The following is a 121,896-nucleotide window of genomic DNA, read 5'->3' on the forward strand; positions in this document are numbered from 1 at the left end:
TGTAACTCTCTTTCCTCTCAGTGATAAAACTGAATCCCATTGTTCATAATATACTATTTACTTATTTGCCCAATCCTGAATACACAGAAACTAGTTTTAGAATTGCTACAAAAAAACAACAACCCAACCATTGCAAAAAAACCAAAGCAAATTAAGTTTTTAATATTCATTTGTAGTTCTTTTTTTCCTTTAGACTGAGAGTATACAATAAAAAAGGTTATTCTGAAGTTTCTTGGGTTGAGTTAGTTGGCGCGCGCGCACACACACGTGCTTTTCAGTGTGATTATATTATTCATTTGAAACTGTTGCATCGATTTGTTTGCATTCCAGTTTTAGGATTTCCTCCTATTTGTGCATGTCTTATTTTATTATAGTTTTAGTATAAAAATCATTATCTTGGCTCCAAAAGATAGAACCATTCACAAAGGAATATTCAAGAGAAACGTCACTCTATCCTCTACTCAGTTCTCATCCTCCTCAGCCTCTTAACCTCATTTCCACTCACCTCATCACTAATCAATCTCATTAGTTTCTTGTTTATCCTTCCTGATTACTTTTTGATAAAAAAAACATACGCACATGTGTATTTTCTCACTTCTCTTTTTGTCTTTCATAAAAGGTAGCATACTTCGATATTCTTTTATAACTTTGCTAGAAATCTTTCTGTATCAGTCTGCAGAGACCTTTCTCATTCTTTTTTTTACTGATGTATAGGGCTCTATTATGTGCTTCTACCATAGTATATTCAACCACTCTCCTCCACATGAGCATTTAGATTGTCTACTATTTTGCAAATACAAATAATGCTGCAATAATTAACTTTGTGCATATGTATTTTCATATTGGTTTAGGGTAAATTCTTAGAAGAAGGATTACTGGTCCAAAAGTAGACACATTTGAAGTTTCATAGATCCCTAATAAGGTGTTTTTTTTTTATTGGGGAAGGGGAATAGGACTTTATTGGGGAACAATGTGTACTTCCAGGACTTCTTTTTTCCAAGTCAAGTTGTTGTCCTTTCAATTTTAGTTGTGGAGGGTGCCGTTCAGCTTCAAGTTGTTGTCCTTTCAGTCTTAGTTGTGGAGGGTGCAGCTCAGCTCCAGGTCCAGTTGCCGTTGCTAGTGGCAGGGGAACAGCCCACCATCCCTTGCAGGAGTCGAGGAATTGAACTGGCAACCTTGTGGTTGAGAGGACGCGCTCCAACCAACTGAGCCATCCGGGAGCTCAGCGGCAGCTCAGCTCAAGGTGCCGTGTTCAATCTTAGTTGCAGGGAGCGCTGCCCACCATCCCTTGCGGGACTCGAGGAATTGAACTGGGAACCTTGTGATTGAGAGCCCACTGGCTCATGTGGGAATCGAACCAGCAGCCTTCAGAGTTAGGAGCACGGAGCTCTAACTGCCTGAGCCACCAGGCCGGCCTGATCCTAATAAGGTTTTAATATTCAGATTTAAAGTATTTTTTGTGGTAATGTTTATTACCTATTTGTCCACATAGGTGTTTTTGTTGTAGATTTTGAGTTACCAGACTTTGTATGTCTTTTAAGCAGCACAGTTACACCTTAACAAATGTATTCCAGTGATTATAAGCAATTGAATAATGAAATTCTTAAGTGGTTTTAAATTTTTGCATGTATTTATTTCATTAGATTTTAGCTCCAAGAGTCATCATGTATAAAAATAAAGGGGGAAAATCCATTAGATCTGAAAAACAGTTGGTGTATAAGGATGGATCACATTCTGCCTGTGGGAATGATCGAGGATATAATATTTTTACGTCTCTTAGGAGGAGGTATTTCTTCCCAGCAGAGCTGATGATCTGAAGTCACTGGAAACATGATGAATAGTGAAGGGAGCTGGTCTGCTGGTGCTACAGAACTGGTTAATTATACTGTAAATCATGCAAACACCGACATGTTGAACAAAAAGCTTTTTCAGACATCTTCTCCTTCTCACTAAAAGAACACTTCTTTAAAACATAGACAGATTGGTCATTATCTTGGGCTGAGAATATACAAAATGCTGACAGTAACCCCCAGAGATGCAGAGAAGGTTTATGGCTTTGAAGTCTGTAAGGCATTTTAAAAATGCTTTATAAATATGATTTGACACTCTTGATTAAACATTGTAGGAGTAAGGACAACTAACTCCCACATCTACAATCTACGCTCAGTATAATAACATTATTCTGGAGTTTTATTGTTTGTGTCTTTCTTTTGGGAGTCTTCCCTTATATAGAGTCTAGGTTTCACCAATAATTCTCTACCCCTTAGAATGGTAAATGTTTTATTTGGAAACCTTTGTGGATTTGGGCTTTCACAGATGGAGATCAAAGATGAGCTCCATTGCTGACCAATAATATCAACAAATCCTCCCTTGCCCCTTTGGGTTTTTTGTTGTTGTTGTTTTTTACTATAAAAGGAAAAGAATCTCTGTATGGCACAAATATTGATATTTTACCACGTTTGCTTTACCATTTATATTCTGATTATTTTGTTAACATGATTATTTCGTTAACAAGATCTCTCCACTGCAAATTTACTATTGTTTTCTTTGTAATTAAGAAATACCTTGTGAGACATATGTTGTGACTATGTAAATACCCTATTTTTCATATGTGGCGAAGGGTTTCATGAAGAGGCCTCAAATTCACAATTGGGGTCCTCACTATATCTCCTTAAATATGGCATTATTTAAACCATGTCATGCCAAAGAGTCTATACCCAAAGAAAATCACATTTCATTTGTTACTGCTTTCATCTTGGCATCAATAATATGAGGCAATGCAGCCGTGTTTAAAGAGCTCAAGTTTTAGAATCACACAGATTGGGTTAAAAATGCAGCATGCATCCTTACTGCCTATTGATTTGAGAGACAAGCTACTTGATGTCCGGAGCCTCAGTTTCTTCCTCAGAAAAAAGCAGAATAATTATCAATCTCATAAGGTTGCTATGAGTCAATGAGCTCATGTAATATGAAAGTACCCAGAACTGTATTCAGCCTACCAATAAATGGTAGCTATTAATAAATAATGAAAATTGTATTTTGGTTAGTTTTGAATCCTGATGAAATTCCTTTTTTGGCTAGAGACAGGGTGCCATGTTACACACATATACTGTTGATCCAGCCTTAGGTCAGAGCTGGTTTAAAAATGGAAAAGCGTATCATCCCCTGTAAATTCTGCCCAGGAAGTTTAATTGTGGGGTCTACGGACCTAGATTTCATGCCAACTCTTTACTTCAATGTGGATTGTCCACTTACAAGTTAGTAAGATGATTCCAGAGCCCTTGATTCTGACAAGACTGGAGTGCCACCATGAGGTCAGCTTTGGTCCTGTAGACATTTACTTGAATTCTGTCCTAATTACAAAAATATTTGAATAGTTACATTTACCTTGCATTATACTTACATTAAAGCCAGAAACGTGCACTTTGTTGACTCTTGATGGCGAAAAAGTACAAAAGTATAAGAATTTGGATTTCTAAAGTACTAGTGTATTGGTGAATCTTGAGAATTTGAAATTGAAAACATCCCCAGGGAAAAGGAGATTTTTGTCTAAGTGTGAAAGGCCACTGGGTTTTCTATATATAACCAATCACCCTCTACTCAACTTATATTTTAATTAAGACCCCAAAGTTGTGACCTAGAGGTTTCTAGCTCCCTTTGCAAAGAAAAAATAATTCCTATTTCCAAATGACCATTAGAAATTCCACTCAGGTATTCCACAGAATCTCAAACTCAACGTACTCAAAATTAAACTTATTGTATTGTCCTCATACAAACCTAGCCTCCCAATATTCCCCATCTCCATGAACAGCGCTATCCTCACTCAGTCACCTAAGTTTGAGACCTGAGAGTCATTTTATGTTTCTCCCTCTCTGTGGCCTCCTACATTCATCACTAATGGAGTCCTATCAACTTTACCACCTCGATATCCTTTAGACCTACTCTTTTCTCCTCTTCCCTTTTGCGACTGCCTTCTTTCCTCACCAGACTACTACTGCAATATTCTTTTGGTCTCCCTGACTCTAGACTTGCTTTCTAGAGTACTGCTAGAGTGATCTTTTAAAATTAAAAACTATTTATATCACTGGCTTAACATCCTTTAATGGCTGTTGGTGCCTACAAAGTCAAGTCCAAACTCCTTGGTATACCCATAAGGTGGATGGGATCTCGTCCCTACCCACCTTTCCAGCTCCATTTCTTGCTGCATCATCTGCTTTCAGCTTTGTTGAACCACTAGTAGATCCCCAAACACAACAGGCTTTTTTCATGTCTCCTCACATTTGTTGGTACTGTTCCTTTTACTTTGAATAGCTTTACCTGTCTTGTCTAATTTGCCAACATCTTATTTTTAAGAGTACACAAGCTTTATCTCCTCTACAAACCTTTCCTAACTTTCCACAAAGCCCAGCCCAGACCACTAAAGAGCAAATACTCCTTTACCTCCTGTAACTTATACTACAGTGCCTAGAGAATTTTCTCGCTCTGTTTGAAAAGAATGCCCTACTCTTTAAGCTACTTGAGAGCAAGGACTCTCTAGTCTCCCTCTGCATCCCTAGGCCCTAGCCCATGGCAAGCACACTGTATAAACAACAACAAAGTTTGCTGAATGATAAGCAAGGAATGAGGGAGAAAAAGATTCTCAAAAACATACTTTTAGGATATGGATTACTCTATTCATAACAACAAGATATCCCAACTAGCCCCCACTGCAGTGTTAGACAGACTTTGTGTTCTCATTTGCTACAGTTGAGAAATCATGTGTGTCTACCAGTCAGACCATACTGGGCTTTGGAGACATTCCAGTAATACAAACCCATGATTCAATTCCTTGCCACTTTTATTGACGATGGTTTTAAATTGTTTTGTTTTGTTTTGTTTTGAAGAGGAAATGGTCCCTAATGAGTCAACTGGACATTGTCAAGATAAAAAATAAGTCAGATAGTTTCCACTTGGCTTTATTCTTTCATTCAGCAAACATTTATTATAAAGTACCAAGGAAAAGACAGAGGTCTTTTCCTAAACTCACAAGGTCGGCATTTCAGGGATACTTTTCTATTTTATTTCACTTCATTAATTCAACAAGATTTATTGACCACTTACTATGAAACAGGCTCTATGCTGGGCAAATATAATAAGAAGATAAATGAGATATGGGCCCAGCCCTCAGAAAGCTCCAAGTCTGGTATAGAGCAGATGTGGAAACATAACTACCATGCAATAGGAAAAGAGCTAAAATAGAGATCTTCACAAAGCAGCATGAGAAATCAGAGAAAGAAAATGGACTATGTCAAGGAGGGGACATTCAGGGTAAGCTTCACAGAGGAGAGGACCTATACTCTGAGTTTTGAAGAATATAAGGATTTTGCCAGGGAAGAAAATGAGAGAAGTTATTCCAAGAAGAAAGAACAATATGTGCAAAGTTTCACAGAAGCAAAGCTTAAATGAGATGATAAAATTAAAGCTTAGAGAAGACAAGTAATTTACTTAAGGTCACATAGCTGGTAGGTAAAAGGGCTGGATGGAGTTGAACCTGAGCTGAAGTTATTTATGGGAGTATGTCATATTTCTAGAGTGTTGAGAATCACTGCTCAAGGCCTGGCATATAAGTTCCAGAAGCTTGGACAATATTCAGTAGACAATGGGGAATCATGACAGATTTTTAAGCAGAGGAGCAACATAGTTCCATTTCGGGACTTTAGAAAGATAATTCTAGCAGTGATTTTCAACCCTAACGGCAATTAGAATCGCTCGAGAAGCTTTAAAAAATTACAGGCCAGGAAGATACTTCAGAACAATTAAACCCTAATTTCTCGAGGTGATACCCAGTTTTCTTTTGTTTTGTTTTTAAGTTCCTCAGGGAATTCTAGTGTGCAGTTTGGTCAAGAACTATGGCTCTAAGAGAATGGACTGAAAGATGGAAAAGAACTAATTTTTTAAGCACCTACTATGCTTGAGATTTTGTTCCAAATTCTTTATACAACAACTATAATCTATATATATTAGGATTATATATATAGATATATATATAGATAGATAGACAGATAGATATAGTACCCTGACCCATTTCAACCATTTTGAGCTCTGTGTGGGGAACAATATTTCTCCCAGCCTTCGAAGTAGATATTATAATCTATAATTCCTATTTTACCAATGAGGAAATTGAGGCACAGATCGATGAAATACCCTTTCAAGATTATCAAATTATTAAATGATACAACTGGATTCACTAAGATAGGTCCTCAGAACAATCCTGAAGTAGGTGTCATGAGCTTCATTTTATAAACAATGAAATTAGTCCTAGAGAGATTAATTTGACCAAGTCACAACTAATTGTGGAAGGCTGGGAGGGATTTAAATTCAGACTTGTTTAACTCCAAGTACATGCTTATAAAGTATATAGCACATATTCAACACTCAACGTAATTTTTTTCCTCTGAAAGGAAGCAAATCAGACTATTAATATAATCCAGAGTATTATTCTTAATAAGGAGAGCCATCTTTCCTCTTGGATGTCAGGAAGTTAACCCTCTGTTGAACTATCAAGCCCAGGGGCCTTTTTAGGTGGGGAGAGAAACAAGGAATTCTGTCATACCCTCTGTCGTATTTACCTGAAAAAACTTTAATCTTGGCTAAGTGCAACACTACAACTTCTTCACCCTCTTATCCAAGGAGCTGAATAATGTTGATCACTGTCTTTTTAAACTCATTTTCTTCAACTCAAATGGGCATTCACTACCAAGCAATATTATGCCTTTTCCTAGTAAGTTCATTTTCCTGCTGTTAGAGAATATTATTTCATATCATTTCTTCCCTCCGCAACTCTCCAACACTCCCTGACAAAATCTCATCCCATCCCCATCTTATTATTCTCCCTTCTCTGGTGCATCAACAATTTCCATCTTTTCACTGGATCATGCCTTACAATTGACAAACAACCCCTAGCACCCATCTTTAAAAACATCAAAAACAAAAAGCAAAACCTCCTTTGAACCCACAGCTGCCTCTAGTTACCACCTACTTCTCTGCTTTCCTTCTCAGCTTAACCTTTGGAAAGAGTTGGTTTCTTCAGTGTTCACTTTTCCACCATTACTACTCAATCATCTCCATGCCACTGAAATTGATATTATCAGAGTCACTAGTGACTTCCATGTTGCCAAATGCAGTGGTGTTTTTCTTTGTCCTCAGCTTCTAAATGATCTTTGAAACAGCTGATCTCTACTTTCTTCCTGAAACTTTCTTCTGGCTTTGGTGACACCACATCCTTGTTTTCCTATCTCACTCAAAAGTTTTTATAGGTGTGTCTTCCTCTACCTGAGCTCTAAATGTTGGAGTACTCGAAGGGTCAATTTTGGGTCCCCTTCTCTTCCCTATTGACACAATCTCTCTAAATGATCCTGCTCTTCCTCAATGCTCAATGCTCAAGTTATCACTTCATCAGAATGAACTTGAATAATCTACCTAAAAGTAGCTCCACCTTCCTTTCTCTATCAATTACACAATTTTATTTTTGTTTTATGCAACTTTTCCCTTTTGGAATTATCTAGCTTATTTATTTGTTTATAAATCTTCTGTTCCCATCTTCTGTTTCCTGAGTTGAGAATCTTGAAGCGGTTCGTCAAAGCGTCCCTAAAAGTCTAGAACCGTGCCCAGCATAAAAGGATCTTGATAAACAGTTTTTGAAAGGACAAATAATGATAGGCGATATGACATACAGAGTGACATATATCACTACAAGACAATAAGAGGGACTAGTTTCCTACGGCCGCTAGACCCCGCCCCGGAGAGCCACTTCCGCCCACAGTCTAGCCCGAGACTTTCTGGGAGAAATCCTCTGCGCAGGCGCTGTGGGGCCGCAGAGCTTTCTGGGTAAAGATGGATGCGCACGATCTCTTTCGCCGGCTTGGCGTGGGGGCTAAATTCGACGTGAGGCGCTTCTCGGCGGACGCAGCCCGATTCCAGGTACTTTGCGCAGGGACAGTAGCCAGGGTAACGGGACGCGGAGAATGACCTAGCCTCTGGGGGGCCCGGCACCTGGAGACGCTGTGGCCTGGCGGTGGGGCGTTTTCCCTTTGGCGTGCAGATTACCCGCAGACCTAACCGGTCTGAATTAACTCTTTTCCCATTCTTTGGTAAACTAACTTCGGCCTGGCACAGAGACGCTTGCCCCTCTGCCCCGCTTCTTAGTTCATTCAAAGGACAATTGTAATCCTTTCAAAACCATCTTTTTCTCCGAAACTGATAGAAAGGAATTTCGAAAACAGAAACAACTCAAAATGGAGAGAACAGATTCTTTCACTATAGTCTACCCAGGTTTGGCTTGCAATGCATATAACTTTAATGGATGGTGCTTTTCATTCCTGCAGCCCCACGGCATGTTAAGTAACAAATTGAGAAGAGCGATTTAGAAGTATGTGGGGAAAGAGGGAAAGGCGGGGTGGGGGGTGGGTCTTACATAGGGAAGTAGTGAGTGATAAATCGGGAGAAGTTAGGGCTTAATTATGGAAAATCTTGAATGTCACCCTTGGTATTGTGATTACGGACATTTGTGTGTGTGCGCACGACACGTGTGTTTCTTTCTCTGGCGGTATCATGTTGTTGTTAAGAGTTTGAACTCGAGCCAGATTATTTGGGTTCTAATCCTGCGTCTGCCAGTTACAAGTTTTGAGACCATGGTCAAATTACTTAACTCCTAATGCCTCAATTTTCTCATTTGTAATATTGCTATTTACCTCGAAGGGTTGTTGAAGAATGACGTAATTTAATCTTTATAAGCATGCTTAGAAATCTGTCTGACAGCATGTAAGTGATACGCTGATAAGCATATATAAGTGTTAGGTGCCATTATGCTTATTATTGTTACTGTTATAAGGTCAGAAAAGGTATCATCTTGGATTCCATTTGCCCAAACACACTTGTCAGCTCAACAAATATTTGGTGAAATGGTAAAAAAGATGGGGAGTCATTGGACCCACATCCTTATTGCCAGTACTGCTTGCATGAAAGCAATGCCAGTCTGTCCCTAGATCTCATTTAAAATTTTTTGGGTTTTAGGTAGGAAAAAGGAAATATGACTTTGATTCACCAGAGGTACTGCAGGGACTGGACTTTTTTGGAAACAAGAAGTCTGTCCCAGGTGAGTGTGGAGGATCAAGAACTCATCAAGAGCTCCAAGATGAAGAGAAAAAAGAAGAGAGCCGAACTGAAACGAAGAGGGAGCAGATCAAGAAAAAGAGAAAGAAGATGAGTTCAGGCTAGTGCTTAATTTTTTTTCTCTTTATTTAATTTTTTTCCAATTACAATAATAATACAAGCTTATCATTATAAATCAGACAATAAATATATAGTCATTGTTCAGTTAATGGCATTCAGGTTGTTTCCAGGTATTTGCCATTACAAATATTGCTGCAATAAAGATACTTGTACACATAACCTTTTGTACAGGGCCATTTCTGTTATTAGCATCCCAAAAGTGGAGTCACTGAGTGAAAGGTTTGCACACTACTTTCTTTGAACAGATACTGCACAATGACTTCCCACATTATGTCAAGGCTGGGTACTGTTGGTCTTAAGTTTTTTGCCAATCTAATGAGTGAAACTATTTTTCATTTATATTTTCTCGATAACTGGTACATTTGACTATCTTTTCATATTCTTTACTGGATATTTACATTTCAACTTTTGTGAATTCTTACTCATTGCCTATTTCTTACAGACATTTTTTCTGTGCTATGAGGAGATCTTTATCTTTGTTCTACCTTTCATCATATATGGATTTTCTAGGTGGTTGTTTGCATATAGAAAAGCTAGCTGCCTCATTGAAATTTTTTTGTTTAAGTAGTTTTTCAATCACTTTTCTTGTTGTTTTCAAGTATACAGTGATCTGCATATCACACAGTTAAAATAACTAACAAAAGGAAGAGAATGAGCTTCAGAGCTCTGATTTTTACCAACATAGAACTTGCCTATCCTTTCCAAATTTTATACCTCCTATTACTTTCTTTTATCCTGTTGGAACAGCTAGTACTTTTACTTTTGTTTAGTGTGAAGATATGGCCTGTGTGCTACACCCAACAATGTTGCACTTAAAATCTATTTTTTAAAATACATTTTAGAAATTACTTCAGAAGAAGAAGGTTCTACTATACAGTGGATATCATCTGTGGAAGCAAAAATTGAAGATAAAAAAGTTAAAAGAGAAAATAAACTAACTTCAGGAAAGTTGGAGCATCTCAGAAAAGAAAAGGTTAGAAAAAGGTTGTAGCCCCAATTGCTTTTCTGACCTAGTGACTTTTTCACTGTCCTTGGGTTATTCTGTTTGTAAAAGTGAATATGGTTTTGTTAAGATAGAAGATTGATTACATTAGTTTGAATTTTACTTTAATGAAAACAAAGCAAAGTAAGTGTGCTATGGCTGAAAATTTTTAAGTTTAAAATTCTGAAATGAACAGGTGAATAAATAAAACTGTAGATAATTCTTGATATATTTATATTGATATTATTCTATATAATTCTTGACCTGTTCAAGTTTCAAGACTGATACTGCGTTTAGAATTAAATTTTTAAAATTTCTTACCCTCTTTTGATAAACGTAAAATTGGCCCCCTTTCTCCTCTGTGTTAAGCTCACTGGTTTAGAAGGATTTCCTCCGGCAGAGATTTGACAATTAGAATTCTTAAGAAACGTGTTTTAAGGGGGAGAAGAAACAAACCATTTAACTCTCTGCTGCACACCTGCTGTGTTGATGATGGAGAGTATTGTTCAGCTCACTTCAGTAACCCAGAATCCAGAATATGGCTGTCTCTAGATCAGAGAATGGGAAAATAAACAAATCCATACTACTTGACTCTGCTTTTGGCACTCAGTTTTAATAAGTAGAGTTTAGGGTAAATCATCAAAAAGAATTGGCACTTGTATGCTAAGTGCTATGTAAAGAAAATAGATGGCTTCAGTATCTATCTTCTAGAAGTTTATATGAGATTATAAGTTATGACTGTGATAGTAGCACATTAATATGAATAATACGTTATGGCATTGACACATTAATATGAAGAAAGCATGGATAGATAGGTTTCATCGTTATGAAGCTCTTCTATGAAAGGGCATAAAATTTGTACCTAATATTTGTATCTTTTGGGGCTTGGAGTTTAACCTAAAAGGTTCATATACTACTAAAGCTTATCCTAGAAACTTAATGTTACTGTATAACATCTGACAACAATGTATTTGACTATAACCATGGTGACTTTTCAGATAAACTTCTTCCGGAATAAACACAAAATTCACGTTCAAGGAACTGATCTTCCTGACCCAATTGCTACATTTCAGCAACTTGAACAGGAATATAAAATCAATCCTCGACTGCTTCAGAACATTCTAGATTCAGGCTTCCAGATACCTACGCCAATCCAAATGCAAGCCATTCCAGTTATGCTGCATGTGAGTTGAAGGTCTAGAATGCCTCTAACATTTCTCCCTGTTTGCTCATTCTCTTCCCTCTGTCTTTCAAATCTTCCTTTCTACCTTATTTCCCACTGTTGAAATCCTTCCCTTGCTTTTAAGGTCCACGTCTGTGCCTCCATAAAACTTGTGTTGATCACTACAACTAGATATAATCTTTGTCCTTTACCAATACTTCCCTACCACCCAAGTCTCCATGGTATTTAGTGCGTCTTTTTTCTTGCAGCATTGCTTACACTTTACTGTGTATTTGTACTAGTTATATTTATCTTTCCCATTTTACTAGAACATAAATGGAAAAAATAAATATAACTAGTGCAAATCTGAGAATAGGGACTATATTCTATTTATTCATTCAGAATTTAGTTTATAATTCCCAGGAACTATTTCTGAAATGCAGAATTCTTATACTAACCTGACTTTGTTTTTTTACCAGTACTTTTTATTATTGAAGTATGCTTTATATGTAATAAAATACATAGATTTTAAGTGCACAGTTCAGTGAGTTTTAACAATGCGTACCCTATGTAAACATCCCAATGAAGATGTGTAACAACATTTCTATCACCCTAGAAAATCACCCCTTTCCATCCTGTCCTCACCCCATCCCTGCCCTGAGGTAACCACTGTTCTGATTTCTATTCTTGTATATTAGATTTGCCTCTTCTAGAATGTTATATAAGTGGAATCATTCATTATTTATTCTTTTATTTCTCGTTTCTTCCACTGTGCATATTGTTAATGAGATTCATCCATTTTGTGTATATCAGTAGTTCGTTACTGAGAATAGTGAGTAGTATTCTATTGTATGAATGTACCACAGTTTGTATATCCACCTATTGATAGATGTATGGATTAACCTAGATTTTTGGAAATTAAATCTTTCTGCGATTTCTTTTTGTAGTGAGGAAAGCTGACTTTTTCCCTCCACGGAACTAAGATGGCCTTCAGTTCTGATAGCCGTAGGATATGAGTTACCTTTTCATCTACCCTGTTTCCCCGAAAATAAGACCTAGCCGGACAATGAGCTCTAATGCGTTTTTTGGAGCAAAAATTAATATAAGACCCGGTCTTATTTTACTATAAGACCAACTAATATCATTTAATATAATTAATATAATATAATATAATACTGGGTCTTATATTAATTTTTGCTCCAAAAGACACATTAAAGCTGATTGTCCGGCTAGGTCTTGTCTTATTTTCGGGGAAACATGGTATATTAGTCCTTTTCATTTTCTTTGAAAACTGAAATGAGAATACATTTGAATGATGCACTTATAGTACATTTGCTTTTAATTTTCATTTAAGATTATTTCTGTCATGACTTTAGCTTAAAGCTTTAAAAATCACATTGCCTTTCTGAAAATTGTCACCTATAAATTAATGTGTCACTCAGGTTATCGCCACTTTTTATTTCTTACTTTCAGCCATTCTTTTGCATTCTTTTAAAACCTTCCCTAAGGATTGCGCAGTGCAGATATCAGGACAAAAAGTTGGTTGTGTAATATTGCTTTGATAAAGATTTTAGTGGGAAATGAAAATTGAAATAATGGAAATAATTGAGGCTGTGAATTACCTTTAGCTTTTAATTACCACATTCTTTACCCAGTTCAAATGGACTTCAGTGCCAGTTCTCAGAAACTCCATTGGAGTAGTGGTGGCAGGGGTGGAAAGCAAATATGGGAGAAATTAGAAGCATGATGGGAACATGAATAATTGGATTTACTATATGTAACTTTATTTGTTATTTCTATGGCTGATACAATTCTTTGACCAGGCTCTGAAAAATACGTGTATTTTTTTTCTTGTACTTTATATACCGTTTTTAGGGTCGAGAACTTCTGGCTTCTGCTCCTACTGGATCTGGAAAGACTTTGGCTTTTAGCATTCCCATATTAATGCACCTGAAACAGCCCACAAACAAAGGCTTTAGAGCCCTGATTATATCACCAACACGAGAACTTGCCAACCAGGTATGACTTGCAGCTTCTGAAGAGGACGTATTTGGTGTTTGCCTCAGTCATCTTTCATATTTGAGGGCAATAAACAGGTCTCCGAAAAGGTCTGTGTCATTTATCATGGTCCACTATTCTGTACAGAGCACGCTGCTCTGTATGGTACTGCATGTGGGCAAATCTTTTATTTTCTAAAACATGATTTTAACATTATACTTCTTTGGTGAATACTCTAAGATCCTTGAAGTTGAAAGGCTATTGTAATATATAGTCTCTCTCTCAAATTATTTTTCTCACCTAGAAAAATGCGACTTCATCTCAGTTTTTGAGAACGTACAGCTATACAATGATCTGCTTCACTCTCTCCCAATGTGCTTAATATAAAATACATACCAAGTATGTAATAGTTTTACAATAGTACTTTATTCTAAAAATAATATGTGACAGATTGGAAGAATTTTGGTTTTTATCTTGGAACTGGTTTACTAGACCTGAAGAAACAACGGAATCTTATTAGGCATTGATGTTCTAAAATGCTGAAACTCCAGGTTAATCTACGGATGATTACAGGTTTAATTTCAGATAGTCATGAATTGTAAAGGATTTGTTTTGTTAATGATGTAAAAGAGAGTATATGTCTCATCAAAATATTTTAGTAGCTAATGTTTTTATCATTTTCTGTTTTAGATTCACCGAGAGTTAGTAAAAATATCTGAGGGAACAGGATTCAGGATACACATGATCCACAAAGCAGCAGTTGCAGCCAAGAAATTTGGACCAAAATCATCTAAGAAGTTTGGTGAGGGATTCATGCCTGAGATATAGAGCATGAAGGGTATTTGGAAATTACAAATATCCTAATTGCCACCTAAGAGTTCTTAAAGTATAGTCATGCATATAATTAGTATGATTTTTAGAGAAACTAAAAGAGCTCTCTTCCCCATTCCCAACCAGTAGTTATTATAAATATATACCAGTGGTTTTCAACCAAGGGCAGTTTTGCCTACCACCCCACCTCATCCTCCACCCCAGGGACATTTGGCAGTATCTGGAGACATTATAAGTTGTCACAATTGGGGAAGGATGCTACTAATCTATAGTGGGTAGAAGCTAGGGATGCTGTTAAATGTCCTGCAATGTACAAGACAACTCCCTACAACAAAGAGTTGTCTTGCATCCCTAACCTTACATCAGACAGATAATCTGCTATTACCTGTCTTTTATCTTGAGCTTCTGAATAAAATTTCATTTAAAAAGGGGTTTTCCTGCAAGAAAAGTTTGAAAATCAAACTAGTGTTCTTGCCTCTTAGAAGTTGAGAAAACAAATAAAATATAATAATAGAATAGGGCTATACTACTTTGTGCTATGATGGATTAAAAATACACAGGTATTAGCTTACTGACAAGGAAGAACATTTGTGGTGGTGTAGTGAGTGTACTCTCCAGTTTAGGTTATTAATTGAAATTCAGGAGGCTTAATTCTCTAGTTCAAGAGGGATGACTCCTGTGTGTGCAATTTGTATCATTTGTTTTTCCTATAGATATTCTTGTGACTACTCCAAATCGACTAATCTATTTATTAAAACAGGATCCTCCAGGAATAGACTTAACAAGGTACAGATAATATTTTAATATCTTGTGTGTGTTTTTCATTTAGTTGATTATGTTATGTCCTCAATTGCTTGTATTATTGCCCTTTGGAGCTTGTTATCTGTCAACTTCCAGTACGTGTTGATGCTATAAGACTAATGGTTTTCGTTAAACTCATGGAAAAATAATTATCTGGTTTGGAAGAAAGTTACAGATTCTGATGAACTGTTAGTACAGAATTCCCCTAGACTGTTTCATGTCTTTCAGCAATTGTGATGGAGTTTATAAGGTTTATGGGAAGCTCTGTTGTTGCTAATGGAACCTCATATCTTTGAGGCTAATGGAATAGGTACATTAATTAATGTTTATCTTATTTTTACCTTTTTCCTGCTTATTTTTTTGTACCTTTTTGTGGTATGGTATGCGGATCCGAGAAGCAGCATATGATTTGACTTTTTTGTGAAGTGTTTAGTGAAGTGTCTTGGATCTTCCAGTTCAATACCTACAAGTTGTTTTGTTATTTCTTAGTGTTGAATGGCTGATAGTAGATGAATCAGATAAACTGTTTGAAGATGGCAAAACTGGGTTCAGGGACCAGCTGGCTTCCATCTTCCTGGCCTGCACATCCCACAAGGTCAGAAGAGCAATGTTCAGTGCAACTTTTGCATATGACGTCGAGCAGTGGTGCAAACTTAACCTGGACAATGTCATCACTGTATCCATTGGAGCAAGGTAAGTGTTCTCCTGCAATATCCCACTGATTATTTTTTTAAATACAAGTCACTTTTTTAGACTCAAAGAGATAGATTTTTTGGCCTAAGGTTAATAATGGAGAGAGTTTTACTGAAATAATATTCTTTAAAGTCAAAATTGATTAAGGATTTTCTATTTTAGAATAATCCAAAGGGAGATTTTCATATTGTCATATTAGCATTCCCATTATTGTGCTTTCCATTGATTTTCCCCATCCACAAAGTATGACATGAGTTCTGTGGCCACCCAGAGGATTTAGTTTCTTTGATGGCTTAACTAAGTAGAACCATAGAGGAGGAAGCTGATGTTACTGAGTAACTTGATTTATAATTCCTTTTAAAAAATATTTTGGGGAACATTTTATGCTAAATGAATGCTCAATGGTAGAAAAGAGTTTTTGGAAATGATATTGCCACTTGATAAATTATTATACAACCCATGAAATGATAAGTATGAAGACTGTAGCTACATGAGAAAATGCTCATAATAATACCATGTTAAGTGAAAAAGAAGCCAAATGGAAGAGTAAAGAATATCCTGTCTGCTTTAAACTTAACTCCTGTGTATAAAAAGAAAATAGAATGAATTCATGATAAATATAAAGGTAGACAACAGAATGGAAAAAATACTTATGATGTAGCGTAATGTATTACAGCAGCTTATAGAGTGTTAATAAGATACTTAAGATACTTCAACCCTAGTTGTCTGTCTATAAATCAACCCTTGCTAATCATCAAGAAAAAAATTAGCCATATGTGATACTAACCTTAAAAATGTTCTCGTTTTACCCAATAATTTTAGAAAGATTTTCTAAGTAAATAATTAGACATGAAAGTTTATGACTAGAACACAACAAAATGTCAAAAGTTTATTCTAAAATGATAGAATTGTGGGAAATTTATTGTTTACATTTTTCACATTTCCTTGAGATAGGAATTTTGTAGGTAGAATAAAACATTTTAAAAATAAATTTATCTTCAAGATAAAATATATAAATAATTAAGTACTTACATCAATAATGGAAATGTTCATTCTGTTGGCATTGTGTGTAAATTTTTTCATTTATTTAGAATTTATGGTTAGGAAGCAAAAATTGGCTCTTGCAAACTTTAAGCTATGTTTTCTTCTCAGGAATTCTGCAGTAGAGACTGTAGAACAAGAGCTTCTCTTTGTTGGGTCTGAGACTGGAAAACTTCTAGCAATGAGAGAACTTATTAAAAAGGTATATTTAGAAAACATTCTTGAATTTTGAGAAAGTCACACAGCCTTATATTACTGGTAGGAGGCTGAGCACAATCCCTGCATCATATTTAGTAATCCAGCGATAAATTGTTAAGAAGTACATTGGGCCAACTCTTGTCCCAAGGGGGAGAGGCTCACCTGTTAAAATGTACTTAGTTTTCTATTTCCATCTCATGGGTAGGCTAGGAAAAGCCCTACCTGATGCCCTGAAAGCATCTTTTTTGCACATCTGCATATGTATCTGCCCCCTTCATCTCCCATCCTTTTGCTGGTCTTATAGAACTGGGGCGTTGTAGAATGAGTGGGACACTGGTTGGGGTTTTCTCTTTGTATCCCTTCAGTAAATATTGAATAGAAGTTAAAAAGTTAAGTACTAGAGGGTTAGGGTTGGGATGTTAAAAGAAATATAAATCCTAAGCCCTGCCCCCTGGAATTTAGTCTTTTTTTAGGGGCTAAAATAAATACACTTGTGTAAGAAAGTTTGTGATAAAGTGCCATAAAAGGCTATAGAGTGTTTTTCTTAAGCATTCATACGGTTACAATGGCACCATCAGGGTGAGTTGAATTGGTTGGGAAAAGCCTTACAGAAGAAATGCTACTAAATCTGGGCCTTGAAGGATTTGTGGGCTTAAGAGGTGGTGGGGGGAGGAAGAGTATTGATGGCTGGAGGAACAGCAGGAGGAACAGCTGGAGTAGTCTCAGAGGTGGAGGTCAACACAATGTGGAGACTAATGAAGAAGTTACCTGTCTAAGGCAGAGAGTTTATGGTGGGAATTAAAGAAGATCAGGTTGGACAGGAGAGTTGGGGTCAAGTTGAGAGAAACCACTGAACATTGTTAAAGAATTTGGCCAAAAATATGTTTTTTAATTTTTAAAAATGTAGCTACTTAATTTTTAAAGAAAATTAGTTAAACAGGATATAAGACGGATTGTAATGGAAAGAGACTGAAAGTAAGGAAACCAATTAAGAGGCTATTAAATTAGGCTGGTTAGAGATAAGGAGGAAATAAAGGTGATAGCCATCATTCATGGTGGAACATTAAGAAGAGTTGGAGGATGAAAGGGAAAGGTGTTTGCCAATACCTGGTGACTACAGAAATTTAAGAGCATGGGCTCTAGCCTCGGAATTCTAGCTTTAGTCAAATTAACCTCTTCCACAGTTTCCTCATGGACAAAATGCGCATAATATCTATCTTTTAGAGTTGTTTTAGTATTAATGAGTTAATACAAATATAGTACTTGTATGGTTTTTAAAATATTCTTAAAAATATTATTTGGCAATAGGAAACAAGGTTTTCACAGATACTCACATGGGGTTGCACACCAGGGATTTTTAGCCATGTATGAGCTTGAGGAGACTTGTGAACCCTCTGAAGTGATGTTAGACTTTGTGTGAATGTGTGGTTGCCTATTAGACAGCTTCATAGTTTTCATTAGATTCTGAAAAGCGTGTGTGAACCAAAATAAAAAGATTAAAACCTTATATAGACAGTTGAAAATACAGAAAGCTGGTTTAGAGAGAGGCAGAGTTGGATGATATAAATGTCAAAATCATTTGCTTAGAGCTGGTAGCTGGTAACAGATTACAGTTAATTTAATAAGATAAAGATATTAAGAGAACTGAGAACCAAGCACTAAGCTTTTGGGGAATACCCATGATTAGGATAGATAATAAATTTGAAAAACAGTTATTACATTTTAAGTAGAATCAAAACAATCCTGAGGCACAGAAGCCAAGAGATTATTGTTTCAAGGAGTGGGCATCAATCACTGTATAAAGGTGAAGGGGGTTAATTAGACAAGATTATTGGAATGAGCAAGATGGAAAGTACAGTTCAGGTTGAGTGGAAAGAACCCATGGATAATGAAGAAGACGGGCAGATTTAGAACCCTAGTCCAAGAAATTTAGCAATGAAAGTACATTAAATTGAATTGGATTCTTTTATGAACTAAAATTATGAAATACTGCAATTGTATTCTTGATTATGGGTTATGCGTGCTGATTTTTGCCTTTCTTTTAGGGTTTCAATCCACCTGTTCTTGTTTTTGTTCAGTCCATTGAAAGGGCTAAAGAACTTTTTCATGAGCTCATATATGAAGGTATTAATGTGGATGTTATTCATGCAGACAGAACACAGCAACAGGTAAAGTCAAATGCATATTTTCGAAATGATAAAGAAAACTCAATTTTAAAATACTGGCATTAAACTTATAAAGTACTTGTTTTCCATTCCTAAAAATTACTAAAACACTTAATATATGTTCTATTAACCAGAGAGATAATACAGTCCACAGCTTCAGAGCAGGAAAAATCTGGGTCCTTATTTGTACAGCTTTGCTAGCCAGAGGAATTGATTTTAAAGGTGTGAACTTGGTGATTAATTATGACTTCCCAACCAGCTCAGTGGAATATATCCACAGGATAGGTGAGTTGCCTCCTGCCTCCCCTCTTATCCATCTCTTAGCACCTCTACTCTTCCCTACAAACTGTTCATTTTTTAATGTTGTGGAAATCCAGTGACTTTTATATGTGAATCACGAAGGTCCCTTTCCCCCAAAAAAGTAGTTTTTTAATGGTCTGATTTCTCTCAGGTCGAACTGGAAGAGCAGGGCATAAAGGAAAAGCTGTTACATTTTTCACTGAAGATGATAAACCATTATTAAGAAGGTAAATTAGGAAAATTAACAGTATTGAGTTGGTTCGTTGATTCATTATTCCTATACGTATACACAATTAACAGATAATTACAAAACGGCCATGTCCCAAATTCTGTTATGGTGTTAGTCAACCAAATTTTAGCCACGAGAAAAGGAAAAAGGATCAAAAAGACTTGTTTTTCTCCTTCCATTATTTGAATTTTGGAATATTCATTAAGTTTCAGAGAAACAGAATTCTCTCAGTTGATATTACTTACAGTGTAATACTAAGATTTTTGGATGGGTAAATAGTTTAAGTTAACCCCTGTCTCTTCAGTCCAGTCAAAATTACCTCTTACCATGGTGCATCCTTCCCATTACTCTTAGGGGCAGGTGGAGTTTTATATATAGTCCTGGGAAAAACTTCTAGTAGCACACTCTAAACTTTTAGTAGTACAAGTATTCACTTGTAGACCTTTGAAGCCTGGAAAACATGATAGATAATACTTTTAGAATCATGGGTATTAATTTAGCCCATCATCATAGATTTTAATATAGAAGCTGAATTTCCTACATTTTGGCTGCCTACAGAAAATTTAGGCTAATGATAACGTCACATTTCTAACAATTGAAATTGAGTTATGGTTGAAGGCAGTTTGTACTTTGATCTGTTTATCAGTTTTGACAAAGATTTTGACTTGTGCCTTCTGAGCGTTGGCTCTGTCCACCTTGGTTTGCTTTGAGCTGACTTTCACATGTGCATGTGTAGGGGAGTATATTCTGACAGCCTAGATTCACCTAAAGTCTCCTTGGTAACTCCAAGCGTGTGAATCTGATGAACCCTGTATCAGTGTAACTATGTACCTCATTTTTCCATATGAGAAATGGGGGTAATGATAGAATTTACTACAAAGGGTTGTTGTAAGGATTGAATGAGTTACTATACATGAAAAGCTTAAAACAATGCCAAACCCATAGTAAGCACTATGTCTTGATACATTTAAGCTTGACTCTGGCTTCAATTGGAGTCTCATCCAAGATTGAGCTTAGTAGCTTTTTAGGGCTTGATAAGTGTTGAGAAGGAATAGCTGCTATCTAAAATACTCATCAATTCATGGATTTTAGTGCAGCAGATAGTTCTCTCAGTAATCCAGTGTGATTGTGTCTGGTGATGATAGTATATCGAAACACTTGACTGGATTACTTTCTTGTTGGTGTAGTTTTAGTTCCTCTTGTATTGTGCAGAGGCTTTAAGTTCATAAACATCAGTTTGAAAGGATACAAATTTATATTAATGGTTATATTTTTCAGCATTGCCAATGTTATACAGCAGGCCGGATGTCCTGTACCAGAATACATAAAAGGTTTCCAAAAACTTCTAAGGTACAATCTTGAATTTACCTGGAGCTTCTCTCTTTCTCTCTTTGCCTATACATTCTTGCTTTCACACTCTTACACATTATAGTTTTTTTTGTTTTTTTTTTTGTTTTTTAAAGATTTTATTGGGGAAGGGGAACAGGACTTTATTGGGGAACAATGGTCAAATTGTTGTCCTTTCAATCTTAGTTGTGGAGGGTTCTGTTCAGCTTCAAGTTGTTGTTCTTTCAGTCTTAGTTGTGGAGGGCGCAGTTCAGCTCCAGGTCCAGCTGCCGTTACTAGTTGCAGGGGGCACAGCCCACCATCCCTTGCGGGAGTCAAACCGGCAACCTTGTGGTTGAGAGGACGCGCTCCTACCAACTGAGCCATCCGGGAGCTCAGCGGCAGCTCAGCTCAAGGTGCCGTGTTCAATTTTAGTTGCAGGGGGCAGAGCCCACCATCCCTTGCGGGACTCGAGGAATTGAACTGGCAACCTTGTGGTTGAGAGGACGCGCTCCTACCAACTGAGCCATCCGGGAGCTCAGCGGCAGCTCAGCTCAAGGTGCCGTGTTCAATTTTAGTTGCAGGGGGCAGAGCCCACCATCCCTTGCGGGACTCGAGGAATTGAACTGGCAACCTTGTGGTTGAGAGCCCACTGGCCCATGTGGGAATCGAACCGGCAGCCTTCGGAGTTAGGAGCATGGAGCTCTAACCGCCTGATCCACCGGGCCGGCCCTTACACATTATAGTTTTAACAATACTACTACTGTTAGAACATTTTAGGAGAAACATTTTCCTTTTAAATATTTGTGAATATGTATATCCTTTCCTTGCCAGTTTTTTCATGCTTGAAATTTTAAGTATTCAGATTTTTAAAAAAATTTTTCAGTGTGAGTGAAATATGCTTAGATTTTTATTTCACAGAACTAATAAAAAGCAGTTAATCGGCCAAAATCAAATTGTAATGCTGGTTGGCACAGGATATAAGGTTGACACAGGACATATTTTAATCATAATCACTGTCTTTTAAATTAAAAATTGATTGAATTTATCATCCCTTTGGTTTACCTCTCTAGATGCTATTAGGTAATCTTGTATATAAAAGTGGATACACTCAACATAAACCACTTAGTGGATAAAAAAATGAATTTTATAACCAAGAATAGAAACTAGTTTTCCCTTTAGCTCTTTCAGATTAAGTTACACTCAATTTAATTCTTTCCTTTCTTACTTTGTAACTTTCAGCAAACAAAAGAAAAAGATGATTAAGAAACCATTGGAAAGGGAGAGCATTAGTACAACTCCAAAATGTTTCTTAGAAAAAGCGAAGGATAAACGGTAAGTGTATGGTGACTCCATTACATAGCTATAGCTATGGTAGGCATATTTTTCTTTAGAATAAGTTGTTAGAAGTAGAATTAATAGGCCTACAGTCCATTATAGAATGTAATTAAAGTAATGTATCTTAAGTTGGCTGTGATTTGGGAACTTGGATAATTCAGTCTTGGAATTTTTCTATATCTGTATATTACTGATCTGTTTTTTTCCATCTCTGAAAATATGATTTCAATTCACCATGAATTAGAATTGCCCTGCCCACCATCTCCACACAGCCTGCATCAGCACATATGAGTACTGTTGAGGCCAATAGTTAGGACTCAAATTGATGGAGTCTTCCTTGAAGTTCCATATTCTGGGCAGGATTTCAGTATAATCTTAGGCTTATGCAGAAGCACATTGTAACACCTCAAAAAAAGTACGACTTGGTTAAATTTGTAGTAGTTTAGTTGAGTTTTAGGAAGATTTTTAAAGTATAGATTTTTTTAGTGTCTATATATATATATGACTAATTTTTTTGTCCAGTGTTGCTAGGAAGCTACATGTTTTGATAGGGGTAGGCTAATATATTTTGAATAGTACAACTCTTTCTACTATTTATGGAAAATCACACTCTTCAGATTCTACCAGTACCATTTAATATATAATATATATGAAATGTAGGCATTTTCTGAGTACCTTTTGTCCTATTAGGTACTTGATGGTAGTAGGTTATACTGATAACTATAAAATGAGACCCATGTCTTTGAAGTTAGGGAAGGAGATTAGTATACAAGGAAAAAATTAGAGAATAATTTTTAAATTAAACACGTTTAGAGAAGGGAAAAATCATGCATTGGTATAGTCACAGAAAGTTTTAAGGAGGTAGAACAATCTTAATGATAAGTAAAATCTAGGCATATAGAGGAACAAGGTGAACAAAGGCATGACAACTGGAATGCATTTTCCTTCTTTCTAAGTGGAACAAGTCTTACCTAATATTTTGTACTGACTATGGGAAATAATGTTCAGTTCAAGCACAGCGTGCAGAGTGTCCCAAAATTTTAATGCAGTTTTAACCTTTAATAACTTGGGAAAAATAAATGCTACAACTTACAAAAATAACATTTGAAAGAGTAATCCTTTTCATTTCATTTGTACTTAGTTTAGTGAAATTTTTTAAATTATGTTTTTCACGTAGAGTTGACATTCAATATTATATTAGTTTCAAGTGTAATGTAGTGTTTAGACATTTATATAATTTATGAAGTGATCCCCAATTAGTCTAGTACCCATCTGGCACTCACTACACATGGTTGTTGCAATATTATTGACTATATTCTCTATGTTGTGCTTTACATCTCCTGTGATTATTTTGTAACTACCAATTTGTATTTCTTAATCCCTTCACCTTTTTTTACCCAGTCCCACAACCCACCTCCCCTCTGGCAATCATCAATTGGTATATTCTGTATCTATGACTCTGTTTCTATTTTGTTTTGTTTGTTTTGTTCTTTAGAGTCCACATACAAGTGAGGTCATATGGTATTTGTCTTTCTCTGTCTGACTTATTTCACTTAGCATTATATCCATGTTGTCGCAAATGGTAAGATTTCATTCCTTTTTATGGCTGAGTAATAATATTCCATTATATACATGTACTACATCTTCTTTATCCAGTCATCTATTGATGGGCACTCAGGTTGCTTCCATTTCTTGGCTATTGTAAATAGTGCTGCAGTGAACATAGGAGTGCATATACTTTTTCAAATTAATGTTTTGGATTTCCTTGGATAAATACCCCGATGTGGAATTATTGGGTCATAAGGTAGTTCTATTTTTAATTTCTTGAGGAACCTCCAAACTTTTCCATAGTTGCTGCACCAATTTTCATTCCCACCAACAGTGCATTAAGGTTCCCTTTTCTCTGCACCCTTTCCATCACATGTTGTTTGTTGGTTTATTGATGATAGCCATTCTGATAGATGTGAGGTGATAATCTCATTGTAGTTTTTATTTCCATTTCTCTGATGATTAGTGACGTTGAGCATCTTTTCACATGTCTGTTGGCCATCTGTATGGCCTCTTTGGAGAAATGTCTATTCAAGTCTTCTGCCAATTTTTTTTTTTTTTAAGATTTTATTGGGGAAGGGGAACAGGACTTTATTGGGGAACAGTGTGTACTTCCAGGACTTTTTTCCAAGTCAAGTTGTTGTCCTTTCAGTCTTAGTTGTGGAGGGAACAGCTCAGCTCCAGGTCCAGTTGCTGTTGCTAGTTGCAGGGGGCACAGCCCACCATCCCTTGCCGGAGTCGAACTGGCAACCTTGTGGTTGAGAGGACATGCTCCAACCAACTGAGCCATCTGGGAGCTCAGTGGCAGCTCAGCTCAAGGTGCCGTGTTCAATTTTAGTTGCAGGGGGCGCTGCCCACCATCCCTTGCGGGACTTGAGGAATCGAACTGGCAACCTTGTGGTTGAGAGCCCACTGACCCATGTGGGAATCGAACCGGCAGCCTTCGGAGTTAGGAGCATGGAGCTTTAACCTGAGCCACCGGGCCGGCCCCTCTTCTGCCAATTTTTTAATTGTATTGTTTTTTGGTGTCTTTATAAATTTTGGATATTAATCCCTTATTAGATGTATCATTGGCGAGTATCTTCTCCCATTCAGTAGATTGTCTTTTCATTTCGTTGGTAGTTTCCTTTGCTGTGCAAAAACTTTTTAGTTTGATGTAGTCCCATTTGTTTATTTTTTCTTTTGTTTCCCTTGCCTAAGGAGAAATAGCAGAAAAAATATTACTAAGAGCAGTGTCAGAGGGTTTACTGCTTGTTTTCTTCTAGAAGTTTTATGGTTTTGGGTCTTACATTTAAGTCTTTAATCCATTTTGAATTTATTCTTATATACGGTATAAGAAGGTGATCCAGTTTCATTTTTTTTTGCATGTATCTGTCCAGTTTTCCCAACACCATTTACTGAGTATTCTTGTCTCCTTTGTCATAGATTAAATGACCATGTAGGCATGGGTTTATTTCTGGGCTCTCTATTCTGTTCCATTGATATGTGTGTCTGTTTTTATGCCTGTACCATGCTGTTTTCATTACTATAGTCTTGTAGTTTAATTTGATCATCAGGTAGTGTGATACCTTCAACTTCGTTCTTTCTCAAGATTGTTGTGGCTGTTCGGGGTCTTTTGTGGTTCCATATAAAATTAAAGATTATTTATTCTAGTTCTGTGAAAAATGCCATTGGTATTTTGATAGGGATTGCATTGAATCTATAGATTGCTTTGGTTAGTATGGACTTTTTTATGATGTTAATGCTTCCTGTCCATGAGCACAATATATGCTTCCATTTATTTGTATCCTCTTCAGTTGCTTTCTTCAGTGTCTTAAGTTTTCTGAGTTCAGGTCTTTTATCTCCTTAGTTAAATTTTTGTGAGTTCTTAATATGTTTTTTAATTTTTTTGTGTCAACAATCTCTGGGTAACACTTAAACCAGTGGATTGATAGAGAAGGTCATTCTACTTGACCACCTAATCTCTCTCATTAGATTTTTTCTTTTGGTGGGCCATATCAGAACTGTTGTACATGCGTTAGAACCTCTTTCTTTGCATGGTCTTAAAGCTGGGATTACAAATGCAATTCTTTCAGGCATTGAGCAGCAGCGGATGAAAGTGAAAATCAGCTAGAGCATAAGATGGTGGCTATGTTGAATTTTAATAAGAACATCGATATTTTAAATAATCACACTTTAAATGTTGATTTTTGTCAGTTTGTAGCATTTATACTTTTGAGGTTATTAAAACTTAAAGCTGCACTAAGACTTTGTGGACACTTGGTATAAATTTTGTCACTTTAGACCCCTGCTAAGCTTTCTCGATTTTCTTCACATTTAAAGGCCATGCTTCTTAACATAGCATACATACAAGAACTGATCTGACTCCAGCTTACCTTTCCAATGTAGATGTTCCTTTAATGATACTATCCACACCTGTAGTCTGAGCTCATACCTCTATGCTGATAACTGTTATATCCAGATTTTCAGGTCCAGCTTCCCAACTGAGCTATAAACCTGAAAATAATACTAATTCTGCCACTCAAGGTTGGTTGAGGATTAAATGAGTTAATATACATCTGAGAACTTTGCATTCCTGTACTGTGGTATGCAAACATTGATTATTTTCTCAAAATCTGTTTGCTTTGCTGTGTTAACACTTAATTGATGGCTGCTCACTATTCACCAAACTCGAAAATCAGACTGTTGGGATTCATGTCTAACATTTATTACCAGTATGTGGTGTCAGCAAGTTGCCCAACCACTCTGCTTCATTTTCCTCAGCTTTAAAATGAGGATAATAGAATCTTCATAAGTTAGGAAGATTATCTGAGGTGATACATATAAAGCACTTATAACAGTATTGGCACTTAATCAGTGTGAACTCTATTAGGTCAGGATCAGAATGTCTTTTATACCATGTTGTAGGGTAGTACAGTATGTTGATCTTTGTCTCCCTTAGGTGACTGTGGTTTTCTAAAGGGCAGTCCTTATGAATGCGTCTTTGTGTTCCTGGTGTCTCAGATATTTGATTATACAGTAGTTTTCAGTAAATGTTTATTAAACTAGTAGACTGTTAGAAAGTACATACATCTAGAATTTCTTATTGAACTTTCCTTCCTTTCCTTGCCACAGGAAAAAGGTCACTGGTCAGAACAGCAAGAAGAAAGTAGCTCTTGAAGACAAAAGTTAAAAATAGATTTTTTTTAAAAAAGACTGTAATTTTATGATCCCAGCATGAACGTTATTTTCATGGAATACTTCATCTTAAAATCACCTGTACCAAACACTTGAAATGAATGACAAGAACATGGGAACAGTGGAAAATGATCATAAACATGCTGAAGTGCATTATATCAAATTTCAATTTGTAGGTGACTTTTAAATGATTACACAATGAAAATAACATTCATTGACATTGGTGGTTTGAATCCAGAGATACTTCTTATAGAAGAACAAAAGCTTATGCTAAAAATAAAAACATCCAAATGTTGTGGATTCTTAAGGATTTTTCCCTTCCAGTGTGAAGGAAGGTGTGATGTATGCTGTGGAGAAACATCTGGAACCAAATTTCAAAGTAAAGCCTTGAGATTGAATGCCCCTTCCTACCCCCACCCCTCCTTTTTTTGGAATGGACCAGGAAGAGCCTCAGCTATCTACCAAGAAGAAACCTACTGCTCTTTATTTTATTACTTCTTAACTTCTTGAGGCCTTTTGTAGTATGAGTCACAATAAAAGGATGCCTCTTCTGTGCCTGGTTATTCAAGTTCTCTAGGATTTTAAATTCCTTGGTCTATTAATATCCTTATAGCTCATTGGTAAGGTAGCTCATAACTTACCTGTCATAATGTTGCAACTATAAGATTATGGTTAGCCTCCCTTTCTTCATTTTCCATTTACCTGCACTCTTTCCTGTCTCTTTCCATTCAAGATGACTTTGCATGAAAACCGATAAACGTTTTACCCTGATAAGGAAGAATGTTCCTGTTACTTGATATACCTCTGGCTCCATTCTCTTACAGCTTATCTTTCCTGAGGCTTTATGGCCCTTCCATCCATTCAGTAAGCAGGTCTCTGCCAAAGGTAAAGGATTATGATTATACAGTGATGGAGACTTCGCTACCAGCAGATTTTTCTCAGTTGGTAGTTTCTCTACAATGAAATAACAAATCAACTTCATTCATGTATGTTACTTAGAATGACACCTGACATGAATGTTAGTTATTAATCTCAACACTAGGTACTATAATACTATAACATTTGAATTAAACATTTATTTATTCTCAGCCTTTTACTCCAAAGTCAGGACAGGTAGACTCCCAATTTGAGTATTTTAGATGGCACAAAAATTGTTCATCTTCAGAATTTATGTAAATGGAGACCTATTGCTACAAGGTGCAAAAAATACAAATGTGGTATTTTTCTTTGCTCTTACACAGATCCTTGACTCATATATTCTGAAGGTAAGTGTACTGTTGCCACCCATTTGACAGCTGTATAACTTTGAATGAGTTCTTTAATTTCTCAGAGCTTCTGTTTTTTTTCATTTATGAAATTGGGGGTAATACCAACTGTGTCTCAAGATTAGAAGTACCTAGCACTAACATGCTGTAAATTCACAACAAATGTTCCTTAAACAAACATTGTATTTGGTTAGGAATGCAAAGCTTGATAACATAGTCCCTGCCCTTACTATGTAGTGGTGAGGATAAAGTAAAGGAACAAATAGTGTGGCAAGTGCTATGTTAAGACATAAGGCTACCATGCTGAAGCATCACAGGAGGGCATCTAATCCAGACGGGAACCATCATGGAAGGCTGACACTGAGCTGAGTCTTACAGATGTAAGAATCAATAGGCAAAAGAGAACAAAGTATCCAGACAGAAACATCACATATTTTATGATCCTTAATATACTCCCTTCATTTGACTTCATTTCCTTTTCATTTCCTTTTTAGTATTTTCCCGTATAAACACCCATCCTTAAAGGAAAGTGAGTACATAAACCTGTAATCAACTTGGTTTGTCAATGGATTAATACTGAATTTTAACATCTTTATATCAGTTGAAACTATCTGCTGCACAAATAATCAGTTTCACCTAAAGAAGGGAGGAATAAATTATGGAAAAGGACACAACGATAATTGAATAGCTGGCTCTAGTGAAATGAGCAGGGACTTGGAAGTTAAAACACCTGGTTTTGAATGCTGGTCCTGTTGCTTTGCAGCTGTGTGGCCTAATCACATTACAGCTTCTTTTAACCTTGGTTTTCTCATCTGTAAAATGCCAACACTAATTCTTAGGGACACTGAGGATTTGAAAAAGTAAAGTTCCCGACCAGTGATTTGTGCCCAATAAACAAATATGGTTACAAATTATGTCCCTGTAAAGGCCCTGTGGCAAGAGTGAAAGATAAAGCTAATTATAATTAATCCATTACTTACTAGTAAGCAAACTACTTGAGGACTTGAAAGAGTTTACATTTGACTTGTATTTTCTTACTGACAGTAGTTTGATTAGGAAAAGAATCAAGTGAAAATATGCCCAGATAGGCTCAGAGTAATCACAGCTTTTCAAACACCACTGTTTTTCCCCTGCTTGCAAGTACAGACATACCTTGTTTTATTGAGCTTGGTTTATTATGCTTCATAGATGTTGCATTTTTTACAAATTGGAGGCAAGACCCCTCCACCAGCAAGAAGATTAGGACCCACTTTAATGCGGTGGTCTGGAACTGAACCTGCAGTATATCCAAGGTATACCTGCATGGGAAAAATGGATTACTAGATGGCAGGACCAAACACAAGAGTTATCCACCATGGTGGTTTTTATAAGTGGGTTGGGTTTACTGGTCTACCAAAATAAATTTTAAATACCTTGAGCTTTGGGATGGGTACCAAAAGGAAGCTTCCGAGTTCCAGGGGAAAAAATAGCGCTGATCATTAATCGGCGTTGTGAAGCTATTCATCTATTCTTTATGTGTGAACAGTAACAAAAGGACACACCTGTATCCACCCTCCAGTTTAAAAAACAGGACTCAATCTACTGTATCCACCAACAAAGATGGTTTTGCAACGGAGGGGCGACGATGCCTTGCTGGGCTGCCTGCGGGGCCCTCCAAAGGACCTTGCTAGAAAATGAATCAGTTCCCCTGGAGCGGAACAGGAGGCCATGCCAACCAGCCCCAGAACTAGAATTGCACCTGAAGGACCCCTGCGGCGGCAGTGTCACGTGACGAGGGCGCACCGCCCCGCCCCGTCGCCTTGTCTGCGGAGGGGTGGAGTCTGTTGTTTGCCCCGGAAGTAACTTCTTCCGCTGACAGCTGCTGGTAAGGTGGCGGCTGCGGCAGCGGCAGCGACACCGGCAGCGGCAGCAGGTCCCGAGCAAGATGGCGCTGCGGCCGGGAACCGGAGCTGGCGGCGGCGGAGCTGCGGGAGCTGGCGCGGGGGCCGCAGGGGGAGGCAGGTGAGTGAAGAGCTGGGCCGGGACCCGCTCTGCAGCGGCGAGGGGTGTTTGGCAGTTATGGCTGTTTTCGCCCGCTCCAACCCCTTTTGCTTTGGAACTGGGCTACGGGAGAAGGGTCGTCCCGGCGCTTAGGCCGAAGAGGGCGGATGGAGGCCGGCCTCCCAACTCCTGTCTTTCGGGCTCAGGGGTACTGGCTGCTGGGGCCGAGCCGGGAGCGAGCGCGCCCTCCCAGTGCGGGGAGGAGACGAGGCGAAGGTGAGGGTCCGCTCTGCAGGGCTGGCACCGGCCGGGGCTGGGTAAAGAAGGAACCCCGACGCCTCGCTTCTCGCCCTGGTTGGCTCTGAAACTACCAGGCTTACCTTTTCCGGGATTTGACCAGGGATACTGCAGGGAAGGCTCTAAAAAATCTGATCACAAAGCTGAACAACAGTTTCCAAGATGTGTGTGGGGGTACTATTTGTCTTTTCTCCCCTTTTAGAGCGTTTTGTCCTTTTATTTCCTTAACACGAGAAACAGCAAGAAAATCTGAACACCTTTGAATTAATAAATAGAGCTCTTGTAGATGACACTGTTAAGACTTGCCTCTTTATTAAAAAACAATTCACTGTTAAACAGCAGTTACGCAGCTATTAGAACAAAGCCTCCAGACTTCCATTTAGCCCTTAAATCTGTCCCCTGTCATATTTCAGCTAAAAATGGCAGGTGGTTTTCATACCCAGAACGGTAAGGGAGATGAACATTTGCAACTTGACAAGTTTATCATTTAAGGAAAAATGTTATTCCGTGAAGTTTTCACTCCATTTCTAAAATGACCTAGTCTGATTCTGTTTTGTTAGCCAAACACATACTTCATACACATTTGGAGATAAAATTAGCTTTTTATCTTCGGCATCCTAAATTATCTGGAATATAAAGTGTTAGTTTTTTGATATGCAATGTTTTAATTTTGGAGTCAAAAACAGTACAAAAGTGTCAAGTCTTTAAATTATCACCTCCTGCAGCTGCTAGGACAAAAGGAGAAGTCTGTACAATAAACCACTTGTGTGCAACCCCATTTCTCATTTCCTCTACATATCTTTCACTTTAGGTTTAAAACTTTTTTTCTCTTTTGTTTTCTAATTTGTAATGTTTCATTAGAGTTTTTCATGAATAAGTCAGTTTCTGGCTGAAGACAAATATGTAATAATCTCTCTTTTCTATATGTGATGACAGTTTCTAAAACCTTTTGAGTAGTATTAATTTGATCAAGTATATGATTAATCATGGCATTAAGTTCTGGGAAAATATAAACTTAAAAGAATTGGGTATTCTAAGCCCTGGTTTTTATTTTTTTGTTTTTTACTTCTTATGCAGGGGGAGGTGCAGAAAGTTGAGTGGATCATTCCGCTTACAATATTTTTAACATCATTGGCCCGTGAACACAGACTTTTAAAAATAAATATGACCTTAATTGTGATAGAAATTAGAATGAATGATTTAAAACTTTCTTTTCTCTGTAAAATTTGGTTGTAGTAACATCTGTATGCTAGCATTATAGGATATATGGGAGAAAAAAAGTGGTTAAAATGGTTCTTACCTTGAATAATATACGGTAAATGTAACATGTATTGGAAAACTTCCTGAGCCTGAGAATCTGTGTGCTTAATAAAGAAAGAATATTATGGTTTTTAGAGAGCGGGGCTGTGATTATTTTATGAGGAAGCTAACATTATGGTAGCCTGAGTGTATTTTAGGGAAAAAGAAAAAGAACCAGGTAACCTCTTTCAGCTTTTAATAGAGAAAATTCATGAACTATAATTTACCATGTTTATTAGATACCGTGTTTCCCAGAAAATAAGACCTAGCCAAGCAATGAGCTCTAATGCGTCTTTTGGAGCAAACATTAATATAAGACCCGGTCTTATTTTACTATAAGGCCTGGTCTTACATAATATAAGACTGGGCATAATATAATATAATATAAAAGACTGGGTCTAATATAGTATAATATAAGACCAGGTCTTATATTAATTTTTGCTCCAAAAGATGCATTAGAGCTGATTGTCCAGCTAGGTCTTATTTTCGGGGAAACACGGTATTTGTCTGTGTTCTAAGAGACTAAGCAAAAAGCAATGGCATTTTCCGACTCTATTAATATTAGCCTACTTTTGATTAGTATCCTAAATAGGCTACTTTAGAGTAAATGGTAGTTGTATAAAGGGCAAAATTTGCACACACACATATTTAAAGTCAAGTACTGAAAGATTTTATTTTTTTAAAAGATTTTTTTGGGGAAGGGGAACAGGACTTTATTGGGAAACAGTGTGTACTTCCGGGACTTTTCCAAGTCAAGTTGACCTTTCAGTCTTAGTTATGGAGGGTGCATCTCCCTTTCAGGTCCAGTTGTTAGTTTCAGGGAGCACAGCCTACCATCCCCCATGGGAGTCGAACCAGCAACCTTGTGGTTGAGAGCCTAGGCTCCAATCAACTGAGCCATCTGGCCACCCGGCTCGCTGAGCAGCAGCTCATTGATTTCATTCTAGTTGCAGAGGGCGCAGCTCACTGGCCCATTTGGGAATCGAACCTGCAGCCCCATTGCCCAGAGCTCGCGCTCTAACCGACTGAGCCATCTGTCTGCCCAAAGTTGAAAGCTCTTGATTAGGCTGTATCCTTCTATGATACTATCATTTGTGAGCGTGTCTATTTTTTTCCTGCTCTTTTATAAGCTCCTTCAGGGCTTGATCATCTTTCCATCTTCCACTGTTGCTAGCACATTCTAGCACACACACACAAAATATTCTGTAAATATTTGGAGATTCATGCTGCATTGAAGGCAAAGAAGCAGCAGCATTTCAGCTGGGCCTCATTTGGAGGAAGAGGAAGAATTGAGAGATTGTCAGAAAGGTGGGAAGGCCTAGTGAACAGGGACCAGCAGGTAGGCCAGATGTGGCACTGAGTGGGGGGAGAAGACTATTGTGAAAGAAAGTTGTGCTAAAACTGGAGTGGTCCTTGAGTATAAACTAAGGACATTCATTTGAAAGGGGAATCCTTACCTAGTTCAAACCTCAGGAATGGTTATCAGATGGTACTTGAGGAAGATGCACCTCACCTGTGCGGTGTGAGCTGCTGGAGGTGGAGAGATCCATTAGGAAGACTCGTAGGAGTCCAGACCTGAGAAGTAAAGGCTGATCCAGATTACTAGTAGCAAAGGTAACTGAAAAGGAAGAATGAAGTAAGCGTGTGACAAGCAGAGCTCATTGTGCTTTCACACGAGCACACCAGGAATAAACAGTGATTTTACCTTCAAAATCAAATTGACCACATCTTGCTGCCCACTTTTTTGCCCCAATTTTTCTCTCTTATCAGTGTCTTTCGTGGCGACTTGTCCAACTGGTCTTTCAAGCATGTTGATGTTAGTGGTCTAAACATTTCAGAGTCATATGAATGGTACATAGGTCACTAAGTAGTTTGGGTTGTTAAATAATTACCGGAATAAGTTATGTTCATCAGTAATGGTCTTAGTTTTTGTTTATGTTTTCAAAGTAACCTTTATACATCTGTACATCTATTCTTGTCTATTTGGTTGTCTTAGCGGGGACTTTGGGAAACTTGTAGTTCTGTGTTCTCATTTGACAGAGGGGAAATAGGATGAGGTGGTGAAGGGGATTGCATAGAGCTTCACAATCACTATGGCAGAGCTGGGAAAAGTGTATCACTCAAATTTACAGCTTTTACTTAGCCACGAAGCCATATTGGTAACTGTAATATTTAAGACTGATTTTTTTTTTTTTTTTAAATTGGGAAATAGTGTGTTTTTCCAGGACCCATCAGCTCCATGTCAAGTCGTTGTTTTCAATCTAGTTGTGGAGGGTGCAGCTCACTGGCCCATGTGGGAATCGAACTGGCAACCTTAGTGTTATGAGCACTGCATTCTAACCACTGAGCAACCAGCTGCCCAAGACTGATTTTGAAAATTTGCAACAGGTTGATTACTTAAATGCATTGCTCTAAGTTTATAAATCTTAGTACATGAATAACTTTTTAAAAAATTGAGTACTACCAAATTTCAATTTACAGCTTAAACATTTTATCCAGTTAATACATTACTTAGCTAGTATATCTTGTGTGCAGATCAGAAAAGGTGTTTACTATTCAGGCCTCTCTTTGGGTGCAGGCTTACTTTTCTGCAGTAAACTTTGCTAATGGTTCAGATCCTCAACAAGGCTGTAAATAACACAGAATCAGATAGATGTCAACTAGAACTTTGGAAACCTTACAATTAAAAAAAATTTTTTTTTACCATTTTAGAACTACAAGACTCCAAAGTTTGGTGTTCAGTCTTTTTTCCTCGGAAGGAGAGTGTCGTGCAATAGAAAATACAATGGCACATAAAGTTGGCATACAGTCCTGGATTTCACTCGGCTCTCTAAAAACTTTCCAGAAAACCCCTTCAGATCTTTGACTCCCAGATTAAGAGTGTTTCTCACTCAGATTTTTTTCTTCCTTGATTTGTCCCATTTTCTTTACCTCCTGTCTCAGAGAAAGAAATCCCTCTTCCTTTTCAAAGCAGATCCCTTTTGCTACCTTGCTATGTTAATCCCATTCCGTCAAAAAGTTTGTTTTATCAAACAGTAAGTATATCTTTTGTATCCTAAATCTTTCTCCCTACAGGTCCGTTCCTCTTCCTCTTGAAACTGTTCACCCAAAGACCACCGTTTTCAAAAGCAATAATCTTTATTTATTAATCCTCATTAGGATCAGCTTTTCTACAGCATTAGACACTAGTTACGGCTTCCTTCTTCCTGAAATGTGGTCCTTCCTCATGTATAACTCAGTTATAACCAACTTCTTTGGTTTTTAATGACCATTCCCTATTCACTATAAGAATTCTCCAAGGCTGTCCTTTGTCTTTATTTATATATATATATATATATATATATATATATATATATATGCACATTCCCTTGGCTGTTTTATCCACAACCAGAGCTTAATTTTTATTTTTTTAACCTTTATTTACAAAAGCCTACCTAGATTGACATAGACCCTTCCCCTGAGCTTGCATTGCTTTTCTGATTGCCTGCTAGATTGCTCCTCATGGACACGCTGCTACCACCTTTCTCTCCAACCTACTCACATCGGATTCCTGTTTTCAGTGAACAGCATCAGCATCCTTGCAGTTGCTGAGGCCCAAAATCTCAGCAGCATCTTCAGCTCTTTCTTCTTTTTTCACTACTGTTCCCCATGCTGGCAGTTGCCGAGTCCTGTTGATTCATCTTTTTAAATAGCTTTCATTCACCTTTTCTTTTCCATTCCTACTCTCTGGTTATGGCCTTTTCATCTCTTATTAAGATTATTGTGATAGTTTCTTAGTTAGTTTTTTATTTTTTTTAACTTTAAGTCTTCTCTGCCATACCCTGTTACCAGAGAAACCTAAAGCACATTTTTTTATTATTTCACTGTCCTGTGTAAAACCTCCGACATCAGGGAAATGCAGATCCAAATCACGATGAGCTACCTACCACTTCACACCCATTAGGATAACTCATCAAAAAAAGCAGGAAGTAACACGTGTTGGTGAAGATGTGGAAAAAATGGTACCTTCGTGCATTGCTGGTGGGAATGTAAAATGATGCAGCTTCTGTAGAAAACAGTTTGGCTGTTTCTCAAAAAGGAAGCATAAAATTACCATATGAACCAGCAATTCCACTGCTATTTGTATCCTAAAGAATGAAAAGAAGGACTCAAACAGGTACTTGTAGATCAGTGTTCATAGCAGCATTATTCACAACAGCCAAAAGGTGGAAACAACCCAAATGTCCATTACAGATGAATGGATGAACAAAATGTGGTATATACATACAAGGGAGTATTATTCAGCCATGAAAAGGAAGGAAATGCTGACAGGCTACAATGTGGATGAACCTTGAAAATGTTATGCTAAGTGGGAGAAGCCGATACAAAAGGACACATATTGTATGATTCCACTTAATATGAAGTAGCTAGAATAGGCAAATTCATAGAGACAAAAAGTGGAATAGTGATTACCAGGTGTTAGGAGGACGTAATTGGGAATTATTATTTAATGGGTACAGAGTGTCTATTTGGGATAATGAAAAACTTCTACAAATGGCTCATGGTGATGGTTGTACAATATTGTGAATGTACTTAATGCCACTGAACTTTACACTTAAAAATGGTTAAAATGGTAAAATTTTATGTATGTTTTACTACAATGAAAAAAAAAATCTCTGACAATTTCATATAATAGTCCAAAATAAAATTAAATATTTTAAGGCCCTCTGCAATCCATTTACTTTTCTAATCCTATATCTTAAATCATATCTCTGAACACATCTGCAGCTCTGGCCTCAGAGCTTTTGCTCAAGCTCTGATGTGCCTCTCTAAGATTTAGCTCAAATTAGTCTTTTTCTTGAAATTAGTCTTTTTCTTCTCATCTCTGTTAGTATTTTGGACCTCTCACAACATTTAGTACATTCTGTCTTATGTTAAAGTTATTTGCCTGCATCTGTGTCTTCAATGAGACTGAGCTAATGCAGTCCTTTCATGTAATGGGCACTCAGTAAATGCTCACTGAATTGAATCTGACCCAGCCCTCTCATTTTGTGGACAGGGAAATTGGAATCCAGGGAAGTCACACAGTGACAGGACCAGGACTAGTTTCAAGGTCTTCTGTCTTCTAGTTCAAAAAATATCCCCTACACTAACATGCTGACTGTCTTGCGTTCTATGCATAAGCAGTCTGTATTAATGTCAGATAACTCAGTATTGCACTGGAGAATAAACACCACAGTTCTTGCATTTATATAAAAAAATCACATCTTTTATTTGAAACCTTGTGCCTATGAAGATTACAGTACATTTTCTTCTGTTTTCAGCTTCATGTTTCCAGTTGCAGGTGGAATGAGACCCCCTCAAGGTATGTGAACGGTTAAGTTTTGAACTTTTTATTTTTCACTACTACGTTTCTGAACTTGGGGATTAAGTAGGTAAAAAAGTTCTGTTGCTGCCAAATAGAGTAAAATTTTCCTATAGTCCTGAACCTGTATGACAGCTACTCTTAAAATTTCTCAAAAATTGTGTATAATAATTTGGGGAATAATAAGAATCATCCCTCATTTCTCCCAAATTTATTTAAACATTGTATTGATAGATTGTTATTTAACCTCAGAGATGAAGGAAACTTTCAGGACAAGAGTATTAAAGAACAGGTGACAAAAATGAAATGAGCTGTAATTCTCTGAATGACATTTTTTTCCTTCTGTCCAGTCTTCTCCTAGATTGTTTACTCAGTAGAGCAAGAGTTGTATCTGCTTTGTGCTCGTCAGCGTGCTGATAGAAACTAAAAAGGTCTCTATAGATGTTTGTTGAATGAATAAATGAACTTCTTTAGTTATTTAATACTTCCACGTTTTCTCTATATGAAGTTGGTCTTATTATAATCATGTACATAAGAGATCACATTTTCTGACTCAGTTTAACTATTTTAAGTCTCAGTTTTATTCCTTGCGGTTTCTCTTTCATGGTTTCAGACAGGGGACCACCAGTATCAATTCTCGCTTTGATTTTAAGGAAACAGTAGTGAAAGGATATAATCTTGACTCATGCTGCTGTGCCACTGAAGAGTATGTCTGCCCTTCTCTTCTTTCTGCTCTCTTCTCCCACTCCACTTTACCCTCCTCCTCTCCACACACCAAGCTGCTTCTGAAAACTGGCCCTTCTCACAAAGCCAGTGTTGATTGGTTATGGTAGACTTGCTAGAGAAACAGACTCCTAGGTCACTGACAGATGAAAGATAAAGAGCTGCACAGTGGCAGGTGGTCAGTGGCTCATACTGACTTTGTCTCCATTTATAATCAGTGATGGAGGTGGAGTTTCAGGTAAATTTTTCCAAGGGTCAGTTGTATTCTTTTCATTGTGCTCACATTTATGCATTATTTAAGCTATCTGTAATTAGATGTGTCTCAGATTTAGATCAAATGGTTTCATATATTTTGTTCTTTAGGAAGGCATTAGAGAGTTATGTGTTCATTATCGTGGCTCATTTTTCATTTTTAGAAGCTTTCAAGTAAAAATTATATGGAGTGAAGGAAGAGGACAAGAAGAGATCCCAAAAGGTTGCCTGCTAGTTTTCCTTCTGGAATTTGGAAATGTTTTTGAGATTATTTTTCTTTTTACAAAGTATGGTAGAGTGGACTTTTTAATTATTTGAAGGCTTTAAGTTATGCATGGATTATTTCTGAAAGCACACACAAGAAACCAACAGCAAGAGTGGCCACAAGATCATGAGTGGGTGAACAGGAGACAGGAGAGGAACGAGACTTGTTTTTCACTTTGTGTATTTTTATGCCTTTAAATGTACCAAATACCTGAGTTACCCATTCAAGGATTAAATAAAATTAATTAAAATAAATAAAACTTGAGTTCCAAAGGAATAAGAGGAAAAACATGTTACCATGGTTATATGCAATTTGTGCTTTCTAGTTCTCCATGATACCTGAAGGCCTTTGCATTTGGTGTTCTTGGTCTGAAATACTCTTCCCAAATATCCACATGGCTTGCTCCCTTTCTTTCTTCAAGTCCTTGCTTTAAATGCTGCCCTGTTGGTGAAACCCTTTCTGACTATGAAATAGCAACCGCTTCTTTCCCTGGCTCTCCCTTTCCTCCTTACCCTGCTTATTTGTTGCCTTATCTCTTATCATCCCTTGACATGCACTTACTTTTTATTATCTGTCTTCCCCAATTACTTTGTAAGTTCCATGAGGGCAAAGACCAGGTTTTGTTCACTGTTGTAGCCCTAGAATGGTGCTTGACATGGAGTAGGCCCGCAGATACTTGAATAAATGAATGAATGAATGAATGAATAAATGAATAGATTGCCACTAATAAGTGTTAACCTATAGATGTGGATATCCATGCTTGTGCAATTAAACTATGTATAAATAAAGAACCCACAAGATAAACATGGTATGCTTCACTAGACCTTTAATTTTTTAAATCAAAATTTGATTAAAAGCTCCTTATAGTGGAACCAACATTGATGTAATATGTGGTGAAATGCAAAATTAGAATTGAATTTTGTGTTCAGGGTATTTAGGGATTTTGTTTTATTCACTGTTGTATGCACCAAGCATCTAGAATTGTGCCTAAAATGTGGTAGGCATTTAGTATGTATTATATCCCCAAAGGGATGTATCTTCTTTCTCCACTGCTTTTGGGTGTACTTCATTGGAAAAGTTCGGGAGATATGCCCTAAATCATACTTTCAGCATAATTTTCCTGCCATTGCATTATATGCTTAACATGTTGGAGACTGTTTTGTGCTAAATGTTATACTAACTATTCATGTAAGGAAGGAGAAGAGGATTATCATTTCTTCAAGTGTATTAGGTATTAAACAGTTTTACAGATGAGAAACTGAGGCACCAAAGTTAAGCAAGTTGCTCAAGGTCCCAAAGCTAGTAAGTGACATTTCTCGTTGGCATCCAAGGTTCGTGCTCTTAACCACAATTGTATTAGTTATTTGCTGCTGCATAAAAATGTTAATCCAAAACTTAAAAAAATAAACACTTTATTATCTTATACTGTGTTTGTGGGTCAGGTATCTGGGAATGGCTTCACTGGGTGGTTTTGGTTCAGGGCTGAAGAGATCGCGTTGAGTGTCAGCCAGGGCTGCAGTCTTCTAACGGGTCGATGGGGCTGGAAGATGTGCTTCCCACATGGCGCACTCACAGAGATGGCAGGTCTGTGCTGCCTTGGTGGGAGGTTGCAGTTCCTTGCCACCTGCTCTCTCCATGGACCGCTGGAGTATTCTTACGATGTGGTAGTGGCTTTCCCCAGAGCAGGAGATCCAAAAGAGTACAGAGGAAGCTGTTGTGATTTTTAAGAACAAACCTGTCATTTCCACAGTAGCCTGCCAGCCCTATTCATTGTGGGAGGGAATGACAAGGGTATGAATACCATCAGGCGGGGGTCACTGAGGGTCATCGTGAAGGCCAAATAGTACTAGTAGGTTACACTATTAATTTTTCAAGTATGCACAAAAATCCTGTAGAACAGGTATTATTAGCTTCATTTCACAGAGGAAGTTTTGTAACTTGTCCCAGGTCACATAGCTAAGTAAATAATAGAGCTGGAACTCATCCTTAAGTCTGTCTTACTCCAGAACCTATGCTTTTTCCACTGTACTGGGCCGTCTCCCAAGTAACAAGTCCTTTAGGTACTTACGGTTTTAAGAAAATAACTTTAAAACACACTGACTTGAATGATGCCTTTATGTTTTTTTAGCAGGTCTGATGCCGATGCAGCAACAAGGATTTCCTATGGTCTCTGTTATGCAGCCTAATATGCAAGGCATGATAGGAATGAATTACAGCTCTCAAATGTCCCAAGGACCTATTGCTATGCAGGTACTTGCCTCTTTAGCTGATTGTTTACAAAGTTATTTGTTGTTATGAGAGCGACATATGTTGGACCTAGTATGAGGACCTACATACTAGGAACTTAATGTGGTATTTAGAAATAAGTGTAGTCTGCATCTTAGGTGGCTTCCTTCAAAATAAAATGAAGGTATACGTTCATAAAAGAGAGAAAAAACAAAAGATAAATCATTTAAGGAACATCTGGTGACTTCTTTCTATGACTACTGGCTTAGAAAAATTTTAGAATGAAATCTTAGAAAATTCAGGGACCTGATGTCATCAAGTGGCATTGTTAGAAGAGTTAGCACTATTTTTAGGAAAGGAGCAGTGTCGTTGTTTGGAAGGCTCAGAGCCTTCTTTGTATTGAGTTATCTAATCCCCATAACAACTTTTTAAAGAGATGCTATCTCCATTTTTCTGATGAGGAAACGGAAGCTTTGTGAGGATGCTCGCAGAGCATCGTAGGCCCAGATTTGAACCTAAGTTTTCAGTATGCTTATATTTAACCATAGTGTACCATGAATTCTCTCTTAAGAGGATTGAGGAGCCATTGAATAGTTTAAAGCACAATAGTTTAAAACACAATTAGATTTGTATTTCAAAAAGATTGTTCTGACTGCTGATTGGAGAATGACTGGAGGCAGAGGGAGGAGCAAACGTGGATGTGAGGAGGATCATTAAAAGGCTGATGTACAGAGTAGGTGAGATGTTGGCTTAAATTAGGGTGGAAGCAGAGGGATGGAGATGTGGATGTTTTTGAGAACTACTTAAGAAGTAAAATCTCTAGGGCTTGCTGAGTGTTTGGGTGTTGAAAATAAAGGAGAAGGCGATATCAAATTGATTCCTCATTTTCTGCATGAGCAACTAACTGGTGGTGTCATTTACTAATAAAAGGAGATTGCTGGTACATATTGTTGACTTTGAAGAATCCATGAAACATACAAGTGAGGTTGTGCAGACAATTTAATTAGCTGAGCTCTGGTCATTTTTCACTCTGGGTAGAAAATTACAGATTTGAGAGTTATCCACATATAGAAGGTAATTGATGCCATAGGGGTGAATTAGAACATCCAAGAACACTATTGATGGAGAAAATGGTCCAGGATAGAGCCTTCAGAATTTCAACATTTAAATCTGAGTGAGTTGCCAACACAGGAGATCGAAGAGGAGCAGCCACGGAAGTGGGCTGGAGGAATTAAAGAAAAAAACATGAGTTCTGCTGTCAGACAGACACAAGTTCAAATCCCAGTTTTGCCACTTACCTGTAAAACAGGGTATCAATACCTTGCTAGTAGAAAGGATTGAATGAAGGAATTATATAAAGCACTTAGCACTGTACTTGGCACACAGTGAACAGGAAGTGGCAAGAAATTTTTATTTCTGATAATGTTAATTATCAAGGATGGTTTTTCAAGTAGCACAACTTTATTTCATGTTCTGTTTTTAAAATTCATTTGTTTCCTTGCTTTCATTGACTCATAACCCTAATTTCTGGCTGAAACATTCTGTCTTGAATAATAGTAATAATCAGTAATAAAAATAACCATCATTTGCTGTTTTTATACACTATATTCATTGTATCCATTATATCATTCAGTCCTCATAACTCTGTAAGATTAGTAATGTTTATTCCCATTTTGTAGACAAGAAAACTGCAGTCACAGAATGTTAGTGACCTGTTCGATATCCTACAACTTTCAAAAACTTAAACCAAGGCTATCTTATATTTCAGAGCTTGAGTTCTTAACTACCAGTGTTCCTAAAAATTCAGTCATTTGAGTATCACCTTCATAATTTTTGCCATGTATACTGTAATTAACATTTTAATTGATTACGTTTTTGACAAATTCTAAAAAGAATCTTTATATTGCTAAAGTAAATAGAAAATCTTCATTTGTTATAAACAAAGGGTAACCAAAAAAATACGGTGACTCAAAATAATATTAACCAAATTCTAGCTAGATACCGTTACTTATTGGAGTTTATAAACCTCGTGTTTACTTTCTGTTGTTAAAAGAAAAAAAACGGGGGGGTGGGATATGTCTAAGTTTAACCTACAAATGATTTGGCAGAAGAAAAAATATATATATGTATGTGTAGAGACGGAGCAAAGAGGGTAAGATGTTACTATTACACCATTTTTCCAATTTTTTCTGTAAGTTTTACATTTTAGAAAGGGAGGGATTAGATTAAAAATCAATAACATTTAAAACAGGACATAAAAGGGAATCTGAATGAGAGTTGCAGGAGAATTGAAGAGAATTTTCCTACTTTGGTGCTGAACATGAGTCCCTGCGTAACTAGCGTGATCAGAGATAAGGAGGAGTGTCATTATTATTAAGTACAGCCTAAGATGAGCTTCTCCCATTTGCATCTCTGTATCTTTATAAATTATCTTCTACAGCTATGATATCTGTTTAAACCAAGTAACACAATAAACTGAATCCAGGAGTCAGATCTTTGAATGGCTATATCAAAGTTACATTATTAAAAAAAAAAAAAATATATATATATATATATATATATATGTATATGTGTATATATATATATATATTTACTAATAAGCTGGAACAAAGTTTTGTACTGTAAATATTTTAAATGCCATATATTTCATTTTTACTTCATTATTTAAAATTTTATTTCTGTGTATTTATCACGTATACATTATTATAGTGTAGTAGCACATGTATATAATTTATAAATAAGTAATATTGGGAGTTTACAATTAGAATTTAAGTTGAAATTATTGTCATGTTGAAGTTATTTAAGCAAATAAAACTTCTATGTTGTATGTAAAGATATAGGAAAACTTCCAGAATTCTTTATTCATTTCAATTCTTTATTCATTTCTAGTAGGAGGAAAATAAGAATAAATTGAACTTCTGTAGGTCTTAAATTCGTGTTATTCTGCTTTCACTAGGTTATGCTGTAGAAACAACAATCCCAAAATCTCAGTGACTTACAAATACAAAGGTTGATTTCTCATTTGTGGTAAATGTCCTTTATGGGCTGACGCAGCTCCCTGTTCTCTTTATCCTGAGGCAATCCTAGGACAATCCAGACTCTTGGCATAGGGAAAAGATGGCCAAACCCTGTGGTGCCTTTTAAAGCTTTTTCTCGGTGGTAGCATTTATCAGTCACTTCTGCATCAACATGGATGAGCCAATTGCACAACTTTATCAAAACATTTTTAATTAAACCTTTTATTTTGAGATAATTGTATATTCACATATATGTAAGAAGTAATACAAAGATCCCTTCCCTAGTTCCCGCAATGGTAGCAACTTGCAGAACGATGGTATAATATCACAACAAGGACATTGGCATTGATACAGTGGAGATACAGAACATTCATCACCCCAAAGATCCCCTCGCGTTGCTATTTTATAGCCACACTCATTACCCCCTCCCCACTGCACACTTTTCCAACCCTTGGCAATCCCTATTGTTGTTTCCCATTTCAAAATATTATGATTTCAAGATGTTATCTAAATTGAATCACTAACCTTTTTGGGATGGCTTTTAGTGCTCAGCATAATTCCTGTGAGAGTCATCCAAGTTGTTGCATGTGTCAGTATTGCTTATCGCTGAATAGTATTCCATGACATGGATATACCAGTTTGTATACCCATTCACTCACTGAAGGACATCTGGGCTGTTGCTAGTTTTGGGTTATGATGAATAGAACCTTGTGTGAACATAAGCCTGCTTTTCTCTGGAATAAATGCCCAGGACAGCAATTGATAAGTGGAGTGGTAGTTGGATGTTTAGTTTTTAAACTGCCAAACTGTTTTCCAGAGGGGCTGGACCATTATATTCCCACCAGCAATATATGAGTGATCCGGTTTCTCTGTATCCTTGCTAGCATTTGGTGGTAGTGATATTTTTTATTTTAGCCACTCTGATAGGTGTGTTGTAATGTCTCACTGTGATTTTTAAGTTATATTTTCCCAATGGCTAATGTCAAAAATTCAGAGAGCTTTACTTGATATGAATATTTTACTGAGTGAGAAACAAACTGTTCCCAAACAGGGAGACAACCCAAAAGTTGTTAGAGGGTTGGCTTTCAACAATTTCAGCTCAGTTTGTAAAGCTGAGTAAGTTGTTGTCTATTGTGATTGTTTTTTAGTGTGATTGGTTGCTGGAAATTTACATTCCTTTTCATTGCATAAGCTTACCTCTTGGTAGCTGATTGCTGACATGAAGAAAGCTTATGTTTTGTTTAAGGTCAGAGTTAGCATTTCAGGGAAATCAGGACAGTGTTACATTTTGATTATGTGACTCTGTTTGGTCTTGGGGTATATTCAAACTGTGACCTCCATTTTTTTTTTTTTAAACCCTCGTGATGTTGAACATCTTGTCATATCCTTATTTGTCATCGTTATATTCTCTTTGGAGAAATACTTTTTCTTGCCTTTTATCCATTTTCTAATTATAATTTTTGGTATTTAACTTGAGTTTTGAGAGTTCTTTATATATTCTGTGTACTAGTCCTTTGTTGGATGTGGTTTGCAAATATTTTCTCCCAGTCTGTAGTTGTTGTCTCAGTCTGTTCAGGCTGCTATAACAAAATACCAGAGATTAGATATCTTATAAACAACAAAAATTTATTTCTCACAGTTCTGGAGGCTGGAAATCCACGATCAGGGTGCCAGCATAGTCGGGTAAGGGCCCCCTTTCAGGTCACAGGGACTTCTAGTTGTATCCTCACTTCCGGGAAGCGATGAGGGTGCTCTGTGGGGTCTGCGTGTGAGCACTAATCCCATTCATGAGGGCTATACCCTCACGACCTGATCATCTCCCAAAGACACTTCCTATTAATACCATCCTCACCTTTGGGGGTTAGGATTTCAACATATGAACGGGGAGGCACAAACATTCAGACCATAAACCTTATCTTTTCATCCTGTTAACAGGGTCCTCCTCCTCAGAGAAAAAGTTGATGAAATCCAATTTATCAATTTTTCCTTTTATGTAACATGCATTGGTATAAGTGTGAGAGTTCTTTATCTCTCCCTGGATCCTGAAGACTTTTCTTCTAGTTTTATACTTTTACATTTAAGTTCTTTTTTTTTTTTTTTTTTTAATTTATTGGGGTGACAATTGTTAGTAAAATTACATAGATTTCAGGTGAACAATTCTATTACATATAAATCCCATTACATTTAAGTTCATGATACATTTTGAGTTAATTTTTATATAAAGGTGAGGTTTGTATTTTGCCCATGGATGTCCAGTTGCTCCAGTTAACATTTGTTGAAAAGGCTCTTCTTTCTCCCTTGACGTGCTTTTGTATTTTTGTTGAAAATCAAGTGTACACCTTCGTGTGGATGTTTTCTAGATTCTGTGTTTTGTTCCATTGAAATTATAAAAAATGACAGCAGATTTGAGGAAAAAGAAATTTCAGAATTGAAAAATATGTTAAACAAAAGAAGAACTCTATGGATGAGTTTAACAGCATTAGAAATGACCAAAGAAAGAATTAGTGAGCTGAAGATAGGTAGGTAAAGAGAAACTGTCTAGAATACAGTGTGACAAGATGAAAAGATGGAAAATATATGAGAGATTTTGAAGATACAATGAGAAGGTTTAACATGTATTTAGTTGGAGTCCTTGAAGAAAAGAAGGGAAAGAATAAGTTAGAAGGGATAATGGCTGAGAAGTTTCCAGAATTATTGAAAGACAATGATCCACAGATTCAGGAAGCCAAATAAATTCGAGCAGGATTGTGTTAGTTATCTATTGCTGCATGACAAATTGCCCTAAAACTCAGGGGCTTAAAACAGCAACAAATATCTTTCAGTTCCTGTGGGTCAGGAATCGTGAAGTATCTTTAGCAGGATGGTTCTGGTTCGGACTCTCTCATGAGGTCTCAGTCAAGGCATTGGCTGAGCTTGCTTGCATTCATCTAACGTCTTTCCTGGGGCTACAGGATCTGCTTTCAAGGTGTCCCACTAACATGGCTGGCAATTCAGGGTTGATATTGGCAGGAGGCCTCAGTTCCTCGATGGACCTCTAGGTCCACATGGACATCTCCAGAGCCAGTGATTCAAGAGGGGAAGTTGGAAGCTACAGTGTGTTTTATGACCTAGCCACACTTGATTGTTTTCCCTGATATCAGGACTATATTGGGATTCTAACACAAGGATGTAACTACCAGGCAGTGAGAATAACTAAATATAAATCCTCACAACCAGACACATGGAGAAATTGCAGAAACCTAAGACAAAGAAAAACCTCAAAAGCAGCCAGAGGAAAAAAGTAGAAGTCAAAGATACTGGAATGATGTTTGTAATGTACTAACTGAAAATAATGGCCAACCTCCAAGAATGAAAGTAAAATAACACCATTTTTTTCTGACAAAAACTGATTGACTTTCAATAAATGAAATTCTAATGAAGTAAAGGCAGAAGGACATTAGGCAAAGGAAAAATGATCCCAGATAGAAAGTCAGCTTCAGGAAGATGATGATAAAAGTAGAAGTTACATATGTGGGTGAATTTAAATGAATTTTGTATAAAACAAAAACAGTGTCTCTGGATTTTTTAAATATTCGGAGAATTAAAATACATGTAATAATAGTATATAACTTGGGGGGGCTAGGAAATAGAATTGATTTTTAAGATCCTTGCATTCTGTGAAAGAAAGATAAAGATGTTGATTAACATTGGACTTTGATAAGAATGCATGTTGTAATTTCAAGGGTAACCTTAATAGGTTATATAAAACTAGAGGTGAAAAAGGTAGAATGAGGAAAAAAAATAGTCAATCCAAAAAAAGGCAAGAAGGAAAGAAAAAGAAACAAAAAGTGGGACAAATCACAAAATAATATAGTATTAAACCCATAATATATTAATGATTATGTTAATGGTCTAAAGGATCCATTTAAAACACAGAATTCTAGGCGCGGCCTGTTAGCTCAGTTGGTTAGAGTGCAGTGCTCTTAACAAGGCTGCCGGTTCGATTCCCACATGGGCCTGTGTGAGCTGCGCCCTCCACAACTAGATTGAAACAACTACTTTACTTGGAGCTGATAGGTCCTGGAAAAACACTTAAAAAATTTTTTTTAAAACCCCACAAAATTCTAGATATTTGATGCTTATGAGGGACATTTAAAACATAAGGATACAGGAAAGTTTAAAGTAAAGGAATGAAAGATATAAATACTAAAAACAATCCCAAAAAGCTGATGTAGTTAAAGGAAAACCAGACAAAATATACTTCAAGGGAAAAAGCCTTAAAAGCCTGGAGAGAAAGAGGGTCTTTCATCATGATAAGAGGTTAAATTCACCAGAAGGATGTAATAGCTCCAAATTTGTATACAACTAAATAACCAGGCCTCAAAATGTGTAAGATAGAAACTGACAGAACAACAAGGACAAATAGAAAAATTCACAATGAGGAAAGATACAGATTTAATCAATCTTCTTTAAGCTTGACTAGTGGATAATAAATAGGACACTGCTACCAACAATTGCAAAACACACTTTTGTTTAACAAACATGGAATATTTATTTATATTGACCATATACTAGACCATAGCAAATATCAGAAACTTCAGAAGGTTGAAATCTCCCGTAGTAGATGCCCTCGTAAGACTGGCCTGTGTTAGGGGTCCATTTGAGATTTTTAGTCAAAAATTCAAAGTGAATCCCAAGATTTTTCTCATCAGCAAGGTTCAGTGGTTCAGAGGTAAGGGAATTAAGAATGGTTACAAGTGCGTTTAATATTGAACCCTGGCATCTAAGCTGAACAAGAGAGAAGTGAGGATATGATGAGTATGATAGTGGGAAAGGTGGTAAGAGTAATGGAGGGGAGGTATTACTGAGATAAGAGAATTGCTGGGGTACATGATCTGGAAGGATAGGAGGTCGTGGTCAAGTGTCAGGAATGCTTAAAATCACGATTTTGGAGATGATGCAGTTATTGGAACTGACGCTCAAGGGTGTGACCGTGGAATGGAAAGCTGGAATGGTATGTTGGACAGGATTGTGGTGTACAGGTCAGAGACCTGAAAGCCCACAGTGTTAGATGTGTCATCCACGTGATTATTGGTGTCGCAAGGGCCGTTTAGAAGTAGAATGGAAGATAGCAAGGTTCTGAAGGCTTCAGTTGAAGAGGGAGGGAGTTGAGGGTCAGTAGATGACATAAACAGGGTAAGAAAGTAAATGGTGGAGTCTGATGGCCAGAAATTAAAATGTATTCAGGTTTTTGAAGGAAGAGAGGAGAAAAGGTTTAGAAGGAGCAAGGGGGACTACTCCCCATCTACAGGAAATGTGGAAGAGAAGCAGCGATCTCCAAATGAGAGGGCTTCCAGGGAGAGCCAGGTTTCAATTAGGGAACAGAAGGGGAACCTTTCAGGGAGAAGGTTGAAAAGTAGAAGAATTTTCACTCGTAAAAAAAGGGGAGAAGCACTACGGGGAGCTTTCCATTTTTAGCCTATGTTCTTTGAAGTTTTTATTAAAATGTATTTATATAGTTCATTAATAAATATATTAAGAATATGAAAGTTACAGTTTTTCTTTATAATAATTAAAAGGAGAAATTGCGTTTTTTAAGCCCTTCTCCTTTTCTTCTAGGCAGGGATACCAATGGGACCGATGTCAGCAGCAGGAATGCCTTACCTGCGACAAGCACCATTCCTGGGGATGCGTCCTCCAGGCCCACAGTACACTCCAGACATGCAGAAGCAGTTTGCCGAAGAGCAGCAGTAAGGAGCCTCAGGACTCAAGGATAAAGATACACAATAGCAGTTGTTTTTAAACTGTCAAATATTCTCTAGTGCAGATTTGAAGCCAAAACACTCGCATTGCCTTTAAAACTCTTTCAAATACTTTGATTTTAAGTTTAAAGCCAGAAGGGGCCTTAGAGGTTCTCAAATTCAACCCTCTCATTTTACATTTAGGGAAAATGAGGTCCAGAGAAGTGAAGCAACTTGTCAGTCCAGGTTACACAGTTACTAGCAAAGCCTGGACCCGAATGCAGGTCTCCTGATTCCGAGAGCATTGCTCTCTCTCCTACGATGCTGCTTTCCCAAGTGGAAGTTTCTTTTTTATATGCAGAGCAAAGAGTGTTTATTTTGTCTACTTCCCTGTCTGTTTTTTGAAATTACATTTGAATGCAAAAGATTGTCTCCTCCCCTTGCAAATTAGACAACAAATAAATTCCTGTCTGTCATTTAGGTAAACCATTTTTTAGACTCATTTCATAATTTTTGAAGTTAATATAATGGAGAAATAATATTGTCATGAGAAAATGTGATATAATTAGCAGAGATTTTAGTTCTAGAAATGTAACATATATTGCTGAAATTGTTAGTAGAATTATGACTATAACATATTTGATAATTCCTGAAGTTGGTTCTTTACTAGATTGTTTTTCCTTCAGAAAACGGTTTGAACAACAGCAGAAGCTCTTAGAAGAAGAAAGAAAAAGACGCCAGTTTGAAGAGCAGAAGCAAAAGCTCAGACTTCTGAGTAGTGTGAAACCCAAGGTAATATATTCTGCCACCTCTCCACTGCAACCAACACACACACCCACCCACCCACCTTTGCATGTGCCTCTTCTCAGTGGATCCTCTTATTCAGTGGATTTTGTCACTTAGGCACCAGCCCAAGCTGAGGCAGTGGTTGATTTCATTTTAGTTTACCTAAGTTCAAAAGTGAAGGAGTTTTCTTCTGTAAAGACATTCTATTGTTAAGGGAAATGGTATCAGCCAATCTTCTGAACTCTTTTACTATTATTGGAATGTTTGTAATCATTTTTTGGGAAACTAATACAGAACACCTAACAGCTGTATCCTAAAATATTTATAAATGGGCCTTCTAATATTTTTATATTCTATAGAGTGTCACTTTATGCCTTTGTTTTATACACTTACCAATGTGTTTTTAACTTGGAGAATTCACTATCAGAAGTATGTGGTAAAAATATTGGAAACAGACTAATATCTGCACTTTCCTTTAAATTTGGGAGGATTTAGGATGAAGTAAGAGATAAGTGAAGAAATATCCATACATTTATTGTTTCTTAGACAGGAGAGAAGAGTAGAGATGATGCTTTGGAAGCCATAAAAGGAAACTTAGATGGATTTTCCAGAGATGCTAAGATGCACCCTACTCCAGCATCGCACCCTAAGAAACCAGGTAGTTTGGATTTAAAATTTTTCTTCTGTTGGAAGGTGATTTATGTGAAGAGTCAATGCTGAGCTCTTCCTTCAAGCTAACTACAGATTTTACACTGAGTTAAGAGCTCTGATCTGGATGGATACCTGTGTTGGCAAGAAAAACCTCTGTCTTCTAGTAAATGTCCGTAGATAACTTCACTTGTAAATCTTATGTATAAAAGAGTATGTTAACATTAGTAAAATCCATTCATTCAAAGCAAGTGTAATAAAGGAGTTTATCCTCTCATTCTCATTGTTTTAAAAGAATTTTACTTTCTGTGAGCCATTTCAGGTTTTATTCAGTGTGATTAAACTTACAAATTTTTTAAATGCGCCCTTTGAAAAAGTGATGGGGAAAAAAGTCATAGGTTTAATAATGCTCCTCATGAAATTTTAATTTCTTTTATACATTTCTTTGTAGCTTTTATTATCATTTATCATCACATAAGCACAAAAAAGTGCCTAATTAGAACAGGGTAAAGGGATATTGGGGGGGGGTCTTTTGCATGTGTTTTGAACATTGAGCAATTGAAATGAGTCTTGTCTTTACGTAACTGTTACCACATCCTTTTTAAAAATTTGATAGTTGACATTTTATCCTCAACTGATTTCAAGAATAATGTTCCATTAAAAGATGAACAGTTTTCAGAAATCATTCAGCCAATCAAGTACTATTTCCTGCTGATATATATTACATTGATAAGTTTTATCTTAAATCCTTGTATTATAGTATCTTATTAGGTGATGTCAGGAGGGAATAATCTCATATTGGCATAGTAACCAGTTCTTGACTTTCTGGGACAGCTTCGACTCTGTCCTTTTAATTTCACTTGTTAGATTATATACTCAGATTATCATTCCCAAAATACGCCCCAAGTAAAATATACACCAAGATTGAAAAGAGAATGGATATTAGCAATCAAATTGAGTTCAGAAAGGAAAAATGATATCTAAAAATGAAAATTACAAGCTGAATCAGCCAGTCAAGAAGTAATTTAAGAATAGACATTGGAATGCTATAACTGGACCCAGCATGGAACTTATGAAAAGGAGAAGATAGCCGAGAGGAATAGTCATTGTTACGTAAAACACTGTTCTACCCAGATTGAATGCCCTTTTTGGACAACCAGGTGTGGTTTAGCAACCTCAATGTTAAATAATAAATTGGTGTTTTGATGTTCAAATAATGTGAGTTAAAGCAACGTGTGTTTAGTTATCTTTTTCTAGTTAACTGCTTCATGCTTAGCCAGAAAAAGATTTTTCTGAAGCAAGCCCAAGGAAATTTCAGAGCTTCTCTAGTTGAGAGTCTTAAATATAGGCCTAAAGTGTATGGAGTTTCTAGCCTTTTTACCACCAAAGGCACCTCTTAATTTCCCCCAATAGACTATTTATCCTAAATTATTGAGTATACAAATTATTGATCGTATTTTTATGCCTATTAATCGTATAGAAAGCTGCAAGAGTTTATAAGCCAAATTACATACTGCATAGAATTAATTTCCGTCAGATACAAAGAGAGATTCATTTAGTCTTTGCAGCCTTATTGCTAATAAATAGTCAGGGTCCATTTAAAAACCATTCATAATAGCTCTCAGTTTTCCATTGCTACTGTTTTCTACCAGTATTGGTCTGAGAACCCAAATGGAGAACTTAAACCCACACTCCACACTCAGTAACTGTTATTGGGAGAGCTGGAATTTATTGTGGCATGGCTTTTTTCTTTTTTAAACAAAGTTAAGGCAGTAATTTTGCGTGCTCATTTTGCATCTTTTATAGAATTTTCAGTGTGTTCAGGCTTTATTTCACAGATCCAAAAGAGAAATGTTAAAAAGAAGCATGTAGTATTCCCATTTTTCAGATGAGAGCCTTTTTTAAAAAAGACTGCCCCTTGTGACATTAGGCTTCAGTAAATGTTAAAGCAAGTCAAAGTAATTAAAAATGTGACAATCTTGGTATTTTTAATGAGCTTCATGTTAAATGTAGTCCCTGTAGAGAAGGTTTATTACATAAGTGAATCTCACATTTAACAGTAAAAAGCAACAGTGATGTTTATATGCCTTAGAACCAAAGATCTTTTAATCATAGTCCTCAGTCAAGGTTTTACTTTCTTAAATTGACTGTTGAGTTGTTTGACTTAGCACTTTATGGTATCCCAGTTTTGATGCTTTTCGCAAGAAAACATCACCTTGGTAATGTGTTTAATCTTTGCTGTCTCCTTTGTAATTTTCATTCCTTATATGGTAACTTTACTGAAATGGGAAGTATGCAAAGTGTATGGATTAGGTATGATATATCAAAAATTACAAGTATGTATTGGCATAATGAAATTTAATCATCAGAGCATGTATCTGTCTAAAATGTCTTCAGCAGCATTTGGTAGATTTTCTTATTTCTGGTGTATATTGGTTTGAGAGAATATTATCCAGATATACAGATCACTTGAGTCTCAAAAGTAATCACACCTTTGATGTATATTATTAATGGTCTCAGGGGAAAAAATAGTATTAACTTAATAAAAGAAGGAAAGTTTTGAGTTTTACAGTTTTTGTTTTTGAACCAAATGCAAAATAGTTATAAAACCTCTTTTTAAATAGACAAAAAATTGTGTGTAAATAGACATCGAAGTGTTTTGCATTCACTGTAAAATTCCATTTGACTATTGTTACGTTATTTCTTGTTCACCTTCACTATTCATGTTTCAGTACATTCTTTTAGAATTTTACTACATCTTAATTTCTTTTCTCCCTGTCGATTTTCATTTCTGTGTGTTTCATTACCATTTTCCATTTTGCAGATTATCCCACATCATCTCATTCTACTAAAACTGTCTCCCCATCACCTGCCTTTCTTGATGAAGAAGAATTCAGTGACTTTATGCAGGGGCCTGTTGAAGTTCCCACACGTGGGCCTTCTTCCACTTCCCAGCCTTTTCAGTCTTTCCATCCCACCACCCCACTTGGCCAGTTGCATGCACAGAAGGCTGGAGCACAGCCTCTCCCTCCAGGTCAGATTCCAGTGTCTTTTGCCTTACATTGTGTCCCCGGGCAAATTCCTTATTTCTCAACTGCTTCAGCCTCATACAATGTACATAGAACAGGTGACTCCTAGAATGTTAACGGATATATTCTTAAGGTAATCTAGGATCATTTATTCTTATATAAATAGAATAATACAATGATTTTGGCAAAGAAAATTCCGGAATATATGATTACTATTGAAATTCAAGATAAGAATCTAGATTTTTAAATTCTGGGGGGAGTCTCACTTTCCAGAAAATTGATTTAAAACTTGCTTCTAAATTAGGAGCTATTTAAAACACCTTAGAACTTTAAAAACAAACAAACTGATTTCTTCAGGAGATTACTCTTGTCTGGGAAAATCACCAGTATCAGTTTTATAAGCGTAATAAGCCAGGGAAAGCTGCTTTAGAAAGTGCTCTCCTTAGTTCAAGTACTTCATTTACTCTCATTTTGTCCTCGGACAAATCTTTAAACATTTCTGTACCTCAGTGTTATCACTTGTGAAATAATGGGGGTGGAGGGACAGTTACACCCTAGGTCTTGAGACTTAGAATACTGCTGAGAGGGTTCTTAGCTGACTTGTACTTAGTCCAAACTTTCTCAGTTGACAGATGTAGAAACAGATTCAGAGAAAATGCTACTGGCCAAGGGTCTTCCCAGTAGTTAGTGGAAGTGTCTGTATCTTGTGTGAGTCACCAGATTTCTAAGGTAATACTCCTTCCACTATACCATTCTTCCTATTGTCTCATGGAATTCTTGAAAATCAAAGTAGATAATGTTTAAGTTCTCTAAAATCGCTAAGTCTCTCAAGTCCTATACAAATGTGTAGTGATTGAATTATTTCAGAATTCACATTATACGTGGCAGGGTCTTCCCTTTTAGAATCTGGGGGTGGAAATGGATGATTGAAAAAAATAGAAATTTGCAGTTATATACAAATAATCCCTTCATACCGTTTGTTTAGGCCCTTCCTTGGAGGAGAAGCTCCTAGTATCTTGTGATATAAGTACATCTGGGCAGGAACAAATTAAATTAAATACTTCTGAAGTTGGGCACAAAGCCCAAAGCCCAGGTTCCAGTAAGAACCATCCCAGTTTAACAGCCAGTAACAGGGGTGCTGTAGATGGACGTGTAAGTGGTACCACTGCTACAGAGGCAGAAAAGACTTCAGACCAAAACCTGCCCATTGAAGAGAGTGGTGAGCTCATGAAATATTCAGCCAAAAGTTCATTTAACCAAATGTTGCTCAAATGCTAACACCTTAAGCATTAATCTTAAAATGAATGCTGCTTGATTTTGCTAATTGAAATTTTGCTTAAAATATGTTTAATGCATTCCTTTCTCCAATTAACCCCTACAATTTTGCTCTGAATTCCTTCAATACACTCTTATTCTTTTTTTAAATTTTTTGATATATATATATATATTTTTTAATCAGAATAATTCCTGAAATTTCTCTTCTGTTTATGAAACTTCTTTTTTTCCCCTCTTGCATTTTGTATTCTTCCATAAAGGTTGAAAAGTTAAAATTTAACTGGAAAAGTCACCAATGAGCATATGGTTTTGCTTCTCTGAAATAAATCATATACATTGCTGCCTAAAAGATCAAATTTTTCTAAAGTCAGTTTGCAGAGATGAATTAGAATGTAAGCAGCCTATGAGGTCAACTCTCAGAGGATGTTTCACTGGATGAAATAAAAGTCAAAAATCCTATACATCCAAGGCAGCAGTGTCATATTCAAGTAAAAAAATATCAGATTTTATAAAGAAACATGATTAAAAGCTGCAAGTAAAGCTTGGGCAACTATGTTTTTTTACATATATAATTTGTAAACTACCATCATGTTTTTTCTTTAATTTGTAATACATGTGAAATGGTGCAAGCCTCGTATGAGTCAGAATATTGATTTGGTACATCCTAGGTGGTGGTGTTTTTTAATTTACTTTTTAGAACATAGTTAATGTATGAGTTGTTTAGAAGCCAGATATTTTAGTTGTATTGGTGACTTTTTTTTTTTAGTGTCTCTAGCCAGTGCTCTTTTTATAAAAAACCATGATTCAGTGTGATTTCCACATCTTCTATATGGACCATTATGTACATTAGATAATGTTCCTTATCTTCTAGGTGTGGGAGTATTTCCCTCACAGGATCCTGTTCAGCCCAGAATGCCTCCTTGGATTTACAATGAGAGTTTGGTTCCAGGTAAAATAGCTTCTTTGTCCAGGATTCCCATCTGTATATTTTGCTTTAAATGTTGTAAATGTAGTTTTGAATAGTTACTGTTGTGGTTACAAAATATGCAGAAGGAATTGTAACTTTTTTCTTGTTTATTGTTTTTTTGAAAGAGTACAGAAAATTAAATAGATCAAGGGTTTCTTAAGGCTGCCTCCTATATGAAATAACTATAAATGTTGGAGAAATGTTTTGCTTTAATGTTTTATTGACCATGATATACTTTTATTTCTAAAAGCTTGTCTTAGATTTATCATGCTTTAAAAGACATTACCAAATATTTATTTTATAGATTATTAATACCTTATCAAGAGTAGTACCAATATGTTTAATGCAGTTTTCTGAACTCTTGATGATCAGCTTATATTTTTAACAATATTCTTACGACTTTTTTGTCATATGATAGTATATGAAGTGAAAGATCAAATGGCATCTCTTTCTACACTGGAAGATGATGTTTACTTTTTTCTTTAAGTATTACTGCTGAGCCAAAAAATATCACTAAGGTGCACATTTTGTGGTAGGACTCAGTTGACACAAGGAAAAATTCTATGTAAGCATGGTTGATGTGCACAGAATAATGACCATTACAGCAGCATATGTTAACCAATCTCAATAAATTGTAACTTACTCAATTTACTCTACTTTGCCAACCCCTTGTAAACTAAAGGTAACATTCATCGGATCTTTAGTTTTCTAGATTGGTTATACACTTGATTAAATAAAACTCATACAAGATTCCTGTAGCTGAACTTCTTTTTGGAAGAAACCAGTAATGTCTGCTTTTCATCATAATCACATAACCACAAATTGAAAGGCTAATTTCCCAAACCAGTATGGGACTTCAGTTGTACATGAATGTAATAGGTTTTCTCCCACCTGCCCATTAGACAGTTTGCATCCTTTCTTCATCCTCTCTTTCTTCAAGGCAGACAAACAAAATGTGGATCTTGGTATCTTTTGGAGTTCTAGCCATGTTCTGCCAGATTAGTATTTCTTTCTTTCTGCTCCTTTCAAAATACGTGCACACGTAATTTCCTAGTCAAAATATGTGTTGTTATGGCCAAGCTATTAACCTGTAATTCATATTTAAATCATAGATGTAAAATTTTTGTTTTAAACATTTTTCGCAGTCTACCTTAGCCCTACCCACTTCAGCCCCCAAAATTCTTCAAACTAAGGTTGCCAGATTTAGCAAATAAGCATACAGAACATCCAGTTAAATTTGAATTTCAGATAAACAGCAAAAAATTGTTTGGTATAAGTATGCCCCATTCAGTATTGGCATCCTGTATTTGACATGGCAACCCTAGCTTTCACAGCCTTTCTCACTTTTTCCTTTGGAAACCCCATTTTATTGTGAAAAACTCCCCAACAGTCTTCTTTTTTTCTGCTTCCTCACCTTAACTGAAATTTTGTCTTTCTCCGAAGGCTTTTTTTCCATAGCACCGTACCCAATGATGTTTTTTCTCACGGCCTCTCATTTATTGGGATAGGAAAAACATGGTGTTGATATAATTCTTGCTTCCAACTGCTGTTTTCAGACTATTCCCAGCATCATTACTCTACAACTTGTCTTTTAAAGTCCAAAGCATCTGCCTACCATTTCCATCTCATTTTTGTTACTATTGTCTACTGAATTGGAAGACTTTCTCTTACCTTTAGTCCCCAATTTTCATCTTTAGGGCCAAGCACCAACCTCTCTTCTAAGCTCCAGACTCGAATTGTCTGCTGGATAGTTCCACTTGAGTATTTTTACAGCACTTCAAACCCTGACATGGCTTTAGTTTTATTAAAGCAGTTTAAGATTATTCTTATACAAGCAATAATGACAACAATAACAACAAAAAAAGATCAGTTGTAATGTGTTTACCTTTGTAATCTGGTCTTGCCTTTCATAGATGCCTATAAGAAAATCTTAGAAACCACAATGACTTCAACTGGAATAGACACTGCTAAACTTTATCCCATTCTGATGTCATCTGGACTTCCCAGGGAAACTCTTGGACAGATATGGGCCTTAGCTAATAGAACTACACCTGGCAAACTGACTAAAGAAGAACTTTATACTGTTCTCGCCATGATAGCAGTAACACAGGTAGACGTTATTTCTTAAATTAGATCAAATAACTTTTCGATATAAATTGAAAGAATATGAATCCTTTATGCCTACAACCTTGTGGAATTCCTTGAACATTCAAATTTAGGTTATTTTCAAGACATAGTACTTCAAAAACTTATAATTTATATGAAGCACATACTAGCAAAATATTCCTTTGTTTAGAAACTGTTTAACATATTAGCATCCTCTGGCCTGACTGTATCCCTTCTGAACTCGAAAGTTAGTAATAATGAAATTACTCTATCTTTTGAAGTCCTTATTTAAAATTCCTTAGATATAGATAAAGTATTCTCTGTTTGGTAGCAATTTTTCTTATGTTACAAAATCATTTGTCATATATGTAATCGTGATCTGATTATAGTAAATTCACCAAACTTGCCAGAGGGTGAAAATGTCAGAGTTGATGTGTTGGCCATTTCTTTGCTAAATATTAGGTTTATGTTAACCTTGTAACTTATTTTCTTGTATCAAATTCATGAGTTTGGGGAGAGTTAGAGTGGAAACATACCAAGGCTACAGATTTTACATTTAGATGTCACTTTGCCAGATTTAGGTTATACATAGTTTGCAATCCTCTAAAATGTTCCCATTTTCCTCCTGTTCTGTGTAGAGGGGTATTCCTGCCATGAGTCCTGATGCTTTAAACCAGTTCCCAGCGGCTCCTGTTCCAACTTTAAGTGGCTTTCCTATGACTTTGCCCACCGCAGTGAGTCAGCCAACAGGGATGCCTTCAGGCTCTGCAGGCTCCATGCCCCTCAACGTGGGACAGCCAGTCATGGGCATTAACCTCATCGGACCAGTAGGGGGAGCTGCAGCCCAGGCTTCCAGTGGCTTCATGCCAACTTACCAGGCAAATCAGGTAAATGGAGAAACTGCATATTCCAAATAATCCCTGAAAGTGAATCTGGGCAACTTTTTTTCTGGGGATGCAGAGAAGATTGCTGGATTATGATGGACACTGGAGGTGAAAACTAAACATTATTAAAGCAAAAACAACATTTAATTTTTCGTTATTTAAAAAACATGAAGCAATTTGTTAAGCCTTAAGATACTTGAATTTTAAACATTTATAGTTCTTTATATACATTTTAAACATCAAGCCTAATAAAGTTAATTAAATTCTTAGGCTGTGTCTTTTGAGGAAGCTGTTAAACATGAAATTAAAATGCTTCAGTTTATTTTTCACTTCTCAGATTAGCAAATATTTTTTTAAAACATACAATACTTAGTGTCAGTGAAAATGTAGGGAAAAGAGTTTATTGGTACAGCCTTTTTGGAAGGCAGGCTTGGCAATAACTATCAAAATCCTAAATGTCTGTATCTTCTGACCTAGCGGTCATACTATTTGGAATTTATCCCACAGAAATAGTAACTCAAATTGTAGCAAAGATATACACAAGGATATTTGTTGTAGAGTAAAAAAATTAGAAATAGCTAAATGTCCATCAGGAAAAGAAAGGTTATATAAATTTTGGTTCATTCATACAGTGGCAAATTATTTGAGCTTTAAAATGAATGAGATAGACCTACATGTACTGCATCAAAAAGATGTCCAAGTCATAATGACATTTTTAAAGTGCAAAACAGTATAAGCTCAGTTCTCTATAAAACAAATGAGCTTTTAACAGTACTCACTTCTAGAGCATGGGATTAGGAGTCAGTGATCACTGCTGACTTTATACGTGTGTAATTGAGTCTAACAAGTTTATATCACTTTTGTAATTTACAAACATGTATAAAATGTGTTTTAAAGATGGCAGGTTCTCAGTACTCTATTAAATATGATTTAGCTGTTTAAAAATTGTATAGCTAGCTCTTTAAACCAGTTTTTTACCATTTGTACAAGAAGTGTCTAAAAACATAAGACAGAATTCCTGACCTAAGCATTTGAGTTGGTATGTTGTCTAAAAGGTGTTCTTCTAAAATTAGGTATTTGTACCTAAATGCAGAGATTTACAAGGTAGTCTTTGAGGTTGACAAACCTCAAAGCTTTGATTTGTTATTTACTGTTTTATCAATTTGATGCTTTCTATTTAAATGTACTCTAAACCTAGGTGGTAAAACCAGAGGAGGATGACTTCCAAGATTTTCAAGATGCTTCTAAGTCAGGAACCCTTGATGACTCATTCAGTGATTTCCAAGACTTACCTGCTTCTTCAAAAACAAATAATTCCCAGCATGGAAACAGGTAGAAAAGAGTTGAATATAGTTAACATTGTATTTATGATGAGAAGCCTAGTATAGCTAAGAGAATTAAGACTCCTTACTCTCATGCTTTCTACATTAATCCTTACTCTTTTTAAATCGTTTTTTTTTCCCTTCTTTTGCCTCGCACCCCGCCCCACTCCGGTTCAAGCTGTTGTTTCTCAGTCTAATTGTGTAGGACACAGCTCACTGGCCCATGCTGGTATGATGAGCCTTGCGCTGCCCCCCAGCTGAGGCAGTTGGTCTCCAGTCATCCGTCAGCTGCTCACAGCGGCTCTTGTGCGGCTCCTGGCAGCAGCTCACGGCAGCCCAGCTCCAGGGAGAGCCGTTGTTCACAATCTTAGCTGTAGAGGGCGCAGCTCACTGGCCCATGTGGGAATCGAACTGGCGACCTCAGCATTAGGAGCACTGTGCTCCAACCACCTGAACCACCGGAATGGCCCTAATCCTTACTCTTTATTCATAGTTTTACTCTTGAAATTTCTCGCCCCATTGTCCATGTTGAATTTCAGCTCCTACCATTTCCTCCCAGTGCACATCTGCTTGCCAATATTTTATCTGCCGGAGCTAAAACTGATTTATTACAGCTGAGTGCACCTGTGCAGTGATTACTTTGTTCTTCGTAATAGATCTAGAACTTTAGCTGTTGGAAAGCTTTTTAGGCAGGGGCACATAATTTGATATTTTGCAATATAATGTACTATTGATTTTCCACAGAAATCATAATTCGGAAATTAGATATGATTATTCGTGTCTCTTATATTTGAGATCAGTGGCTGTTAGGCCTTCATATTTTTGTTTTGTTGGTTTGGATAGACAGTTGCATAAACATCTAATATTTTTTATAGTAGCTTAACTTTTAGGTACAGTAACTGATTCAGTATGTTCTCAACACCTTTCCATCATTTTAAAAAAGTATTTAGATATTTCTAACATACCAGACTTTGAGTAAGCAATGTGAATTTCTTTGGTTATTTTTGGAACTTGTTTTTGTCAAGATACATATTCCATTTCTCTTACCGTGTTTCCCTGAAAATAAATAAGACCTAGCCGGACCATCAGCTCTAATGTGTCTTTTGGAGCAAAAGTTAATATAAGACCTGGTATTATATTATATTACATTACATTACATAAGACCCGGTCTTATATTAAAATAAGACCGGATCTTATCTTAATTTTTGCTCCAAAAGACACTTTAGAGCTAGTGGCCTGGCTAGGCCTTATTTTCAGGGAAGCACGGTTTGTGGCTGCTGTTTGGTAGTGATGTGAAATTACAATATTTGATAGCACTACGTCCTAAAGCACTGCAGACAGACCCCCTGTTAGCATGCATGTACAAGAACTGGGTTTCTTACCTTGCTTGGAGGCCACTGATAAGATTTAAATGACTGTGGAAAGATTTTTGCTCCAGGGCAAAGAACTCAATAGAAATCCATTTATGTAATATGTGTGTGTAGTGGGGGGGGTATTGAATGACTGCAAAGAACTCAATAGAAATCCATTTATACAACGTGTGGGGGTGGGGAGAAGGGGGAAGTATTGAATGACATAAACCAGTGTTGGAATGCAGTCATTCATATGTAAAGGTGGTTCTTCCTGGGAGCTGCCTGGGTCTGATAAGAAGGGGGAAAAAAGCAATGCTTTTATAGTATGTGTTTAAGCCATCCACGAATTACCCTCACTGATACTACTCATTACGCTGTTTTTCAATCCAGGGAGAAATATGTCCACAGGCAGAAGTATCTTTATCTAATTTTAAAGTGATTGTTGTTTTGCTACAAAGATAGCTTCTGGAGCCTTGTAAAAATGCAAATTGCATTAACTCCAGGGCTGCTTATCAGATGTCTGAACTTCTGCCTTAGTAAGCAATGCGGTGTGATCAAAGAGGAGCAGTTTACATCTTGGCTTGAACATTTCATAAATAGATTTTTATCTTAACTATTCCACCTCTGCATTCTGACCCCATTTTAGAGAATAATTCCTATTAAGGTTAACATAATTTACTTTAAAATATTGGGTATACCTATTTGAAGCTGTTCACTTTTGTAGTTTCATGGACCTTAAGTTAAAATTGCAGGAGGTCATCATTCTATAACAGTCTATTTCCAATGCCATTCCAATTGTTTCTATGGCTTAAAGAGATGATTATATGGTCAGCAGCTAATAATCTGATCAAATTAAAGATGCTAATCAGCATCTAGAAAAAAATTATTGGTTGAGTGTTGTTTCAATATATTTTTCAATAAAAAGGATGTTGTTTTTAATCATTGTGGTACACACACGTACACACGTCTAGTTTCTAACTTTTAAAGCAGGGAGCCATGAGTTTTAACTAGGTACCTATATGCCATTTTAATTCTAAGCTCCTACTTGATGGTAAGGGAAGGACTCAATGTTCTAGTCATTAAGAAATATTTCTTTCTTTCCCTTTCAGTGCCCCGTCTTTGTTGATGCCATTTTCTGGAACTAAAGCATCGGCTTCAATGGATAAATACGCTGTGTTTAAAGGAATTGCAGCTGACAAGTCCTCTGAAAATACTGTTCCATTTGGAGGTAAAAGCAGTTCCTAAATTCATAGACCTGTAATGTACATCTTTGTTTTTAGCAGTGGTCTGTTATGGTGAATGTGTAAAATGCTTATACCATATGCCGAGTGTGTCTGGCTGTCCCAGGCGGCCTTACTTGCTTGAGTTGTGACCTCCAGGTTCCTGACCTTACTTGAGCTTCTGTCTCTTCATCATAGAGCCTGGTGATAAATATCGTGCTTTCAGAGAACTTGAACAGACAGCAGAAAGTAAATCTTCAGGTAAGTTTTTGATTCCTTAAATGGATAAATTATTTCAATTTCTAATAAAAGAAATCTTGGATGGTTTTTTTCAGTGATGCTGCTGAACATGCCTTTATTTTATTATGTGGGCTTTTTTTCTGTGTGTGTATGTGTGTTTGTGTGTCACTCTGGAAATTAGAAGGAAGCAAAATGTGGTTCAGTTATTGGAAATTATTTTCTAAAATGTATAGCAAACCCCGAATTAGTGTAATTTCCTCTGACAATGGTGTGTTCCCTTTCATCGACAGCCTTCAAGCCAAGTTAGACTCCTGTATCAAGTGGAAGGCTGTGACTGTTTTCGGTTATTATAATGTTCAACAAGACTTGACTTGAACTTTTGGCAGTACAGAAATCTGTGGACTATACAAAAGGCAGCAACTAGTCTTTTGTTTTTCAAGATTTTCAAAATTGGTTATAATTTAATAAGATGAAGTGAGAAGGGTCTATGTGCATATGTGGTTCCCACCTCTGATAGAAGGGCTTAAATAGACTGGAAAGGACTATAGAATGATGATTTGAGAGCCATGTATGTAAAGGCTGAAAGTTATGTTTGTGGTTAAATGCTGCTATAAACCTGATGTGTAGGGTTTAGGTAATGCATAGGCCAAATTGTGTCCTTCAAAGCTTAACTGTGCACGCTGTGCAATTTGTATGCTCTAATGAGGATTTCTTCCTGGGAACAGTAACACATTCTACCTTTGTGTACTGAATGCCCAAATTTGGAATATCCTTCAGCAATCATTTGTTCTCACCCTTCTGCCCAGGGGATGGGGTTGGGAGTAGGGGGTGGGAGGAGACTATAGGAAAGATAAAGTATGTGTGAAAGTTAGAGAGTGTACTGCTTAAATATCTGTGAAAAGGGAAACTCACGTCTTCTAAAAACACAGTCCCTTATAGCTCTTAGATTCTAGAAATGTTTCCTTGTGTTTCATTCAAGCCTTTAGGACATAATAACTATTTCTTCCTCTGTACCTGTATTAGGTATTAGGATTACAAAGGTAAACCCTAGAGGAACTTTTGGCTTGTTAGTTTGTCATTTACTCCTAGCAATGCTTTCATCAATTCTTAGGCCAAGGCAAGTGTGGAGTAAAGAGCGTGGTGTGATATCAGGGTTCTGTGTGTAGTATGGTATTGATGATCATACCATACGTATGTTATTCCAGGGAAAGACAATGGTGCAACCAAAATGTAAGCAGCACCTTTGTCTTGCTTTGACAGTACTTTATTAACAGAATCCCAGATTGTTGTTGACATTTTTGTTTGCTTGCTTTCATTCCTATCTTTAACTGTAAGGCCTTCTAAGTAGAGATGCCAACTCTGTTAATTTTAGAAGAATATATTTTATTCTACTTGCATTAAAAATGCACTGGCCTGACTTCATCCAAGTACCGTGTTTCCCCGAAAATAAGACCTAGCCAGACCATCAGCTTTAATGCGTCTTTTGGAGCAAAAATTAATATAAGACCGGGTCTTATATAAGAGCCGGTCTTATAGCAAAATAAGACTGGGTCTTATATTAATTTTTGCTCCAAAAGACACATTAGAGCTAATTGTCTGGCTACGTCTTATTTTCAGGGAAACATCGTATGTTAGTATCTTAGAATTTATGAAGAATCTTATAGTATTATGTTCCGAGCTGTGGGTTTCTTAGATTACTAAATGACAGAGGTTAATAATATTTCCTTTTTTCAACAACAAAAAAACAGTCCAGTTAAAAAATGGGCAGAGAACCTGAACAGACACTTCTCCCAAGAAGACATACAAACGGCCAACAGATAAATGAAAAAATACTCAACATCAATAGCTATTAGGGAAATGCAAATCAAAACTACAATGAGATACCACCTCACACCTGTTAGAATGACTATCCTCAACAAAACAAATAATAACAAGTGTTGGAGAGGCTGTGGAGAAAAAGGAACCCTGATACACTACTGGTAGGAATGTAAATTAGTACAGCCACTATGGAAAACAATATGGAGGTTCCTCAAAAAATTAAGAGTAGAGCTACCATATGACCCAGCAATCCCTCTCCTGGGAATCTACCCAGAAAAATCTGGAAACATATATCCATAAAGATCTATGTACTTCAATGTTCATTGCAGCATTATTTACGGTGGCCAAGACATGGAAACAACCAAAGTGTCCTTTGATAGATGATTGGATAACGAAGATGTGGTATATATACACAATGGAATATTACTCTGCCATAAGAAGAGATGAAATACTGCCATTTGCGACAACATGGGTGGATTTTGAGATTATTATGTTAAATGAAATAAGTCAGACAGAAAAAGTCTAGAACCATATGATTTCACTGATATGTGGGATATAAAACTGAAAGCAACAAAGAAACAAGACAAACAAAAACTCATAGATACAGACAACAGTTTAGTGGTTACCAGAGGGCATGGGGGGAGGAGGGTTGGTAGAAGAGGGTAAAGGTGGTTAATTATACGGTGATGGAAGAACTGACTCTGGGTGGTGAGCATACAATTTGATATATAGATGATGTATTATAGAATTGTACACTTGAAATCTATGTAATTTTACTAACTATTGTCACCCCAATAAATTTAATTTAAAAAAGAAAGGCTTTTAGCAAATTTAAAAAAATTTCCTTTTTTCTACCCCTACGATTTAAACCACTAAGTCAAAGAAGAAAATGTTCTATGTAGAGAAGTGACACTTCTTATTGAACTTTTAGCAAAAAATGATCTCTTTTGAAATATTTTTTAGGGCCTAAAAGTGGCAATTAGAGAGAGAAACTTAGGAGGATTCAGAAGTGAACTGAACAGCGACCCATGAAGTAATATGCTTAATGTACCTTCTGATATGCAAGCTTCAAATGACTGCAACTAAATTATTTACCCAAAAATTCTCTTTGTTTTTGAACTTGTAAACCCACCCATTTTTATTTCTTTTTAACCCTTTCACCCAGCTTACATTTCTAATGGAAAAGTTAACAATTCATCAGTAAGTTTAGTTTGCTGTGGTGATTTCTTTCAAAAAATAACAAAGCAAAACTTGTCAATTTCACAGATATTTCAAAGCAGCACACCAAAAATTTAGGCTGTTACAAAATTGGCTGCTTATTTTTTCATTTGCAGAAATAATACAAATATTATCAGTGATATACTTGCCTAAAGTACTAAGGTGATTTTTTTTTAAGTTTTACATCTGCTTCTCCTGTCAATTTGTGAAATTGACTTTAGTTTTATTGATGGTATGTCTTACAAACATAAAATACAGGAATTCTGAATGCTTTCCTCTCCTTCTAAAATTTCCCTAATGTTAAATAGGTTTCTCTGTGTTGATGAATTATGCTGGTAAATGGATTAAGTATCTCAGATTAGAAAGAAAAATCAGCTTCCATAGTTGTCTATGCTTATTTCATATGATATATCCATGTAGATATTATGTTATATGTACAACATATTTAAAACCTGTATTTTAATGACAATTTTAAGAATTGAATTTTGATTTTAAGTACACTTTTATAGTTCATATGCTTCTATATCTAATTTTTAGGGGGAAATTGAATTTAAAAAGTAGATGAAAAAATTAAAGCTTGTAACTTAATTTATAACTCTCTAGATATGGCACTCATATTTTTAAATAATAAGTGATGTTGGTATAGCTACGTTTATATTTGGTTTATCTCTGGTTTTCATTACCTATTATAACCTAGTGGATTTTATGGAAGACCTTCAGACACCACTAGAAAACTAAGATTGTCTGCAGATTGCTATGATGGTAAAGAATAGAAAACCTAATAAGAATCATGGCTCCAGATTTTTATCAGTGTCTTAACTGAGTCTATTTAATTATTTGTGAGAAAGACATTAGCACCTATTCTTCTAAAAACTTAATAAAAACTCTCAGTAACCTCATCCTAAGAGTAGCACAATATAAGCTAAAGTTTAAATCACGTCCTTTGAATAATAGAGTTGATACTTTAAATTTTAATAATAGGGCTGGTATTTATTCAAGTCCCTATGATTTTAATAAATAAGAATAAGCATTCATTGGTACAGTGAGTTAGCTGATTTCAAGAAAAAGCCAAGTGCTCACAGATCTCTTTTCTGTGACATTCAGCTTATTTGTTAAAGAGTATAGAAAGAAGCTGCTTTAAAATGTGCCCTTGGCCAGAATGCTCGGTAAATAAGTAGATACCTTTTCAAAAATTTTCATCACAGTTGCCTTCAAATTAATGCCTACACATGCTTGAGCAAGACCACCTGGCATCTAATGCTGTGCTAAACACAGTGAGCAAAGTGGTGTACATCCTAAATGTCAGGTGCAGGACTTCTCCTTTACTTCATTGATACCTGTGATACAGTCTTCCTGCTTGGTCACCATGTAACACATTTTATCGTTAAAGGGCCACTCTTTTAATATGCCTCTCTTCGGTAACCTCCAGCACCGATTTTTTTATTCTATTGTACACTTGACTGGCTAGCCATAGCAAGAAAAAGTCCTGGGAGCAGTGATTTTTGGCAAACCCAAGGACCTGGCACAGCACACTAAAGGAGCGAGTGAAAATGACAGTTAGGTGCTCTCGGTTTGATTTTCAGTTTTTCTGTATCATTACCCTTCAATGTAGAAAAAAATAAGTCGTTTCTGAAGGGATATTTGGTAGGGTTCAAACTGTGGTTAAATTATGTCAAGCCAGTGAGGGGAGAGTGTATAAAAGTATGTCCGTCAGTTAGTATGCTGTGCATCATGTGGTTTTCAACTCAGCAGTCGCATTTATTTAGTTGTGTTTTTTCTTTTAGGAGAAAACTTTGCAGAATTTAGATCTGCAGGAACTGATGATGGTTTCACCGATTTTAAAACTGCCGATAGTATATCACCACTAGAGCCACCAACAAAAGACAAAACTTTTCCAGCAGCCTTCCCCTCAGGAGCTATACAACAGAAACAACAAACACAAGTGAAAAATCCTCTGAACTTAGCAGACTTAGACATGTTTTCCTCAGTTAATTGCAGCAGCGAGAAACCATTGTCTTTTTCAGCTGCAGTTAGTGCACCAAGACCTGTTTCTGCACGAGCCCCGCCAGCAGGCTCTGCGGCAGCTACAGCCGCGTGGGCATCAACCAAGTCTTCTAGTTTGGCTGATGATTTTGGAGAATTCAACCTTTTTGGGGAGTATTCTAGTCCAGCATCTGTTGGGGAGCAGGATGACTTTGCAGACTTCATGGCTTTCAGTAACAGCTCTGTTTCATCTGAGCAAAAGGCAGATGACAAATATGATGCCCTTAAAGAGGAAGCTAGTCCCGTTCCTCTTCCCAGCAGCGCCGGCAGCACAGTGAAGGGCGGGCAGAACCCAGCTGCAGCATCTACCAAATACGATGTCTTCAAACAACTTTCCCTGGAAGGCTCTGGCCTAGGGGTTGAAGACCTGAAAGATAGCACTCCTTCGGGAAAAAGTGATGATGGTTTTGCTGACTTCCACTCCAGTACGTTTTCTTCCATGAACTTGGACAAATCCCTGGGAGAGAAGGTGGCGTTCAGACACACCAAAGAAGACTCCGCTTCGGTGAAATCCTTGGATCTCCCTTCCATCGGTGGCAGCAGCGTTGGCAAGGAGGATTCTGAAGATGCTCTCTCTGCTCAGTTTGACATGAAACTGGCGGATGTGGGAGGAGATCTTAAGCATGTCATGTCTGATAGCTCTTTGGATTTACCGACAGTTAGTGGCCAGCATCCGCCTGCTGCAGGTGAGGAATTGGTGCGATTGCTCTGGTGACGGTGACGTGGATGGCAGAGATGGTTCTGTGGGTGTGGATTTATGGAAGAGGAGGCCCTGGCTCTGAACCTTTATGGATTTCTAATAAGTAACCTCTTTGGGGCCAGTCCCCTTAAAACAGTGTTATATGTGATTCTGTGGATACTTGGAAATAGGGGCACCATGAACTAAGGAACTTAGATTGGATAGCTAAAATATTTTTATTTTTGAAATCTAATACCAACTTGGTGTTAGAGGCACATAAAAATCCACTGCTAAATGAACCCCACGTTGCCAAAAGGTCAGTGTTTCCCTCCCCTTTTTTCCGCTCTTGGGTATGTTTGGCAGCTGCCAAAACAGTATATTATTCCGTTTGGTTTATAGACATTAACTCTTGTTAAGTCAAGAAAGTAAAAATGTCTAGCCAGTTGTAGTGCAGTTTGCCTTGTCCCTACAAGAGAAGAAGAGGGAAAGAGCTTGTATATGGATGTCCTGTGTGCCAGTCTCTGGCAAGAAGGAGGGCACGAGTTGTTAGTGGAATTCAGGTGCAGTTTTCAGTGTTAACTCTTATTACTGGAAGTATTAAACTGTAACAAATCTATAGATGGTAGAATAGGGTAACTACTCATTTTCTCATAAAAGGTTTGAGAGCATCTTATAAGGGAGACCTCGTAAAATTCTGTATGGATTTACATGTAGCAGTTTTTTCTCTAGTTTAACTTCTTGTCATAAAAACTAGATTCCCAAGTGTCCTAGTTTTTATTTTGTTTTGTTATTTGATATGTATATAGAAAGATAAACCTATTTTGTGGCCTTTCATAATGAGAAATATCTCAGTATTACTGTATTCTAGAAAATTTATTATGCATATGAAGGGTTTGTTGTTTTTTAACTAGAGAGGGACATATAACACACTTCCAAGTTTACAGATTCAGGCAGAAATTGTAAGTATTATGACTTTTGCATATATCAAATTGGTAAGTCAGAAAACAAAACTGCATGCATCCTTTGGCTATTGACATGTTGGAAGTATCCTTAAACAGGGGTGCTGAGTTAGGAGCAAGTTTTCAAAGACATTACATTGCTACTTGCTAAGGCCTTTTCCAAGTGCAGGGGGCTGTCTGTAGAGCTCCTGTGTGTCTACTTCCTTTTTTGTACTTTTCCTCCAATATTTTCCTTTTCTTTTTCCTTTTGGCTGCTGTTTGTTTGATGGAGTGATTTTGTTTCTATTTTTTGTATGAGCTGCTTGTGCAGTTGGTTGCAAAGTGCTCCATTTCTGGACAACAATATTTGATTTTTATTTAAAAGTCTCATAACAAGTAAACTAGCCTTTTGGACTTTGAAATTATTAAGTAGAAGCTATTTTTCTGAAAGTAACCTATATTCTTTCATAGTGCCACACTAAATGTCTTTAATGTCTTTATGAGATGAGTCTAATCTGGGTTTGAGATGTCTTTTTTTTTTTCCCCCTCCTTTTATTTGGGGAGGGAGGTTGGTTTTTCTGAATGAGTTTGTTCTGATTGACCTGTTAAAATAATCTTCTGTGCCCACGTTCCTTGATGTATGTTTGGAGCAATCCCAGCTTGGAACCTGTAATGTTCAAGCCAAGTCTCTTCAGTTTGAGGATATTCTTAAAAGCCGATTGTTTCCTCCTTTTAATCTGTAAACCTCCTGTTGGAAAGGAGCAGTATCCCTTTAGAGCGGTTGTTAAAAGGGGTTCGTTTCTGACCAATGAGCTGTACACTGGTGTTGCGCAAAACTGCTGCGTAAATGTATGGTAGAGGCTGAAGGGCAGGGACTTACTTCTTCAAGGCAATTTGGGTTTCCTTTATCCTCATGTTGACCACAGTATCTCTTGCTCTCTTAGTCTGAGGGTTAAAGGTACTTCTTGGAGAAATTAGAAGTGGGCTGATGAAGAGAGAATAAACCTAGTAGACTGCTATCTCTGGACCTTAGTCCTGTTTAAAAACCCTAACTTAACTCTGAAGGGGATACTGTCTCTTTTAACTCTTGCTATAATTCTTTGTATGGAAGGTAGATAATACTAATAACATTGCCTGATTTCTCTACATATTATTGCATTTAACCCTTTGGGCCCTTGCTGCATAGAATTTCAACTCGGCTGCATTTGTTCTCCCACTAAATTGAATCTGTCTGGCACTGAAGCATCTTCATGTGCAGTCATTAAGATGATCTGGTTTTGTCGGCAGCAAGAGCTCACCCTCATTTGTAACACTCAAAGGGTTAGCAAGACTTCTGTAGCTACCTACCTACCTACCTACCTGTAAAGTAGCTCTTCTTTGACATTGAAAATCTTTGTATTTTAATCAGCGCCTTATTTATTTATTTATTTATTTTTGGGCTGCTTTTCTGATGTCCTTTTTTCAATTTAGATATTTTCTGTGTGAATGTGCCGTTTCAAACTTGCTTTGATATATTCCTCTGCAAATACTGATCTGCATGCTTATTCTGATGACTTCTTTTCCAGCTCTTCTGTACCACTTTTTTGTGATCTGTAAGTCCTATGTTAATAAATAATTCTTTGGCATATTTTGAAAGTGTGGGGATGTGTGTAATTTGTACTTTTTCAGTGTTAGACCAAAGAAATACCTGTTCCACATCAACTTTAAAGCAGTAGCATCTCCTGGATTAGAGGGTTTTCCCTTTTGTTGGTTTTGTTTCTTCAAATACCTTTCTCCTACAAGAAACTGTTGGTACATTTTAGCCTTTCTTCTTATAGTTCATTGATAAAAGTTTTTAACATGGCACTGGATTAAAATAATAACTTTAGACATTTGTTTTAGAAGTGTAAAGTTGACACTATTTTACACATTAGAGAGAAAAATGGACTCCTTTCTTCCAGTGAAGAAGCTGAGTAGATTTGATTGCTTTGTAAAGATCGCAGTCTGTCTGGTCTCCAGGAGGAGTTACACTGCGGACAGGGAAGGAAGGCCAGGGGCGGCCCTAAGTGAGAGTGGAGTGTTGGGAACGAGGGACACGTCATCTGTTAAGAACTACATTATCTGTAAATTTCAAATAAATGATCAAGTGGTATTGAGATGGACTTCTGAGCACAGTGAATGTAAACTGAATTTAGATTGATAATCTCTAGTGGAAAGTGGTCAGTGTTCATGCCAGGAAGTCTTCAGGGCTGAAATTGATTCTGAGTTGACAATGGGGTACTTCATCCCCTAATTGTAGAGCTACGTTATCTTTCCAATTTCAGAATGTATTGTGAAGCCACCCTCTGTTGTTTTCCATTTAGTTTATAAAGCAAGTTCTTAAAATAAATGACTTTAGAGGATGTCTCAAAGTAAGCTTTAAACATTTTCATTTTTAAGAAAACACTTCTAGGAAGATGCACAAAAGTTAGCAACAGAGTAGGCCAAATTTGGAAAATCGTTTTTTCCATTTTGGAGTATAATAATAGAGAAAACCTTGGGAATATTATTGTTTGCAGATCAGAAACCCAAGACCCATAAAACCTTGGGAAAAAAGGGTTGTTTCCATGGTTTAAATTTTTTTCTTACAATTTGAGGCTTTAATTCTTTGTTCTTTTTTAAAATTTGAGACAGAAAGAAAATTAAACTATTGAAGAGGATTTTGAATAGGATTCCTGAAAGATCACTTATAGTATCTGAAATATGCCATTTGAGAAAAAAGAGTTGCAAATTGGGGTTTAGATTAACTCTAAGAAAAGCTGGGTCTGCCATTCAAAAATATCATGTTTTACAGTGTAATGCTTTAGAAAATTGAATAGTACATGGTTTCAAAAACCTTGTGTGCTGCTAACTAATTTGGAAGAAAGAGATCTTGGTGTAACCTCCATCTAGTGATAATACTAGTTGCCCTTTATTTAGGATTTTCTGGTGCCAAAAATATGACCAATCTTGTGGTAGCTTTGGCTAAGGAATTCCTTTGTCGATAGAATTATCTAATACTAGATTGCTCCATCTGGGACTGCTTGATTTTAACTCCTTTCTGCATGTTTCTGACCAGGCTGCAGAAATGACTGAATATAATTGTGTGTAAAACATAATCATATTCACAAATTGAACAATTAATGTTTCCAGAGTAACATTTACTTTTTAGGGAGGAAATTTTAATAATATAAACTTGCAAGAAAGACTTGAAGAACTCTTTGCTGTAGGTTCAAACAAACAAACAAACTACATTTTGTTTACCCCAGTACCAAGTAAAGTAAGATGTGGTTAAATGTTGACTTCATACATCAGTGAGTGCCTGAGATAGTGTACAAATGTATTTATATTCTAGAATCACACTATTGTTCACATTAAAATCCCTGCTGATTTTTAAAAGTAGCAAATGAAGAGGACACTGATAATATTGAAGAAGTTGGGCTAAATCCTAAGATAAGTCAAAGCATCAAATTATTTTATTTTTAAAGAGCTGCTTCTAGCTTTGTTTCTCCACCAGTTGAATACTTTTGGTAAGTTGTTTTGGAAAATGCTGGCCCGATAGCTTTTGGGGGTTTTATGTGTAGGAAAGTGTCCTGGCTGCTGTTCTTTCCCTGGCATGGCCAAAAGACCGCAATTGTAAGGCATCCTTTGTGCTCTTTTGGTGTTTTTTTGATGAGATTTTTGATGTTGAGCACGAGCAGTCCCACTATGTGTCCTGACACCACTTCTTGGCCTGCAGCCTCCTCTGGCTTAAAATAGCCACAGGATTGCCAGTTGTCTTTATCAACGTAAAGCCCTGACATGGAAACCTGAAGGTGCTTACAGGTGGTGTTAGTAGCATTTAAACCATAGATTTATGTGACTCAGTACAAATGAAGAATGGGAGGTTTCTATGCAGATTAGCCAACACTGGAAGGCAATTGTATAGCCTTTCTTCCTTACCCTGTGATCGCTTCATTCCTGTTTTCTTCAACAGCACCTATCAGGGTGTTTGAGACTTACAGGACACAGTCAGCCCAGCTTTTATAATGACTAGAGAATGGGAATGTGACTGATTCCAAAGGGGAGACTAAGACCAGGGGTGGAAAGAAGTTGAAATGTGTATTTCATGGTTTGCTTTGGTAAATGAAGTTTGGATTCCATCAGTATTGAAAATTAAATGATAATTTTTTAAAAGACTCTTCCTCAGTCCAGTTAACATTTTTATTGCTATATAAAACACTAGGAATGGTGGAATTTGTCCATGTATCTTTTTCTTTTCCAAACCCCTTTGTCAAAAGCCAGTAACTCTTAATCACCTGGGCAAATGCTTCCAGCTTTAGAGCATGTCCTGCAGCGGCAGCTCACATTCTTTGTTCCAAGAAGGGCCTTGTTTTTGTGCCCGTCTGACGGGATTTGAATAGAGGTTATGGAAGAGACTGATAGGGTTACTTGCTAGCATAAGCAAGAAATCCATGTTGTAATTTGAGATCCAGGATGAAAAGCAGATTGTATACTTTATTCCCTTGGCGTTTGTAATAGGACATTCCTGGTTGCAAACAAATACATGTATTAAAGCACACGATTCGGCGTATTATCTGTGTGCAATTGCAGTTCAACCGAGCACAGCCTCCGAGTTCTCCGATAGAATTGGAAATGCAGTAGTGATTCTCTGTTTATTTTATTGCATCCATTCAGTTTTCTTTTTCCTTTTTCTCTTGCAATTTTCAGAATTCAGCTATCAAATTGAAAACCCATCGGTGGTAACTTCAGTGATTACAAAATAAAATGGATTATTCCATATTATTTTTCCAGATACAGCTTCCATCACTTATGTGATAGGTCTTACAGAATCTTTAATATTTTTAAGTACGTCATACAATAATACATATAATTTGACTGCTCTCAGAAAATATAGATACAGAACTGTTAATATGGGAAATGAGGAATTTTCTTGGTTTAACCTACCCTCAGTGAGCTGATTTACCACATTTTCTTCAAAAATGGCTTACTAATATTCACCAGGCTGAGAAATACTACTCTGTTTTTATATTGTTTGTAAATGCTAAGGTTCAGGATTACAGTGTTCTCACATTCGTGTGTAACACCAGTTTTAGTACTGCCTTCTGGGTTCAAATGAGTTACACCTTAGTAAATTATTTTTTTACACTATTGTAATCAGTAAATAAGCAAAGTAAAATTTTAAAATCAATCTTGAGGCTTGATTTTTAGTATAACCTGTATATTCAGGCTTCATTATTTTTTTAAGTATAAGATATTTCATTTTAAGTCTTTCCTTTGATTTTTTTAGTCTTTTATTTGGTCATTTCTGTGAGTTGCTCCAAAAAGGAAAACGTTATGCTTATCATTTGTAATAAAAGTAAAATTTGTTGAAGACCTGTAGTATTATAAAAATACTTCTTCAGTTAAGGTAATCCTTTATTTCTTATAATGCCTTTTACCTGATTACACTAGTCATTTCTGGTTTCAAAAAAAAACCTTGTTTTTTTTGTTGCATAATTGCACAAAAGGGTCTTTTTATTACCGTATTAACTTGGTTGTGATGTTTGAACAGGAGCTTAACTTTTCATTAAATTTATATTTGGCCTCTAGGAAAATTGCTATCCTTTTAGTAAATGAGATTCTGGGAACGGTTCATAATATGGTTCCCCAAAGAGCTTTCTAGTACGGTCTAATAATAAAAATATCCATATTGTGAAACATTCTTCTGAACATACCCTTGAAAGACTGGTCTTGTGTTTAACTGCCTCCTGATTGAATTTCACCCCATTTGAGTCAGGGTACCTTCTGATTCCTTTAAGTAGTGGGGAAAACAAAACACTCCAGCCAGAGACTAAGACCTAAAGTGTTATTTCATTCATTCTAAACTCTACATTCTCACCTGAATCTTTTCCTTTTCCTCCTGTTCAATAAACCAAATTTGAAGGGTACCGTTTCTTCTACAAAGTTTGAAAATATACTATTGTTCTGCAAAAGTTATCTGCTTTTCTCTGTTTTGCCTTTTTGTACATCTGAAGTTTTCCATTTTTGCTATTAATTGAGTACCCTCTTCCTGATAGGGTTTCGAAAAAGAAGGGGAGAAAGAGGGAGGGAGGGAAGGAGAGAGGGTGAGATAGATAGATGTGGGGTATACTGTTAAAAAAGCTATGGAAATGTCAGGAGTCCCTTACCTCTCAGAAACTATGCTGTATTGCTATGAAAGAAAGACATTATGACCCAGTGTTGGTTCACCTGTTGACTTAGTTCTGAAAATCTCGGTCACAAAACTTTGGGGCATTATGCTTGTGAACCATGTTTGTAGTTATGAGAGGGAGTCTTGCATTTGGCCTTCTTGCCTGGTACACAGGCACTAAAATGACACTAAGTGCATGTCAGCCAGACTGAAGGGACAGTGCTGCTGAAAAGGAGGCTTCTCCCAGACACGCTGTCCTGTCCAGTGTTATTCAGCTGCAGCTGGTTTTGCTTTTTGAAAATGGGCAAGAAAGTTTCCCTAGTAAGACCAAAATGATGAGTTGACGTTTAATTTTCACTCTGAGATCATTTCATTTTAGGACATAAAGCAACAACTAATTGAAGCTGGTGGCAACCATGCTGTACAAATATTGCTATTAGATACTGCTCGCCAGGCATTGGGTGGGATCTTTTACACATTCACAGTTGATGGTCACCACACAGGCCTTCTGAGTACATGGTCTTCTCATTTTACAGATAAGCAAACCTAGGTTTAAAAAAAAGTTGAATAGCTTGCCAGTGTCACACAGTGCACGCAGGTGGCAGAGCTGGGAATTGAACCCAGGGACTTCTGAATCAAAGACCTACATTCTTTCTGCTGTGTTATGCTACCTCTTAAATTATTTGAACATATATTAAGAATGTAAAATGAGTCTTCTACCCAAGCATTTCTTTCTTTTTCTTCTTCTTCCTCTTCTTTTTTTAAAATGAGGGCCTGCCACATAGTTGAAGGAGAAATAGGAGGCCCACAGGATTCAGACCTTTTATTCTACTTTTTAGGGGCTAAAGTAGATTAGATTGATTTCTCTTTCCTCATACGCCATCATAGCAATATGATGTCCATACTGACCAAAATAACAACTAGGTAAGTAACTGCTTGATTAAAATCTCATATTTGGCCTTTCTTGAGAAACAAATACCTAATAATTGATTAAAACTTAGGTAACATTATTTTAGTTTAGTTTAGAGAAACTGTCAATTTTTAATTAGTTTTTCATGTACATTTCATATGGCCATGTTTTAAAGGAACATTTTTCAACAAAGTCAAGGCAAATGAGACATTTTAGGCAGGGAATATTGTAATAAATATATTTTAAAGTTTATAAGTGAACAGACAACTTACTAAATGATCCTGTTCTCAATTGGTGTACACATTGGTAGATGAACCTATCTTATTTTAGTAATTCTTATATCCAAAGAAAATGACTCTTTGTAACTAAATATAAATGCCAGCTCAAGGCTAATGTGGGTTTTTAAAGATCAGATTTTACAGCCCAGCTCCTTTAATTTTAGTACAAACTCTAAATTTAGTTAAACTCCAACATAGCATAAAACTAATCAAATATGCTAGACATTTTGCTTCTGCAGAGTTTAGGGCATTTTGCCTAAATCGTGAGCTTGCCTCTAATTGTGGGGTCTTATTTCCCTTTCAGATATAGAGGACTTAAAACATGCTGCTTTCGGAACCTACAGTAGCAATTTTGCAGTGAGCACACTTACGAGCTATGACTGGTCAGACAGGGATGATGCATCTCAGGGCAGAAAACTCTCTCCATTTGTCCTCTCAGCAGGAAGCAGATCTCCCTCCGCTGCCTCAGTTCTTCAAAAGAAAGAGACTTCATTTGGCAGTTCCGAAAACATCACCATGACATCTCTATCCAAAGTTACGACCTTCACAAGTGAAGATTCTCTTCCAGAGACTACCTTCCCAGCTTTTGCCAATTTTAAAGATGGGATTCCTCAGACCAGTGAGCAAAAGGAATATGAAAGCAGGGACTATAAAGATTTCACAAGACAGGACCTGCCTTCAGCTGAACGGAGCCAAGACGCCGCGTGTCCAAGCCCAGCTTTCAGCAGCGCTTCTCATGACACCTCCAAAGAATGTTCAGATGACTTTGGAGAGTTTCAAAGTGAAAAGCCCAAAATCAGCAAATTTGACTTTTTAGTGGCCAATTCCCAAAGCAAAATGAAATCCAGTGAAGAAATGATCAAAAGTGAGCTGGCAACCTTTGACCTTTCTGTTCAAGGTGAGTAGCTTTCAGCATAGATTTTAGTGTCATGGTTTCTTCCACTGAGGTGTTAGATATTTGTTCTTAGAATAAAAAGTTGGTCCCTGGTGTAGCAGGAAATAGATTTTCCAGTGTTTAAAGTCAGAGTCTATTATGAGTACCTATCAAAAAAAGGTTTCCCTGAGACTGAACTAAAGTGAATCCAGTATTCCTCAGATAACTGCCTTTTGGACTAAGCACATAGGCTGTTGTTCATCAGCTTCTTTGGTTAGAGGTCTGCTGTGTTAAAAGAACCAGAAAAATGGATTTGATCCACTGGGGCAAGTTAGCTCTGGTCCTGTTTCCTGGCTACACATTGTATCTTTTAATTCAGAGTCCGCAGTGTGGCAGCTGTACATCTGGACCCAGTCTGCAGACCTGCTTAGATTGACCCAAAAGAAGGTTTTTCAATGTGTGAAGCAGTTGCCAATATGTAAAAATCATGAGATTTCACAATGTGGATTTCTAGCTTTTCTTAAAAAACAGTAGTGACGCCTGCATTCCCACCTCTTGACAATCAGCTGGAGCTGAGTAGCAGGGCCCCTCTAATAGATGGGGTGTGCTCTCCCCAGTGTCACTGTCCCTTCCACCTCCTATCTCCATCTGACTTACTTCAGTCATGTACTTGCCTGTTCTCTGAAGTCATTTGAGTTTGTCCCTTCTGCTTGAAGCCCGTCTTCACAGAAGAGATCATTATTTCAATTAGATTTGAGAGTGAGAGTATGTAGACTAGTATAAATCTATAACTAATAACTGGAAAAACAACACAACTCTTACGCACTGATATTTAGAAAGACACTTTAGTCCTCCAGACTCCAGTGACTCTGCACTTAGAATTATGGAAGAATTATGATAGATCAGGTAAGAGTAATGGAGAAAATTAAAGGCAGGAAAACCAAGCAGGAGAGAACGATGGGAAGGATTCAGCATGTAGCTTGCCAGACAGAATGAATGAGTATGGTGTTTCTGAATGCCTCATGACATAAACATCTAAAGAAGAGGGTCCCGTAGCAAGGAAGAGGCAGTCCGAGTCATCACAACCTTTAACTATGCTGTCCCCTTCTCCTAGGATCACACAAGAGGAGCTGGAGCCTTGGTGATAAAGAAATAAGCCGTTCTTCTCCTTCTCCGGCTTCGGAGCAGCCTTTCAGAGACCGTTCCAACACGCTGAGTGAGAAGCCCGCTCTGCCTGTCATCCGTGACAAGTACAAGGATCTGACAGGAGAGGTGGAGGTGAGTGGCATAGTTTTCCACAGAGGGCAGGTGAAAGACCAGCTGGGCACGGAGGGCCCCAAGGAAAAGGCTTGCCGCTTTCACATAGGCATACGAGGGGCAGAAAGTCACAAGGCACCAGACATAAAGTGAGAGAATAGTGACATTCGCTGTGGATGAAAAATACCTCCTAGATGGGGCATCCACTGAAAGTAGTTAGTGACCTTACAACTGAAATTATTCATGGGACTTCACAAGGAGGGATGTGTTTAAGGGAATTCTTTTGGAGCGCTTAGAATTTATCGCTATAGCAAATGTTCTGAATCTTCTGTTTATGTTCGCGGCATCTTAATCCCAGGCTGTCTTCCTTCTGTAGCCAACACTCTGAGCCCTCCTCTTCCCTATGCCCATTGTCATACACGTGTGCATACACACACACGTGGACGTACACACACCACATATACACAACATCATAACTGTGGAAAGCTGGTGGTTCGGTATGGGCTCTTGTACTAGACACCTATGTGCTGAGTATCACTAGAACAAATGAGGCAACATTTGCAGAGGGAAGCTGCTACGAAACACGTCCCTCAAATGCACAAGTCAGGTGCTTGGAAGTTTCATTTATTAGTCATTGTAAATAGACATTAGTAGGTTCATAAGATAAACTGTGCTTGAACTAGAGTGATTTTAATAAAAAAGAAAGTCTGCCAGTGCTCTCTAAATTGACAGTTATAGAGGTTTCCAGACTTGCCCTTTTAACCCAGTTCTTTTTATAAAATTCACAGGAGAATGAGAGATACGCATATGAATGGCAGAGATGCCTGGGGAGTGCCCTAGATGTGAGTATGTCACTTGCGTGGCACTGACTTCTATGTAAGTGCTGTCCTGTGTCATTTTGCCCTCTTGGTTCACTTGAATGGACAGAGTCAAACTGGAAGGGAGCCCTACCTAGATGGCCGTGTGCAGAGTCAAGCTCTGTGGAAAATCATGCATCTTAAGGGAGGCTTCTTTCACATTTGTAGTAGCACTAGCTCATGTGTGAGCTGGGCCTTGTCTGTCACTGAGTTTAAGAAATAACAAAATAATATCATTAGCTCTGTCTAAATTAAAATAATACTTAAGCTAAAGAACCTCTATCTTTTCTCTTCCAAAGAAACGGAGAATTGTTTCTTCAAGATTAAAATTAAATTCTCAGATTTGTTTCAGCATAGTCATCTACATACATCAATTAGTCATACTTTTTCACACCTCCTGGGTTTTCCATTGGGTTTTCTACTAATAATAAATTGATTTGCAGTGATTTTTCTTGATTATATAAGGTGATGTGATTTCATTTCTTGTAGGTCATTAAGAAAGCAAATGATACCTTAAATGGAATCAGTAGTAGTTCTGTGTGCACAGAAGTGATTCAGTCGGCTCAAGGCATGGAATATTTATTAGGTATGTTCTTTTATATTTTACTTATTCAAAGTCATGACACTTTGAAATATTTTCCGTTTTCCCTTATGTTAGTTTAATTTTGGTCTCTTGAGCTACATGTGACTAAGTAGCATCTGCATTTGTAGATAAGAGACTGAAGTAACAACTACTAGGTGTCTGTGGTCCAGGTTTCCAGTCCTTGTTATAACGTGATAGCAACGATGTAAAATTACATCTGTGTCACTGGTTTCTTTGAGTCTGAACTCGGTGAGGCATTAAAATGAAATCACTGGATGTCCAAGTGGTGCCTTACGTACTCGTGAGTCTTCCTCTCTACCCCTGCAGGACATCACAGATTCCTTAGCTCCCTGGTCACCTTCAGCTATTGAACACCCCATTCCAACCTGAAACCTCCGTCTCTGGCCGGTTCAGTGTTCCTCCCCTCCCCAAGCTCAGGCGTGGCCCGCATGCACTGAACCCTAATCTTTTTCAGATCTTTGCTCAAATGTCCCCTTCTAATGAGTTCTTCCCTGGCCTGCCTTACTATCTGCATCCCCTCCCCACCTTGGCACTTCCTGTCCCTTTCCCTGCTTGATTTTCTCCCGAGCCTTATCACCTTTAATATCTTACGTGTTTTGCTTGTGTTCTTATTTATTGTCTGTCTCCCTCCACTAGAATAAACCTCCAAGAGGGGAGGGATTTGGGCCTGTTTTGTGCACTGCTGGGCCTCCAGCACCTAGGCTAGTGCCTGGCGCACAGTAGTCACCGAAAAATATTTGCTGGATGAATGGACAGTGAAGGGATGTGGTCTCTCCTTTACTCCACCACCTCCCTTTACTTCCTCTTTCCCACCCAGACAGGCACAATTCTGCATAAACAGGTGTTCATCAGGTAATGGGGTGCCTGTCTTTCTTTCTAATAGGTCTCCTAGTATCTGTGAAAGATTGTCTTAGAAGCCCCCTCACTTGGCTTAGGGTGGGTGGTAATTCCTACCCTTCCCCTGGGAAAGGAAGAGGAAAAGCCATGGTGCCATCTGTACACAGGGCCGGTGCTGTACCACTCCGAGGACCCCCTAGGGTTCTCATGGAAGCTGGGGTGAGGGTGAGGGTGGGGTGTGTCTGGTGGCTGTCCTTAGAATGTAGAGATACATGGCGCCTGTCTTCCTTGCTTGAAGAGTAAGAAAAGAACAGTTCTGTATCCTGTTAAGTATATAAAACATGAAACCACAGAGTCTGTGAATCCTTGGGCATTCAGAGGAAAGAGATATTTCTTAATTACTTTGTGATGATATTGACATTCAGATCCTTTTAAACTTTTAAAATGCCCATTTTCAGTGAGTTTAACGGTATTTCCCAAATTCAAACAGATGGACTCATAAAGAAGCCAGAAAAAAAGAGCCAATATTTGTATAATGCCTACTGTTCTACGGGCACTGTTCTAAATAAGCCTTTTGTACCAACCCGTTTAATCCTCTCAGCCATCCTTTGAGGAGGTGCTACTATTATCCCAGTTTTATAGATGAGGAAACTGAGGCATAGAGAGTTTATGTGATTTATCCAACATTACACAGTAAGTGACAGAGCTGGGATTTGAACCCAGGCAGTGTAGCTCGAGAGTCTGCTCTTACCAGTCAGTTATGCTGAAGCATTGAGAGGTGGATTGGTCCCAGGGAATAGTAAGCTCACCTCTGTCCAGATACAGTCCTTACTTCCAACTAAGAGATCAGCAAGCAGTAATGGGCCTTGTCTTGCTCATCCTTTCTTTATACTTCCAGCACCTAACTCTCTTCTCTCACCCTGTCAGGTGTTGTTGAGGTGTACAGGGTAACCAGACGTGTTGAGCTGGGGATAAAAGCCACTGCAGTGTGCAGCGAGAAACTCCAGCAGTTGCTGAAGGACATTGATAAAGTATGGAATAACTTAATCGGCTTCATGTCACTCGCCACACTCACGGTAAGCCTATCAGATGGTTCAGTAGTTGCTTTCCTTTCCAGAAACCAAAGTTGTAAAGCAGAGAGTCTGTTCCTATGATGGCACTTTGGAAGATGAAGGTGCCGACTGTACTGTGTTATGTTAAAGGAAGGAGAGAACACTTGTGCGGTTAGTTGAGTGGCACCAGGTTGGCTTCTGGCCCACCTCCAGGCCTGTTGTACCTAAATGAGATAAAGAGTGTAGGAAAACATTCACTCTTACCTACAGACCTTCTGAATTCACATACATACGTGCATGTTTTGCAAAGCATTGGTTTGAGTTGCTTTCTTTGCACTTCTAGTTATTTATGTCCCCATATGTGTATCCTTTTAAAAAACTGTGTGGTACATTTTGTTGCTCTCCTACGGTTCGTTTACCCTTTTTACCTCTTTCGGTTCTTGGATTATTTTCATTTTTTCCAGTTATGAATAGTTCTACTCTGAATATCTTTAAATAAATAGCTATTTTCCCTTTGGGGAATGTAGTTCTTCCAAATGCATTGATGAGGTCCGAGTGTATGATTGCACATATAAATGTATTCATGCATATATAGCTGTTGCTGCATTTATTATATGGTTTTCCAGAGAGCTTGAACTAGCTGACAGTGCTACTAGCAATACATCAGTATTCACTTCTTTACATTGTGTTCTAGCTTTCTTTGTCAATTTCTTAATTTAACAAGTGTGTAACTGATTCCCTAAAGGTGTTTTCTACATTTCTTTCATTTCCTGAGAGGCTATCCAATGTTCCAAATGATAATTTACTATTATTTCCTTTATGTGTAAACTGATCACCTGTTTCTTTTGACCATACCTATTTCACATTTGTAATAGATTTATACACACGTATGTACACACATATATATGCTGGTAAGCTTATATCAGTTATTATTTTCCTCTTCTGTTTCTTCCTCCCGTTTTTTACATTTTATTGAGCAAAACTATTTTATTTCTAAAATATTCATACCTACTCAGTTTGTCTCTGATAATATCCTTTATTTCACAATACTCAGAAACGTATCTTCCTTCCACAGCTGGAATAAATATGCTATTCCATTTTCATTTTTTTCTTCCGTTTAACTATATGACTCATCCTAAGGAGATTGCAGCAGTGTGGTAGGAAGCAGCTCTTATTGTGCTGTACTGATATATCCAGCGAGTCCAACAACACATCTTAAATAGCAAATCCTCTCCCCATTGTTATGTTGCTTCTGGTTTTTAATATTAAGTTCTTAAGGAGTTTAAATCATTTCCAAAATCTCTTATTTTGTTCCCTTGGACAATTTTTCAATTTATAACCTAAAATCATACAGTTTGGGTAATTATTTTTTAAAAATACTGCTCTGGCCAATACAATAAGAAATGAAATATAAATATTTGAAGGATAAAATTATGTTTATTTGGTGATATGAAATATAATACTTCCAGAAATCAATCTGATTTGCACACCACCACTAGACATTTCTTTCTAAAATGCAAATCTGATCAGGTCATTTAAATCCCATTTAAAATCCTGCAGTGGGCTCTCCGTGGTCTTCAAAATCAAGTTTAAATTCCTTAGCTCAGTATATGTAAGGTCTTTTCCATCACTTGGACTGCCTTTGCCTCTTTCTCTGTTAGACTGCTTTTCCCTCTGGACTCTGCATCTTTTCCCCCAGAAGTCATTCCAAACAGCCCTTCGTCTGAATGAGATGCCCTTCCTGTCTGTGTCCAGGGCGCCTTTTTCTCTAGCAGAGCACTTTCACACTTGCTGAAAATTGTGTGTTTACTTGTTTCTTGCCCACTAGCTTGTCAGCTTCCTAACAGCCAGACTGTGTCCTTTTTTTCTTTGTGCTCTTAACACAGTGTTTGGTGGGACTTTTCCTTTATATCTAATACATTTTTGTATCTCATAATTTTAATAACTGGTTTAAATTTTTTAAATAAATGGATAGGGAAAATGTCAGTGGGGAAGCCAGGGCTGAAGTACAAAAATGTGTGCTTTGAATGTGCCTGCATTTGCTAGTGGTGAGCTGCACAGTGGACTTGACCCTTTCTTGCAGCTGATGTAAAGAAGACACGATCATTTCCTTGTCTGACTGCGTTCATAACATGAAAATAAACCCACTACTCAGGAGAAGCATAATTATTCCTGATACCAAAAACTTCTTTTCTGGGCTCTAAAGGAAACTAACTTAATATCTTCAAATATCCTTTCAGGTTTCATTGAGTAGTTTCTTACAAAATTTCTCAATATAGGCCAAATGGAATAGCTCCAAGTACAAATTAGTGAAAGTCATTCTAAGTGTGGAAAAAATAGACTAACTGGTAAACCAGGAAAAGGTGTGGCAATACATACTGATGGTCGGCTCATGTCTTTGCTCTGTCAAGAAAACATACAAATCAATGAGAAATATACCAACATGCCAGTAAAATCAGCAAAAACATGAAGAGATTCATAAAGGGGGAGACACAGCTAATCAGTAAATATTAATTCAAATTAAAAGATTTCATTTTTTACCTACTAGTAAGCCCAGTTTGTGTTTGGTTTATTTGAATCTGATAGTGTTGATGTAATAAAATGGGCACTGTTCCTTAGGAAATTGATTAGGAAATACAGATTTGTACCACCCTATGGAAAAGTTGTTTGGCAATATGCTTTCCCGCTGCCCGTGAACTCCTTGAGGACAAGAACCAACACGATATTTTGTTCATCTTTTGTTCTCGATCTGAGCACGGTGCCAGGCACTGCATAAATACCCAGTGAAAGTTGAGTGATTTAAAGGGCATACAGACATTCGGAATGGTTGACTTCCAGGAATTCCACTTCTAGGAAAACTTCCTAAGGCAATAGTTATAAATGCAGACTCTCAAAAAGAAGCAAGTTAAATGCACAAGTTGTTCTTTGTAAAAGTGAAAAATTGGAAATATCCTAAAAGTCCAAATCTAGAGGATTAGTCAAGTAAATTGTGTGATTCTTCATACTAGGGTGTCATGCAGCCATTTTTTAAAGGAGCATAAAGTTTGAAATAACACAGAATGGTTTCTACAGGGCCGGAAGAAAATTTGACAAAATGGTAATAGGGTTATGTTTGAGTGATGAACCTCTGGGTTTTAAAAATATTTCTAAGCTTCAGCTGCGAATGAAGTTGGTTCGTTAGTGATGTATGTGAGGGTGCCTGTGAGGCTGTGGGTTGGAGAAGGCTGTGTTTGTTACCAGTTTATCATGGAGTTCAGTGTGTTACCTTTGCATCGTTAACGCTGCAGTTCATCAGAGCCTCTCTAACCAGTCTTACAAGGTCAGGTCTTAGCTCCAAACCTATTTGTTCCACGTATTTATGTGAAAAACGTTATCTAGGACCAAGCATTAGAAATCTCACGATTGGTCTGGCCCGGTGGCTCAGGTGGTTAGAGTGCAGTGCTCCTAACGCCAGGTCGCTGGTTCAATTCCCACATGGGCAGGTGGGCTGCACCCTCTACAGCTAAGATTGTGAACAACGGCTCTCCCTGGAGCTGGGCTGCCGCTTAACCCGTGGGCGCGGGGGGGGGGGGGGGGGGGGGGATAGCAGCGCAAGGCTCATAATACCAGCATTGGCCAGGGAACTGTGTCTCACGATCAATGTGTGTCTGGATTTCTCCTAATTCACCCACCGTCTGCTTCCTAACCTTGTGTTAATATGAACCAGATTAAGCCTGAACATCATCATCACCATTAGCCAACTTCTAGTGAGGGCTTGCCATGTGCTAGACCCCATTCTCCACTCGTTATATGGCTGTAATTTACTTAATACTCACAAAAGTCTTGAGGGTATTATTCTTCCCCTTTTACAGATGAAGAAACTGGGGCACAGAGAGATGGGTGAGACCCATATTCAGTCTGAAAGTCAGAAGTCTGCTTTTTCAACCACTCCAGTCTTGTGCATCCTTGAAATGAGCAGGCTGAGTGGGTAAAACCAGAAATGGGCAAAACCTTTTTGGAGATAGTGGGTTGTTATTTAGCATCAAGGTTAATGAGATGAAACACCAGGAGTCTAACAGTCAAGTTCTTTTCCCTGATTTATATCCCAGGACTATAGAGTAGCTTAAAAGTCTCCCACTTTCCTTAGCTTTTAAGGTTCTTTGTTTGGTGACAGTCAATTTCTCATCGAAATTAACACTTTGAAACTTGATTTCTATACAAATCCTCAAATCAGCCACCCATCTGCGAGCGTATTCTCTTCTCTGGTGCTGTTAGGAAAAGATGGCTGAGATGGCAAAGCATGTCTCCTTGCCATAGCTCTTTGAAGAAAAGGCATCACAAAAGACCAAGCTCGTTATGTGTTAGTTCTTTGTAATTTGGGGCAAAGGATAATTGGGGAGAATCCTGGCTAGGGTTGTTGGGTGTTTACTTCTCAGGGTAGCTGCTGTCACCGGTGAGGTGGAAGCCAGCTTCATCTTTGTACATCTTCCCAAACTTCCAGGCTCCCATGATGCTACAGCTGCTCAGGAGAAAGGCTTGTCTTCTAGACTCTGATCACCCCTCCTAGCTGGTCTGTCTTCCTTTCTTTCCCTCTCCCCTTCCCTCCTCCCCTCCCCTTTCTTTCTTTTTTTTTGTTTTTTTTTGTTTGTTTGTTAAAATATGTGTTTTGTTCAAGCCTTTTTAAAGACGCCATGGAATTTGATTTTGTGATTTTGAAGAAAGCCTATTGAGTTTGGTCACCTCTCTCACCTGGGAAGTGTTGTCCTGTTTACATACGGTGATTCTGAATCCCTCAGTGTGGCAAAATGTGAGGTCAGTGAGGCGAGTGGCCAGGCCTTCGTGCTCTCTCCTGCACACTCCCATTACGAACCCCCATTTCCAGCATCCCTGCCTAGAGAGTGAGTGAGTTTATCTGACATTTTTTAGACACCAGGTGAGAGTATAGGTATTAATTAGTCTGCAACGAGACAACACAGGAGTGCACTGCAAGCTGTACATGGACACCACTGAAGATTCTTTTCCCTAAGCACCCATGCTTTCACAGTTAAAATTGCTTTTCTTCACCAGGTTAGCTGTAACAGAAGAACAATCATTCTCTGCTCAGATATATTTCCTGATTATACCATGTCATTTCCTCTTGATAACTGGTAGGTCCTTGGTCTAAAACTTACTTGAATTGCCTACTGCGTGAAGAATAGTATACATTCTACAGAGGAAGTATAAGGTATGAATTGTCATGAAGAAGCTATTAATCTAAAAACAGATACATAAACATAAATGATACAAACCAGCATCTATGTAGTTCAATTCACTTGGAAAAAAAAGTACACAAACTCCAAGGACTCTGAATTAGAGGCTCAAAGCAGAGAAATCATTACTAGGATAAGAGGCATGATTGAGGTTATATAGGAACCTTAACTCTTTACACCATTGCTTCATTTTAGGTAGAATTTAAAATTCCTTAATGAACCAAATTGCCACTGTCAGCTCTTGGATTTCAATCTACGAATATCATAGTCACATCTAGGTGTTTTGCACCTAGAACCTGCCATGTCTTGTGCTACGTGCTTTTGTTCTCATTTAATGCTGGTATTAATCTCATGAGGTCAGTAATATAACCCCCGTTTTTAAAGGTGAAGAAATTGGGGCTCAGAGATGAAACTTGCCTAAAACTGACAAATCTGGAATTTGAATGCACATGATTGTTTAAAAATCCTTTCTTCTTCCTGCCATGTGAGTCCCAACTGTAAGATGCTAAAAAAAGACTTGTTTCTTCCCCTGAAGGCTCCAAGGAAGTATTCCCGTCAAAAGATGGCTGCATTCCTTTTCTCCAGTCAAGGCAGTCACGTAGTGCGGCATCGCACGAGTGACGCCTGGGCTATGGGAAGATGAGTGCAGTCTTCACCTCCACATTGTGCTTCCTTAATATTTACTTAAGCTGAAAGTTACACTAGCAAAGTTTTATATTCCCCTTTCCTTTTAATACCCTCTTTATCCACGGACTCAAACTCCCTCTTGTGGTAGAAGCACATCTCTGAGCACAGACTGCAGGAACTCCGAGGTAAAAATCATCCGTTTTAGTGAAGTGAGTGAATTGTTAGCTAAGGTTTTATCTCGTGTATGTGGGTTGAAATTTAGTAGGTTGAGAACAAAGAAAGACTCAGCCCTGGAAAACAAAACGAATCCATCTTTGCCGTATAAAATCTACAAAAAGAAGACAGGGCTGTTACTCTCCTGGCTTCTAGCGAATTGAAAATCACACAGGCTCTTTGATCCCATGATTATCCTGAGTATAATACAAATTCTTTCGTGCTTCTTTTCAATGTGAAATAAGCAATGAATTTCAGAGTACTGACTTCCTGTGGCTTATCAGGAGAACAGTTTATTTTTAATAATGATAGCATTTTTGTCATCTTGCCAGTCTGCACAGTGTTTTAGAGACAGAATCTTCATGTCTTTGCATGGCTATCCTCAGCTGACAGAAGGTGGCTATGGTTGGTAGACTAATGCCCCCTGCTCCTGCCCACCGCTGCCAAATATGTCCCCATCCTAATCCCTGGAGCCTACCGTGTTTCCCCGAAAATAAGACCTAGTCGGACAATCAGCTCTAATGTGTCTTTTGGAGCAAAAATTAATATAAGACCCGGTTTTATTTTACTATAAGACTATTATAATATAATATAATTAATATAATACCGGGTCTTATATTTAATTTTTGCTGCAAAAGACACATTAGAGCTGATTGTCCAGCTAGGTCTTATTTTCGGGGAAACAGTATGAATTTGTTACTTTATATGGTAAAAAGGACTTTGCAGGTGTGAGTAAGGGTCTTTAAATGGGGAACTTATACTGAATTATCCAGGTGGGTCCAGTGTCATCACAAAGATCCTTATAAGAGGAAGGCAGAATACTGAGAATGAGAAAAAGTGATATGACAATCGAAGTAGAGAGAGAAAGATTGGCAGATGCTACATTATTGGCTTTGAAGATGGAAGATGGGACCATGATCCAAGGAATATGCAGGCAGGCTCTAGAAATGAAAAAAAGCAAAGATACAGCTTGTCCCCTAGAATTTCCAGAATTGCAGTGTTGCCAACCCATTTTAGAATTCTGACCTCCAGCACTGTAAGAGAATAAATTTATGTTGTTTTAAGCAACTAAATTCGTGCTAATTTGTTATGGTAGCAATAGGAAAAATTGCACAAAACGTCGTAGCCAAGAATGGCTATTGTAACCAAAATCAAAGTCTAGATTGCTTGTGGAACCTCTGTCTGCATCACTCTTTATATCAGTCAAATTAGGCTAGGTTATGCTGTGGTAAGAAACCAAATCCTCCCAACCTACCTTCCGATGTGAAACAGCAAAGCTTTGTTTCTTGTTCCTGCTACACGCCCATCTCAAGTTGGAGGGGTCTCTGAGCCATGACTTCTCCCTCAGGGCCCTAGATTAACAGCCTTCACCAAAGGGAACATAGCTGGTCACCATGGGGGGTCGAGGGAACGGGACAACTAGCACATTGGTCTTAAAGGGTTCCTTCCAGCAGTGACTTATGCTCATAGTCTTGGCCATGGCAAGTTACATGGCCATGCTTCATTTAAGGGACGAGGGAAGGTCCGTCCTACCTTCTGTCCAGAAGAAGGAGAAGGAGAATATTGGTGAAGAACACTAATTACTACTAAAGTCTCCTTCCTTCATAGCGATTTTCTTGGACATCACGTTAGCAATTTGTCATTGGCTAAAGATTCAGGATTATATGTCCCAGTCTGGCTCTGGGACTTGTCAATGTATAAAATAACTTTTTTTTTAAAATCTTTATTAAGTGCATGAAATACTTACCAATTAAAGTGAATGGTGTTTAATTTAAGGTGGCCTGTAGAGGGCATACCTTCTTATGGAATTACGGCCATTGATAGGTGTCACACTGAGTACTACAGCAATCCCCCTGCTTATAGATGTGTATTTATACAGGTTAATTTTATCATTTGAAAGATTAACTTGACCACAGGGCAATTTATGCAGAGCCTTAAAATTTTCACTGGCATTACAACATGACCTTTTCATTTGCTTCTCTTCTGCTTTTGGTAAACAGATATTAAAGGGCTTTTATTAGTTTGATTTTAAGATTCACAGTTTTCCCAGATTCTAATTATTTCTGAAAAATAGTCCTTATTCAGTAACATCTGTATAAATACCTATAGTGTAGCTTATAGATGTGCCCTACTATGTCTTTAACCTCTTCAAAAAGCTCATTGGGCTTTATTTGTCAAAGTGAGTAATTGTGATCATCATTTAGACTATTTTGTCCTTTCTGGAACACTTTTTCTATATCTCTGAGGGCCCCAACACCAACTGGGGGAGGGAAGGAGGGCAAATGAAATTGTTACCATTTTACAGATGACAGAATTGGACAGCAAACAAATGATAGTCACTCCTGCTGCTAGGTTTAACCAACGTGTCCATGACTGCACTGAAAAAGAAAAGAAAAACCATCCTGTGGCGTGGCCAAGGCCACATAGGGTTATTGCAATCACCTAGATCAGACTCTTCGTGCATGCAGTTGAAACATCGCCTTCCTGTTTCTTCTTTGAGAACTGTCTATCCTTCCATCCTCAGGTGAAGTTTGAATGGATTCAGCTCAGGTTAGATTAAGAAAGGTTTATAGAGCTGGTACATTGTTTCAAATTAGAAAGGGTTGGGGAAGCATCATATATAATCTATACATTTTTCTAGGTAAGAGCCTTTTTCTTTCTGGAGAAGAATAATACAATTTTGCAAATACAAAACAGTGTAGGAACTCCTCAGTGGTTCAGCCTAAAATAACTACAGAAAAGGTAGCTATTACTTGGCAGGAATTTGCCATGATCCTAGGTCACCTCCATATCCATGGGGACAAACCAGCTACACGCCAGCCTCCCAGATCTTTGACTGCAGGACTACAGGACTCTGGTCTCCATTTCACTTCAGCCACCCATTCCATGACCACACTGCACTGTGTTACCACATCCAACTGCGGTACCTGTGCAATCTTCAGTTCACACATCTTTCAGAGCCCAAATTGGTAACCCTCCAACTTTCTCACTCCTGTCCTACACTGCTCTTGTTTCTGGTTCTCAAGACAGGACAATCGTTTGAGCCTCCACTTGGTTCCTAGCGTCTCCCTCCCGTCTTTACTTCCTTTCCCATCTGCTTAGTTTTTAGTTTTTGAGGTTTTTCTGTCTGTCCTAGGATGACCAACTGTCTCGGTTTGCTCAGGACCGAGGAATTTCCTCAGAGCAGTCTTGCACAAGCCAGGACGTCGGTCACCCTAGTCTGTTACATCCATATGTGGACATACTGTATGATGGGACTGCACGTGTCTCTTCCAGCTCCGTGTTCAGTGACATCACATTGGTAGCTTGAAATCAACCATGCTGGGAGTATTTATACCATGGAAATAAGCAAATACTACAAATCCGGGCTTGATTTGTTGACTGTCTAGACTTGAGAAGGTTAGACAGAAAATGTTAATAATGCAGATTAAGCTTAAAAGTGTGCTGTGTCTGTGGCCATTATACTGTGACTAGAATAAAAAGTTGAGGAAGCTTTCTCCAGTATTTGAGAACTACTACCTGATTCAGCAAAGAATGACATTGCGTATTTGACTGACGAGTGAAATTCTGAAACATGTCTTTGCTGTTTCACTTTAGTTTTAGTCCTTAACATGAAAACATCAACCAACATTCACATCAGAACTACACTCTTGCGTGAAAACGAGCATAGGTTGCTATGGACGCAAGAGTTGGGCTGAAATTCCCGAAGAAAGTGTTCTGTGAGAATCAAGCAACTATATAGAATTTGCAACAAAGATGATTGTATGTTTTATTATTTGCAAATTGTGCAGTACACCTTATATCAGTAAAATTTATAATAAACTTATGTACGTGTGTTTGTGTGTATATATATGTATTTGTATGTGTGTGTGTGTGCATACTTTTTTCTCTTTGGAAAGTCAGTTCTTAATGGTGAGAGAGGGGGGCTATTTTGCCCCCAAATTGGCCAGGGAGCCTGGTAAACATCCTACAATGCAGAAAACAGGCCCCATAACAAAGAATTCTCTAGGTTAAAATGCCAAGTTTGAGAAACTCTGCTCTAGTACATATGTAAGCAAAATAAATTGGTTTAGATATACCGAGGGTGCCAAAAAAAGTGTATACAAGTGGACACTTTGGTCAACATTGCTGAAGCAGTAATTTGCCGTAATCAGAAGTGTCTGGACGCTGATGGTAACTACTTTGAGCACCTCTTTGTAATTGCAGAAGTCAAATGTGACTTGTATTCATCTTTTGTTGATATATATTGAGTGTTACGATTTTAAGACAGTTTTCCTTTCTTAAAATGTGTATACATTTTTTTTGGCACCCTCTGTATTTAAAACTTATTCACATTAAGAATCCAGCTCTTCTGAATCATTTGTTTTTTCTTGCGTTGGTGGGTTTTTTGTTCTGTTATTCAAGTGTTTTTCTTAATTGAGAATAACTTACATACAATGAAATGCACAGATCTTAAGTGTATAGTGGATCAGTTTTGACAAATGCATACAGCCGTGTAGCCCAGACTCCATTGATATATGGATTATTTTCTTCATCCCCTAAAGTTCCCTCATGAGCCTTCCCTGTCAATCCCCTGATCTGATTCCAAAACATCCACTGATCCATTTTCCCTAGATTTCCATCACCATAGATGTGCCTGTTCTAGACCTTTTAATATAAATGAAGTTATGTAGTATATATATGTTCTTGTGTCGGGCTTCTTTTGCTTAGCATATTTTAAAAATTCATTTATGTTCTGTGTATCAGCTTGATTTCTTTTATCGTTGTATTAATATACCATGGTTTTTTTAATCCATTTTATTGTTTATAGATACGTGCTTTTTCAAGTTTGAGCTAATATGAATAGAACTGCTGTGAACACTTTATACAAGACTTTTGTTAACATATGTTTTCATTTCTCTTGGGTAAATATCTAGGCGTAGAATTGCAAGTTCATATAGTAGATGTATATTTTAATTTTTAAGAAATTAAGAGCTTTCCAAAGTTGGAACCTGCCCTTTTAATCATTGGGCTACATGCTCCATATTTCATAGATTTGGTATAAGGAATAAATTAGATAATGCACGTCAAGAGTTTAGTGTGGTGCTTAGCACAAGTAGGGCTTGACTTACTAGTGTTGTTATGTTCACTGTCTCTCTCTGGTGACTTCCAGATCTCTCATTCTTGAGCACTAGGCCTGCTTATACATCAGAACTTGGCTGTCCCACAGACAGCTCCACCTCAGCTTGTACGAGACAGCTCTTCTCTCCAACTTCCATCCCCAAATCTGATTCTGCTCTCCTGTGCCTTATTACAGTGAATCCCCTCAGTTGCCCAAGCCTCTCCCCTCCTCACACATCTAACAGATCACCCAGGCCTGTTGATTCCACGGCCTTAATAATAGCTCTTTCATTTGTCCACTTCTCTCCGTTCCCCACTGTTGCTACCTTAGTTCTGACCTTTAGTACCTGTCTCCTGGAGCGCCAAAACAGCCTTGTAACTGAGGCCCATACCTTGAAGATTCCCACCCTCAATTCATTGGCTACACTGCAGTCAGACGTATCTGTCCATATTACAAAGCCGGTCCTGTCATGATCATTAGAACCCTGCACAGCTTCCCAGGATGAGGTCTCAACCCCCTATTCCTATCAAGACCTCATGCTCCATTTTTATCTCCTACCTCCCTTCATAAGCTTGGCTCCCACCCCCTCGGGCTCCCACCCCCTCGATTTCTTCCCATATCTGATCTTTTGCCTGGGCTGCTTGTTCTACATAGAATAACTATCCTTCCCTGCCCTATCTCATGCACCCCGTCCCTTGCACCCAGCGTATACTCATCAGGTTTCTGCGTTGTAGGAAGCATTCTGTGCCATCACATTCCTTCCCCCTGGGCTTGGGGTAAGTGCCCGCACACCTCGTGTGCCCTGGCACTTGGTGCTTACCCCTAGTATTGTTCTTGTCGCACTGTGTTGCCAGATACCCACCTGGGTCCCCACCCTCCACTCTAGTTCTCAGAGGACAGACACTGTTTTTGCTCATGTTAGCATCCCGAGTACCTACAGCAGATCAGGTAGGAACCAGTCACACGTCATCTTAGCATCTCCATCTTAATTTCGAGTGTGGAAGGCAAATCAGCAAATGTTTGGGAAATTGCATCATTGTACTGGTGGTAGTGGAGAGTTTCCTTACTTCGCTGCTGTTGGACCTGTTGGGGAAGAGTGGTCAGGGAGAGAAGCCGACAGCATTGGGAATTGCTGGGCTCTTAGCCATCTGTCTTGTCCTTACAGCCTGATGAAAATTCACTGGATTTTTCCTCTTGTATGCTACGGCCGGGGATCAAGAATGCTCAGGAACTCGCTTGTGGGGTGTGCCTTTTAAACGTGGACTCCAGGAGCCGGGTAAGTCCCACACCTCCCCGCTTCAGGTGGCAAAGCGCTTCCCTGACATGACCTGGGGAACAGCCCCATCTACTCTTCACTACGAGGTCTGTGCCCAGAGGTGGTGGGGATTTTATGAAGCCCTGAAATATGATCACAGGAGCAGGGATAGTCTTTCAAAGGGCAGTGGGGAAGCTGTGGAGGGGACGACCGGATGCTGTTCTTCCCTCTGGCGAGCGTGCTGTTTGCATTGTGGCCACAGCAGCCTGTGCAGTGGGGTGGTGAAGAGACAAGGTTCAAACTCCTAAGGATTTGCTTGCAGGCAAGAGGCCCTGTTCTGGGAATTTTGTTGACCTCATGGTTTCAACGTTATTTCAGAAAGAAGAGAAGCCGGCAGCGGAACATCCTAAAAAAGTATGAACCAGTTACACTTTATTTTAGCGTCTCCATTTTAATTTGAGTGTGGAAGGCAAATGAAATGATTCCACTGCCATCCTGAACTGTTCCAATCATGAATCCTTTACTGAGTCATCTTTGTTCCCATGTTTGATTTAATCAACTAACGTGTCTGTATGGATCCCCTTCGGCCTTGTGTGCATGCTTGTATCTCATGATTGGCTTCTGGTGTTGCAGTTATTTTTCTCCGCAATCAACAGTAACAGAATGAGCACCTCCTGGAAGACAAAGTTGTAGTGGCATACAGAATGAGACCAAGGAGCTTCAGGATTTGGCCATTATAAAAAAAAAAAAAAAATCGTTTGGGTTTTAGAGTTTTATTTATTTGTTTACGTGTAGTTCTTTAGAAAACACCACAGGATGTGGTTCAGGTTATGACTGGCTGGCTGTAACTTACCTATAAGCATTACTCATCTGGAAATAATTCTTAGGTGTTTAATCTTCATTTTTTTTGCAAATCTTGTACCTCATTGGACTTTTTAATGATGTCAGTTCAGTTATGAGCTCCCCATGGCATTAGACCCCAAGTTTTTAATCTTTTGTTTTCTTTCATGATAGGACTGTAAATCAGCCAAAACCTTAAGGGATCGATTACATTATAGTCAATGGCCAGCCTGGGGGAAGGGCTTCCTTCAGCAGAAGGGATAAACTCAGCCACAGCCCTTGGCTCTTTTCATCTCCCATATCATGACACTCCCTCCAACCCCCCAGAGACTCCGTCTACCTTTTCTATGAAAGCTTTGCCCTCTTTTGCTGAAATTGGGTGTAATGGTAAAGATTTTTTTCATACTTTTAATTATCAGCTGAAAACTTTACTTGACTTTCTGTAGCCACCTGCTCAGCTCAGCTTTTGTGTGTGTGCCAGTTTGGCCTCGGCCTCTGACCTGGAGAAGTGTATGTGCTGGTAGCTGATTGGCTCTTAGGTGCAGAAGAAGCTGACTTGCCCCACGTATCTGTTTATTTCCGGCAGGCATTCAACTCAGAAACAGACAGTTTCAAGCTGGCTTATGGAGGACACCAATATCACGCCAGCTGTGCCAACTTCTGGATCAACTGTGTGGAACCCAAACCTCCTGGCCTCATCCTGCCTGATTTGCTCTGAAAAGCTACTCTGTGAAATACCAACTGGGTTTTGTTTTTTTGTGTGTTTGTTTTGTTTTGTTTTGTCACACCCATGAGTGACAGGGACCAATGAACAGAATGCAAGTACTGCGAAGTTCACTTCCATGAATCTATATGAAGAATTCTCCACAAGGTGGGGGGCGAGGGGCTGTGGAAATTCTATCATTCCTACAGACGACCCAAATTTGTCCTGTGGTTCCCACTGCCAGGCCTTGGGATTTGAGGTAAAATTGCCCTACCCAAACTGCTTGTGGCACCAGAAGTTCGCCAACTCATCTCTAGCTCTCTTAAGGTGTTTTAAAATATGGACCACGATTTTCTTTATCTGAGGAATAATTTGCTGCTGCAGTATTGAAACTGTGAAGAATTGACATTTGAAGAAAAATAAATTATTGTTATAGGACTGGAATTGGCAAGACTGTGTTGAGCCAGTGCTTATTTATATCTAGAACACATACTGTCCTGTGAAGTAGAGTGCATTTATCCTCATTAAGTGTGTTCATATCTGAAATGAATAAAAATGGGAAATTGTGGTTACATTTATGTTCTTTCTATGGAAAAAATTCTGCTTGTCTCCATTGGACAATGGCAGGTAGGTGAGGGCAGACTGACCAACTCTGCTGTCGCAACTGAACCAATGCTCTACTCTTTTCTTTCATTTCTAAAACTATCAACTGTGAAGAAGACTTTTTCTCAAAGCATGCCTGGCAGAGCACTTGGCAGTGGAGAAGAATGTTTGTTTTGACAGAGGCCCAAATCCTTGTATATCAGGACGAACGAATATCCTTCCCCTTAGGAGCCTCCGCTGAAAACCTTCTGTTTGGCCTCACAAAGACTGAACATGGTATTTTTTTCAGACAGGACTTAGAAAGGCAGTGGCATGAAATCTCTTTTCAGTGGCCTCTGTCCAAATTTCGAGAAACGACTGCATAGGGACCAGTGCTGCCTGACTTTGCAGTTCTGTGTGAGAGACCTGAAAATTCAGGGTGAGAAGGTGGGGTTCTCGGCCTGGTGAGGCGAGTAGTGTGATATATATTTATGGTAGAAGTGCACAGCTTAGAAGCAGTGGAAGAAAATTGTTCAAAAACAGCACTGAATTATAAAAGGAAAAGGCTCATGCCTTTAGTGTAGGAAGTTTTCTTTGTCACTTAAACTGAATGCATAAAATCAGGGGAAAAGAAGAAAACCAGGTGGTTATGTACTGTGTTATCCCGGGAAAGAACATGCCAATCTAGGACACACATTTCTCTGGATTACGTGCTTTATGAAAAGATTTTGAATCTTGTGTTTCACTTGGTATGACTTAGGCTCTCTGACCTACACTTAGTTTTTTATTTGTAAACTGGAAAAGTTGGTTTTGCCTATATAATTGCTGCTTTACATAATTAATTTGATTCTTTTCCCTTTTCAGGACAGAACTTGAGGGACTTCTGTTTTGTTCCATCATACACCTTTTACCTCCATCTTCTCCAAGAAAGGTACAGAACGTTCTTGTTATACAGCAATTGATGGGGCTCTGCTTCACCTTGTTCTGCACCAGAATGCAGAGGTGTTATTGAGATAAATCTGTGTTTCCTTCTCCTTTGCTCTAGGCCAGGGGTGTCCAAACTTTTTTCAACGTTTTTCACCAAGGGCCATATGTGGTAAAATACACAAACAGCTGGGCCACTCACTTGAGGTGAAGTATGCATTGCCTCACCTGGTTTATTTAAGTAAACTAAATATATTTTTGGAATTTGCTGTGGGCCGATTAACAATGGATCATGGGCCGCAGTTGGCCTGTGGGCCGCAGTTTGGACACCCCTGCTCTAGATGATTCTGTCCCCAGCTCCTAAGGACTGAGACAGCTGTCTCTGGATTGTTACTTTCACAGCCTTTGCCCTCCACAGGGCTTGGTGGAGTGTCGGGAACACATGTGGGCCAGTTTCTAGCAGGCTTTTCCTGAGGCCTCTCTGCTCCAGTTCAGCCTGAGTAGCACCTAGGGTTTTGGCGTGGCACCGGAATTCAAGCCGGCTTCTAATTGGTCTTGTACAGTCCATAATAGACCATAGCAAAATCTACCTTTGCGGTAAGAATGTCGCCCAGTTTGACAGAATTTACATTGCTGAGACATTTTTTGGAAATGCTATAGGGACTATTCTTCTGTAAGAATGGCCTGTGTCAGTAATTTTTTGAATTATGCTCACCTGATAACTAGATTGGTTTCCATTCCTGGATATACTCCAGAATGCCTCAGATAAAATGCCTAAGTATATTTTCTGCTGGCCTTGGCACGTATGGTATGTTTAGTCACTCCATGGGAGGTGCAGTAGGAAAATTCAGCAGATGTCAACAAAAAGCCTTTGCTGTGAAAAGTAGTCATTACTTGTAATATCTGGTTAATATTGGAAATGTTTTATTAGACACCACCAATAAGGACTTGGGGTGTGCGGAATACCGTTGCGTTGATTTTCCTTATTCAAGTTTATTAAAATGACTCAGTGTTACATTCAGCTTTACCTCAGCTCTTGTTAGCCAAGAGCCCAGTGTCCTTGGAAACTGTAACCAAGGTTACTCATTTCCATACTGTGCATTGTGCAGGCAGCTTCACCCTACTGCTTGAGTGGCGATTAATAAGCACTTTTCTTTTTTGGTATTGTATTTTGCCTTTAAAAATGTTATGGCTTGGTATGTAATTTTTGTCTGGACGTGCTTGAGGTAGATGTGGCACTACATTAGGATGTTATCCATGCTTTATTTTTCCTGTGGCTACTAGTTAGCACTCTAGGTAGGATGCTTATTTTAAATTTGAGTATTTTGAATGCATATACATATTTTTGTCTGATTAAGGATGCCTTCTAGTTGCCTTTTCCTTAATGACTAGTGTTCTTAAGCTTCAAAAAGATTATAGGGCCTTTATGTTATAGAAATTTGAAATGCTTGCCCTGCACTGGGGATCAACACAAAAACGCTTGTGACACCTTCTAGGTCACACACCTTCCTTTGTGACCAGCTAATCCACTCTGACACTTAGAAAGGTGTTAGGCTTCCCAATTGCTAAGAATGCTCTTAGTTATTACATCTGTGGTGGTGTTTGCTAGGATTTCTGCAGGAAATTTTCCTTAATTACCAAGGACATCTGTCACCAGGTGTTTTCTTACTATAGAACAATGATGATTGTGGATTCTTACCCAGACTACCCGACTTACAGTTTGCCTTCATGCTAAAGAGGCCCCGGCCTCCATAGCCATAGGATTGCTTTGTTCTTTTGACTGATTTTTGATCATGTGCTGATGTAGCATTTATGGGTTCCTCTGATTTCCCACAGAAACTATTAATTTTATCTGTTTTTCTATTTAGACAATAATGGTGCAAAAGTGGGCAAATGGTATGAAACAAGACAAGGTAAAATTTAGGTGGAAACCATTGCCACAAACCAGATAAAATCTGGAGGATGTAATTAATATAAATATGCAGCCATGGGTATTATATTGATGGCTTCTTTCCAAAATAGACCAAAAATCTAGAAAATTATTCCAGTGATAAGTTAGCTACAACCTACTGACAAATGAAGTTAAAAAAAAAAGTGATGTGACAAGTGGCTCCCTATCTAAATATCAGGGGCAATCTGGTAATGGCCAGTAGTTCCCCAGGAACATGGAATAGAGAAGAACTAATTAAACTACCAAGTCCCTGTGGAGTTGTGTTGTCAGATTTATTAGGAACAGTGAACAGGGCGACATTTCCAAGTTTCAACAAAGGAAACCATTGTTATTTGTTTATCACTTGTATTAAGGTTTGGTTTAAGACATTTGTGTGTTCATAGTTAAGCAAAGGAAGACCTTTTGTTAAAATCCAATTTCTTTGATGGAGGATCACTGCTTTGGTGCATTCCAGTTACCAGGAGAAAACTACCTTTTATCAGTATACACTCTGCTCTTTTCCTCTGTTCCGGCACTGTGAATGATATTAATACCTGCCATCTGCAGGTTGTCAGATGTGGGCATGGTTCAGCAGGGATGTCTATTTTAAGTACTGTTCATCACTGTCGCAGGAGCCGTGTTTAACACAATTATTGGAGAGCATCTTTCTTCCATCAACACACACACACACACACACACACACACACATTGAAATTCTTCTTAGTAAAAATTCTAATATGTTAAGCAGATAGATTTATTAAAAATAATGCTAATTTAGTCCTGGGGCACAATGAATCCAAGAGGGTGTTTGCAGCAGATTTCATTATAATTAACAGCTCAATAATAAAGGTGTTTTTTTTTCACTTACAAAGTCACTAAATAATAAAGGGGAAAGGAAAGAGTAGGGCTAATCTGGTAGAGACTGAAGCTGGTATCAATCTTCCCTAAGCGCTTGGCGTGGTCTGCAGACTTAGGCAAAGCTTGTCTCAAAAGGGTTGATCAGGGCCCATAGCGGTTTTTGCACTGAGCTCCTGGACCTGTCATGATGCCAAAAGGCATGAAATTCATGATAGAGCAGAAGTAAACAGTTTATTAAACTGTTCAAATTATTAAAAATGATTAAAAGCCAGTTAAAGGTTTTCATAAACACTATTCCAAAATGTTAGTTTTAAAAATGTTACTAGCAATGTATGCATTCCCCTTATGTCCCTCCCCACCCTCCCTATCTCTTAAAATAAACTTGAGCACTCAGTGTAAAAAACACTTCAGGGAGAACCAAAGTCAGCATTTGAAAAGAAAGGTGAAGAGGGGAGCAGACGGTGTGTAGCAGACGCTGGTTCTGCTCCAGGGGCTGCCGATGCGGGCTCTGGTGGCATTAAATCCCCCAGTAAGGCATCAGGTGTCGGGACTCTTTCTCATAAACGTCTGGAATTATGCCATAAGGTGTCTGTACCATCTTAACTGTCGACTTCCCAAAAAGCTGGCGCTCGTAGTCTATCAGCTGCCTCCAGAAGCCTACGTTGGGCCTGATGACAGGCCTCCGGGCTTTCACCCAGTTGTACGCCTCCAGCAGGCACACGCTGTGGAACTTCATCAGGTAAGCAATGCACAGGGTGGCCGAGCGGCTTACCCCTGCGGCACAGTGCACCAAGGTGGCCCCATGCTTCCTGCTCACGCTGTGGATCTTGTCGGCCACGGTGTCAAAGTACAGTCCAATGGGGGCATGAGGCATGTCAGCCAGAGGCACTTTGACGTATTCAAACTGCGGCCAGTTGAAATTGGGGATCTCAATGGTAGCATTAACGATGCAGGTGATGCCACGAGCCTGGAGGAGGTGCCGGTTGGAGGCCACACTGCCTCTGCCCAGGAAGAGAGAGGAGGTGATTTGAGCAATGCCTCCTATGTCCCCCTCAGAAATCATCCGAGGGGCCATGAGAGTCCGTGGTAGTGTGCTGTGACCTCTGGAGCTCATGAAGACGCCAACAATCACACTTGCATCGTTGGAAGCAAGACCAGTGATTTGTTTTCCCCACCAAGGAATCCGAAATTATAGTCTCCTTCCTGCAAAATACAGGTATCTGTCAGTATTAAATGCTACTGATCACAGCCTTCTACAGTGCTGGTGGAAAGGGAAGGTGAAAGGATTAGAGATGGCTGTTGTCTATAACAGAGTGTGTTCTTTCAGGTATGTAGACAAATCATTTTCTATCAATTAACAGGAAAAGTAGCCTAAGACGCCAATATGTAAAATCAATGTAAAACTCAGCTCTCTAGTGAGTGTTTAAAAAAAAGGGCACTAAATGGAAATAGTCATCCTGTCTTAGGAAAAGTGACAGACAGAAACATGCCCAACTGGTTCATGTACAACAGTCTTGCAGGGTCTTGCTCTTGCTGAAGGGAGTGGTGTTCCTTGGAAATTAGGAAGGAAGCAGAAGAAATTCTAATCCTTCCGATAGCCATGTTCTTACACATGCTGTTGCTACATCCATGTCTAATTCTACACAAAGAGATCTTACAAAGGGATAAAAATGACATCGCATTACATAATACGTTCAATGAACTTTCTTTATAGACTAAAAAGATACTGAATTGGATCAGTTACAGAAAAGCCAGGACATATGGTCACCTTAACCTTTTATTATTTTAAAAACAGCTACTCGTATCATATTTGTGATATCTGAATACTTTGGTAACTTATGCTGTGGCACTTCCATGGAAATAATCCCAAGCAATTTGAAGGCCATGGTCTCAAGAATTCACTTGTCAAAGTTATTGAGCATTTCAGCTCATTAATGACCTGACCCTGGGTTTGGTTAAATAATTTCACTTTCCTCAGCCAGTTCTAAGCTCCAAGATGAATCCCATTGTTTTCACATGTGTGTTGGAGTTAAATTTAGTTTAACATTTAAAGACCTATATTCTCTCATTAGAACAGTGTTTACTATAAAAGACATTCAATATTATATAATTGCTGTATAGCATGTGTTAGTAACAACAGAAAAGGAAATCACTGGTTTTCTGAGACTTTAGAGCCACCATTTCCTCTGACTACATGTCCACACTGCTTTATAGTCTGTGTCCACTGGAAGTGTGTCTATCCCCACCCAGGGTAGGTAGGGCTGCTCAAGGGATTCCAGGCAGAAGAGAACATCCCTCATTCCACAGACAGAAGTAGTACTGGGGATACTCACTTGTGAGGAGTCTGGTCACTCTGGAGTCCTGGGTGTAGACCTGGAAAATCCTAAGTGACAGTGCTGGTCACAGTGGATATAAATCAGATCTGCAGAAAGACAAGGAGGCAAAAATGTGGCCAAGCAAGAAGTTCAAAATAATTCCTCCTGAGTTGTTACTACTATATTGAGTTTGACTGGAATAAAGAGGAAAGTATGCCAAATATATCTAGATGTGCATTGAAAAGAATGTCCTAGTAAGAAATATAGCCTAAGTCTCAGCTTTTCATTAATGACACATAACCCACAGTGTGGCAAATGTAAGTACAGTTTTGGCCGTAACAAACACACATTTTTAAAAGATTCACAGACCACAACGTATCTATGAAATGTAAGGCTCTGATCACTGGACCAGCAAGAGATGCAAAACAAGCTGGAAGTCTCTTCCATGTGCCACCCTCAGTCACCCCAGCAGTGTGAGAGGCTGCGGCGTACTGCAAACACAGTGGGTACAACGGATAAACTAGATGCTGCAAGACAGCTTCCCGCAGGCCTCCTGCAGATGTGGCTGCAGCCATGAAGGCCAGCTGCAGGAAGTGGTGTCGAGAGCAATTTGAAATTCCACTTTCTTTCTCTTCCTTGTTGGATCTCTTATTTATTTTATGTAACAATATGATGAGCACTAATGAGCATCATTAAAAATGTGCTCCTCCCCCACCTGATCCTCTGCCTTTACCAAGTAACCATCACACTTAAATTTTTTTTTGAACAGCTCTCTTGAGGCATAACTCATATATAACTTGACGAAGTATACAACTTGATGAGTTCTGATGTATATATACACTTGAGACACCATGACCTCAAAATAATAAATATATCCATCACCCCCAAAATTGCCATCTGGTCCAGGACTTCTGCTTGTTGGGAGTTTTTTGATTATTGATTCAATTTTGTTAGTAGTTATCAATATGTTTAAATTTTGTTTCCTCCTGATTCAGCCTTGGAAGATTATATTTCTAGGAATTTATCCATCTCTTCCAATTTGTTGGCACATAATTGTTCATAGTATTTCCTGATAATCCTTTGTATTTCTGTGTTGTTGGTTGTCACTTCTCCTTTTTCATTTCTGATTTTACTTAATTTGGCCTCTCTCTTTTTATCTTGATGAGTCTGGCTAAAGGTTTATCAATTTTGTTTATCTTTTCAAAGAACCATCTCTTGATTTCATAGATCTTTTCTTTTTATTTTTTTTAGACTCTATTTTGTTTAGTTCCGCTCTGATCTTTATTATTTCCTTCTTTCTACTTACTTTGGGCTGTGTTTGTTCTTCTTTTTGTAGTTCCTTTAGGTATAAGGTTAGATATTAGGTTGGTTCAAAAGTAATTGCGGTTTAAAAGGTTAAAAATTAACAAAAACCGCAGTTACTTTTGCACCAACCTAATAGTTTGAGATTTTTCTTGTTTCTTGAGGTAGGCCTATACTGCTATAAATTTCCCTTTTAGAACTGCTTTGGCTGTGTCACATAGGTTTGGGGTCGCCATGTTTTCACTTTCAATTGTCTCAAGGTATCTTTTGATTTCTTCCTTGATCTTGTTATTCATTGTTTAATGGCATGTTATTTAGCTTCCATATGTTTGTGTGTCTTTTGGTTTTCTTCCTGTAATTGATTTCATGTAGTCTGTTCTGGGAAATGTTCCATGTGCACTTGAAAAGAACGTATTACATATTCTGCTTTTGGGTGAAATGTTCTAAAGATATCAGTTAAGTCTATCTGGTCCAATGTGTCATTTAAGGCCACTGTTTCCTCGATTTTTCTGTCTCAATGATTATAGCCATTGATGTCAATGGGGTGTTAAAGTTCCCTACTATGATTATATTACTGTCAGTCTCTACCTGATGTCTGTCAATATTTGCTTTATTTATTTAGGTGCTCCTATGCTGAGTGTGTAGATGGTTACAGGAGTTATATCCTCTTGTTGGATTGATCCCTTTAACATTATGAAATGCCCTTCTTTGTCTATTGTTACAGCCTTTGTTTTAAAGTCTATTTTGTCTGGTGTAAGTATTGCCACCCCAGCTTTTTTTGGTTTCCATTTGCATGAAACATCTTTTTCCATCCCTTTACTTTCTCTCCATGTGTCTTTTGATCACAGGAAGCTGGGGTGGCTATACTTACACCAGACAAAATAGACTTTAAAACAAAGACTGTAATGAGACACAAAGGGCATTACATAATGATAAAGGGGTCAATCCAACGAGAGGATATACCATTTGTAAATATGCACCCCACTTAAGGAGCACCTAAATGTATAAAGAATAATTAATAGACCTAAAGGGAGAAATAGACAGCAATACAATACTAGGGGGCTTTGCTACCCCACTTTCATCAATGGATAGATCAGACAGAATCAATAAGAAAACATAAGCCTTAAATGGCAAGTTGGACTTTACAGTTACACGAGTATACAGAAAACTTAATAAATTTAGGAACATTGAAATAAGCATCTTTTCAGACCACAATGGTATAAAACTAGTAATCAGTTAGAGGAAGAAAACTGGAAAACTCATAAATATGTGGAGACATGCTATACCAAACAACCAATGGGTCACAGAATATATCAAAAAAGACATCAAAAAAAATCTTAAGAAAAATGGAAATACAGCAAACCAAAGATTATGGGATGCAGCAAAAGAAGTTCTAAGAGGGAAGTTCATAGTGACGAATGCCTACATCAAGAAACAAGCACGATCTCAAATAACTTTACACCTCAAGGAACTAGACAGCAAACAAACAAAGCCCCAAGTTAGTAGAAGGAGGGAAATAACAAACAGCAGAGCAGAAATAGAAATAAATGAAATAGAGACTAAAACAACAGTAGAAAATACCAATGAAGCTGAAAGCTGGTTTTCTGAAAAGATAAAAATTGAAAAACCTTTCACTAGACTCACCAAGAAAAAAAGAGGATTCAAATAAAGTCAGAAGTGAAAATGGAGATGTTATAACCGAAACCACAGAAATACAAAGGATCATAACATACTACTACTAACAGTTTTACACAAACAAATTTGACAACCTACCAAAACTGAATCATGAAGAAATAAAGAATCTGAACAGACCAATAACTAGTAAGGGTACTGAAACAGTAAGTCAAACAGACAAAGACAAATACTATATGGTATCAGTTACATGTGAAGTCTTAAAAAAGCAAAACAAAAAAACACCCAAACTCACAGATACAGAGAAGAGATTGGTGGCTGCCAGAGGAAGGGGGCTAAATGAGTGAAGGGGGTTAAAAGATGCAAACTTCCAGTTATAAAATAAATTCATCGTGGGGATGTAATGTACAGCATGACTGTTAAAGCCATACTGCATACTTGAAAGTTTCTTAGAGTAGAATCTTAAAAGTTCTCATCACAAGAAAAAAATTTTTAACTTCGGTAACAGATGTTGACTTACCGTGACCATTTTGCAGTATATACAAATATCAAGTCATTATGCTGCACACCTGAATCTAATATGTTGTATGTCAGTTATACCTCAATAACAAATTGACAAATAATTACAGCTTTATAATGCAGTGGTTCTCAAACCTGAGTGCATCAGAACCACCTGGAGGGCTTGTCCACACAGACGGCTGAGCCCCACCCGAGTTTCTGATCACGCAGTTCTGGGCTCGAGAACTGCTGTCTCCCAGGTGGTGCTGATGCTGCCACGCGTCAGAGCACACACAGGCCACTGCAGAGGTGCATGCTCTGGTGCCACCCAGACGCCCCTTCAAGGCTGAGGCACTCGGAGTGCGGGACCCTCCCAGAAACTGCCCTTGTTGGAAGGGAGCCGCCTTGCCCAAGGTTATACCCCTCTTTGGGGGCCCACATGGGATGACTAATGGTGAGGGGCACACTGAGAAGTGTACAGGCGCAGTCACATCAGGACGCGGAACATGGACGTCGTCACATAAAGTGTACAGCCGTGTTAGATGCAAGTGGAAAAGGGCAGAACTTGGATGTGAGAACATCCTGTCCTGCAGTAGAGCAGTCTTTTGCCATTTCCAAATCTTTCCGTGGCAGAGTCCTAATAGTTTAAAAAGCAGAGTCACCATGGTAATAAACGTATAATTAGGCTTTCAAACTGTTAGTGGTAACTCCCTAATCAATGTGGAAAATCTGGAAGATGCTAATCAAATTTCCAACCGGGTAATATAGTTACTGTCTAATTCAGAGGGACTGTCTTGTGAGCTCCCAGATAATCGTTCTGTTTGGGAAGACAGCAGCCCTCCTGAGGCAGGGGTCCCAGGCTCACCCAGGGCCAACGGGTGGACTCCAAGCCTTGCTTATTCTGTTAACGCCCATTTGCTGGGCAGCGATGGGGGACCGGTGCTGCAGGGAAAGAAAACAGACTGAGTCCTTGGGGCAGAACCCAAGGGAAACAGACGCGATGCACCCTCCCAGTTGCTGCTAGGCAATCTCATGCCAACAAACCTGCTGAAAATGCCAAAGCGGGTCCAAGGTTTAGAAAAACAACTTCTGCCAGAGAGCACTCAGAGGGCACAGAGATTACAGATGCTCCTTTGACAAACACTCATGACCCCTTTTAAAGATCGGAAAATGCAAGGTTCAGAAAGGGAGAGATAATTTCACCGTGGAGAACGCAAGTAATTGAACCAGACCCAAGGTGTCGGGCTCCTAGCTCAAGCCCACACTGCTTCTCGGCGGGTGGGGTGAAGTGGGGGGGTGGCTGTGTTCTCATTACCTGCCTTACAGCATGCCGACACCACCAACCAGCGCCTTCAGTGCATGAAAGGGGTCTTGGACCTGCCTAAGAAGAATGGGTTTAAATGCTGCTTATAAAAAACACAGAGCCCAGATCTGCTGAACTGCCCCAGTTTCTCTTATTGCCTGGAATAGGAAAATGTTGCTACAAACTGGTACACCATTCAGGACACAGGAAGCCCTCCTGAGAGCACAGAGACCTCACTCAGCAAGGAGTAGTCCCAGAGAAGAAGCCTTAGTTTGCTTCAGTTCTAGGATTAGCAGATTCTAATCATCAATAGAAGAAAATATGGGTAATACATCACAGGTGTGTCAAAATGAACTCAGTAAATATGTACTAGAAGACAGAGAAAGGGTATCAGGAGTGTAAAAGTCTGAGCCACGTTTGAGGTATCAGAGCAAGGTGCTTGCTGCGTGACCGTGCCACTCCCACTGTAGCACACTGGTCTCTGGGATGAGGATGACCAGAGGAATGTCCACGTCGCTGTCCGTGGTGGTCAGCTCAGCCCTCCCAAGTTGCTCTGGCAGCTGCATTTACTTTTTGGAGGGAAAAAGGCTTCCCTGGCCAGGGGAAGGGGTGGGATGGCGTGGAAGACAAAAAGGAGGAGCTGCCCTAAACCACCCCCAAAGACGTATTTTACAAGTTATAAGCAGTGTCTCGGCAGTGATGATGCTGGTCTCTGAATAAAGACCAAATGCAGAATTAAGTGTCTGCCCAGTGGGCCTGTGATCTCAATAATGCATAAGCCAGCAGCCACTGGCTGCCCCCTGTACTGGAAAGCAGGGATGCGGGCAGCGGGCTCCTGCGGGCACTGGTGCCCACACCTGGAGCAGACTCGGAATCACTGCCCGGAGTCATGGTCTATTCAGAACATCCAACCCAGTGCCACAGAGGCTACTTTCCTTTTTTAAAAAATCATGACAAATAACCACTAGAATCAGCAGTTAACTGAAATTCTATCCACTGCTTTTTCTCCTCATGTTGAATAAGCAGAAAATTGCCACAGTGGTGCTAGAGATGACTGTAAAATGATTGACTAAAATATTTTTAGCTTTAGAAATTTCAGAGGGTCACAATATATATCAGAGGCCTGCACTGTTATTTTATTTTTACACCTGTGAGCCTATGTAATCACACTTCCTCCCTCCATTAAAGTAAATCTTTTTTTTTTTTAAGTAAATCTTTAGTTCTTAAAAAAACAAGCAAAAAAAACTTTAAGGTTATTACCCTTTTAAAAATAGAAGCATTTTAGCCTACACTGTCATAAATAAATAAATACTACTTCTCTCATTAATTTTCCTGATTAAATCAAAAACATGTTCCATTGGGGAAAAAGCTGCTAATATACTCAGTCTTACAAATAAAAGTCAGTCCAGTAAACTTTCATTAAAGAAAAAAAAAATCTTTGACAGAGCATTAAGAATGAAATTCAAACAAATGTTTGAGTTATATTCATATAAAGTAAAATGAAATAAATAATATTCACAAATTGTTCTCAGTCATCTGGATAGCTTTAGTAATTTGGCTAAAACACCTCAACATCTTATATTTAGAGGAGGGGTTGTTTTGCTTCTCCCACCAAATAAATTAACTGATATGATGGTGTCATGGGATGAAGATAAATACACATAAAGCTAAAGGCTGAGAATTAACGTTGTGGTTTGGCCATAGATATGCCCCCAGGGTGACACGGAGCTGTAGGGTAACTGCCTGTGTAGTCGCGACCTGGCGGGCCATCCCGGTGTCTCTTCATGTGGACCACCAGCCCATGAACGGAGCCTAACAGACACTAGCCAGCTGCTGCACGGAGAATACACCACAGCTCAAAGGACACTTGAGAAGAGGAAAAACATGCCAGTACAGTGCATAGGTGCACAGACTTGAACTCGTTCCATATGACGAATTCATAGATTTCAATGTTAGAAAGAGAAGGAGTAGGGAAAAGCGACTATCAATAACTACCTATAAAAGGTGAAGAAAGGTACATATTTTGGGTACCATGGGTAATCTGTTCACATTTAGACTTGAACTTTTGAATTTCGTCCTCATCTACTTGGGTATTTACCTTTCATTCATTCACACAACCGTATTTACTGAGTTCATGCCATGTGTTTAACATTAGTCTAAGTGTTGGGGCCTGGGGCAGAATATTTGCGAAAGGTGCCCACAGCAATCTCTCTCATCCCACATGACCTTATGTGACCAACTCAACCAAAAGAGTACAGTAGAGATGTAGAAATGCTGCTGCTCAGGCTAGATGATTCCACCTTGCTCTTAGAACCCCGTTGCATGCTGTAAGGAAGCCTAAGACAGTTGCCATGTGGAGAGGTCCCATGTGGGTGTTCCAACCAGCAGCCCAGCTGAGGTCCCAGCTGACAGCCAGTATCAACTTCTAAATATGGGAGTAAAGACACTTCAATGATTCCAGCTCCCAGCCATCAGGTCACCTACCCCCAGGCTTTGAATCTCCGACCAGGGGCCCCAGATATTGTGGAGCCAAGAAAAGTTGTCTCTACTGCGTGAAGTACAAATTCCTGAAATACAGGATGCTGTGAGCAAAATAAAAATGGCTGTTTTTACACTGTTTTAGAACAGTGCTATGCTGCAATAGTAACTAGAACGGACATAAAGGAACATAAGACATGACCCCGTGCTAGGATTTTATCTTAAAGAGATGACGCAAGATACTCATATAAAACAGCTGAATAACAACAGTAAGAGATGGACTAACATGAAGTGAATCAAATTAGTGCAAACAGCACGCGCCACAGCAATGCAGAGAAGGCACAGGGTCAAAATAAGTCAGTGATACTGAAAACCTGAGTTTTGTTTCTTATAATTTTGTATAATTATGAGGGGTCTTATAATTATACGTTGTTGTTTTTTTTCACCAATCCATTTAAAACACACTGCCATTCTTGCCTTTCAAGAGCCTCCATAGTTTTAGATTCCAGATGGAGAAGACAAGCTCTTTGCTATAACCTCTTACTACTCAAGACCCAGCAGCGTCCACCTGAAGCTTGACAGGAATGCAGACTCTCCGGCCCCATCCCAGACTCCACAGGTGATCAGTATACACATTCAAGTGTGAGCAGCACCGCTCTCGTTGATCTGCCTCAGTCTGTCCCACTGGACTTGCTGAAACAAAGCTGAGCACCTGTTTTGTTTAAGCCACACAAGCATGCTCAGCCTGCCACAGATCAGTATCCTTCTGCTGTCATGGTTCCCAGATGAGGAATCAGAGGTAAATGGAGGTGAGGAGGCTTTCCCAGACTCTACACAGAAAATTAGTAACCCCACTGGGAACACAGCCCCTTTCCATGAATTGTCTGTTGATTAATCAGACAATCTGACCACAACAGATCAAGTGATCTGAAGACTACCAAAATGGACATTTCACTGGGGAAGAAAATAAAAACTGCAAAGAAATTAAGGAACTTAATGTCAGTCTGACTGTGCTTTATAATCTGAATATTAATCTAAAAAGTCCTAAATTTCTAAGTAGTAGGAAATGGTCTTTGGGTGTAAAAAACCTGATAAACCTAACCCAAGAAAATGCTTATAGAATTCTACAATCACATTAAACTTGTATGGTGATAACTGGAAACCAATTTGTGTCACAGTCCATGTAAATAATACTTTAAAATCATCAAGGAGTAAGAAATACAAATTAAATATGAATCATAGCTTCTTGGTTAAGCAGTGAACTTAGGTAGGTCAGAACATCTACAAATAGAGTACTTTAAAAAACAAAAAATTCAGCAATTAAACCCAAGGTAGGTATAAAATCTCAGAAAATGCAGATCTTTTCATAAATAAGATCTTAGTCCTTAAAATCTCATTTATTTAAGGACAACAAAAAAGATTGTATAAATTAGCATAACATTCACAGGACTAAGAGCTCAACAATGAACAACTGACCACCCTTTGATCATCTTATCATCTGATGTCTCATTGGATGAATTAAAATCCTTAAAATTCAAGCAGTGAGCCTCAACTTTCTCCCTGCAAGAATTTCTTTATCATACCCCCGGCCCAATTCCACATTTGTGGTGATTTTATACCAAATTCATTTATAAAGTATTGATAAATTAATTTCTCATTTTTCTTTATACATCAAAGGCATCTATAATCATCCACTAGAGTTTCTGAGAATAGGATAACCAGGTAAATCTCTTGCATTTACTGGAAGGAACTTGGTGAAGCTACATACCCTCTCCATGCTGAGGGACAGCTGTGCTACCCGACTTTGAGGGCAACTGAGGGCTGAGTCTGAGCCCCCCCATAGCAAAGGCAGGAATCAAAAGGCAAAGAGGATCCTGAAGTTATTCCCTTGGCTTTTCTCCTAAAACAATTGTCTTACACAATAAGGCAATATACATCACTCTTTTGAGATTATACTACTGTATTTTCCCAAAAATAAGACTGGGTCTTATATTAATTTTTGCTCCAAAAGACACATTAGGGCGTATTTTCAGGGGATGTCTTATTTTTTCATGTACAACAATCTATGTTTATTCAAATACAGTCATGTCATCTTCAGGAACATCGTCATAACGTACTAAATGCTTCTGTCTGACTGATGATCTTAACTGGGGCTTATTTTGGGGCAGGTTTTATTTTCGGGGAAACACGGTACTAATTATTATTCATATAAGAGAATGCAGTGGCTGTGAGCCACACTACTCTTGTTCAAATCAGAGGTTGGCAAACTATGGATGGCAGGCCTTGTCTAGCCCACCACCCATGAGCTAAGAATGGTTTATACATTTTCAAATAGTTAAAAAAGAAATCAAAAGAAGAACAATATAGCTGACCCTTGAACAACACCGTGGTTAGAGTGCCAACCTCCTGTGCAGCGAAAATCCGTATATAACTATTTCATGGCACATAAAAATTACTTGACATTAAAACTTAAGTATTCATGAATGAAGTTTTATTGGAACACAGCCATACTCATTTGTTAATGTATTAATTAAAGCTGATTTCACGCTACAAAGGCAAGTTAAGTAGTTGCAACAGGAACTGTATGGTCCACAAACCTAAAATATTTACTACCTGGCTAATTTATAGAACCAGTTTGCCAATCCCTGGTTGAAATTATGCTATGAGGCCATCATAGTTCGGCAAAGTAATATTTTTCTAAGTGTGGTCCTAAGGACCCCTGAATAAGAATACTGCATGATGGGGCGGCCGGATGGCTCAGTTGATTAGAGTGCAAGCCCTGAATAACAGGGTTGCTGGTTCGATTCCCGCATGGGCTAGTGGGCTGCGCCCTCCACAACTAGACTGAAGGACTTGGAGCTGATGGGCCCTGGAGAAGCGCACTGTTCCCCAATAAAATTAGAAGGAAAAAAAAGAATACTGCACGAGACTCATCTGAGCTGCTGGTTAGAATGCAGACTCCTAGGCCCCACCCCAGACCTAATTAATCTCTGGGGGTAAAGGCCTGGGAATTTATATTTCTAGCAAGTACCTCTGTAAAAGAATTTAAAATAAGATGAAGCTATTGTGGAAAAGATAAACTGTAATTTCTAGGAGGATAAATGGAACAAGAAACTTCATAAACATGGATTTAGTTTTAAAAGTTATTTTCAAATAAAATAATACATTAGTTATTTAGATTTAAGATACAATCCAATATGAAACAAGTTCCATTTCATTTACATTTTGGATCAGCCTTAGCTGAAAGTTTATACCAAGTAATTAATTGAAGCCCTATGAAACACTGAACACTTCTCCAGTTTTTGTTAACAGTGTGAAGTGAGGTACAACCTTTAACCCTGAAAGAGTTCTGGTCCCCAAACACAGAATATGTGCCAGTGCAAATTAAAGGCTATACGAAATTCCTATGTCCTTCTGACACTCATCAAAAATAGTTTAGTTTAAAATACACAAACACAGTCATGCGTTGCTTAATGATGGGGATTCGGTCTGAGAAATGCATCGTTAGGCAATTGCGTCATTGTGGGAACAGCACAGAGCGCACTTACACACACCTGGATGGTCCAGCCTCCTGCACACCTAGGCTCTGTGGTGTATACCTATGGCTCCTGGGCTACAAGCCTGTACAGCACGTTACTGTACTGAATACTATAGGCAAGTGTAGCACAATGGTGTTTGTGTATCTAAACATGGTGAACAAAACAACAGGAGATTAAATCAAGCACAAGAGAAAATAATGCAATCAAGAGATGCAGTAAACACAAGATGTCTGAGGCTGCTGCCAATGTAATGGCATACTCTTTCACAGCAAACCTTTTTTTAATCAGTAGAAAGAGTACACTCTAAAATAACGATACAAAGTATAATACCTAAACCAGTAACATAGTTATCATTATCAAGTATTATGTATTCTACATAATCGTTATGTGTATACTTTTATATAATTGGCAGTGCAGTAGGTTTATTTACACCAGTAACACCACAAATGTGAATAATGTGTTGTGCTACACCATTAGGACAGCTACGATGTCACCAGGCAGTAGGAATTTTTTAGCTCCATTATCTTATGGGACCACCATCATACAGTATGCGAGCCATCATTGCACATGACTGTATTTAAATATAGTGGGTTAGAAGGCAGCCTATCATATTCATGGAGATGGTTGTCTCAGTGGGGAAGGAAGAGGAAGGGCCCAAGGGAGCCTCGATTTTATAAGGCTTGATTTTTTTTTAACAAGAAAAGTAGTTAAAGCAAGTATGACCAATTTTGAGTGATGAGTAGTAGTGTTGGTTAATTTGTTCTTTGTAATTTCCTCTGTGACTGCAATTTCTAAAAATAAAAATTATTTGGAATAGAAGAAAATTAACTACAACAAATGTCTAGATCCAAGCCCCCTCTCTAGGCTTTGGCCCATCCTTGTCTTCACGTGAGAGCTAGACTAACAGTCGATTTGGTAAGAGAACGTGGCAAGGATACCAGAGTGACGCAATGACTAAATTAGGAAATTCTTAATTATAAATCTTGATTTCAAATTTGTTTGTAACTTGTATGCTGACAGTACTCTCCTAGATATTATTTTTATCAGTATTTCCTCAAAATTTCAAGCAAGCTCACCTCATGGCCTCTCTCTTCCAGGCGAGGAAGGCTGGTGCTTCATATATTCTCTCTGCCAGATAAATGTTTACTAGTCAACAGAAGCAGTGGGCTCTTAAGAATTTTCTCACGTGTATCCACAAACTCAAAAAGCTAAGGTGTCAAAAGACCTACCATAGGCAATTAATGCTGAAACTACTCCGGAACAAAGGCAAAAAGTGCCCAGCAGTTGCAAATGAGTTTCAAAAGGGCGTTTTTGTCCACTGAGACATCAAGATGGCAGGGGGGAAAGCTGACCAAACTGGATGGGTGGCCACTCCCAGTCAGTGTAAGAGCAAGAGTGGGAAGTGGCATGGCCCTGACCTCCGCACCCAGGCTCCGTCTTCCCTGCAACAGGTGGAATACAGTCCCTCTCTAAGTTACTGCCCACCTGAAGGGACATAAAAGAACACACATAGGATTTCTCCCCCATCACTGAGATTAAGAGGTTCTGACACTACTTTTTATCCTCCTGTAGATGTCTTTTCTTGAACTTATACATAAGCAGTTTTTAAAAATTATGATTATTTTTGGGGTGGCCGGATGGCTCAGTTGGTTAGAGCATGTGCTCTCAACCACAAGGCTGCCGGTTAGACTCCCGCATGGGATGGTGGGCTGTGCCCCCTGCAACTAGATTGAAAACTGTGATTGGACTTGGAGCTGAGCTGCGCCCTCCACAACTAAGATTGAAGGACAACAACTTGACCCCCCCCAAAAAAAAAAAAGCTATTAAAAAAAATAATGATTATTTTAGAATATCTGAAACAAAGCTTTTATAAATAACTAAAAAACTACTCATGACTTATGTAAAAACTGAACATAGAACAATTGAGCCATTTTTCAAGATGCCGTACAGAAGAAATAAAAAGGAACTGCAAAACTCACATTCTTTGGGCTACTGTTCTTCCACCAACTCTTCTAACTATGAAAAACGATTTAGAGGGTATTTTCTAAACCTAAGCAGAGCTGTAGAACATTCTGCTATTCTACAATAGGCTGTTCGTAGATAATACTAGTCACAGCAGATACTCAACACATACCTGAATTTAATTTAATAACTGTCCTGACGTGACCTCCCTATCTCCCCCTCTCTTTCGCATCCTTGCCCTCCCTCCCCATCCCACCCCACAGACACCCCTAACTTTAAACCTAGCTAGCAACACCAGACACAGGCAATTAAAGTTAACCTGGCAACTATCTACTCAGAAAGCAGGAATTTTCTGTATCAAGCCCAGTTCTAAACTACCTCTTCTGTCACACACAAAGGAAGATTTGGAGAAAAGTACATTTGAAAGATGGTAAGAGTCATTTATTCCAGTAGCAAAGAAGCTGTGGTTCCTCTGGAATTGCCAAGGAGGGACAAACCACGGCCTGTGCCGGTGCCTCTTAGGCGATCTGCACATGCTCACAAGAAGGTGAGTCCCTATCCTCAGAGGGCACTTTAGCAAGGATTGGCCTGCTTCCTGCATATGTCACACACTAAAGCCCGCAAGACTGGTCTGCACATTCAGGGCTGGGCACAAAGCAAGTGTTCACTAGCATAACGCAAGTCACCAAGTTAGGGCATCTGGTAGCTCAAGAGAGAGGATGCACCCAAAACCTTCAAAAGTCGTCTAGGTACTAGATACTTTTATTTTTAATACTTCATTTTGTATATTTAAATTTCCCTATAACTACGTATCTGTTAAAAAAAAAAAAATCAATGAAAGGGTTCCCCTACGTATTTGTCAACCAAATCGAGTGCAAAAACCATCTCTGGCCTTTGGTATATTAGTCCAAACTATACAATTAAACATAAGTATATATAAATACACTGATACACGAAGGCACAGGGATCAGTACATATAGGTGACATGTATTCATTCAAGAAATATCCAAACATATTGTGGTTAAATAGCAAATACAGTGGATTATAAATTCAAGGCTGACACCACTGGAGGAATGTAAATTACTACCCCGTTTCCCTGAAAGTAAGACCTAGCTGGACAATCAGCTCTAATGAGTCTTTTGGAACAAAAATTAATATAAGACCCAGTATTATACTATATTATATAAGACCCGGTCTTATTTTACTATAAGACCGGGTCTTATATTAATTTTTGCTCCAAAAGACACTTTAGAGCTGATTTGTCCGGCTAGGTCTTATAAACACGGTAGTACCACCACTTTGGAAAACAGGCATCAGCTAGTAAAGCTGGAGCTATGCACACCTATGACCCAGCACTGTTTATAATTGCCCCAGTCTAGAAACAACCCAGATATCCATCAGCAGTGGATGATGGATAAATAACTTGTGGTTCATACAAAAATGAACTAATTATAGTCACAGGTAACAACATGGATAAATCTTAATACTATGTAATGCAAGGATTTTAAAAAATTATGTGTATATACATAGAAACATACACACATACATATATATATATATATATATATATATATATATATATATAATATTGACCCCAAACAAAGGATTTAAAAGAATTCCAACTTTGATCACATTTGCATAAAAGTGAAAAACAGAGAAAGAAAACTGAGCTGTTGAGCGATTTATATTTAGGGGATAAAACTATAGAAAAGAAAGGAAGTGATTTCCACACAAATGAGACTAGTTACTTGGCTTGGTTACCTGTAAGGGCGATGGAGAGGTTGTCACTGGGAAATAGTGGGTGGGATGAGAGCACTTCTTGACAAGATGGTTATGATTGCATTTTCTTTAAAAGCACTCATTAAGTTATGCATTTATGTTTTATACCCCTTTCTGTGTGTTACAATTCACAATTTTAAAAAAAGTTAAATAAATACAATGTCAATTTCCAGGAATTCAGAACCATTATAATTCTGCTAATCTGGGGAAAGAACACTTCCTCTCTGAATGTCACAATCAGCTGTCAGCCTCACAAGGTCAGGGACCTTATCTGCCAGTATTCAGCACAGTTCCTCTAGCATGGCAAAAATCCTCGATAAATGTCTAACATTTAAACCCATAAACTCTTGATGTGAATTTTGTTTTAACTCACCCATCTCCTGAAATTAACTGATCTGCACTGTGACCACATCAACACTTCCCTTTCTTTGTCTTCACCCCAGTGAAGCTTTCATAAATAACTAAAGCTACCACCTTAAATATTCGCTCTGTAAGTTTACACCCAGGCGCCGTTGCTTTAGCAACTGGCCCTACCTTCCATTCCCTTTTATGCCTCCTTATAAGCAAAGAAAAGATGAATACACTAGTAGTCCTAGGTTTCTTTTTTTTTCTAATGGGAAAGTTACTCTGCAACTCAGAGTAACGCCTAGGGTGTTAATGATTTTACTGCATTGAAGTTGGTTAAGAAGGGATCATTTGCCCATTGACCAGGGAAATATTACCACGCTACCAGGTTAATAAAACTTTACAACCAGCTGTAATTAAAACACAGGCCACCTACTCTACAAAGAAACCAAATCTCTATGAACAGGCCTGGTTAATTTTATATAATACTTCATTTCAATTTAAAAAATCATTTTGTGCAAACAGACACTTATGAAAATGCTTAAAAAAGTCTAAAAGGAGGGCCAGCCTGGTGGCTCAGGCGGTTAGAGCGCCATGCTCCTAACTCCGAAGGCTGCCGGTTCGATTCCCACATGGGCCAGTAAGCTCTCAACCACAAGGTTGCTGGTTCATTTCCTGGAATCCTGCAAGGGACCAGTGGGCTCTGCCCCCTGCAACTAAAATTGAACACGGCACCTTGAGATGAGCTGCCACTGAGCTCCTGGATGGCTCAGTTGGTTGGAGCGCGTCCTCTCAACCACAAGGTTGCTCGGTTAGACTCCTGCAAGGGATGGTGGGCTGCGCCCCCTGCAACTAGCAAAGGCAACTGGACCTGGAGCTGACCTGCACCCTCCACAACTAAGACTGAAAGGACAACAACTTGACTTGGAAAAAAGTCTTGGAAGTACACACTGTCCCCAATAAAGTCCTGTTCCCCTTCCCCAATAAAAAAAATAAAAAATAAGAAAAAAAAACATGACTGTACCATGCCAGCAAAAAAAAAAAAAAAAAAAAAGGCAATTAAAAAAGAACGTCTAAAAGGATACACACAAACTCATCAAGATACAGCAAGTGCTTTTGGGAAAGATGCTCAAAAGAAGGCTTTAACCTTATCTATAAAGTTTTAATTTTTTACATAGAGAATGATTAATGTATTTCTTGTAATATTGAAAAAAAGCATTTTTTAATCCAACTTGCTTTAAAATAAAATCCCAATTGCAAAGGAATCCATCAAACCCAAGTAAAGACCACCATTTTAAAATACTAAAGTTTTAGAGGATTTCCTGGACTTATACTACACCTGGCCATTTTTTTATGATACGAATATACATTTATGCCATTTAAGGATATTACAGAAATCATACCTGCATTTAACCAATAGAAAAGATGTCAGACGAGAACACAGCATTGACACGTTTGACACTGACGTTAGAAAGACTTGGAATGAAGGAAATGTCTCCCCTTTTATGGGGGAAAGCCAAAAATATCAAGCAACTACCTCTCCTCCCCCAAGCGTCAGAAGATGAGTCAGAGCTGGAGGCAGGAATAGGGCCCATGTGTCAAGCCGCCTGTGCAGGGCTCCTTCCTACCTCCACTCGGCAACCCTCTCCCCGCACCCAGGTTGGGGTCTCTGCCTCGGCCTGTCCCCGATTGAATTCTCAGGCGTCTCTGGTGAAGAGGCTGTTATTCATTCTGGGGGCGCTTCATTCCCTGCGTTTCTAAAGGGAACCCTAGAATGAGAGCCTTTATGAGTCCACAAGTAACAACCACCAAATGCAGTTCAAGGGAGTGGCGCTTCCAGACACACAAAACTTTGCAAAGAATACAGCACCTTTGTTCCCCTCATTTTAAAGAGCAGGAAACACACAGAGCAGCTGTGACTTGTCCAGTATCACTTAACTCGGTAACAGAGCTGAGTCCCAAGCATGGAGTTGTTGACAGCTGGCCCCAGCCTCTACGGTTTTTAATTGATCTGTACAATTCTCAGGGAGGATATTTCAACATTGCATTGTATTTCTGAGTGGCCTAATGGACTAGGAATTCCAGGAAACTCTGGGTTAAATCTCTTGGTCCACATTCCTTTAAGTTAGTAAAGAATCAGGACTCAGCTATCTGCCTCCGTTTTTACATCTGTAAAACGGTGTGGTAATGCTCTCTACCAACCTCGCTTATAAAACTACAATGAACAGCTAGTTAACACATGCTAAATGCCTTGAGGTCCTGCTGGAAGTTTTGTGTTGTTTCTATAAATCCAAACACAGTAGAACTGTATTTGTAAGTCACTCCCTGGTCTCTGGGATGCCCAGTTACCATAACACTGGCTAGTACCATTGGCAACATCCACGTAAATAAAATAGAGTTATACAATCCACTCGAGGCAGCCACAGCACGCAACTCCCCTCACACACAAACAACTCAACTTCGCTTTGGAGCAAGGGTACTTAGGAGAAATAAAAAGACATGTCAGCACTGTTCACATCAATCTACCATCGCAGAAAAATACTCAAGTTGAATACTTGGCATTGCTGAAAGTCAAGTTGTTTCTATCAATGCACCAGAAACCTTTGGAAGACGCAAAAAGCCTCCGTCGGCCCCTGTGGCTCGGAGCGGGTGGATGTCGACCGCGGAGGTACGGAGGCCACGGCGGGGCCGGAGAGCAGAGGGGTCGGGAGGGGAAGGGAGCAGACGAGGATGCTCGCGAAGCAGCCGGAGGGCCGGTATCCAGGGCCAGGAGTCCGCCGCAGAGGGGCAGCAGCAGGGGGTGCGCGCCGAGAGCCAGCGAGATCCGGGCCGGGCGCTGAGGAGGGGGAACTGCGGGGAACCCCGGGCCTCTCCTCTGCCCGCTGCCCAGAGGATGCGAGAACCGCCGGGAGCAGGTGGGGGCGCCGGCACAAAGTTTCCAGAGACGAGGGTCGCGCGGGGCCCCGATCGCCTGGTCCCTCCAGCGACCTGGAGCCACGTCGGTACCAAGTGTCGCCCGCCCTCTGCCTCCCGCCCGGGCCCACGGGCCCCGTACCAGTTCGGCCGGGATCGCGGCTGACGCTCCGTCCTCCTGCGCGGCTCGCAGCTTCTGCGGGGTGGCCGCCGCGCGCGCCCCTCCTTCTCCCCTCCGCCCGCGCCCGGGGCGGGCCGCGCGCACGCTCCCTGCGCCCAGCCGCCCTCTCTCGGGGGGGGGGGGGCGCACCGGGCAGGGGGCGGGGTCTCGCGCGGAAGGCGCGCCGCGGGGGGGAAGCCAGCTAGGGACGCGCGGGGCCGCAGGCGACGCGCGTGCGCAACGCGCCCTCCGCCGCCGAGTGGTGTGGACCCCGCGATGTACGCTTCCCGCGGCGCGCCCTCTGCTCCGGGGTCTCTTGTCTCCTACATGACTCTTCCCGTCCCCACTTCAGCGTCTACCTACAAGCCGGGTTTGGGGCGAGGGTGCAGGGGTCGTGTACTTTCTGGCTGTGAGAGGGTGAAAGGCAAGAAAACGACACAAATATAAATGGGGTGAAGACTGCAGTTAGTGACTAATCAGCGACTCTCACCCCACCCCCACCTTCTATCCTGCGTGGAGGAGCCCAGGAGTTCGGACTGAGGAGTGAAAGGAAAATAAATCTCGTGGCAACTGTTGGGTGACTTTTGCTTGGGCAGTTT

General features: G+C 38.5%; 3 protein-coding genes and 1 long non-coding RNA gene across 20 annotated transcripts; 2 read left to right on the forward strand and 2 right to left on the reverse strand.

The window, feature by feature from the left end:
- Positions 1-7,838: 7,838 nt before the first annotated feature.
- Positions 7,839-27,614, forward strand: DDX52 (DExD-box helicase 52). Its single transcript, XM_019732622.2, has 15 exons — positions 7,839-7,959; positions 9,052-9,250; positions 10,113-10,243; positions 11,251-11,436; positions 13,290-13,433; positions 14,103-14,214; positions 14,957-15,029; positions 15,534-15,737; positions 16,890-16,980; positions 19,022-19,144; positions 19,276-19,426; positions 19,593-19,668; positions 20,949-21,020; positions 22,239-22,331; positions 26,997-27,614. The coding sequence occupies exons 1-15, from the start codon at positions 7,873-7,875 to the stop codon at positions 27,052-27,054; spliced, it is 1,800 nt and encodes a 599-aa protein (XP_019588181.2). The 5' UTR covers positions 7,839-7,872; the 3' UTR covers positions 27,055-27,614.
- On the reverse strand, positions 23,039-30,100 carry LOC141568921 (uncharacterized). Of its 2 annotated transcripts, XR_012492248.1 has the most exons (4): positions 29,737-30,031; positions 29,477-29,622; positions 27,701-27,935; positions 23,039-25,077 (listed from the first exon to the last, which is right to left on the reverse strand). It is a non-coding gene; the product is annotated as an uncharacterized LOC141568921 (long non-coding RNA). The 2 variants fall into 2 exon arrangements; XR_012492247.1 differs by lacking the exon at positions 27,701-27,935 and having other exon boundaries at positions 29,737-30,100.
- Positions 30,101-30,152: 52 nt separating this feature from the next.
- On the forward strand, positions 30,153-97,349 carry SYNRG (synergin gamma). Of its 15 annotated transcripts, none has more exons than XM_019732530.2 (23): positions 30,153-30,325; positions 37,204-37,244; positions 40,613-40,734; positions 49,326-49,456; positions 50,134-50,239; positions 50,780-50,891; positions 53,706-53,915; positions 54,896-55,129; positions 56,057-56,134; positions 58,066-58,262; positions 58,897-59,145; positions 60,341-60,474; positions 62,926-63,044; positions 63,235-63,297; positions 68,097-69,041; positions 77,634-78,227; positions 79,318-79,481; positions 80,249-80,302; positions 80,807-80,903; positions 82,686-82,834; positions 95,145-95,255; positions 95,613-95,648; positions 96,661-97,349. In XM_019732530.2, exons 1-23 carry the CDS (start codon positions 30,249-30,251, stop codon positions 96,790-96,792), a joined length of 4,155 nt encoding a protein of 1,384 aa, XP_019588089.2. In that variant the 5' UTR covers positions 30,153-30,248; the 3' UTR covers positions 96,793-97,349. The 15 variants fall into 15 exon arrangements, with proteins under 15 accessions (XP_019588089.2, XP_019588092.2, XP_019588093.2 ...); XM_019732533.2 differs by having other exon boundaries at positions 77,769-78,227; XM_019732534.2 differs by having other exon boundaries at positions 77,772-78,227.
- A 3,600-nt stretch (positions 97,350-100,949) lies between these two features.
- On the reverse strand, positions 100,950-121,436 carry DUSP14 (dual specificity phosphatase 14). Of its 2 annotated transcripts, none has more exons than XM_074320161.1 (3): positions 121,280-121,436; positions 103,405-103,493; positions 100,950-102,274 (listed from the first exon to the last, which is right to left on the reverse strand). In XM_074320161.1, exon 3 carries the CDS (start codon positions 102,183-102,185, stop codon positions 101,589-101,591), a length of 597 nt encoding a protein of 198 aa, XP_074176262.1. In that variant the 5' UTR covers positions 102,186-102,274; positions 103,405-103,493; positions 121,280-121,436; the 3' UTR covers positions 100,950-101,588. The 2 variants fall into 2 exon arrangements, with proteins under 2 accessions (XP_074176262.1, XP_019588101.1); XM_019732542.2 differs by lacking the exon at positions 121,280-121,436 and adding an exon at positions 119,628-119,679.
- Positions 121,437-121,896: the final 460 nt, after the last annotated feature.

This window comes from Rhinolophus sinicus, linkage group LG15 (genome assembly GCF_036562045.2).
Source record: "Rhinolophus sinicus isolate RSC01 linkage group LG15, ASM3656204v1, whole genome shotgun sequence".
Lineage (NCBI taxonomy): Eukaryota > Metazoa > Chordata > Mammalia > Chiroptera > Rhinolophidae > Rhinolophus > Rhinolophus sinicus.

What these genes read in the sequence shown, in the direction of transcription:
- SYNRG (XM_019732530.2), top strand. Translation starts at nt 30,249, where the DNA reads ATGGCGCTGCGGCCGGGAACCGGAGCTGGCGGCGGCGGAGCTGCGGGA. An exon ending in CCATGATAGCAGTAACACAG is followed by an intron (nt 58,263 to 58,896) that starts GTAGACGTTATT and finishes TGTTCTGTGTAG; the next exon opens with AGGGGTATTCCTGCCATGAG. An exon ending in CAGCGGAACATCCTAAAAAA is followed by an intron (nt 95,649 to 96,660) that starts GTATGAACCAGT and finishes TATTTCCGGCAG; the next exon opens with GCATTCAACTCAGAAACAGA.
- DUSP14 (XM_074320161.1), bottom strand. Translation starts at nt 102,185, where the DNA reads ATGAGCTCCAGAGGTCACAGCACACTACCACGGACTCTCATGGCCCCT.
- DDX52 (XM_019732622.2), top strand. Translation starts at nt 7,873, where the DNA reads ATGGATGCGCACGATCTCTTTCGCCGGCTTGGCGTGGGGGCTAAATTC. An exon ending in AGCATCTCAGAAAAGAAAAG is followed by an intron (nt 10,244 to 11,250) that starts GTTAGAAAAAGG and finishes GTGACTTTTCAG; the next exon opens with ATAAACTTCTTCCGGAATAA. An exon ending in CCAGGAATAGACTTAACAAG is followed by an intron (nt 15,030 to 15,533) that starts GTACAGATAATA and finishes GTTATTTCTTAG; the next exon opens with TGTTGAATGGCTGATAGTAG.